This window comes from Sander lucioperca, chromosome 15 (assembly GCF_008315115.2).
Source record: "Sander lucioperca isolate FBNREF2018 chromosome 15, SLUC_FBN_1.2, whole genome shotgun sequence".
Taxonomy (NCBI): Eukaryota; Metazoa; Chordata; class Actinopteri; order Perciformes; family Percidae; genus Sander; species Sander lucioperca.
In genome coordinates, this window is record NC_050187.1 from 11,909,777 (window position 1) to 12,051,057 (window position 141,281).

The following is a 141,281-nucleotide window of genomic DNA, read 5'->3' on the forward strand; positions in this document are numbered from 1 at the left end:
ATTGAGCAGGACCATTATAGATTGTGCACACATGAAATGAAATTTTCATGTAAATTTAATGAAACAATCTTTGAAAATCTGGAAGACCATGAAAAAAGACTTTCATTTATTTTTCATCTTTTTGTCAAGTCCCTGATAAATATTTCAGACGTGTGTGGTTGGCCACTGTATTGAAACTTTGTTGAATTAGCCAGCAGTGAAAGTCGTCACACAACCCCACCCCTCGGGCATCTCCGAACACAGGGACTCCTCACAGCTGGACTGGGACAGATGCACAGAATTCCTCTGGTGCTGGTGGGATCCATAGAGTATGGACTGAAAACGGTGACATATGGTGTAAGCTTGTAGCTCAATTTGACTGTGGCTGTGCAGCAGTGGTCACATCTGGGGTTGTGTGGTCAGAAACACATTTTACACACTATGTTTATTGAAAAAAAATGTATGTAATTTTTCTCCCTATAGCTTGTTATTCAAATTTTAGATACTGGCTTTTGAAATCGAGGCAGACATGTATCAGCTGAGTATTTAAGTAACCTGAACATAGTCGAGATTTTATTGTAATGGCTTTATGTTGCCTGTTTGGGATATTGTATGTTCAGAGATCAGTTATAGACGTTGATGGAAGAAGTATTCAGAACTTTACTTAAGTAAAAGAATCTAGAACAATGTAAAAAAAAAAAAAAAAATACCGATATAGTATATAAATAGGTCTAGGATTGGGTAAATAGTCCTCTATTCAAAATGTTACCTGAGTAAAAGCATTGAAGTATTTTACAGAAAAATGTACCTATAGTTAAAATCCTTCAAACCCAACTTTTATATTATTTATGTATTTTCCAGCAACAGCCATTGAAGGCTGGCTGAATGCATCTACAGTCTATAATCACTTATCTAAATAGTAGTTTTCATTGTTGGCGGTGGGGGTCCGTCATTTCCACACTGGATTTAAATTGCCTTCACGCGCACCAGGGATTCAAAGGAAACAATGCAGCATGTAATCCAGTGTTGCCTGTATATTTTATTTCAGAAAACAACTCAAGTGGTGTCCAGCATGAAATCAGATTGCATTTGAAATGATTTCTGACACCCTTATTATCAAAACAACATGCGTTTGTTTGACTGCACGTAAACAGTAGTTTTAAACCGCAGATGCTGTTTTCTCCAGTGACCACTTTTGGCACCAAACCAATCATGACTGAAATCTTAAGGATTATAAATTGAAAGTATCAAAAGTAAACATCCTCCTTTTGCTGAAAATGTGTGTTGTACTTTTATAGGCTGGTAATGCTGATGCATCAGTGCATTCGTAGCATTCTACTGTTACAGCTGCATGGGTTACACTACTTTATATACCATTAGGTAGTTTAGTCCAGTGGTTCCAAGTGGGTCACAAGATAAGAGAGGTTAGAGATACTTTATAGTATCAAAGAAGAAAAATGTTCTGCTAAACAAATTTATATATATATATTTTGTTAAATATTGGATACTTTTACCTCTGTGGGCCTCAAACAGTTCAAATGAAACAAAGTGAGAAGTTTAGAGGGGAAATGTGTCTTTGGTGTAACTACTAACAACTCATAGATGTGAAATGTAAAAAGAGGCCCCAAGTAGATACTGCTTTTTTTGTAAGATGTCACAAGAGAGGTTGGTTTAATCTCTTTAATGTCAAATCTTTATCCAAAAAGTAACCAGTAACTATAACTGTTAAATGTAAAAAGTAAAAAGTACAATATTTATCTCTAAAATGTAGTAGAGAAGTATAGAGCATACAATAGAAATACTTCAGTAAAGTACAGGTACCTCAAAATTGTACTTAGGTACAGCCACTGACTGAGTGTATTTAGTTACTTTCCACCACTTGGCACTTTACCCTATACATGATGCACAAATTGGGCCCCACATGTTGAGAAACAATAGTTGAAACAGTGACCAACACTGACTGTTTTATTATGGCCATCCATTACTGGGACACAGTCATGTAAAGTGTAAACCTTGAGCACTAGCATCTTGTTGGATCCTGTTAACAGCACAATTGGAATTGGTTGAGACTGATTCTTAAAGGAGTATTTCAGTCAGCTGGCTGAAAGGGGAAGTGAGATTTGGGATTCTGGCAGGGCCAGAGTTGGTTGGCCAGATTATCCCTCTCATGCAAATGTCCTCCCTCCCCTGTTGGGTCCCAGTCAAGCGTGTGGGGCTCAGCGCTGGCCACAGCTGCTTCCCGTTTCTGCTAAATCACACTGCAGCCATCTGGACGAGGCTGTCGCTGCACAACGCCGCCGAGCTCCTCTTCGCCGGCCTCTGCCGAGCCTCTACAGACAGGCCTGGCCCTCAGAGCCCTGGCCCCTGCCTTCTGCTCCAGTGCCTGATCCTCTCTGTCCCAGCCCCTCAGAGCGCCACACTCTTCAGGTCCTGTACACGGCACATGTCCACATGCTGGTGTGTGTGTGTGTGTGTGTGTGTGTGTGTGTGTGTGTGTGTGTGTGTGTGTGTGTGTGTGTATGTATATGGAGGGTCTCCATGCTCATATGCAGCTTATGCTACCAGTATTCCCTTGATGTCACAATTTTAACACAAGGGTCTCTGTGCAGACAAATGCCACTGCGATGTTTCAGCCTTGCATTCTCTGTCTGTCTGGCATCCTTTGTAAATTACAAGATAATATGAAGAAGTGTTTTAGTTGCAAATTATGCAAAGTATGGTTTGTAACTACAAAAACACTGAAGGGTAAGATCAATAATTCATGGAAATTAGCTTTTTTTGCTAAATCTAGACTGTACTTTTCAACCACACATTGGTAATTGTATGTGGAGAGGTGTTTATTTATTCACCCTTCAGTGCCAGTCATTCACTCTTTCTTGGCTCTTCCTTGACAGGTAGAAGTGAGCAGCATCTTGAATGACATCTAAACTTAATTATTTCAGAAGGTTCGAAAGTGTGAAATGAAATCTCCATATTTCCTTGGAAGGTAAAACTCAGAGAAACCTTGCATTAACTCCAGGAATCATTTTCACTTTAATGTGGACATTTCCATATTCTTTGACAGGTGGTTAATACAGTCCAGTTAAGAAAACAATCCTATTAAAAACGTGTATATAAATATATAAAAATGATCCCAATAGTTACAGGGCTGTTAGCAGTCTAGTCATTAAACAACTTCCTCAAGTATAAATTCTCCTTATTACTACACCCATTCACTGAAAAACAAAACACTTCCCCAGTCTTTGTGCATATATAAAATATCCTTTATTGATATTTTGCAAGCATAAAGCTCCTTCAAACCTGAAATGGCACCTCGTCATTTTGTGAGTGATGTAATTCTTAGCCATCAGGTAAGGCCGGATAACATTTTCTTCGGATAAAATTAAAAAATAAATTCCAGCAGCGGTCATGTTTTCACCTCAAACACATTTAGTACAGTTGGACAGAAAGAGATGCAGCTTTTATTAACTACTCTACAGACAAACATTGATCACTGTAATAAATACAAAAACAGACAGGCATGTAACTATGATATAAATAATAGTAGGTTGTTACAAATACAAGAACAGGTTTAAACGTTAGAAGGAAATGTGGGGTTATCTACATTGATTGTTTTTATTGATTGCATTTAATACCGATTTTAAAATGAGTTGTCCTGCACTGAAAACAACTGCAGAACATACTACACCTTAGGTTGGAAATCTTTTCTATTGCTGCCTGGTTTTCCAAAAGAAAAGATACATTTATACATTTTATACGCGTGGCAACTGTAAATACATAATTTAAAAACCTTTGTAGGAGGGTGCCTGGTTGGCTCACCTGGTAGAGCGGACGCCCATATATAGAGGTTCACTCCTCATCGCAGCGGCCACAGGTTTGATTCCAACCTGCGGCCCTTTGCTGCATGTCTTTCCCCTTCTCTCTCCCCTTTCAAGTCTAAACTGTCCTACTGTGGCCCAGTAGCTCCACTGTGTTGTCTACACGGAACATTATTATCATACATACATTTGTTTCTTACTACTCGTCCTTTTGAGCCTTGGTATTTGAAAAAAAAAAAGTTTCTTTTTTGTATAGTTGTGCATTTATCTGTGTTCAACAAACATGCATACTTTGTATAAAAAAGACAACTTTCAGACATCAACAGTGTAATTTACATGATGTATTTCTATGCGTTTATTTCCAGTGCATGTCTGCATGAGTGACTGTGTGCGGCATATTTTCCATATCTACACCTATTTGTCTGTGTGTGTGTGTGTGTGTGTGTGTGTGTGTGTGTGTGTGTGTGTGTGTGTGTGTGTGTGTGTGTGTGTTCTCTCCAGTGTAAGGGGGCTCAGTAGCGATGCTCCCCTCGCGTTATGTGAGAGGAGAACTCGTATCGGTCTTGACTCCGGTGACCACAGAGGTTGCACTCGAAGGGGTCTCTGAAGCCGTGACAGCCCATGTGAATGGTGTACATGACGTGGTCCAGGAAGAGAACGCGGCAGTGTTCGCACCGGTACGCCCTCACCTGCTCCCCGTCTGCTGTCACCACCTTGAAGCCCTCTGAAGCCATCTCTATGCTGGCCCGGATGGCCTCGTACTGCCTCTGCTGCTCCTCCTTCACCAGCGGGAGCATGCCGTTTCTCACCCCTGACGTGATGTGATTGGTCAGGTAGATGAGGCCGGAAGCCGCCCCGCCCGGACGTTCCTCGTTGTTGCTCTCGGTGTCTGTGGAGTCCTGGCCGCTGTGGCTGGGCGAGCCGTCCTTCTCGCTGGACGCAGACTTGGAGTTGGAGAGGAGCAGCAGGTTCTCGGCTGCGCTGTCTTTGGCCGACAGGTTGTGGCCCGTCCCCGCGTGGCCCTCGCCCGTCTGCTTGTGGAGGGGGTACATGGAGCTGAGGCCCACATCGGAAGAGGAGGCCGGGGAGGTCTGCACCAGAGGCCGGAGCGACTCGGCCCCCAGGTAGCTGATGGCGCTGTTGATGGCCTGGTCGATGACGTGGGGCTGAATCAGCTCGCCTGCTCCTCCGTCGTAGGAGAGGTCTGACAGACGTTTCTCACCTGAGGGTTCGGAGAGAGACAGAAGAGCAATGTGAAGTTTATACTTCAACTTTCACCTGCATCTTGTGATTTAACCACTTTAATACCAAGCCTGCTCCTCTCTAGTTTGAAAATGACTCAGTGTAATTGTAATTGTTTTATTCTGGTCTCATGGTCTCCTATTGGTATTTCTAGACTCATACTAGTATTTCCCTCGGCCTCTTAATATTCTATTTTTCTCCCTCTTTTGTTATGAAGATTATCAACATCTTAATGTAAAATTAATATGCAGGGTTAAACACTTGTAAATATTTAAACATAGGCTTTTCTAAACAACTGAACAATTCCTGATCAGGCTAAACTGCACAAATAGACTTTTTTTTCTGTTACACTGCATGCATTCTGCAGAGCCAGGGTGGCAGAGAAAAAGTAATTAACACAAAACACATTGCAGCTTCACCTATGCAGCTTTCATAGGTGCACAGGTTATGAACACAAAGGAAGCAGATTTCAGCCCTTACCCACAAACTTCTGTGGCATAGTGCTCTTACGCTTAGCTACATTATTAGCTAGTCTGTCTAGCACCAAGGCTCTGTCAGATCCCGTCTGGCTTAAGTCTTCCCTCTGCTCATTCTGGTTGCTTTCTTCCTTTACTACTGGAAAGCAAGACAGAAAAGTAGATTTCAGAATCAAAAGTAATTTGAGTTTGTTCTGCTTAAAGTGATGAACTGGCGCCTGATAACACATGATGGTAGTTTCTGGTCTGATGGTATTTTTTCTCGCAGAGCACAGAGCGGACTATTCTGACACATGTGAAGCACTTGGTCTATAAAAACAGTATTTCTTCATTGCTCACAGATGAGGTATAAATGTGTTTCTAGGCTTCAATGCAGAAGTTTACAGCACCCTGCACATGAAATATCTCCATAGTGAGTTCATTCAGTTTATGACTGCCGAGTATATATGGACAAATACAGAACTTTACACTGACACCATGATTAAATTGACCTTATTTATCTCTGCAGTCATTTTAAATAGCTAAAGAACTTCTGCATGAGCTTATACACTCAAATGGAAATTACAGTAATTTGAGCTGATCTGTTAGAGCATTTCGTAACAGATTCATGGCACACTGCTGTTGCATGCATAGCTAGACCTGCACTCAGGGTAAAGTAGGCCATCAGATTTGGGTGAAAAGTGAAGTGTGCGTCTGGTGAGGCACCGACCTGTGTACATGCTGTTCTGCAGCCCCATGCACTGCAGGTAGTTGTGACAGCGCTCCTTGTGCTCCTCGAGAGAGCTGCGCTGCTTGTAACTCCGCCCACAGTAAGCACACTTGTGGGGTTTTCCAACTGCAAAGAAATAACATTAGATCAGTGAACAGAGCAGTGTCATATTCTATGTGATTGTTGATATGAAAGTGATAACCTTTTTTTTTTTTCATTTTTAATTCATACGTTTTGGTTTAGTTACACAATAATGATTCAACCTATAGTCTGCTGTTCTAAATGCCCTTTTTCGTAGCTCTTTCCTGGAAGTAAAACAGGAAGTGATAGTTTTTTACATTCCCAGTTTGACTGGAATAAATAGAAGAAGACAAACAACAGAGTGATTAGACATAGAAAAAAAGCCCCACCTACAAAGACTTTGTCGACAGAAAACCCAAGGAAAAGACCTGGCAGTACCGCCCCCACACTGTTTGATTGACAGGTGAAGTCCAGAGAACGGCTGTAGCTATTACTGAGCTCACTGAGGTCATGTCCTCTGTATTTTTGGGGAAATTCAGGAAGCAACTTGAGGGGAGTTTACACATCAAAACGTACTCATGGTGGGTATTTTATAATCTGATCTGTGTAGACTTGATTAAGATGAACTGCTCTTACACCAACAAAATAAGAAGGCTTTTACAGTAAACTAAATAATAATAGACCCACAGTCATGGAATATCATCTGTTGAAATGTTACAGGAACAGTTGGATAAATAAAATATTGAAAATAGGAGTAGTAAAAAAATATATTCTTATCTGTCTATCACTGTGATCAGAATATTTAGAGCGGGAGAGACTTATGACCTCAGTATTTCGAACCACTAAGCCACTACTGTAGCTAATTCCTCTCAAACACATACATGAGCCACTCTGTGTCAGTGGGTGACATTACCTTTAAAAAAAAAAATAAAAGAAATATTGCCTGTCTTCAGTATGAATAAAAGGGATTGGAACTGAGTGTCATAAATATAGTAGGGAAGTTGGAAAGTACTGAGAGACAGATTGACACACTGTTGGTTTTAAGGCTTTCATGGGATTTGATAACACAGAAAATTGTAAAAAAAAAAAATATTTCCAGCCTTTTCCTTTAAGCATAGGCCTCCCTAGTTTGTAAGCTTTCTGATTCATTTAGCCTTTGCTCCTTATTTAATTCAGTTCAGTGCCTATGCACACCAACTTGTGGAGAATAACAAAGTACTTTGTTGTTTTGTCACTAATTGTTGCAGTTCAAATTTGAAACTAAACAAAAAACATTTTGCAGGTTATCCCTTCACTGTTCTGTTGAACTATTTAGAGCAGGCTGTGTACTGTTTACACCCAAAAGATTTCATTAACACATACTTCTGCAAAGCATTTGCACACAAAAAAGTGACACCATATCTACACCCTGTCAACTTCCCCTTATAAAGCCCTGAGCTCTCACTGTATGCACTGCAGAACATGTCATGCCTTTAATAAAGGCACCCAGCGTAGAGCTGTAATCGGGCCTTAAAAGTTAGGCCCGACAAGGCCCGAGCCCGACAGAATTCGGCCCGAGCCCGACAAGTACATTTTGATTGACAGCTTTTTAAAAGGCCGAACCCATTTACAGCCCGACATTATTCAAATGTGCGCACGCACACAGCTCTTTTTCCTTTTGTCAAGAATGAGTCATTTATAAATTTTTTAACATAATTTATTCATGACTAACGTAGGCTATAGGCCACTTGGAAGTTGGAACAAAGAAATAAAATAAGTCCTCCAGAGGCCAGCCCCCGTTTCACCTCCTCAGATCCATTTTCGCGCTAATCAAAACGCATCACCTGACCGCTCATTTACCGTGCAACCCCGAGCCTGGCCCGAGCCCATGTAAAATGAGAGAAATTAAGACCGAACCCATCAGATCCCGTCGGGTCCCGTCGGGTTCAGGCAAAGATCTTCAGCTCTAACCCAGCAGCCCTACCATTACCATGAGTGTGGAAGTTTTCAGTGTGGGTGGCCTGTGGATACTCACCTGAGTGGGTGCGTAAATGTCCGGAGAGGGCGTCCCTCCTGCGACAGGCGTAGCTGCATAGGTGACACTTAAAGGGTTTCTCCCCTGAGTGGAGCTTGATGTGACGCAGCAGGTTGCCCTTCTGGGTGAAAGAGGCCCCGCACTGGCTGCACTGGAAAGGACGTTCTCCTGAGGACAAGAGCACAACAAAGGCACTTTACCATTATGAGGCAAATAAAACACAAAGAAAAAATACAGAAAAAATAATAACTTGTACGTTTTACTGGCACCCAATTTTATAGGTTTTTTTGTATGTACCCTACCAGGCAGTTCATAATTTTGGATGTTTTTCTTGATTGCACCACTCTCCCTAACCTCACTATGTTTGATTACTCCACTGACAACAATAAAAGCACAGTCTTTGTCTTTTCTATGTGGATGAAAAAGCGGGTTGCTGCTGTAGGAATGTGGGGTCACTACACAACAAGCATCCCGAGCGCCAGAACAAGCCGGATGATGGAGCGTCTCGGGGGCAGAGAGCGATCCAGCAGCCTGAGAGAGGGTTTCACAGCAGACTGACACTCTATCTCTCCGTGCTCCCCCTGCCCCACCGACTTCTGGCGCTCTGATCGAACAAGAGCCTTTCAGACTCAGCCTGCCAGTTCCGTAATGCACCATTGCCTAGGTCAATTTGATCTGAAAATCTCATTTTTTCCTCTTCTTCGTCTCTAAAATAAGAGCGGCACATCACAATGCAAATTCAGCCTCATTTGAATAAAGCGGAGGAAACACTTTGTGTTGCGAGCCAGTCTTCCTGATCAGCGCTTCTGGAATAAACCAATATCCAGCCTCTCCGAGTGTTGTGGCATTCTGTGAGAACGTTTTAATATGGCTTTTTTTCTTCTTTTTTTCAAAGGCCCCCCATAAAATAAGAGTCACCAGTGAAGCAGCAAAAATATATAAAAAAGGAAATTCATTAAAAATGCATTTCAGGAGCAAAGACTCACTACAGAATATTTTCTATTTAAATAAGAGGCACTTCATTATGTCTTTTATTGTAGTTTCTTTTGCATTTACATTAGTCTAGTGTTCCTTTCTTCCATTTTGAGTTTCATTAGTTTCTAAAGCTTGACAGTTAAGTGCCTTTTTCAAAAATGTTCCCCACCACTGGTTTGGCTTCATTACAATAGAATATCAATTTTGAAATTTGAAAAAACTTTTAATAGCCAGATAATTGTCACTTCATAGAGATTCCATTTAATCGTCCGCAGATATCCTGTTTCTCAGCTCAGGGCTTTTTTTTTTGTCGGACCAAGTTCATCTCTGCTACTTTGTCACACACAATAATTTGATCAGTAACTGTTGCTTGTCCTGTGGTAATTCAGAGTCATTTAGATGAACAATAATGAATGCTAATGGCGTGCTCAAAGTCTATTTCACGCACGATGGGAAGGTTTACATGCATACAGCCAAACGCAAGGATGCCTTTACCGCTACGACTGATTATAAGTGTGACTGCAAACATAAGAACAGGCTCTAAAGTTTATTTATCTATCACTAATGTTTGTGTGTAGGCAAAGCTACAGCATGCACATTGTGATACTGCTTGTGTTAGTGGGAGACAACAACTCTGAGCTTAATTTTTTAGCTTAAAGTCTAAAGAAATGTTCTGAACATGGGCGGGAGCCACAGCAAACACCTTTCTACCCCTCATCCATCCTGTCTTACTAACAGTGAACATGGGTGCAAAGGAAGGGCAAGAATTATTGCAGGTGGCTTACCAGTGTGGCTCCGCTTGTGCACCATCAACACATTGGGGCCAATGCAAACTATCCCACAGATATCGCACTTGAGCTTCCCGTTGGGCAGCCGGATACCGCCAGCCGAGGAGAAGGCCTTGGCTTCGGGGCTCGGCTGTGAGCCGTTCACCTTGGCCCCCGAGGCATCGATCACGCGCAAGTCTTCCGCGCACTCCTCCTCCTCCACGCCATTCATGTCACAGGCCAGCCCATTCTCCTCATCACTGCGAGCCTCAACTTTAATGTTATAGGCTGGAAAAAAGGGCAAGGAGGGGGGGCCACGGTTTAGAATACGAGCATGGTTCTTTCATGATGTTATATACTAAAGATGGGCAATTGTCAGTGTGATATTGATACTATGACAGGAGAATAGATAAGAGCTGCTTATTGTAACATTGTGATGTAGCCTTGAAGTTGCCTTTGCCTGGTCTGTAAGGCTGCATAATAGGAAAGTCAAACAATTTTTTGACTGTCCTCACTGAATGGATGTTCATGAATGTTTCTAACAGATATAAGTAAAACATAGCTTTTTCTGTTGTTGTTGTTGTTGTTGTTGTTGTTGTTATTATTATTATTATTATTTTGTGTTGTTATCAATCTCACTATTTTAATTGATTTTATTTTATACTTTTTTCATAATTGACCTGACAGATTGTCATTGTTAAATTATTGTTTGGCTTTTTATGTTGTTTCCATAAAGTTCCCTTTTTTTCTATGAATGAGACATCATATTATGTGTTACATTGTTTTTGTTACTTGTTCAAATAAAATACATATGTGCTCATTTTATAAAGACTATGCTGATGAACTCAAGCTGTGTTTCTCGCAGCCAAGAAACTGAACTTTAACATGGCCTGGCTTTATTTGGATTCATTCAGTACGTTATTGTATTCAATATAATTATGTTCATTCCCTCGTTCCTCTGTCTGGATGGACACTGTACTGTATGTAATAGCAATGCAACTGCACTATAATATAACTAGGGCAACAACAGTTGTGCAATGGCAAACCTCCTTTAGTGCTCAATGCAACAATTTTATGTTTACCAGGATGATGCATCGGCAGTTCACAAACTTCCCCTCTTACTTCAGGCATTTTGTGAATTCAGCCTGAGAAAAATCAGCAAATGTCTGATAAGATCAAGCCACCGCCTACTCCTCTAAACTGTAGACTATACTGTAGATACAGTGCTTGTTTATTTCAAAGCAGAATAGTATTTTTCACAAGGATACACAGGTGGATAGCATGCATACTGTTTGAGGATGTCAGTGATGAAGAAACACAGATCATCTCACACCATCACACTTTGGTGAAACAAATGACAGCAAGATAAACAGGAAACAGAGACACAGGAAGTGTGAAACTAGGGACGACAGCGGTGTCTATCAGAGCCACAGAGTGCGATGAACACACACAGGCACACATGAGACAAACTCGCATTTGACCTTTTCACTAATCAGAGGGGTCTGTAGAACACAGAAAGTAAATGCTGCATGATTGACCAATGCCAACTATTATTTATATTATACTATAATCTCTACGTGATGTCTGGTGTTCCCAGAGTGATCAGAAAAGAGAAGTGTCCTCTGTGCTGAACGACCAGCTCCTTCTTTTCCCACTAGCGAACTTTAGAAACATTTAAGAGAACTGACAGATCATGCAAGTCCCACAGCTATCAGCCTGTGGTTTGCATGTCACTGTGGCAGCCTGATTTCCCCATGCCTCTACCTCTGTTTGTACAATTGAAGAGGAAGAAGTGGAAATCATGAAATATAGGAATCTATGGAAAAGGGGAAGCTTCAGAAAGAGAGCCTGTCTAACTGAAATTACCAAGAATTATGGAGAAGTGACAGAAAGGGAAGCACGGGAAAGGAATTGTAAAACAGCCAGTAACTGAAATATTTTTTTTGCAGGAGTCTTGTTTTTGCCGAGAGCCACCAGGGGAACATAAATCCCCCACAGAATGTTTCCCATAGAGAGCAGGAGGTGGAGCGAAATTTGAGAACTAACAGCGATGGATCATGAGATGTTTATGATCGCTTTTCTGATCAGTCACATAATCCGATCGTCCATCTCCACGCAACATTTTTTTTTTTTTTCAATTTGCTGTCGCATGACAAACAATCTGCTCATCTGTTTCGACTGTTGACATTTTTTGGACAAACTCTCTTGTCTTTTTGCTGAGCAGATGAGATAAGAGAGATACCAGCCGTGCACGCAAAGGGAAGGAAAAGCTTTATAAAAACAAAATGGTGCTACGTTGGTGTTAAGTTCTATCAATGTGCAAAAGATGATGATGAGTTATGGTACAGAACTGTGTATGAACTAGTTTCCAAATGTGCTACATGTGCATCCAAAATATAATGTAATACAACGTGGATGACAAGGTTTTTAAGTGTTGATATGTGTTAACACACAACTCTGATGCTGTTATTGCCATGCTGCCTTTAGTTTCACTTGGGAGTTATTTGGCTTATATATGCATTTACAGATTTAACTTCAGACAGTGGTTGTCAACAGTTTTTGTCAGTTGTACTCCCAAACCCCATGCAGATGAACCCAAATATACCCATTTTTCTACACAACCATTTATTTGAGCCATTCTCCCATTACCTTTAGCAAACTAAACAGTTTTTACCTTAATTTGAGCTATCTAATTTAACTAACTATTCCTTACCTTTCGCTAAATATGTCAACCATTACTATCCATTACTTTCAACTATTTCCCCTTGTATCTATTACATTAACTATTTCAACTGTGTATCCATCCCTTTAAGCTAAATATTTAAATTGTTTATCCATTACTTTAAGCTAACTATTTTAAACATTTATGGGTTACTTTTAGCTAACTATTTGAACTGTGTATCCATTACTTTAAAGGTGCTCTAAGCGATGTTGGGTGACGTCACTTCTTGTTGACGTTCAAAGTATTGTCAAACAAAACGGAGGCTAACTTATTCTAGCTAACTTCGCTCTTCACGCTTCTCTCTCCTCCACTCCCCACACACCCCTTCATGTGCACGCGCACTAACCCCCCAACCCCCACCCCCAAATCTTTCTTGTCGGTTATTGGCTGGAACACTGTTTGTTATGTTTGGTGGTGCAGGTTGGCGCAGTTTGTTGTTGTTGCCGTTTGTGGAGCCTGGGCTGTCTACAGAGACCAAGGTTTTTGTTACAGTGTGTTCAGGGGACAGGCAGCTAGCTGATAGTGAGGAGATGTTTGCTGTATGTGACAAAAAATGTTGTAGCCTAAAAAACGCGTGACATCGCTTAGAGCCCCTTTAAGGTAACTATTTTAAAAATGTACGGGTTACTTCAAGCAAACTATTTCAACTGTGTATCCGGTAATTTAAGCATACTATTTCAACTGTTTATCCGTTGATTTAGGCTAACTATTTTAACTGTGTATCCATTACTTTAAAGCTATAGTGCGTAGATTCTGTCTCCCCCATCAGGAATTCTAAGTAATGACAACAATTCTGTCGGGGGCGTCCACATGACACAAGTTTTCCGTGATCGCTCACCCCCTCCTTTCGAACCATTTATCCATTACTTTTATCTATTACAACAGTTTATCCATTACAGCTAACACCTGTTTCAACTCCTTTGCTTTACATTACACACACTCTCAACAAGTGGTATTCAGGTGACTCAATATGCAAATGTTTATTTAAATTGTAATTTCTATGTTTTCAAATGACTAAAGCTACTCCACAATCTTTCCACATTCCTCTATGCAACAGCAGAAGTACCCCTCGGGGTATGAACACCCCTAGTTGGGAATCACTGACTTAAGACATGTTCACACCTTCTGTGACATTTTGTGAAGTGCAGTCAGGTTGTGCACATGTCCTACTCACTTTTGCAGAGGTGAAAGAGAATTACAACCTGCACTAAGCAGCCGGAGTTATCTTTTTTGGAGTATTTATGCTGCACGTGTTGCAAACCAAGCCTTTGAATTTCTCACTTGAACCACCAAGGCGTTTCAGTCAGGCATACACACTTTAATAGTGACGTAAGGAGGGATTTTTGAGGGCAAGTTATCGGGTTACCTTTGCATTTGCATATCACAGAGCTCGAAAGCAAAACTCGATGGCTACACCACTTCAACCCTCTTAATTTAATTTATGGTTTTAGCCACATAACCTCTGGTTGACACAATTTTTCTGGGTATCTGAAGTACTTTGCTGATGTCAACATTGATTTGTAAAATGATGTACCAATAAAAAGACTTAATCAGACTATTGCCTTGCTCAGTATTGACAAGAGAGGCATTTCTCTGCACATGGAAATGTTATCACTGATCCAGGAATAACTCTTTAATATAAAAAGAAATGTGTAGACGGTTTATTCTGACTAATTTCAAATTTGTTGGAACAAAAAACTGTTTATTTGTGGTTTTCAGTTCCTGAGACATCTAATATACCAGTGAAGCACTCAGGTTATCAGCCAGTTGAAGCAGACATAAGGGAACCATGAATGCTGGGCTGCCACCTACTTCTCATGGATATGGGGAAGTTGTGACTGAATTGGGAATAGGAAGAAGGCTTTCTACTGTTTATCTTGTTTGTCACAGTCACACATCCTGATTTGCTCGTTTTGGGAAGCGAGGGTCAGACAAACAAAACAGGTCACAATAAAATGGTTATAACCTGATGTGGATCTAATCCTCAGATTACAAATAAAGGGGTAACACATACTGTAGCAGAGAATTAAACAATGACCAATACTTAGAGAAGCAACCAACAAATGTAAAATAAAAAAGAAAGAAGCTATAGTACTATTCTTTTAAACACAAAGCATTTTTTGGCATAAAAAGAAGAAATGTTCAAGCTATATTGAAAGAGTTTGATAGCAGATAGGAAGCAACTTAGCAAGTGTGTTAGTTCTGCAGCGTGGAAACAGGGAGACTGCTGGAGGTTCCTGTTACTGACTTGTGCTGCTCTCACTGCCTGAAAATAACCCTGTGTGCAAAGTAGTGGAACCGCATGTGTTAAACCACGGCAGCAACACTCTCAACGCGATTTGCAGGAACACCAAAAACAGCCTTCTTTTCCCCCTCGCACTTTCAACCTCCTCCATGTTTTCGGGAACTAGACAGCTCAGTCTCCCTCTTAGTCTCATGTCTCTGAAATAGCAAAGGAGCGTCTGAATCACGGAAAGTGAAACAGAAATCATTTCACTGGGATGTTCAGAAGGTAATTTTACCGCATTGTAACTTAAACCAAATATCTCTCCATCCAAAATAAATTATCTTTTTTCTTAATTTCAATTAAATTATTTTAATTAGCATTTTGTGACAGTTTAGTTAACACACTGATATGGAGGACAAAATAGGGTTCATTTTGACCTTTAAAGCTCCCTTATGCTTTGAGTCATATATGTGTGGATTGCAGCATTGTGAATGCGCAGTAACAGTGACGATCCCAGGATGTGAAGACTTATTTGCAACAGGAAACAAACCTGGGTTTTGAGGTTTTGAGCTTTCGATACTTTGAGGTCCCATGTCCCACATATAGTCCCTCTGCTTTATGCCTTTTTTTCACTACAGAGAACTGAGCAGCACATGATCCTGGGCGATAATTATAACTCAATTGGGCTTTTATCACAGGGGCAGCCATGCATAGATGTACCAGATACTTGCACTTCCCTTCTTTCTCTCTGTCCCTATATAGACACATGTGCACACACAGTCGAATGCGAAGTGATCCTACTGTTATAGGGAATGAACAGAAACTCACATATAGTACATCAAGTCATACATACACGCCACCAGCTGTGCCCCCTTTACTCTCTTTACATGCTGCCGATGAAAGTACGATATTTAAATCAACTGCTTTTTGACTATTTCCTTTTTTCCCCAGATCGTACTAAACGTCCATCTGTCGACTGAGATGAGATGTGCACAGTCTTATAAAACATGGCTCTACAAACGCTCCCTAACTTGATTTTAAATATTTTAATTGTTGCCATCGCAGCACTTGTTCAGAAAATTCCTGCCTGTGCTGAGCTCGGCGCCTCACAACTCAAGAAAGTGTGTGTGTGTGTGTGTGTGTGTGTGTGTGTGTGTGTGTGTGTGTGTGTGTGTGTGAGTGTGTGTGTGTGTGTGTGTGTGTGTGTGTGTGTGTGTGTGTGTGTGTGTGTGTGTGTGCGCGCGCAGGTGTGTGACCTATGCGGTGTAGTGATGTGCTGATCTCTCTGAGCTTGGCCCTGTTCCTAAACTCTTTATCTTCAGGAGTGTTGAAACTGCCTGATGGCAAGTTCTTCTTAGGAAACTCTTACACACCCTATTTCAGTTTCCTCTCTCACATTTTATTTTTGTACTATGTGCTGCTAATCTTTGCCGTCATCTGGATAAGTGGAAAAACACCGATAGGACGGTCAGCTGTCATGCTTGGTTTTTCTGATCAGTTAAAATCATTTGTCATGATTAAAAGAAAATATATAACTCCACGTCTTTGTGATCCTGAGTTGCACCTCTTTTCAAAATTTTCAAAATAAATTAAATATTGACTTTTCAATGGCTCTCATGTGGATTCGCCTCATCTGTCCTGAAAGCTGTGACGGTCCCTAACATTTTGGACATTCAGTGGATGTATTAATGTGTTTGACAAGCTATTAATAAATAATAATACTAAGCAAAAAAAATACCTTGCTTATCCTATTTAAACTGTATGTTATGTCTGATTCATCCTGCTATCATGTAAAAGCGATTAGCTTTTAATGACCAATAATGATTCCACCTTGAACATTTCCTGTTTTTTCACAAACCACCCATGTTAGGAGACTTGAGATAAATATATGTGAATCCCCCTAGCATGCTTCATCCTTATTTTCACCATGATATTCCCTGGCTTGGTGTTCACAAACTCAAATCAAGGCCACATTAGCTATTCCTTAAGATTCGGCTTATTAATGACATGCCATGGATCAAAGGGATTTTTTTTATTTTTTTTTTTTACCTTTTCTGCCAATGACCTAAATGTGTCTCTTTGCAGCTTAAAATTAATTTTTCCAAGGGATTTGGAACAGCAAATATCTCCCTCTGGATATGTATGGGATTAAGTTATAAAAACATTTGTATGCTTTTTTTAAATATATATGTTATGCTTTTGATACTGACATTTCTTTCATTTAACCGTTTCACTCCAGCTTTGGGATTGACTACATTACTTTTGGGAAAGGCACTGCAGTGGGTTTGACTCATTTGGATTGCTGCTTCATGGATACACTCACACTACGATTCATGTTTTCTTACATTTACACAAGCATCAGTGTTGTTCTGCTGTGGTTGTGGGTGCGTTTGGTGAGATGTTGCCTCGTACCTTTGTCCCCTCTGTTGTTCTGCGGGTGGGTGGAGCCGGCTGACAGGTCCTCAGGGACGGCCATTGGTTCCTCTGCCTCCTCCGACGCTTCGTTGGCAGGGGGGCTGTCCCTGCCTGGGGAGACACACATACCAGCAAACACCCATCACTCACCACGCAGCCCCTCAATGTGTCTCATTCAGGATAAGCAAAATTACCTCCGGGTGGTGTAAGAGCCTGTTTGTAGGGCCTATTGTATCTACTTTCTGCACTCTACGTCTCAATCATGCAGTAGGTAGTCTTTTACCTGGCATCTGGGCCATTTCCTGGGCCTCCTCTGTCTCCATGCGGTGCAGGTACTCTAATGGGAGAGAGATGGAGATGGAGACGTATGTAAGTTTAATCAAGTGCAGGCTGAGGAAACAACATTATAAAAAGCCAGAGTGGAGTAAAGGGTGTACTTCTCGGCGTGGCTTTGTCACCTCAGTGAGATCACTCTTGTCACCGCCACAGACACCCCACAGTCCCCCCACATTACATTACAAAGAATTACAGACATTTTCATTACAAGTCTGACAGAGCGACTGAGCTTGGAGAGTGGCTTGGCTCCGGCTGATGGGACTCGCTGGTAGGCTTGCTGGGAATGGGCTTTCAGACCACATTTGTTATTTATTGTTAATTTCCTGCCACGTAATCATCCAAAAATGCAAACTGACTGCCGCAAAATTAAGCAGAAAATTAACTGGCCCCAGGTCACGAGTATGCGGGTGTTTGGCGCTCCCAGCTGATCGGCACTCGTGTTCTCACTAATTTACTGAGCATGCATCGCTGAGCCCGCGGCCTGGGCACAGACGCATGCAAGCCACACTCAGAAACAAAGAGAGGGGAGGACAGAAAAGAGAGAGAGAAGAAGCAGCGAGATAGATTTAGAGGCAGAGAACGAAGATAGCAATGGGAGGGCAAGAAGTCAGAAGAGCAATTGCAACAGGAAGGTGCAGAGAAAAGAACAGAAAAAGCAGGCCGAAGGACAGAGAAGTTGTCTTTATGATTTTTTTTTAGAAGCAATCCTCTGGCCAGGACTGAATATCTGAGGAGTCACCAGTGCTCGTGGCCCCATTAATAATGGATGGCGCTCAAGCCTGCAGCAGATGGGCCCGACAGCCTCAGCCCCAGCTCCGCCACTTCAAGAAGCCCTTGGTGGGGCCGCTGCCCAGTCCAAGCAGCCACTCAGGGAGAAGTGAAGCTCCCGAAAATAGCGAAACGAGCCCAAGGGAGAAGGGGAACCTAGGCCTTCCTGTTTTACTGACAGATGGCTCCACACATTTGGAACAAATAGTGGGAAGCGACTGGGCCGCTGTGTCGCAACGCACAATATTCTGCGGAGTCAAGTCAGGAGCTCGGCGGCCTGCAGACACCCAGGATGCAAGTGTGAGGGGAGGAGAAGGGGCAAAGGTCACTGGTGCAGAAGATTTGTTCGGCACAACACAGGGGTGTTGCGTGTTACTCTGCTGAGCTACGACTCCGTAGCACACTTCTTCAGCATCTGGAGTTAGGAGGTTGGGGGCAGAGGGGGGTATATTCTCGTGTGCCCTTTTTTTCTGGGCAGATGGTGCGAGGGGAAACACGGATGTGTTGGCGGAGGGGGGGCTTCGGCAGAAATAAAAAAGAGAGTTCCTACATTCAACCACAACCCACTCGCGTAGGCATGTGGAAAGTAAGGTGCACGTAGAGTATTCGGGAAGTAGTTATTTCGTGATACTATTTTAATGCTGTTTTTGTTTTTTTACGTCTTACAAAGTTTTCCCATATTGTTTTTAGTTGTGATTTAAAGAGTGTGCCTTAATTTTTCTTTTCCAAACTTGAACTTGGAGTCCTACTTTGATAACATACTTTTTAATAAGAAACTAAAATGTGCTCATCCACCTAACCAGTCACGACTTTTTTTCTCATTTATTTTATCAGATCAAACTGATACTGTGAAAAAAAAACAGGATTTTTACCCTTTATTGCTCATGTCCTGGTTGTTACCGGGAGGAGTGTGTATGTGTGTGTGTGTGTGTGTGTGTGTGTGTGTGTGTGTGTGTGTGTGTGTGTGTGTGTGCGTGTGCGCGTGTGCGTGTGCGTGTGCGTGTGTGTGTGTGTGTGTGTGTGTATGAACTGGGGGCAGGTGGAATCTTTCAACCAGTGAAATGGAAGTCACAGAAAAGACTTCTGATACATAGCGCAGGGGGACTGGAAAAGTTTTGGTCGGAGTACGTCAAGTGAGGAGAGGCAGGAAGAGGCTTGTGGGTTGAAAGAATTCTCGGTCCTCCTCCTGCGTATGTGTGTGTGTGTGTTTGTTGAATGGTGGGGGTGGGGGGTTGGAGGCGTCTGCTCATAGTAAGGTGCAAAAGCTACACCAGGGAGCAGGGTGGAGATGAGAAACAACGAAACCGTTAACAGATACTGAGGACCACACCATGCAGAGCTTGGAAACCCAGGAGGAAGCTTAGACACTGGTGTGTACAGTATATGTTTAAATTAGTATACATAAGACACATTCAAAATGAACAGGAAAACATGAGGCAACACTCAAGTATAGAAATGGTAGGGGGAAAAAAGTCACACACAAAACATTTCCTGAGTGTCAGCTAGAATTAAATTAAGTTTCATCTCATTCAAATTCATTAAATTGAAATGTTTTTAATAAAAATCCATTTAAAAAAATCTGTTTAATCACTCATCCTTTTATGGAGTGATTAAACAATTACAAAACAAAATAAAAGTGGGATTTAAGGCAAAGGACGCTCATGTTAAATATTTTTTATATGTTTCTGCTTATGACAATTAGATCTTTGGCTGCAATAAAACATGTTATAGCATTAAAATACATCAGTAGGCCTATGTAATATATCATCACTATGTTAATCCAGTTTCATTGCTCATTAGTGCTGCACCTCACTCTGATTATGCACAAACAATATGAATAATAATTTGAATTCTTTATTCTCGCACATGCTGCCAAACGTTTCCACTTTTCCTACAGTTACAAAACTTTCTGACAATTCAGGAAAATATCTGAGTTATTAATTTTCACTCATGTGGTTTTCATGAGAACTAATGAAGCTGTGGGCACTTTTTTATCAGTCATTAGGATTAGAGATTATCCTACACTGCCAAGCAATGTGTTTGCACGGTCACCTTTGTTCATAAGCACATGGAGATTCTCATCAGTAATTCGTGAAATGTATGGGTGTAAGTGGGTAGATAGTGTTAGCGGATGTGTTCTGGGAGCCTATCGAGGGGTGAGGGGAGAGTAAAGGTGCGCTGAAGAGAAGTTTCCTTCATTTGCATCTGACACACTTCACTACTCTGCTATTCAGACAGTACAATCATTTTAATAACTGTCTGCCTTCCTCTGCCCCACACCTACTTCTGTTTCTACTGACAAGAAAGATGATGTATCTGCAGACAGACTTGCAGCACTTTCAGCACTTCTCTTTCCAACTGAGATACGAAAAAGTCCTATTTGTGCAGGTATTGGGGTTCCCTATCCGAGTTTAAAACAGATGTTGAATATTTGCATTTAAGTGTGATTTAAGTGAATTATTAACTTCCCTTAAATGTTTCAAACTCATAGAAAAATAACATTTTACTTGAAAGCAAACTTCAAATGCATTCATATTTGCCTAAAAAAAATACGTATAGGCCTATTACAAAAAATGAAGATGCTCTCTCACAGTTTAAGATTAGACAAACTAATGGCAACTCATTGACTCGGGGCTTTGCATCACACATCGCCACTTTAAAGATAAAATTATAAAAAAAAAAAAAAAAAAAGCTACATACTGTACATTCTTATTTTGATCAAAAGCTAGAATATATATATATATATATATATATATATATATATATATATATATATATATATATATATATATATTGTTGCAGAGGCTCAACCTATATGGCTCAACTTTTGTAACGTGTTAAAAAGAGGAAATTTCCTCAACAGTTCGAGAGTTGTTTCTGTTTTTCTGCCTGGGCGTTGATGAACTACTTTCCACCTCAGCACTGTAAAAACTTGTATCAGTCCTGCCTACATGCGTCTTGTTTCTTCCCTTCACACAGACGTTAAACAACGAACTGAGACTGTGGTTCGAACAGGTGAATACAAAGCTAAACGGTATGAGAAATTATCCGATTTATCGATTATTAATTTACAAGAAACATTGGCTACAGCTTCTGTGCGTACAGATTTCCTGTTTAAACAGTGCTATAATATTGTCACATACGGTTTGGTTTTGGCCCCCGAAAAATGTGCTTCTTAATCAAAAGTTGTTGTTTTTTTTCCTGAAAATGTGTATTTTAATATTTTTTTATGAAACGTAAGATACAGAGGGACCATCTGAAGTTTACTGAGCGCGCACATCTGTTGCAACAGGTGCTATATAGGCTATACCAGGAATGTAAAAACCTATTAAACAGGTTACAATTCTAACGAATTGCGAACAAAGTAGTAAAGTAAATCTTAAAAACCGAGACAAGTATGTTTATATAAATCTAAGTGACTGTGAAATAATTTATCCATATGTTCCCAAAAGAGAAAAAAGACACAGGAAAAATGGGGAACATTCCACTACTTCCGTTAAACTGATGGCTATTTAGTAACAAATGACGCGGAAAAGTGAATATATTTTTCTGTATTTAATTTTAAAATAGTACTCTCGTTTGTTAATCCGTTACACGTCCTATACCGGCCGAGAATTACGCGCACCAAGCGGGATCTGATGCTGCGGCGCACCTGCACCGAAACTAAAGGAGAGTCTTTTCCAGTCAGGTGCAAAATGTCTCCTAAAACTCTTGAAAAGAAAAAGAGCTCAATGTAGAGGTAATGACCTAGCCTTTGAGATTAGTTGGGAGCTGAAAAGCGCGGTGGAAGTCACTTTACCTGCTATTCCTTGAGTTTGCAGTATGAAGTTCTTCCAACTCTCCCCGGCTCCATGTGCAGAAGGTCGCAGCGCCGCGGCGGCCCCATGGAGCTGCGCCCGGAGTCCCTCCCCTCTCCACTGCACTTCCTCGTTCCAGCCCAACATGACTATGTCTCTGAGCTCGGCTGGGGCATTTTGCTCGCTTTTATCCACAGGCCGAGTCTGCTGCGGGGAGTCGAGCCTCCGAGCCCTTGGCACTTGCTTTGTGCCGTGCCAATAAAAGCTGACACCCAGTAGACCATTACTGGCAGCCATGCATGAGATGGGATGAGGCGCGCGAGGAGAGTGGACCATTCATTGTTTATTTATTTCATTCTCACCGAGGAAGCTGGCGGGGGGGCTCCTTACTTGCATATTGGACAGCTCCCCTTCTGTCACCTGTTCTGGCACGCTGAAGCAGTCCATGACATTAACACAACTGTTTTCTTTCCCATATAATGAGTTTTTCTTTGTCTCTTTAATGTTTCATCCATTTCACTTTGCTCTTTCTCTCCAGTCATGGCCACCCTTATAGTGTCAAAGCTTCTGTCCTGCCTCATCACACCTGCAAGTGTCCACAATCTGGATTATGTCCGAACCTGGACACATTGGTTTCTTTTTTCAACGTGTTACTCTTTGTTACTTTCGGTTTTAAGATGCCTGCACACTGAGTGCATCCTCACTGAGTTACTGGCTCAGTCCTGCAGAAGACCATCATGCATGTGCATTATATTCACTGCAATGTGGTTTTCCCTTTGGGTTTTGTGTGCAGGAGTCTACAAACCAAAAGTATGCTACTGGCTCAGAGATATTTCAGCTTCAGATGCTTCCATCAATATGAGCTCTGCGAGACTCATCTTAACTTTAACATTAGAAGTTTTGCTGCAAAGTCAATTATCTAAATTCAAAACTGCTTGGAAGTGACCTAAAACTGAGATACACAACACTGAATGTAAATTCAATCACCGCAGCCTACTGTCTGCAGCACATATAACGGGATAGGGTGCAACACTTCATCTCCCTGCATTCTGCCATCATTCATACATATAGTATGGACAAAGAGGTTAAGATGTTTAATAACTTCATTCCAATATTCTGATAATGCCAATCTAAGTGTCAATCTCTTGCACAGTCGTGTAGTTAAAGCCACAGAGTGATGGGCGCCTATACTGTCCTACATCATTAAAAGAAATATAAATTGTGGATTAATATTGATGGAAATTCTAAATAAATAATGAGTTATACCTCTGGATTGGCTTAAATAACTCACCTCTCATTTTCAGATATGTCCTGTCATTATTATCTCATATGCATATCTGGTGGAGTGGACCTCTGCTGTAATTACTGTATTTCAAATTACTCATGTACTCAAAGCTTCTACTTTTAAAATAGAGCTTTTTCCCTCCAGAACTGTTTATGTATTCACTGCTGATTAAGTTACAAGTTCACACTCAATTTCCTAGAATAAAGTAGTGGTTATACTATGAATTTAACTTCTTCAGTTTTCTCTGCTTGTGACCCCCCACCCCCACCCCCCAGTATCCCACTGTCCTCAGGCCCCTGGAGCAACCTTATCTCAGGAGAGGCTGTGTGTTGGATTGCTGAGTCACCTTTCGTGGGAGGCTGCCCTTATCTCCTAAGAAGCACAACATTCAGGCAGTTGGTTGCAAAAGGAGGAACTTTGGGCAGGAGCACTGTGGCCTGCTGTGTCTTCACGGCCATATTATGGATTGCAGCAACGCTCGCTGACTTCCTCAATGCCTTCGGCCGGCGTCACTGCTTTCTCTATAAGGTCAGGAGCTGCAGGCTTTGGACGCAAGCAGGTGTGGGAAAAAAATTGCAGGATGAGCGACTCCTGAGGCCACACAGAGGGAATGCTGGGACTGAAATGTGACTCAGCGCTATCAGCGAACGCAGGGGTGCCCAATCATGACTGTGGTCTTCCATGCCCCAGATATACGTCCCAGTGACACAGCAGCTTCACTCACTGTAGGTCTGAGAGGCAAAACACTGTAAGAACAATGATTCAGTCAAGGTTTTAGAGAAGTTACCGCAGAGGTGGGATCAATTCTCAACGCTGGCTAAGTTGCTGATCATAGTCCTAAGGTCTGACTTCTACAAAACATGTGGAAATTGTTATTATTAATGTGGATATGCCGACAAATTGAAGCAGATATCTGCAGAGGGCTTCAAGGTTTTATAGGACTACTTAATTCTGCAGCCTTTAAGATTATACTACATGTACGGGCTGTAAATCAAACTAAACATAACCCTCTGCTCCTTCAGGTTAATCCACAACCTGAAGCAAGCCATGTTGCTGTAATTAATATCATTACCTGGCAAGTCTCAAAACATCATCAGGCAATGTAGCCGCTCGACTACCGAACAATAGGCTCTGGCTGGTTCCTATTTCATGGATCTTTAAGCAGTATTCACAGTTTCACATTTGGAAGCACGAGCAGCATGTAACCCTTAATTGGTTTCAACACCTTAATAAGTCAAAGGCGTTCAAGACTGATAATCACATTAAATAGTCCAATTTATCTAAAAAGTCAATTGCAAACTGAAAAACTCTCTTTCTTTAGGAATGCATTATGCTGTGAGGATGTCAGAGTAAATTAAATTCCCCTCTGCACACTAAAGCATCTATTTCCTTATGGTAATTATCTGCTGGAATAGACGTGTCACTAGAAGGAGTCAGGCATGCTTGACATTTAGCCTTTTTATGGAGCAGCGATGAGTAAAAATTAAGATGAGGAAAAGGAAATTAATCTGCAGCCCGGGCAGGCATTGAGAGATCCAGGAGGATAGTGGCTGAATCAATCATGATGTTTGTGAGCCTGTTTTGAAAAGGAGCCAGTGATGAGATTCAGACCACAGGCTGGAAAACCTGAGGAGGAGGAGGAGGAGGAAGAGGGCGCTTTTAGCAAGTAGAGTTATGATTGCTATGAGAAGGTTTACGCAGTTTTATTGGTTTTAAACACAGCAGTAGGGTTGCAAATGACGATTATTTTCATTAGCGATTAATCTGTCGATTTTCTCGATTATTTCGATTAGTTGTTTGGTCTATAAAATGTCAGAAAATGGTGAAAAAATGTTGATCAGTGATTCCCAAAGCCCAAGATGACAGCCTCAAAGGTCTTGTTTTTTCCAAAACTCAAAGATAGTCATAGAGGAGTAAAGAAACCAGAAGATATTCACATTCAAGAAGCTGGAATCATTGAATTTTGACCTTACTTTCTAACAAAATTGCTCAAACCGAGTATCAAAATAGTTGGTGATTAATTTAATAGTTGACAACTAATCGATTAGTTTATATTTTAAATAATTTTAAAGAAACAATTTGACATTTTGAGACATACACTTTTTTTTTTTACACTAGTTTAGTTGTTCAACAGGCAACACGTAATCCAACACAATGGATCAAGCAAACCATTCGTTTTTCTAAACCCTTCCAAGGCCACAGTGAAGGAAAAAAAACATGTGTCAGTGGCTCTTAGCTCATTATGGTGGCTTTGTTTTTTTTAAAGATTATTTTTTGGGCATTTTTAGGCCTTTATTGACAGGACAGCTGAAGACATGACGCCCAGACATACACCTTTTTTGCTGAAAGTTGGATCAAAAGATTGATGAGAAGTTATTATTTTCATATATGGGGAAAACAGCTAGCCAGGCACAGGATGTCACTAGTCACAGGTGCTGCTTGGCGCTTCTCATCTAACTCTCGGCAATAAAGAAAACAAGTGTATTTTTTAAAATGTCAAACTATATCTTTTAGTGTCTAAAACATCTCCAAACATCCTAAACAGGTGAACTAATGATCACTAATTAGATTGAAACTGCTTTAGTTAATAGTAGCTAAAGTCTGCCCCCCCCCCCCCCCCGTCATTTAATAATGTGGTTATTATGGAATGGTGGCATTCTAAGTCAAGATTATCGAGCACATTAATTGGTGGTTACGAGACGTCAATCACCAACAGAGCTATTTGCAATCAGGCCAAAAGGAAGAGTGCACTCGCTAGATTTACTGGATTCACTACACATTCACACAATGCAAAGGAAAAGATAAATCCTAACAAACCTGCTGTGTATGTTAGTAGATTTATAATTCTGGGCATTTCAAATCTTTTACATGCAAAGTTCAGATTAATTGTGACCAGTAATGTGACCCGTTTTTGAGTAAAGGGTAGTAGAAGAGTTTACAATATGAAATGTAATCATTACATTACAGTTACTAAACCCAGTCAGGCTCCGTAACTTTTGATGGAGTTTGATGGAGGGTTGATATGAGCTTGCTCTATGTACTCAGTGGAGAGACTGGTCCGGGACAAGTTAGCTGGACGCATGGCCTGGAGGTGTGGGGGGGCAGTTAGGGTCTATTAAATGCGGAGAAATGGGACTCCCGGTAGTTCCAAAGTTATTGTATTTAAATGCGTGTTCTTGGCTGGCTTGCTTACGTTACCTATTAGCCTTGGGAGTCACCTGTGTTTGTTCAGAGTTGGAGGATGTGTGAAGCTCGTTGCCTCACTCTGAGGACTGCACTACTGCTAGCTGATAATGGCCAGTAAAAGCTCGCCCCTCCCTCCTCCTCATCCCGTCCCCTCCCCCTCCCTTCCGTGCTTCCGCGCACTAACCCCCCAACCCCCACCACCAAATCCTTCTTGTCGGTTATTGGCTGGAACACTGTTTGTTATGTTTCATGGTGCAGGTTGGCGCAGTTTGTTTTTGTTGCTGTTTGTGGAGCCTGGGCTGTCTACAGAGACTGCAGGGTTTTTTTTACGGTGTGTTCAGGGGACAGGCAGCTAGTGGATAGTGAGGAGATGTTTGCTGTATGTGACAAAAAATGTTGTAGCCTAAAAAACGCGTGGCATCCCTTAGAGCACCTTTAATACCTCTAAAACGTAGGCAGACTGCTTGGTAAAATGATGTTTGGTTTTCTATTTCTACACATGGTAACTACAGAATAAGTGAAGTGTAGAGGATTTCCAGTTGTTTAAAGGCTTGACACAGCTGTGCTGAGAAAAGAAAGTGAAGTAAAAAGTAATGTAATGCAATGTAATTACTTTTTAAGGTGTAATATGTAACATTTTTAAGTAACTTCAACACTGCTCTTCACAAGGAGTACAGCCTGTGAAAACATGTGCACACTGTCTCCTGTAGCTCTGAAGGGTGCTTTCTAAAATAAAAAAAAAAGAATCCTGATGAAAAGGTGCTATTGAGCTGCATTTTGGGAAATGTAGAATCCAAGACTTTTGGAGTTTGGCCCTTACTAAAGACTAGAACTCAGGATATCTCGGCCTCTGCTGCTTCCATTCTGACCATTCTAAATGCCCCTTTAATGACAATACAGGTAAGGTAAGTAAGATGTGGATTAGAATTGTAATGCATCTGTGATGACTGATCACACAACCCTAACTCACAAAATCAACAGCGTGCTCAAGCAAAGATCCTTGTGAAATGTAAATCTAAACAAAGTATAGATGAAGAGAGACAGGAAAACCAGCTCATCCCTATTTCCTGTCAAAGCGTGAAGCTGCACAAACCACAGACCTAAAGCTATAGCCGGCAGACACTTCATAATAATGTCTTTTTGCATTACAGTCACATCTACAGAAAAACAACACCTCTAAATGATGTGTGCCGACTGTATTTACGTTAATATGTGCTTCCTGAGCAAATTAGCTTGGGTTGACACCAAAATGTGACTCATAAAGGATCTCTTATACCTGCCATTGTTTTTTATACTGTTAAATATGTAACATTAGTGCAGAAAATCCTTGCTTCCATACATATTTTCTGTTTTGTCCCCCTCTTTGCCCTTCATGACAGAAACAGTGTGGGCTGAAATACATACACACACACACACACACACACACACACACACACACACACACACACACACACAAACTGAGAGAGTGAGTGAGTTAGAGAGTGAATGTTTAAGAGGACAATGCAAGAGCTCACTACCCAGAGTTAGAAAACCACTCATCTAAATCAGGGAAATTATGATAATGGGGCATCTCATTATTCTCCAACTCCCTCCGAATCAGTCACTGACATCACATCATTATAGACGTATTCATATAAACAGATTGGATGGCATAAAAAGGAAGCTGACACCTTCAAAACTTTTTCATCTGCTTTGTCTAATGCCTCCTGGTGTGTTTGTGGGTGACAGGAGGCGCAGGTCTCAGGAAGGGGTTGCCGGGGATCACGGTGGTCACCATTCGAGACAGGGGCGCTGTACGGCCAAACGTTGGACTCCCGGATTCTTTGATTGTCCTGTGAAATGATTTTACAATTTTGAGTCAGTAAATTATCATTTATTTTGGGTCAAGTGAAAATGAAACACCAAATAACTAAGACTGCTTCAGACTGATACTTAAAAAATACCCATAGGCGCTTGTGTAATGAGTGAGCAGTGGCAAGCAAAAATCCCGAGCACGTCTGACCGTTGCAGCAGACAGTTAATCAATCCAACTGCTTGTCTTTTTTTCTGTTTTGGGGAAAAAATATGGGAGGCCAGCCTAATCAGCAGAGGAAACAGATCTCAGGGGGTGTCGGGCACCAGGAAAAGGGATCTAGGTTGTGAAAAACCACGATTACCACGAGCTGCTCTGGATTCAGCCATCTGGAGTTGCCTGCTCCAAAAGCCGGTAAAGTTCGCTCAACTGGGGCCCAACTAGGAAACAGGTTTACACCTTCCTAACAGACAGCCAATACTCCCAGAGCGGAGGGATGTTTGCTCTACACAGTGAGATTGTGTTAAACTACTTACATTTTCATTCATGTACAATGACAATATCACTGTTAAGATGACCCTTTTTTAAGACATTACATTTTCTGAAATGTAATATTTTCCATTGCTCTTGATGCCGTTTAAATAACTCCGAAATCTGCAGTGCATTCGACCCCTTTACACAAGAATGTTATGTTGCCCTCAAATTAACCTTCTTGTCATTTTCTCCCCAGTTTTCCAAGACTTCCAATTTTCTTCCTGTCTGTCTTCAGGAACGACATCCAGTGTTTTTTAATCTCTGTCTGAACATTTCCAATTACTGTAGTCTTTACCAACTGACCGTTAACTTGTATCTCACCGGCCCACTCATCCAAAAAAAAAAAAATAAGATACACATTCAGCTGATGCAAATGCCTGAAGTGATGCCACTCAAATACATACAGGCACAAAAAAAAGAAAGAAAGAGAAGCTAAAACACAATTCAGAATAAAATGCAAAAAGAGGAACATTAGAAATTGTATTTATATTTATAATATTAATTAAAGTAATTGTGCATGTCCATTTTTGCCAATACAACTGTGGGTATTAGGAGTCTTTCACATTTTATGTATTTTTATTTATTATTATTATTATTTGACATTTATTTATTGAAGAGGAATAACCCCTTGAGATGAACCATCTCGTTTTCGAGGGGGTCCTCGAGTCCAGATACAGAAATTAACATTGACTTTACAGCGGCAGTCAAACAGAGAAAGGAAAAAAAATAAAATAAAAATAAAAAACAACAGCTTACTTTACGATAATGGTAAGTGCAAAAATATATAATACATAACTCATACAAACAAGACATTCACTCATACAAGACTCTCCAAAGGTTGCTCACTCTTCCCTCAACAAAGTAAACACATGAAATATATATGTACCGAAACACACATCTAGACACCAGTAAACACATATGCACACATAAATGTCTTTTGTTTCTCTTTAAAAATAACAAACAAACAGATAAAATGTATTTTTCTTGATATGACGGAATTCCTTTTGTCTGTGAATTAGGCAGAAGTGCTACTTTGCACCCAGATCCTTCTTCTTGTGTTTAGTAACAAAATGATTTAGGCTTAAGATGTGTTTCTTGGCAAGGATTGAAGTTATTGTCAAGAAGGATTTACTCTTTGCAAAATGTCTATGTGGCTTTTTTTTACCTTTAAAAAAAAAAGCAATACGCTAAATAATCATATGGCTGTTAAATTAAATACTGGCTGAAAAATATATCAGACATTTAAAATTATTCATTTACTAAGTATAATCCACTGTAGTCTTGGTATTAATGTTGATTACTCTGAGCTGTATTTCATTTTCAATTGAATGGCAGTAAAATATGAGCACATCTGTGTGGTGAAGTCAGAATATAACCTGAGGCGTGGTGTCAGTGGAGTGCATTAGAACGCCCTCCAGTGGACATTTGTGATCAGTCCAATGTCCTCCAGCCAAATAGAAATAAAGTGTATTGAAGATACTGTATGAGTAGTGGTGGGAGAAGCAATTCAGTAGATCCAACAGGAGAGAATACTTCAAGAAAAAAAACTTGAAGATGACAGATTATCGTTTATTTTACTTCCTAGGTAGCTTCATAAAACTTATTGTAATGACTCACCCAGAGGAGTGTGCAGGACCGGAGACAGCTGGGACAGACACTGCAGCATCAGCAGCACAGTTAGCATCAACAGCCCTGCCTGTATATCCGGGGATGGTGGTTCGGCTGGCACAAAACAGACATTTACACATTATTTATCAGGATCTGTTACAGGAGACCGAATATCACCATGCAAGAGGAATTTCAAAGGTGTGTAATAAAAATAAATATTTCAAGTGCAAAATAAATTTCATGCTGAATTATATAAAAATAGAGCTCTTAAAGTGCTCATATTATGCTCATTTTCAGTTTCATAATTGTATTTAGAGGTTGTACCAGAATAGGTTTATGTCGTTTAATTTTCAGAAAACATCATATATTTGTTGTACTGCAGCTCATCTTTTCACCCTGTGTGTTGAGCTCTCTGTTTTAGCTACAGAGTGAGACATCTCACTTCTGTACCATCTTTGTTGGGAGTCGCACATGCGCAGCAAGTACTGCTAGCTAGTCAGTTGCAGAGTATGAGGGAGTGCCATGCTAGCAGCTAGGCGAGCATTATAACATGTGTTACAAAGTGACGCAGGTTCGTCACGGAAGTAAAGGCTGGACTACAATAGAGCTGTTTGGAGCAGTTTGTGAACAGTGTTTTCTGTTGGAGATGGTAAGTGCCTTTGGCGTGGACTTTGGGCTTTTTCACTTTGTAAACCTATAACGTGCACAAAAAGATATATAACACAATAAAGGAAAGGGGAAAAGCCAAAAAGCATAAAATGAGCACTTTAAAGGTGCAATATGTAATACTGACAGCTAGTGTTTAAAATAGTTACTGCAGTACAAATTGAAAATACTGGAGAGAGTTGAGAATTACGATAGGAATTATATACAGGTATATCTGGCAACCCAGCCTGGCTGTCAAACTGGGCAGTTGATACCAACACACAGGCCAAAACACAAACAGACATTCCGTCACGGAACGGAAATTTCAAAAGGAGAAAATACTGGCATTAGCATTGTTGTCAGAAAAGATAGAATTTCAACTTAGCATGTTTCCTTAATATCTGATGACAAATTGTTGTCATTTTTGGATTTATTACAGTAAATATATTACATATTGGACCTTTAAGATCCACAGTGAATGTATGTGTGCGGTATAAAAGTATGTCTTACCATGCTGTAGGGACGTACGGGGGCACGGTGCTCCTCTTCAGGGTCAGTGGGTGAAAGTCTTCATCCATGTTGTCAATGTTCTGCATATTCTCAGAGCCGATCGTACCACTGCACATACATGAGAACCCGCGCACAAAGGTCAGCTCATGGACACATGCCTGGAAACTGGATTCATCAACTCATGCAAACACATGTGTAAGACACTTGTGGTGACCTCTTAAACATGAAGTACTCACGTGTACAGAGGGATTTGTCCTGACCTCGGACATCCACTGCAGCTGGAAAGAGGAGAGACAGATATTGCTTTAAAGCTGGTGATCATCATTAATGTAACTGCTCTAAAGACAGGAGTCATTGGTTGTTGGAAACTTACAATGATATGGGTTTCCTGGCGTCATTCCTCGATCGAAGCTGCTGCCTGTTCCACTCAGCTCCAACAGACTTGGAACGGACAGTAACAACAGATATTTTAGCAGAATTTATCTGGCACCTTTATGAAGACACTCAGTTCTTATATACACTTCACTATATAAACACAAACATAGGTAGACATGTGACAATGTTCACGTTGCATGCAGTGTTTTATAATCAGTATATTATTACCACATTGATTTGAAGGCATTAAAGGATAAGTCTGGCTATGTTATAGATTTGTCTTATTTTTAACAAAACCAAAACCAACAATGTGTTAGTCCGTCTCTCAATACTCTTCCACTTCCCCAGCCTGTGGCTCTCAGCTATTGTTCCTACAGATGTCAATCTTCCATGTATTTATAGTCCCAAATATATTGTTTCATTTTTTTATTTCCAAAAACAGCTGGGCACTGTAGCTTTTAGCAAACATCAGTAAATAGGCCATTTTGTTGGGGACTATTTTCAGCCATGGATTAATACACATTTTCACATTCTTCAGTGAGTAATGCAGCAGGATGGTGTTTGCTGGATTAACATGAAAAGGAACTACAGTGCCCATGGTCATCGTAATGAAGGAACATGTCACTCAGTGCAACAGTGCGGCTCAGTGCTTTGTTTTTAATAGTTGTTGAACATCTATGAAAGTCTATGGCACAGAGGAATAAGATACACCAAGGGTAGAGTTCCTTGCTTTGAGGATGAAGAAGTTTTCCGGTGGGCGCTACACAGATTGGGCCGATGCAGTGAAAAAACAACAACACATAACACGACTCAAAAAAGATGTGTTGTGTGCAGTCAAGTGGGCTGACCGGCCCAGTGTGGTTCTGTGTGGCTGTCATTAAGAAGTTAAGGAGGAGAGGAGGACCAGAGTGGATTCAGGACAACAGGGGGAAAAGGAGGATCAATTCATGGTGGGATTTGGTCTTTTCATGGCAAGAAAAATATAGAACATTGCCAGATTTATACTTTATCTGCCCCCTTAAGTCTCAATGCTGCATTTTACATTGTGTGCCAATGGGTTAAAACTGATGGTAAATGTGCTGCATTGTTCTAGGGCACAGGGGACGCATTGCTATACAGGACAAAAAGTACAGCCTGCACAGTTTCTGAACGTGGTGGAATGAGGGAAATGAATTCATTTATACCAAATATAAAACAAATATACCTCTAAGTCTGAAATGTGGTTTTAATTTTGAGAGACAATAACAGTTTGGTTTTTATTCTCACAGTAATTACATTCAGGTAACACGAACAGATTGTCTTTTCTTCATAGTAAATGACTTCCTTAAAAATCACCACTGCTTAATTACTTCAGCAAAGCAGTTCTATTCTGTGAATTATTTAGTTTCAGCCATGTTATATTTGCACCTCTCTGAGTAATCAGCTATTACAAATTCAAATTTCGATTCAGTTGTGGGTGAGTGTAAACCTTTGGGAGCCTACAGCTGGAGAGAAAGAAATCAACTGTCTGTCACCGTTTGTTCTCCATTGCTGACCTGCCACAGCTGAGGTCGAGAACTGTAGCGCCTCGATGAGGGACGCTCACTCACTGGGTCCGCCATTTTCTCCAGGGTTGTTTCTGGTGCCTTTAAGCGCCGGGGTAACTTGTTATCCCAACCAACTTCCTCATAACTCCTGCAAATGAAAGGGAAATTCCGGCCATTAAACATAAGAACCAAGAGCATTCAGTGTAATTGATTAATTTAATTCATGAAAGTTATTCGCTTTAATTTGAATTAAACACAGCCCTGTCCATTGCACAGTATATTATAGTATATTAGGCAGCTTATTAACTGGGGAGCCAATTCTTCCCAGAAGCTTTAAGCAGGACTACAGTCCATCTACATGATTTCATTGAACAGCAATTAACACAACAAGAGGACACACAGCTCCTTCATGACATCACTGGAGCACAAAATCAAACCTACTCACTCTCAAAAACCCTCAAAGCAAAATGACAGTGTGCGTGGACTGTAGATTATAAATTATGTAGGAGGTGATCTTTGTTTGGTTTTACTATTGTTGAAAGGAGACAGTTAAAGGGCTCTGTGCTCTGACCTCTGTGTTGCAGATGTGTATCTGAAGCGTTGAACTGCCGGTGAGTTGTCTGTCAACAGCCTCAGATCAGAAGAGAAGCCATCCTTAAAAAACAATATTCATCATTTCATTATAGTGTCCGTGGTTTCATTTTGTGTCCATTTAAAAATCAAGCAGCAACTGCCATAAGAAAACAGGAGATTAGGATGCAAGATGCTAAATGGTCACTAATTAGTGTTAATTAGATTTTTTCTGTCTTCCTTCCTTTCTTCATTTCTTTCTTTATTTCTATGTCTCAAATAAACACTTCATTATTTGACATAAAGATTGTGTATTTTGAATAATCATTTGTATACTTTAATAAGCAGCACCGTATTAAAAAAAACATGTACCAATGAAACATCACTTTATTCACTTGAAATCTCATATAAGTAGACCATTAGTTTTTAACAGCATGATGCCTCTTACACCAGCATAATGATCTTGTAAAGGACCTCTGATACGTGTAGGTCTGGAATCAGTCTGCACAACTTGTCATAATTACAATACCTGCAGTAAATGTAAGTGGATAAGCAGAAGATAGATCAATATCATTACAAATATCTAATAGATGTCATTATACGTTTCATTTCCAGGACTGTTCAGGTGTTGCCGGAAATTCCGCCGGATGTTCCTCATTTAGGCCGAATGTCCATCACCTTCCGCTTTCTTTGTGTTGGACTATGGTTAACTGCTCTTCAGATTTCTGCAGGGTAAATCCAGACAGCTAGCTAGACTATCTGTCCAATCTGAGTTTTCTGTTGCACGACTAAAACAACTTTTTTACCTACACATGTTCCACCAAAACAAGTTCCTTCCCGAGGCTATTTTGCAGGAGCACTGTTGCTCCGTCCGGCGCTTAGCGCAGCCCAAGACGATTGTGATTGGTTTAAAGAAATGCCAATAAACCAGAGTTTTTCTCCCATCCCGCAATGCTGTGTGGAATCGCCACGCGAGACTAGGTGTACAGTGAATGCTAACATCAGCACGCTAACAAAGTACAGCTGAGGCTGATGGGAATGACATTTGTTTGCATAAACCAAAGTATTGGACAACGTCAACTTTCGGCCTGATGACGGTGTTAAATGAAAAGTGAAGGGATCACCAAAGTTAGTACAATTTATCTGTGGGGGTATGAATGTGTACTAAGTGTCATGTAATCTAGTTCTTGAGACAATAATCTAAAAAGACCACAACATTGAATAGTGAATCATTAAATCAAGAGATCACCAAAGTCATTAGGATTCATCCTGGACCAAAGTGGTGAACAGACTGACAGACAGACCAACATTACCATGTTTTTAGCCACAATGCCAGCAAACACAAAATGTCAGGATGTTGTCTAAATGACTAATGTAAAACAACAGTAAAGACAAAAATCCAGACATACTCTCTTAAGTGAATCTAAATAGTCAATCAGACAATTAGATGTTTTTATGCATCACTGTTCACCATTCTCCTCCCACGTCGCAAACTGCTTAAATACAGACATTAATCAAGCCTCCATCACTTTAAACTCTTCACTACAGCTGAGTACTGCAAAGCTTCTCCTAAACCATAATACTGTTTGTCAAGATAATTATGATTACTTCAATAAGCAGACTCAAAATAACAAGAAACTAAATAATAAAGCATGATTATGTTCTCAAAGTGAACGCCTGCCTACATAACAATGGGCTAGTGTGATACTTTATTATGTGTGATGAGACCCAAAGGGTGTGTTTATGGATTACTCTTTCATAATTAATATGTGTTTGTCACCAGTGATCTGATTAATGTAATAATAACTATGTTTTCTAGAGTGTTTATGTGCTCAGAGAGTTAAACAGTAAAAAAAAGTATCTGTTGTAAATACTGGAGCGTAATTTCCACTGTGGACAGGGGGGACATGTCCCCCCCACTTTCAAATTAGTTTGATATTCTTTTATTTATAAGTCTCTGTGATTGGCCCCTATTTTAAGCAATAAAGAAAGTAAGACATCTTTTTCTTATGCATAGTTTAGTACTATTATTTCTGTCTTATTTATCAATATGGTCAACTTAATTATTGTATTGTGTCCCCCCCATGTTTTCTGTCCCCGCATTTCTCAAACCAAAGTTACACCCTTGTGTAAATACAAGCTGTTTTGCAAAGTACTTCTGTAGGTGAGTGAGTCATCACTCACCTGAGGTCCAGTGAATCTGCTTTGTGACGGTGCTTTAGTTGACGTCCTCAGTGAGTGTGGTTGAACTTTAACAGGATTGGTTGAACCTTAGGATGACACAACAAAGAAAAAGTATCTGGGACACAGGCAACTTATAACTATAACTATAACTATGCACAGTAGTAACTGCTCTAAAGGACATGTTACCCCATGAGGGTGCCTTGGGGCTAAAATATGCCCCTTAGTGACTTAGTTATTTTGAAGTTGTTTTAAAATAGTTTTTTAAGAGTAAACTGAATACCTCTCACCATGCTGAGATGGTGTTGATGTAATAAAGTGCTCCACTAAACCATGACATCACTGGTGTGTGTGTATGTGTGTGTGTGTGTGTGTGTGTGTGTGTGTGTGTGTGTGTGTGTGTGTGTGTGCGTGCGTGCGTGCGTGCGTGCGTGTGTGTGCGGGTGCAACAGAGCACACCCATCAGTAAGGCCAGGTGTGATAAAAAAAAATTGTGATAGGCAATAAATATGAGTATTATGGTGTTATTTTACCACTGAGTCTTGCTCTTAATCTTGCATCAGGGATCCTCCTGGAGTTCCAGGCCTTGTCTTCGCTCAGGTCTACACAGATACCAGCGGGGTTTGGAGCTGTTTGTGGCCTCTCTCTGAAACCTGGTGGCACCCACAGAGCAGAGGCCACATGCTGGAAATCTATGAATTGTTGTCGACCTTCGACCCCCAGGTTCACCTCGGCTCCGGCACTCAGCTGACCGCAGCAAGGATCCAGCAGGGGGACATCGACTCGTAAAGGAGCCAGGTTGACATCCTTAGCAAGGGAGTGACGTCTAGAAAAAGGAGAGTTTGCACGTCCAGGTTCCAGTCCATCTCTACCACTATCCCCGTACAGACTGAAGTTCAGCCGTCTGATGACGTGCAGCTCTGCAGAGAACGGCTTGAAGGGATCCAAAACTGCTGTCATTATTGCCAGGGGAGAAACTCACTGAGTGAATGTGTCTAAATGTGTGCCTCTGTTTGACAGAGCACGTCATAGATGTGCTGTCAGGCATAATGATGCAGTGAGCGCTGGTTGCCCAGAGACCGTCTTAGTTTGCCGATCGGATCAAATTACTGTTATGCAGCGAGGCAACATGACCTGTTGACTGTGGAGGTGTGTGTAACTCCACATACCTAAGCATAACATTAATGTGTTTTACACATTATTTTGTATTTGTTACAATAATGGAGAAAAGATCTAATAAACACGCCCCTGTATCAATTTTGGATGCCACGCACACACATACACACACACACACACACACACACACACCAATAATTCACTTCAGGGGAGCATTCACAACAAATAATGTTTACTATGAGCTGCTATATTTTGGCAAAATAATTTATCACACTGACCATATAAAAATGTTGTGTCAGTCGTCAGGAGTGGCTGTTGTCCCTGGAAAATGTCTCCACACAAATGTGTTTTGGTGGCAAATAATAATTAGAAGACATGGCCCTGCCTCAGGGTGAAGAGAAATGGACCTCCCGAGAGAATGCTACATTACTTTTTGTGATGGATTAGGAATTGTTTATTTTCTTGGAGAAAAAAGAAAGAAAAATTCCTTTCCATAGAAGATAGCAGTTGTCTGCTTTTCCTTCAAAGGACCACTAGATGGAGTAATAGAGTTTGTATTGTCAAATGGGAACACCAGCAAACAGGCCTGTGCATGCCCTTATGAATTAAATGACAGTCCACAAATATCACAGCAGAAAATATAAGTCCCTGCTGCAATATTATGATGATACATTATGATATTAAAAATACCATTATAGCACATCAAGGTGACCATAAATGCCAATGCGGAATACCTCAGACACACTTTAAGTCCCTGAAGAAATATTAAAATGATTTTTCTTCTGTGCATGCAGGCTTAACAACAACCACAAGTGGTGTTAGTTGACTTCAAATGTAAGATGTGTTTTTAAAGTTGACAGTAAACTAAATGAAAATTATGTAAATCACATGGATTTATAGGAATGTTTTTACAAATGGTGTAATCTGGCGAATGCACTGGCTTGAAAGAGCTGTCTTATATTCACTGGAGCAAAAAAACACACCGATACTATGTGCCTCAGTGCCTATTAATTAGTTTGCTTGGGTTGTCTGAAATGCAATGTGCAAATGTAAATATTCCACATAAATATATACATACTGAAGCTGCATATGCATGCTTTATATAAATAGTGCAAGCGCCCTGCTAGGTGGCCTTTTTCTTGGGAGAGGATCCATGTTAATGTGTCAGTGCCGATGATGGTGATGCTTGCTGATAGATGATTTTTACTCAGGATGTCATTAGCAAATGTAAACACCCAAGAGCTGTTTAAAAGGATGTGTTAAAAATAGCCTAATTAGGGTTATTCTGATAACTGAGTGGTGAATATGCCCGACTCCCACACAATGTTTCTCCACAAAAGGGGAGCACAAATGACACTTTTGAGATCTGATGTGGGCTCCTTTTGAAATCGCATAATCACTTAATCGCAAAATTTGTTGCATCCGTCTTATGTCTTTTGAGAGCTGTACTGATTGTACTTTCATACAATTCTAATGAATGAGGTTATATAGGTCCAGAGGTCCACATGATTTATTGCATTTGGAGTCTATTAATTATTCCCATATTAGAAACACCTCCATACACCACATTGTATTCCCCCAATGCTTTGTATCCCAATTATTTCAGGGTTTTATTCTGTTGTTGCAGGAATTTAAATACCAACCTCAGCTGAGATGACTGTATTTTTCGCAGGGAATCAGATATTGCTGGAGTGAGAAGTCATTACCATTGGAGCAGCCCTTGTTACTGAATCCTGTGTTATTAGTCAGCTTGTCTACCATTCTCTAGACTCCTCCACAGTCTAAGAAATTATTTAAATCACATATTTTGCCCATGGTGCTGGGCCAATGCTACAGTGTAGCAGCCATTAATTTGCACAGCCTGCATCCATCTGAGGGAAACTGTTGCTCTGGATTAAGAGGCATTGTTGTTGCTGATGCTGCTGCTGCTGCTGCTGCTGCTGCTGCTGCTGCTGCTGCTGCTGAGTTTCATCAAAGCAAAGTCACAATTCTAGTGTTGTGGCTGAAGACAATATGGGCTGATGCTGCTCTGGGCAGGGCATTATTTTTGTTAATCAAGAGGACTGAGGGTGACCCAGGATGACACCTTGGGATCAGACAGGCAAGACCAGGAGGAGATATAGCTACCGGGCGCGGGGAATGGATCATCCAAGAGTGGAGAGGACGCTCCAAATTGTAGACAGGCAGTCTCCTTCATCACAAACTGTGCTAGGGAATCAGTGCTTCAAGAAATGAAACTGATCAATTGGAACAGATGACAGACAGATATTAATCTTTGTAATCTTTCATGCCATTTCTATAAAGCTTTGACGCATTAGGCACCTGCAGATACCTGTAGGCCTATATCTAATGAAAGTCATACCCATGTAAAGCCATCTCTTTGTATGCAGGATATAGCATACATACTACACCCATAATACAATACAATTCAGTTCATACCAAAGAACCTAATCAATGTCTGAAGTGCTTAATACATCCACTTCTGGAATTATGTCCGTATGTCTTGTACACAAAGGAAAATCTATGATCCCATTTATAGCAAAAGGGCCTTAAGTCATAGCTCATGGGTCAAATTCATCACACTGTAAAGGAAGTGAATTGATTAGTGCCCGATGACTATGCATGCTTTAGATTAGGGCAAATTGGCTGAAGTGAACTTAGTCTCATGTTGTGTGCGGCCCTCTCAACCATTTGGAAAAAGCCAAACAGAGTTCAGAGATGAAGCTCCCACAAGCAGCAGGGGTAGCCATGTCCTCAGAGAGTGGCCGAAGGCTTTATTGTATTGCTGCTTCCCTGCCCTCGGTTGCTGCGGCTCTCCGCTTGTCACACTCAGTTATCTCAATGAAGTAATGAATATGCCGCTGTACATTTTTCATGAGGGAGGTGGGAGTGAAAAATCTGCTCTTTATAATGCTTTTAATACAGAAGTTTTCAAACACACTCTTCCCCTGCAAAGCACCCTCCGGGCTATCATGATGCTGCATGAGCATGATGTTTAATGTTAACATTCCCCAAGGGAGAGTTGGCATAATGCAATGTCACTTTCAGTGATGAATATGTTGACTGCAGCAGATATACAAGCAGCTGTAAATCATGAGTAAGTTGGGATAACAGCCTGTCTTCCTTGCGAAGAAGACAGGGCCTGCACAGGAAATAACTGGTGGGGAGGAAAAAAAGTCTTACTGTACTGTGAGTCACCCTATTCAGGTCTCACATCATTAAAGTAATTAATTAGATTATAAGGACACACACCCATGAGCTTCCAGAAATAATAAGGCAGAAAACGATGCAAAGATAAAGTGCTGTTCAAAAATAATCAACAAGCAACGCAAGTGACAAAGATTTGGCATATTTGTAACTATTTCGAATGAACTATTTCCCACCATTTAGCATGCACAGAAACACATGATGACTCTACTGCCCAACTGGTGTTTCAGATCAGTGACTCCCACCAGGGGTAGCCTACTTCTGCAGTGTTTAGCCAAACTCAACTAATTAAAAAAATAGAAATTAGTTGAAATGGTTGGCTAAATGTATTGGATAAACATTTGAAATAGTTAGCTACAAATATTGGATAAACAGTTGAAATTGTCAGATATAAATAATGGATAAAAACGTTTGTTGAAAAAGTAATGGATGAAAAGTTGAAATAGCTAAAAGTAATGGATAACTAGTTGAAATAGTGTTGGGACTTTGTAAAGCATTAGAGTAACTCCGTTAGCCTACTTGCCAGTTATTTTTTAATGAGGTAACCAGTAACTGTAACTAATTCATATTTAGTATAACACTGGCTGTAAGTAATTGATAAACAGTAGCAATACTAAGCTAAAAGTAGGTAATGGTAATATGGTTTTAGGGTCCAGATTCTGCCACTCAAAACCAACCTTAAAATAGACCATTCAATTGTATAAAAAAAATTTTTTTAATATCCTGCGTTAATTCATATCCACTTTAAAATCATTTGTGGCTGAGCTGATGATAGGGATGTGGGGGTACACCAGACAAAAAGGTTGGGAACCACTGTTTTTGATCATTTCTACTTTTAGGAATATTTTTGGCTTTGTCTTGAGGTGTCTAAAAGTGGCATACAGGACCCCACACCACATTGGTGCTTTTGATCTGTGCACAACAACACACCTCAGATTTTCAATTACAAATAGGACGTTGCACCAAAGAAACACTGAGGGTAATGGACTTTCTCTGTTGCTCAGAAAGATGGACTTGTCACTCTAGACATTGGTTTCCATTATTAAACATCCACCATGTTGCCCACCTAGGCTGTTTCCATTCCCTCTGACCAAAGTGAAATACCTGCTTTTGAGCCTTAAACATGGTAAAGAAACCACAGAGTGGTCGCCCACTGAGTCTGAACCTCCATTTCCTCTCTACCCAAGTAAGGCTTTTTATGTTCTTTGGAAGGGTAAAAAAGCAAAAAAGTCATTCTGCCAGTATGTTTGCACTGAGGTCTGACATCCCTATAGTTTTCATGGACAAAATATCCCAAAGGAAACTACAGTGGCGTGTGAGCCGGTTGATAATACATTCACTGGGCACTCTTACAGTATGTATCAAGACCTGGATGATGAATTACCATACAAGGGCAATAGCAAATGAACAATACCCCAGGATGAATGTTGTGTTGCAAATACAAACATTTTGTATTCCACAGGCTGACACAAAAGCTGCTCCTTTATGATAACCTAACAATCCACAATACTATCTCCAGTCTGACAGCAACTTATGCAGATGTGCGCGGTTCAGCAGCGCTCTGCTGAATTGAACCCCCCTTAAAAAGTATTCAGCAAGCAGGTCACATTGGCGTAGGCTGTCTGTTGTGGATAAAATGCTGAAACGCTGCATGTCCTCCAAGATGCTCCAAGACGTATTACTCACCTACCTGGCCTATAACACCCTGTGATAGATAGGAGCTAATTGAACCTGCAGTCACCTATATAAACCATGTTATTTAAAGAAAATAGGTGATTTGCTTTGTCCCAGGCTTAGATTGCTTTTTAACGCTAACACAAAGCCAAGTTTGGTGATTGCCTCCCATATCCTGTCCTAAAACCTGGTAATCTGTGAGATGTGCTCCCCAGATGTATGAATGGGGAGACAATCCAACACTGCAACAGTGTCACCCTCATCTGGAGGCAAGACAAGGCAGAGAGGTGAAATTGAAAATGTGAATGTCTGGCTAATGGCAGAGGAGGAGTGCTGGAGATATAATACCAAATCTATAAAGGACAATTTCAGGCCCAAGGCTCTGGAGACTCAGGCGCACAATCATGAAGTGATTCACTCAGATTGATCAAGGAGCGTCGTAATCACATGGGAATGTTACATGTGGCTTGAAGGATGACTCGCAGAACTGTCAGGAGATTCAAAGCTGGATTTAATGGATTAGAGGTGATGTGCTTGGAAACCATTTCAGAAGGTGCAAATAGAATCCTCAAAGCATTTTACCAGCATTTAGCAGCTGTCCAGTGAAATTAATGTTCAGAACAGTGAAATTTAGAGGAATAAAGTCGGCGACAGAAAAACAGAGGGTTGGAATTCACTCTGTAGTCTCACAGCTCTCTGAAAGAAGAATCGCAAATCTACTAATGAACTGTGCTGTTGATAACAGTCCCATATTAAGCAGAAAGCCTAAATGCACTTACAGATAACAAGCTCTCTTTTATTTAAAGTGATTCTGATTTAAAAGCTCGGTGCTCCCTTAGAAATTGAAATAAACGCTGCAAATGTGACATGAAATATTCATAACCTTTAGCTGTCATCTAGCTCTTCCTGTTTAAAGATACACATGCAACAAAAAACAAAATCCTACATAATTATTCACTTTTAAGTGAGAAGCCCAGATCATTACAGCATGAATTCTTCATAGCTTTATTAGATGAGATACTATGAGCTGCTTTCTGGAGATATTATTAATCAAAGCTCCTTAACATTGCCTGCTAAATATGCAGGCAGGTGAACTGCACTTTGACCCTTTGGTTATTACCCTGTCTTGTGGGCTCATGGAACATTTTCACCTCTGTCAAATCACTGTCTTACAGAGCTTTTAATGCATTTCATATGATTGCGGACCGATAGGGCCATTGATGTAGGCTTACACCCATGTATGTGAGGTCATACAAGATTTCCTTTGCTTTCAAGACTTTAGATTGAAGTTGGCACTAAATGTTTTGATCTAAAACATCTATCAAATGGCATCTTTGTTCTGAACTTTAAAGACAAACCAAGCTGCAAAAACTTCTTGACATGTTCATGAAATCACTCCTTGTTCTATATTTTGAACTGCAATATGACATAATAATTTAATCAAACAATGACCTACTATCATTTTAAAAGACTTAATAAGACTGTATAAATTTAAAGAAGATGTCCAGCTTTTTGGAGAAATTGGAAATATTAATCTCAGTATCTCTCTCAAGCGTGTGGAGGACAATTCCGGCGCAAAATTAACCTAGGGGTTAATAACATATGTGTACCGAGTCGAGTTGGGAATCATCTTGGGAAAACAGTCATGACTAGTCAAACAACAAATGCCATGCAACCAGTAACCAGTAACATTCGTCGCTCGACTGGTCATGACCATTTTCCCAAGATGGCGCCTGCTTGTATACGTGAACACTACTGTCTCTATAATCTATCTTTTCTCAATGCTTCAGTTTACATGTAGGGACCCTCATTATGCTACCGTGGAAGTGTGGTGCGATTTTGAGCCTTGTTAGTGGTATAGAAATAGCGATTTCTTTTTACTTTACTTTACTAAGCCCCGAAGACTAGCGTTATAAGCTAATCATCGGTTTGCGCTAGCTTGTTTCAAGCTAGAGACACACCCGGCGGTAAGGGACCTGGATAATGGATAGGGGGACGCTGGTCCCAAAAAAGTTGAGAACCACTGATCTAAAAGGATGCCTGGGATTGAATTTTAGTTGAATTTGATATATTGAAATGTTACACTAATATACTACAAGAAACCTTTCCAGAAAATGACAATAGAAAAAATATTGTTGTTATAAAAAATAATAATTTAAACGTACAAAATGTTTGCTAACAAAATTATTAAATGTGCCTTGGAATATTTATGAAACTGTACTTCCTAATCAAATATATAACTCTGCTCATGTTCATTTATAAGCACTTAGAGGGTAGTACTGTAAGAGCCAAGACAGACTGTTGGTTATGGACCTCTCATTAGCTTTTAACACCACACAGCCTCACCTGCTGGTGCAGAAGCTTATTGAGTGTTTTGGGCTGGACACTGCTGTTGTGACAAGTGAATGCAGGATAGATAAATGTTTATTATGACAGATCAGATGTTATGTGATAATTAAGTCTCGACAGAAAGTCTTTGGCGCTTAGACTCTACAGGGAGATTTGTAACCGAGGGGCGTCTGCCCTGAGCAGCAGCTAGATAAATCCCCCCATGAAGTCCAGAATCTGGAGGCAGTGGGGGTGGCTGATGATTCTGATGAGGCTGATGGAGCTGCAAAGACTGGCTGTGATGGGGAGAGGGAGGGCGCTCTGCCATTTGCGACAATTTGCACAGAAATGGCCTAAGCATGCAAAACTATAGTCTTCCTGACTGAATTTATGCTAAAGCTTCATTTGGCTGGATCTCGGACTTCCTCACCAACAGATCTCAGACAGTGAGAGTGAATGGACATTTCTCTGGACCAGCACTTAACATCTACTGGCTCTCAGAACAGTGTGAAAACCAATGCTCCTATTTCTAATGCATAGCAAAGTGTGGCATGTGTGCCGCAAACGCATTGCGGCACACATGCCTTCTTCAGGGTAACTAACCAGAAGCGAGACACAAACAGGAAATATATAGGACAAAGACATCATACTCAAAAACCCATAGAAAAATACAACATGAATGACAAAACAACATGGTACAATAGATGAAATAGAATAAAGTCCAAAAATGCTAAATAATAGTGAAAAAATGACTATAACTACAACTGAGTAGGAAAATAACAGAGTAGAAAAATATCTACATGAACAATAAAAAGAAAGAAAAAAAAATGATCACAAGAAAGGAGAGTAATCTGTGTCCTCATTTAGTCCTGGATACACAATGGCTTTCAATTGGAACCCCCCACCCCCCCCCCCCCCCCCACCCCCAAGAAGCAGGGATTACTTCAGTGGCCATGGCTTTGAGGGAATGGGGGCTGCTGTCTGAAATGTTTAGCCATGGGGTATTGGAAGTACATGCCATAAACATGCTCTAACAACGTGTCCCTCAGTCTGCGTTTGGTACGCCCCACATAGAAACAACCACATTCACACTCCAATCTAGTTGATCCTGTTTTCCACTTTTCCTCTTTGTCTCAGAGCACTTGATATATTTATATATATTTGTTTTTGTTTTTGCAGTGCAGTCCTTAAAAAAAATCAAAAAGACAGATAATAAAGACCTAAAAACTTTTAATTAAAAAAAATGATATTAGTAAATGTGTTTGTTTTTTTTGTTTGTTTTTTTTTATAACCCTTGAAAGCCAGAACAGTTTAATCAGTATTAATGCACACAGATTGCAGTAGATGGAATTTGAATGTACAATATATGCTTGTGGACAAAATAACAACTTACCAGCCCATTCAAAATATTAGCAACAATGGAGCTCATTTTGACACAGTAACTAACTAGTGCTCCCAACACATATCTCCTGAGTGCAGCCAGGAGGGGAAACAAGGTGACTGGATGGGGCCAAGACCATTACTTGCAGGTTGTGTGGGGGGGGGCATCCCTATGAAAACACATACTTGCTGAAAACATGGACATATAAATAGCTCTGCACAGTACAATATTGTGAAACATTTTTTTCTACTACAAATTAGTTTCACTTACCATTTTTAGGCTCCCAGCAGTCTCAAAGGAGTTGTCTGCACATAGCTTGAAGTGTAGATACTGTTAACATGAATCCTAAAAAAAAATGAACCCATAAAAGGTTTCCCTTTAACTAAAAAGATGACTTCAAAATGTTTTTGAATAATTCTGCTTGAAGTTAAATATAGCCCGGACTTTTCAGGTGACAACATTTCACAATCCTTTACCAAAAGCTTACTTTAATTTCAAATTACAGAGCTGGCTGATTGCTATAGATAAATAATGAATTTCATCACTTATTGTAATATAAGCACACATCTCATCACAGTGCAAGGGTGTGCATTGTCCAGAACAGGGCAGAAGCCTAATTACATAGTTAAAGCATTGGGGAGACCAGGCTAATCTCTTATGGGTTTCTCCAACAGATGTGTCCAATTAATGGCCTGTCTTTGAAGGAGTTTAGATGCGTACCACTCTGGGAATTTTATTTCAAGTAAAAGACCCAGCCTCTTTTCTGATGAGTAGACTTTATGGGCAGTCTTAATGACTGCTTTCTTCTATCCAATCATGCACAAAGCTGATCTTAAATAACTGCTGGAATGCGAACTGATCTAAAGCCAATTGTTAATGTTAATGACCTGGACAGAGCAGGTAGGGGTGACAGATAACATCACTGATCTGAGTCATTACTTCACTGAGTAAATCACAACAGGTTAGCTGCTTGGGCAATTAGACATAAGGGAGTATTAGCTTGTAAAATGAAAGAATAGACACGACACAGCAGTAATTCCTCTAAATAGACAGAAATTGAGGGGAGGCATGAAAAGGAGCACTTTGTATTACTAGTGAGGACTTGTGGATAGGAGAGAAAATCCCACAATCATATACTACTTGTATGCACAAGCACAAGTCCTGTTTTCCTTGAATGAATGAGTTTGGTTTGAGAGGACCTTTACAGTTGTAGAAACAGAGGAGTGAAGGCTGGCCAGAAAACCTTAATAGATCTGTGCCACCTCTCCGCTACTGTTCTCTGAGAAGCCTGTCACGTAGCATGTACATGCATTTAGGCTTATTTACTTCGATCCTGCCGGCTGGCTGACAGGCACGTCTCACGGCTGGAGATGCAACATCGTTGTCTGGCAACCCCTTGATGAAAGAGTTTTGCAGAGTGGGCTGCACATTGCAAAGGGTGACAGGAAAAAAGACACACAACATCTGCATCCATTTATCACAGGCTGCTCTTCAGTGTTCATAACCCAAACTTAAATTGGTAATCATCAATTTGATCCGCTGGTCGATGAGCCCTCTGCCAGATACATGCTTTCATTACCCGTCATCCTCAAAGTGAAGACGAAGACAAGAAAAATATGCTGCAAGTCTTATGACCTTTTAATTTCTAAATTTTGTTAGAAAATTGGCATCGTAGTGTCCAGTCTTTCTGTGATTAATAGAGATGGAAATCCAGAGGCAACTATTGAGATTGAGATTCCAACCTCTCTTGTTTATATTGTGATGTTTATTGCTATTGCAAATGAAACCGCAGCATTACTAAATAGCTTAATAAACTCTTGACAACTCATTACAAATTTAACTGTAGCTTTTACACACACTGTTCTCATTCTAGAGCTTATAAAGCAAAAAATGCTTACATCTAAAGAGTGGATTTGTACATGTTTGTCACATTCAAACGTAACCTGTGATATGTGAAACACAAAATTGGATGAAATTAGTTTGATCCTTCCAGCTCAGTGTCATTTGTTGATTCAAGTGAAATTGCATACATTTTATTCAGTTGGAAGTCTGCGAATGTGAAACACCATCCTCCCCACAGTGTTCACTGAGTAAGTACCATTTGACCATTTACAGAGAGCAGTCTGGCATTTATTTGAAACAAGAACACACGATACCAAGAGAAATACAAAAAAGCACTTTCAAATCAAAACACGTTTGAACATCCAAAAAAAAGGTAAAAGAAATTAGGAAACAGTCAAGTCCTCTAGAATTTCCTTCTGTTTTCCCGTTGTTTTTAACCCTGCACTTGATCGTCTAACACAGCAATTTTGTACCCATGATTCTGAATTGGACTGCACATAGTCTAGCCTGCACTTTGGTGGTAGAGGGACGGGTGTCAGGATTTGTCAGGTGACATCGAATGTCAAGACATTGAGGTTTTCATCTCCACAGACAGCCGTGTGTGTTCTATACATTCTGTTTTTTTGACCTCTGGTCCAATACATTGCTTAATAAAATACAGAGGCTATAAAAAATATGTGTTCACTAGTTCAGCATTATTACTCCTTTATTTGACTATAGTCATAAATAATTCAATACATAGATAAATAGATATTCTGTGTGTGGATTATAAACTTTCATAAAAGCATTTTTTTTTCCAGTAATACAGGAGTGACTATAAATGCTGAAATGCTCCAGGGCTTCTGTCCGACCCTGATGTCTGGTAGACTGAGTGAAAGGCCGAGAGTTTACATGCAGATTGGCGCTGGTGTTGCGTGCCAATGTCTCCTCTGACCAGTGCCAGTCTTTAGCTCAGCTGGCACTCGTTCTTACTGCAGGTGGCCTGACGCTCAATCTGCCATGTGCCCTCCTCATATGTGCAGTAGCAGATTGTACACTCATCAATCTTCACCTCTCGGCCGGCTGGTATCACTGATGTGTCCACGTAGCAATTTGGCCCTGTACAAGAAAAACAGGGACATTATAAAGCAAAACCTAAAACAAGCCTTATAATATGTTTCAAAATGGTATCTCAAATTGGCCTTATATATTATTAATATGATTCTTTTGTGTTGTCAGCACCATGTCACATTATCGAGTGACTCTGAATGCTAAAATTGCAGGATTTACTTAGGTCCTCTAATTTAATATGCTGTGTGAACTGTTGCTCTGGCCAAACTAGGAAGTTTATTCTTGCTGTTGTTAGGCAAAAATTTGGTATTAATCTTTCATCATCTTGTTAGTCAAGTGGTCTGAGAGAAAACTAGACTTCTGCATCTCCTCCTTGGCTCTGTTTTCAGGCTTTAGAAAATCTAGCCCGTAACAGGAGACTTTGGCCAATCACAAGTGCTTTCAGAGAGAAAGCATTCCTATTGGCTGTTCTACAAATGCAGATGCCCATGCACATTCCTTCAGTGAAAGTTCTACTAACTGTAGCCAAGGGCTCAGGGCTGCAGCTAATTCAAGGCTAAACTATTAGATAAGAAACTTGATTGTCATCCATCTACAGTGTATAGAGTACATATAGGAACAAAATTGTCCTTTAGCTTATTGTCTAGGGAGCGGACATTTGCTGTAAAAACTGTTGGGAGAGCTGGTCTGCTGGGGTTACCCTTTAATCTAGCACGAACATCTAGCCATGTTTGCGTTTTCTCTCACACCACCTCCGGCGTCTCCTTGTTCGGTTGGCAACAGCCTGTTTTGAGGACCAGTGGCCGAAGCCACGGCACCGCCTACTGCAGTCATCCAAATGAGGAGACGCCGGAGGCGGTGAGAGGAAATGTAAATGTGGTAGACAAGCCCGTAGTTTAGCCTTCTGCTAACCATGGCCAAAGGCTCAGGGCTGCGGCTAACTCAAGTTCATGTTTTGGTAGCTAACTAGAGCCTTGAAACACAGTATATCTCAAAGAGCTTTACAAATAAAAGGGGACAGTAATCCTCATAGACTTGACACTAATAACAGCATCTGGATGAAACGAATGATTAGTAAGTGTTACAGTATGAAGCCAGTGCATGCCCGCGCTCGTCTGATTGGAGGGGCTGCACAGAGATAGAGGGAGAGCTGCAGGAAGAAGTCTCATTTTACTTCAAATTCTGGCATTTTTTGCCTTCTGCCTACCCCAGCTTTAATGTGTTATTGTTAAAGTTCTGACTTGTGTACAGATACATAGACAACAAAAGAAAAATATACCTGTGTCATTGAGGTTGCACTCGCCTGTGTTATTTTTCTGCCACTACACCCACCAAGGACATGGTTCAATGTGTAAAATGAGGACTGAAAACACAATTCAAAGTCACATTATTTTGTGCTGCTTAAAGGATCCCAATCGGTTTGAAATTCCAGACCCTTGAAGACACCTCGTCAGCTTGGACGCAGGTAAATTATGAAATGCAACAATCTATAAATTCTGCAGTTATACGAATAGAAATTCTTGCTTGGCCTTTTGTCGACTGGTAAGTGACATTAAACAAAAGGATAAATAGCCTATGAATCATTGCATTGACCCAGACTAACATATTGCTAACATTTTATTTCACATCACAAGGGCCCGGGGACACATCTCTTTTATGTGCACTTAACATAACCTGAGCCCCAACCAACAAAATGATCGAGTCTTAAAGTATATGAACAGATGTCAGTGCTTAGATTGGAGGCAGCTAGTTGAGAGTAAGTGAGACTCCATAACATTTGAAAGATGAAAGAACATACTTTCTCTTACAAATGAAAAGTTGTGGGGTTGTTTGTTTTTTTGCTGATAGCCTACTTGGTCTAGTGTGACCAGTAGCTTATGGTGGCTAATATTAGCTAATGTCAGCACTCATGAGGATCAGTGTAAGTTACAATACTGGTAAAGAGTGTTTCTGGTTAATTAAAGGTAGCTGGGTGCTAACTGAGGACACAAGCTAACGTTAAAGGAATAGTGCCCTTGCTGCTGACTTATGTACTAGAATTACTGTATCTCAGTTAGCTTGTTAGCCTAACGACTTACCAAATAGCCTTAGCTGCATCTACCAACATGAATGGCTGTTTTTTTTATGTGACCAGGGGGTTGTTCTCTGCATTCTAAGTTTGCCAAACGTGTTTGCTCAACAAATGTGGTTATTTGGCTCTGGTTATTACCATTATACAGAGCACAGAGCACAGAGCCCTCTTCATGCTAATTGTTGTTGCCTTTGTTCCACTGTGCATTTTGTAGTTTCCAAAGAGCTGAATTGTGTTGCTAGTGCTATTCTAAGCTAAATTATACTACTGCGCTTGCTAATAAAATAGCCTAATACAGCCTACCACATTTTTTCAACAAAAAATATTTCATACATTTTATATTGTATTGTATATTTTGTAATAGTTAAATGACAAGGTTTTAATAACATTTCTGTTTTAGTGAAAGACGCAAGCTGAAGTAGGTCAATGCTCTGACAAAGTGCTTAAATTTTAATAACTAGTAGATAGTCATTTATATGAGCATATGTATACCAGATATAAGAGGATTATGAGCAGAATTACCCAGCTACATATTTCAGCTTTCCACAAAGAAATCCCTCTATGAGAAAATACATTGTGGAACGTAGGCCAATGGGAAACAAACTAGTTAGAAAGTAGGACAGGACTTCAGTTTTTGTTTTAACGCTACTTTTAGATGCCATGTCTGTTGCAATGACCACATTCCCATATGGAGTTCAATGCTGTTAGTCATCTTATCTTGTTTCTTTAAGATAACTTTCATGACATCCTAGCAAACTTGAGTGCAGGCAGTCAAAGAATAGAATAAACACAAGAGACCAAATGGGCTGCCCTTCATTTCATTTCTCTCAGTGGAAAATGGGCTCTCTCGTCTGAGTTTTCATTGATTGCGTCCCAAAATAGTGTTATAAGAGATACAGAAAAAATACACAAGCATCAAGATTTCTGACATGATTTCATTCAGAGTAAAACCAATGCTTATCACATTTAACATGGGTCCTTTTAAATGTGGAATTAGCAGTTTGTGACATTTTCCCCTCCAATCTGCCATGAATCATCAATTGGCTTTGTATCCACTTGTCAAAATAGCTGCGTGACCACTCATGATTTATGTATGGGAGCATTTTCATTCTGGAAAACCAAGCACCCTTCAGGAAACAAAAGCATCCTGGAATTACGATGATTACGCTGAATTCTTAAGGACCCCATTCACATGATTATCTCTTCCACTGTCTTCTTCTGGGATTCAGACATTTAACCCAAGTTTTTTTTTTAATTCAGACTCAAATTTAATTCCATTTTAATGCGCACATGAGAGGTATTCAATGGTATTTTGTTCCACACTCCTTAAATTGGCTACACCACAAGTAAAGCAGAAATCTTGCTGAAGGCAGCCTTCCTCCATAACTTCAAGGTTGGAATGCAGAGTGGGAATTGTGCATAAAAAAAAACAAATTAAGCACTGTTACACAGTGCTTTAATATAGTTCTGAAGTGCACCCCAAGGGACTGTTCTTTTTTTATTATTTTGAAGGAAATTGGATCTCACTAATGGAAATTTTGAAGTTGAAGGTAATAGTTGTAAAGAACTAAGCCCTGTAAGCTGCACAGAGACATGCAAAGAAATCAACTACCACTGGAGCCTGGCTTATTTTGTGGCTTCCTTCTGTCACAATACTAAACATAGAGGTCCTCCTTGCATTATCTACAGCAGAGATCTTCAACAGGGGGTCCGGGGCCCCTGAGGGGGTCCTCAGATTTAGTGCAGGGGGGCTGCCAAATTATGTCAAAAAGATAATTTTTTGAAAGTTTATTTTTTTCAAAAAAATAAATGTCTGAAAATATACATTAACACGAATCCAACATATTAACAGCAAAGATAAATTGGCCTATTGGTGAAGAAACAAAACATTTAATTTACATATTGAAGATAAGCTTAGGCTACTATGGGCAAGGTGGCCAATATGGCAGCCATATAGTTAAGTTTAAGGATTCACTGTTCCACATGTATGTTTAACATAAAAACATGATGTATAAATAATATATTAATATCCATTTATTTAAATTCATCCAAACCAGTTTAATATGCAACTCAATTTTATACAGTTTATGTAGTAGTGGGTCCCTACTCCGTTTCTCTTTAAGGGGTCCTTGGCCTAAAAAACGTTGAAGACCCCTGATCTACAGCATTACCTTCTTTGGTACTATGCGTAATGGGAAGACTTTTGCCTCATAAGGGTGCCTCTGTCCTCAACCAGTGGCTGGAAAAAAGATCTCATAAATCATCCATTATCTCTCATGCCGCACTGCAAAATATAAACACTGCGGAATTGCTTCCACAACAGCAGGTATAGCATAACAATGGCTATTTCCCTTAAACTAACAAGGTCTTGAGCCACTCTGTTGTATAATTAAGATTCTGATAAATGGGGAGTCTTTCAGCTGCAGCCACTGCATTTCATTGGACAGCAGCACCCAGAAGGAGTGTGCTGGCACATCAATCAATGTGAATAGTTTGCAGAGGCCTGTCAAAATGTCAACCCAAACACATTTATAAGTCTTCAGATGAACACGCACACACCCAATCTGAATAACAACTGTGGCCCAGGCTGCTGTCGCTACTGATTCATCATCATTAGCGACATTTAGAACACAATGTCTCGAATAAAAGACGCATATGTCAAGGATATGCTAGTTGAGAAAAAATGCAAAAAATAATAATGCACTTTACAAAATAAATCAAAAGTACTTCCTCCTAGAGCTGGGATTAAACCACAGCCTGTCAGCCAGTCACTCACAGTAGCATGACACTCATTTGTGTTAATTAATGCATGGATTCGGCGCCCCTGTGCTTACTCATTGCTGTCACCCTATTAATCTGCCATTCATATAACACCCACCTTTTTGCCATTGCTTCATTAATATAATACATCCCTGTCTCTTCATCACTATCTGTCTTTCTGTGCCTCTCTGTGGCAAAAAAGAGATTTTTATAGGCACATCAGGCTTCAGAGCTTTTCAACAAGAGGCAGAGACAAATGGACTGTGCATGTGCACGAACAGTTGGACCCAAACTGTCGCTACAGCGTGTAACAAGTTGGCATGGGCAGCATGTGAAAAACATGGCCATTAGCACCTGTGGCTATTGGCTCTGTAGCAGTGCCAGATAATGGACAGGGAAACGAGGACACATCCCGATCATCAGACCCCTTTATTCTGAAATGTTAAAAAAAACCTGCAGAGCTCCATTATAAGGTAATGGAAAGAGAAGAATAGCAGAAATCACTCATGTTAATGCATTTCTTGAGTACATTTGCATTATAAATGCAGAATAAAAATGCCCTTGCTTTGTAAAGACAGGAAGTGGGAGAACTTTGCGAGGAGAGACTGATTTAACAACAATATAAATAATTTCTATCAGAGATTCTGCGTGAAACGGGTTCAGACTTTTAAATATGAGCCGCCTTGCATTAAAGACAGTGAAAGTGAGGTTTTAAGGAAGTGCCACCTCATGTGAATGTTTGTTTGCATGTCTCCAGTGACTGCACCCACTGAACATCTTTGTGGCTGAGCAACACAGCTGCACACAAGTAGCATGACTGTCACGACTGATGTCCTTCACAGGGACGGAGCCACAAACGCTCTCCAGCCATCACAGCGGTGTCCAGGTGACAGATTTACTTAACAGTATAACTACATTTAAAGCTTTGACGTCAATCTGGAATATCTCCATTTCTGTATTTGTGAAAAATGTATTTGGAAGTCACATTAATGTTGACTTTTTATTCAGAACAAACCCCAAACTGGCAGAGCAATCCTGAAAACCTCTCAGTGAACCCAGCAGTCCTGTAATTGTTAAGACATAATGTGACTAACTATTACCTTCATTATAGTGACCTTTCTTTCTCTATTGCAATCATAACTCTGAAGTCCAGTCGTGGGAAATTACCTTCAGATAATAAAATGTAGCTGTGTGATGAAATAATAAAACCAAAAGGTGAAAAATGAAAAACAAAAAATAACCTTTTGTGAATCTATTAAATGATGCAAAAAGTCCTACTTTCCCACTCCAGTTTATCTTAAAGGCTTTTAGTTATTATTCCTGATTACATCAGGACATACAACAGTCACTGTGTAAAATGTTAATGTTGTATACTGAAGTAACGCAGTTTAAAAAGAAGCAACAATTGTACTATTAATTGAACTATTCGCTTAACTCTCTTTATTTGGTTCAGGGAAGTTTACACGGCAGCAATTTGCATTAAACACGGTTAGGTTTGCCAAACTCATCAGGTATTCCTCATCCTCAAATTATTTTCCCTTGTCAAGAAAAGCTTACTGTTTGAAAATGCAAACATTGAATCATTGTCTTAGAATAACATTTGTATTATTTTTTGTGTTTATAATACCCTATAGGACACAAACAATGCTGCAATTTTACAGTCTCTGCACATCTTCTATGGATCATCAGCTGAAGAGCATGTAGACTTTTTGCCAGGAGCCTTAGCTTCTCAGCATTACATCATATGTAGCCATCATGTGCACATAAAAGACTAATTTACAGTTTTTGTTTTTGTTTTAAAAGTAATCAGCTGGAAGCAATAAAGTCAGCTGGAGACGGACAGAGTTTTTAGCGTTTAAGCTTATGCTGGCTGGATACATTTTAAAAACATCTGCAAACGACATTTGTCATTCTAGCCAACACGAAAATGAAGATTGATTGTTTCAAACTGACTGGGAATTTGATAGTAAATTTGCCACTGTTATCATTGCAAACTACATATGTGCCACGTGTAATCGGAAAGTTTGACAGCAGTAACAGTAATTTGGGGAAGCAGGGTTTAGAGAACAGTCAATTAAAAAAGGAGCATTCACTTTTGCATTTATTGACTAGCTCTGTTCACTACACTATTCCTTTTCCGTGTCAAGATGAGATGGAGGCTGCTTCAAATTGACAAACCACACCATTTCACATCCACATAAACAACTTTCCTTTCAGTCGTATTTTTTTTTGTATTTTGTATTTGTGAAATCTTTAAAGGCCCTCTATGAATCATGCCTCTTTTAATGTAAATGAGTCTCCATCTCTCTTGGCAACCAGGCTACCAATGTCTCGTGTTGCTCTATTTGAAGTGATTTTGGCTCGGGTTCAGGCTGTTTATCCCCCCCCCCCAAGATTAGTGTTGACCCTAATGTCTAAGTCTTGAAGAGCACCACTTGTTCCCTCACACGTTGCCAAGGCGATACCCTGCAAGAGCAAAGGACAAGAGGGAGGGAGCCACAGCTGAGGTGCTGAGGAGAGAGGTTTCTCCTGCATAGATTTTTTTCCCCCTAAGCATTCTTCAAAAGCAGACGCTGCGAGAGAGACAACACTTGGCTTTGAATTTACAACAAACACTTATCACGTCTATATTGTAGGAAAAAAAATAACACTATTGTAGAAACAAAAAAGAACACTATATATTGTAGAAACAAAACATAATACTTCAAGCAGGAATGAAAACACTGACGTATAGAGAGCATGTTTTCCCCTCTTTGACTTGTATTGATGTGTTGTATTGAGGTGTTCTTTGCATTAATCAATATTGTTTAATCAAACTTCATGGTGGCGAGCAAGTATGAAACCATTTAATTGCAATGTGTTCCAGTGCTTTGAGATAATGAGTAAAAAATGATGAGAACCTGCCTCCATTCACAGCTGTTCTTTGATATTCATGAACAACTGTCTGGGGTGGATGCTAGCGATACTTTCATCTTCCTCGTCTGGCTCTTCCCCAAGTGTCTCCTCACATGCAGGCTGAATGACACATCTGAGACAGGGTGCTCTGCCATAAGCATTGATTTTGCATGCCTGAAAAGGCCAAGATAATGCGTTTACATATTTAGTGAACTTATCAAACACTGAAATACTTTTTATAGTTATGAAAATGGTAAACAGGAGAAGGGCTGTTAGCTGTGTAATAAGGGTAAAAGGTAGCATGACTTGTTGAATGAGAAACTAAATCTGAGTTATTTTCTCTTTACAGATCCGATGTCTTTATGCTCGGTCTTTAACTCTATGACACTTTACTTTTCCTTTTCGGTGACATTACGCATCTGGATGACTATTTAATTCTTTCCTATTAATGAGCTGAGCTTTGATGTGACACCCCGGATGCATCAGGGTTCCTGGGAGGTCTTAACATCTGCCTACACTTCAAACATCTGCAGACAAGACAAACAACACCAACCTGAGCAGGAACTCTCTGACGACCTCCAATAACCTTATTTTACATCATCAGTATTTCATCACGGAGCTACCACTGCGGCAGTGTCTCGTATTGAGCGCTGCATGATCAACGGTGGCGAGATGGGAGCTGACAATCAATGATCCTCATCATTTAAATCAAGGTGTCTAATACCTGGCAAAGAGGCGTCATGAATAAAAGACAAAGTGAAATCTAATGTGTAAGCGTTAGGAGCTGAAGGAAGAATCAGTGCTGTCATTTTAGAGTGACGTCTCATTTAGTTTATGTCCGATTAATGTATCATCCAATTATTTAATAAGGTATCTGCCTTTGTAGTTCATTTTTTAACATGTTGTTTATTATGTTTACTACAAGGTGTCAAGTCTAGCGTGAAATGAACTGCAAATGCAAATGTAAACGTGACAATTAAGTCTTCAGAGTGACTTTTGCGTTTTTGATGAATTATTCCCGGGCAGAGACCACCATTTACTCCAGTGGAAGGTGACCAGCATTGTGCAGAGTCTGACACTTACAAATTTGTTTGGTGATTGCGGAGAGTGTTTACACTTCCTGTTTACACGGTGACAACCACATCAGCCCTTTTCATCAAATCATAGCCAGATATATTCCCTGCCCAGTACAAGGTTGTTGAACACATTCTGCCACAACGAGACTCAACTCTGCCTAATTAACAGCTCTGAAATTCACAGCTATCCTGAATATGTGAAAACACCAGCAGGAGCGAATAAATGAGAAAGTTAGTCTAAATGATTGGCACAAACCGTAAAAATATATTTATTTTTAACAGACAATTTTCACCTGCTGCTGCTGTAAAAACACTGTAGCCTGAATGCTGCGCAAATGAGGCCTAAATGCTGCCAACAGCTATTTCTGATTCTTCATAAATATCACTGTGTTCCTGTAAATTTACTCATACTCAATAGTTTTTTTGAATGGGCTGCCTGAAATAAGGTCTGTGGTTAACACAAGCTTAGAGATATTTCCATTTTGCTCTACGACATAAAATACGCCAGTAAATACCTAGTCTTGCATTGCCAGACCTGGCTGTGCAGGGAGCTGTCTGTGGTGCTGAATGAGACTGTTCAGCATCATGTTGCCAGACCTTCCTCAGTACAGTTAACCAGAGCAGTTAGCCATAGTCTTCATAAATCAAAAGAAGCAGAATTTCCGGCGGCACCTGAACAATCCTGGAAGTGGAATGTCGTCGATATAGACTAGTAAATACCCCACTAGTGAATTTTGAAGCTTGCACGTGTCTCTTCAAAGGCAAGTGGCTAAATGAAACTACAAACTTTCCTGGTTGAATCATCAGTACAAATGAGGAACAGCTGCATTAGAGAAATCTGGTTCTTTAATACAAAATCAAAGGTAAAGCCTGTTTAAATAAACAATTAGAGGGAGAAGTTAATTTCAACTCCCAAGGTGTATTTCTGCAAGAAATATACTAGCTGGAGCATAAATTAATTTACTTTCTGGGCTCATTTTGAAATTAATTCAGCAACTATGGTTTGTAAACAAATTCAATGACAAAGCCTCTGCCTGGCTTTTTCTCCACAGCAACAGTGGTCAAGGTTCATGGGTATTGTAGTCTTTAGAGCGGTCCGTCATGCCAAACTGGCAAACCAAACAATGATTTAAACTGAGGGCCACATAACATTACATATAGCATTGTTGAATCATTCCTGAGGCTCCTGTGTTTATTGAGCAACATTGAAGGTACCATTAAAAGAAACATTTTAAATGAGAACTTACAGTGGAGTTTTACTTCCAGAAACAGCTGTTACGCCTACTTCACAACTATATTAAACACTTCTCTGCCTGGATACAGCCCACATAGTCTATATCCACCACGTTCCACTTCCGGGACTGCTCGGGTGCCACAGGAAATTCCGCCGGATGCATGTCTTTTTGCCAATGTCCATTTTCTTCCGCTTTCTTTGTGTTGGAATTTTAAACTGGACTTATGAGGACTATGGTTAACTGCTCCTCCAATCTCTGCAAGGTATATTGAAACAACTAGCTAGACTATCTGTCCAATCTGAGTTTTCTCTTGCACAACTAAAACAACCTTTGAACGTACATTTAACCAAAACAAGTTCCTTCCCAAGGCTACTTTGCAGCGGCTCCGTGTGGTGCTTAGCATCGCCCATGACGACTGTGATTGGTTTAAAGAAATGGCAGTAAACCAGAGCACGTTTTTCTCCCATCCTGGAATGCTCTTTGGACTAGCCAGACCCTCTTCTGCAGCGCCTTGGAGGATGGTCTGGCAAAGTGAGACTACAGCCCACATATTTCAAACTCCACAACCCCAATTTATAGTGCAGGTTTAGAAAGCTCTTACAAAGACATTATACAGCTGTTGGTGTTTTCACAGGCTGGGTAGTACTCCTCATGATGAGTCAACTGTTCTCAATGTGTAAAATCTGTGTAGTGCCTTGGCGTCTCAAACACAGTGAGCTCTGTTTATTGAATGGAAATATGTGGTAATCTTATGGTAATAGGGACTGATGCCGTTTTAAAAGTGAAAATCCTCAATGGCTGAATGAGCCCTTGGATTTGGTTGGACTTTTGATTACACTCTCTTCAGTCTGCCACATCTATGCACATAGAGTATGGTACTGTGTCTACATCTGTCTCCTAGACACAGTGCCTGCAGATGTAACCCAGCAAATCCACTGAGCATTTCACAGGGGAAAGCATGGAGCGCTGCCCAAACTCTGCACAATGCACTTTCGGCATGATCAATATGTGCATATCTAAAAAGTTGGTGAACAGCAAAAAAAAAAGGAACAAAGGACCAACATGTACAGTATTCCCCAAGATTACAACAGGCAAATATTAATAGAGTGAGTAACGCTCCATGACTACCAATGTTTTCAACTTGTCCCTGGAGGATGTTAGCCAGACTTTTAATTTGAGTGGGACAACTTTTGATTGATAACTAATCACGAAAAGCCATTACATGTCTATAATGTTTTATGACTCTAAAATGATAGATGAATAATGCTCATGGGATATTCTGGATGTAATTAAAAATGAACTAAGTAGATGGTAGTCATATCCTGCATTTTTCCTGAATAGATATAGGCCTACAGTCTCTTTTTTTCTAGCACAATGGCACACACCATGTGTGTCTTACAATTATGGGTCCAATTATTCATCGTGGACATATCTGTATACAGTAAGTGAAAGGTGCATATAGATTTTATTATATATATTATAGTTTTGTTTTATCTTGTTTCATTTTTATTTATCCTTCAATCACTTTTTTCCTTTGCTTTTTGACTCTTGAGCTGCTGTAACAAGTGAATTTCCCTGCTGTGGGATCAATAGTTTTATCATTCTTATCTTATAAGTGTGGACATTTGGTTTATTTCATCCAGTTTATGTTTTTGTATTTTTTTTTTGTCTCTTTCGAGGATCAACCTTGTTTTTGTAAATTCACTTGCACAGTCTGTTATTTCTAATTCTCTTGTGTTCATCATTTAGAGTGTAAATGCTCAGTTCCAACAAACAGCATGAAAATCAAAATATCTTGCTTACAGTTTTACTCAAGCAGTAGTGTCATACAGTGGCTCATACAGATGAAGCCTTTTTATGTGGAGCATACTGTATAACTTGTCACTATCACAGGGATTTTGGCTTCATGCAGATTGCTTGCTCTTGTTTATAGCATACAGCCTGCGCCACGTTAAGATTCCAAGTCATCATCATTCTTTTTGCTGAAGGAAGCAATGTTGCTGACGTTGCCATGTTGCATTAGAGTCACACACCAAGAAAAACAAGGGGACATAATCTAGGACATGCTGTCTGGAATCATCCGAAACAACTTCAGATAATCGACTCTGAGCCGCTGAATTCCTTCTTCTCCGACAGGCCAAAGCATTTCAAATCAACAAGATCATAAACCTACAACCCCTAGCAGAAGAAATACAAGCAGACCTCAATTATCTGTACCAGACGGTAGCGACATAGTTGGAACATATGCAGCTTCCCTCAGATAAACTGAGTAATAATAAGAAATTAAGACTGAAAATATCACATAAGCACGTTTTATAAAAACACAGGCCATAACTGATTAACCACATTTTTTTTGGTGTGACTTCACTGAAATAGATCTAATTACTTCAAATATCTGATATGGCAAGAGACTGCGAACTCTGCAGTGCAGCATGCTGCATGCTTTGCATCAGCAAAATGATCATCGCGCTACCTTGCCCTCATAACTCCTATTGAGGTCCCCTTGAGCAAAAACATTTGACACTTTGTCTGTTCTAAGTTGAGCTGCCACAGCCACCACTAGCAGACTGGTTGTACTTGAATTAAGTATTTTAGTAGTAGTTTTTTTTTTTTTTTAAGAAATTGTCTCTGCTCACCAGTCTTGCAGATGGGACAGCACTGATCGGGCTCGTACTCCGGATCAACACAATCAGTCTGAGGGCAGGCTGCCACAGAGCACAACACCTCCCCACTTGGCTCACATCGGCACTTCTCACATGGAGACACCTGGATAGCAGAGAAGAAATAGTAATTAACACCCTTATACACCTTTCACACACAGATACACACATACAGACAACAGAGAAGAGTCTTCTCCTCTTAATTCATATCTTGTTATCTATGTGTCTGGCTCTTTGTTTGTCTCAGTGTCTGTCTCTTTTTACACTGCTCTGTCTCTCTCGCTCTCTGTCTTTTACACATACATACACACACACACACACACACACACACACACACACACACACACACACACACACACACACAATACTCCTGCCTGTCTGGCTTGTTTAATACAATGTGCATTCAACGTCACAACACAATCCATAGGGAAGTCCCATCCTTCTAACCTTCATTGCCAATGAATGCCTCGTTTGAGCGAGAGCCGAGTCGAGAATTGAACTTCCCTATCCAATCAGAGGATATGGAAAAATCAATAGCAATGGGAAACGAAAGAAGGATGCTTCCTATTTTCTTGGTGCGTGAACAGAGACATTAGAAATGATGGGTTATCCAAACATTCCTGTGTGTCTGGAAATAAAACAAATGTGGGACAAAAGCCGGGACTGATAGTTTGAATTCAATTTTACTGCAAAAGGCTTCATTTAGCAGCAGTAGTATAAAGCCATACACCTTTAATCTCAACAAGAAAGCAGAGGTTAATTCCACCAGCGCTGCTGTAGATTGCAGAGGTCTGTGCCTCCGCATGGCACTCCACTGTGTAAAATGGAGCGAGGCAGCACTTAGTACAATGCCTAAGAACTTAGCAATCAAGCATAAAAAAAACCTGCCTGTTGCTTAGTTTCAAAGCGCCCCCCACCGCACAGCGCAAAGGCTGACGTATGTCTCTTGAGAAAGTAGAGCTTCCTGACATTGAGACTTGACATTGAGCTGTCGCTAACACAGTGAGTTAGAGGAGGAACATCCCATATTAGCCTTAACCTCCTGCTGAGACACTCGCCAAGGTAACGAGAAGCATTAGGCGCAGGTACATGTACATATAACCAAGATTGCGGTGCAATCCTGAGTCAAGCCTTTTTAAAGAGGTGTCAGAAGATGAAACATGAAAGATCACGTTGATGTATCTCTGTGTCTCTTCACAAACTTCCTCTGCAGAGTTGTAACATTACTATAACTGAAACTCTGTCATGTGTATCAACAAACTGAATATGGAAACACTCTGCTGAAGCAGGCACTGCTAAAGTCAGCCTCCGGTAATATTCAGGCGTTGTGTGAGGAAAAAAAGACAAGTGCTGACCTTTGCCATTATAAATCTGCCTGCCTGCTCGCTTGCATGCTGTGATTCAAGGTAACTTTAGTTTCTGTGTAGTGCCTGTGATAAACTCCATTGAAGAGCCAGCAGTGTTCTGTCAGCACTTCTTTTAAGTTGAAGCATGTCAAAAATGAGTGAATGCAGCTAATGGGCTCACCTTAAACTCTTCTAGCGAGGCGTAGATCTTGCCCCGGAACTCGCAGTAGTTCTTTTTCTCCTTGCACATCGGGCAGCATTGGCTAGTGTCCACTTTAATGCAGCGAGGGTGAACTTTGGGACATTCTGGCTTGGTGCACAGAGGGCCCTCGTCTGTGCAGAGGCAAGGGCACGTCGAAGGGCCCGGGGTGAACTGGTCGCCGATGGCGAACACAAAGCCGCTCTCATCCATGCAGCCTTTCCCCCTGTAGTCTGGGTAGGCGTACTCGTCGATGGCGTCCAGGGAGAGGGTGACGTCACTGGTGGGGCCCTCGTCTATTTGATTCAGGCTGTCCTTTTCAGTCCACAGCTCCTGAGGCTTCCCGCCTTTAGATCCTCGTGTCTGGGAGCTGAGGTACGGCCTGGTGCGGCTCGAAGCATTCCTGTTGGAGCCCAAAGCATTGATTTCCTCCAGCCGCTGCTGAGCGCCGTATCTCAGCGGCTCCTCGGGGGCCTGCTCGTCCTGATGTCCGTCCTCCCTGGCTTGGGTCAACACTCTTTCCAGACGTTCTCGGCTCGCTGGTAAGGTTGCTATAGGATTACACTGAGCACCGCTCATCAGAAACCCAAGAACAAAGAGAACTTCTGCTGTCATGGCAACGGAGTGCAGCATCTCTCCCCACCACCAGCGAGGTGGGAAAACACCTTGGATCACATAACACACTTCACATCGCAGGTGTGAGCCAGTCCATCTGGAAAGAGAAAATTAAACTGGGGTTATGCGCTCAGTATTTTGTCACTTTTTATCCCAGGCGGGGGGGATTGTTACATTTAGCCTCTAGAGCAGTGCTGGGAATTCAGCCGACTTTGGAGCACTGCTCCATCATGTCAAGCAAGCATCCCGCTGAGTGTGACGCAAGCCTGTGAATTGGATCATCAGGAAAGGGAGTATTCATAGGGCTGTGTTAGGAAATCAATACTGCTTCATACTGTAACACTTCCCTGCATCAATCACTCCCAGCAGTGACAGAGTAAACGGAAAATGGCCGAAAAAGGACCTGAATCTAACACTCTTAAGCTCCTGCTCTTCCATTGGAACAAAGAATCAGGATCAATGTCTGCTTTGAAAAAGAAAAAAAGAATCACAGTTAACTGTACAAAAGCAGAAATTGATTTGAAAATAGAACATAATTCCAGTCTGGAAAGATGAATTTACTACAGCTGACAGAAGAAGCCATATCAATTTCAAAATAAAGCCAGATCTTTTGCAAAGTGTTGATGTGCATCAAAACTTTCGGTTACACTTTACTTGAAGGTATCTACATAAGAGTGACATGACACTGTCATGATCGTGTCATAAACATTATAAACAAGTCATAAATGTTTATGACATAACGCTTCTTTTAGTAAGTGTCACTCGGTTTTTGTCATGACAAGTTATGGTTAGGGTTAGAGGGTTAGAGTTAGGGTTAGGGTTCATGTGTCATGACAGTGTCATGTGTTCATGACAGTGTCATATCACTCTTATGTAGATACCGTCACGTAAAATGTTACCAAACTTTCTCTAAAAGAAGCATACTAAATATCTCATTGGTTTGTTTTAATCAAAAGTAAAAGCACATATCTTTCTTTACAGTTTTCAGCACTGTGAGGAGTCAATGTACAACAGCTGAAGTCAAGTGTAATCCCAGGATCAACTGCAGGCATTGCAGAGACTGCACATTTTTTGAGAAGCTGCAGTCAATGTGTTTTGTTTTTGTCTCTTGCTTAACTTGATTTACTGCGGCGTCTTGAAATTCAAATGCCTGCTATGATGCTTTGCTGCGTTCGATGGCCTACTTCCATTCATTTCCTCCTCACCAAATGTTCGGTGTCATCGCTGAGCTCCGTTTAACGGGCTGCCGTCGTGTTGACATTTATAGTTCCTTTTGAAAGGTGAGATCACTCCATATTGACTGACTCAACAATTAAATGTAAAGTCCTGCCTGTGCTTGTTTATGAATAGTTTACCATATTGATTAACTTGTCAAACTCAGTGCACACAGCTAATTTCCAACAGAGCAATTGGGATCCCTAAACAGGAGGTGAAGAGCAACTAGTAAGCATTAAGTAAGCGTAAGCAAATACGTCTGGTAATACACAGATAATGCTGGGACAACCAGCTGCATTAATTCTATCCAGCTCCAACTACGGAGCCAAAGTCTCTCTACATGTTTTAAGTCATGCATTTTGATATTCATGAATTCTGATGCAGTCTGAGGGAAAAGGGCTGAAATTGACTGCTGGCACGCCAGTGGTATTTGTGCGGTGTTTTAGTTGAATTGCTATGTTTGAGGCCGAATCCTTGGAGCTGCTGTGGAACGGAGAGGAAGCAGAAACGAGGTGCATACCGATAACGCTGGTGCAGCTGAGAGAGACACGGAGAGAGAGAAAGAGAGAGAGAGAGAGAGAGAGAGAGCGCGAGAGAGAGAGAGAGAGAGAGGGAAACAGAGAGAGAGAGAGTGAGAGAGAGAGATAGAGAGAGAAAGAGAGCGAGAGAGAGAGATGAGTCCAGGCCTCATTAGTAAAAGGACCTTATTTGGCTTTTCTCAGCCTCACCTCTCCACCTTAACAGCTGTTACTGGCTGTCACACTGCTGCTGCAACTGCTGCTGCCTCTGTGCTGTGTTGTGCTGTGCTGTGCTGTGCTGTGCTGTGCTGTGCTGTGCTGTGCTGTGCTGTGCTCTCTTTCAGGACTGAGTACTGGGTGGTCCTCAGGCTGGTTGTCAACTAGGCACAAACTAGCCACAGCACCACAGTAGGCTATCTTAAAGACCTAGGCTGCCGATAGACTTTTTTTCTCACTATTAACAGACAAAAACTAGCAACACATTGATCCTACTAACAAGTAGTATGTGGTTATATCAAAAGCCTAATTTAGCTCACTCCTCTATGCCATGGAGCTCCACTGTAGTTCAAAAACACATCAATGAGCCACACTGATGTTCTCCACATGTACAAAGTGTTATTCCTCTTGCCATAGGCTATATTCAGTAGCTCACAGACTCCTACTCTCAGTATGTAAAAGCCACTGCTGGTTGTGTTTGCCAGTTTATGACTTGGTAGGTTGTTTTACCTCAGCGCTTAGCACAAATGTAGCAAATTCACATCAAAATACCCCTTGTGTGAACATGTTAGCATTGCAACGTATTTAAATACTACTATGAAGGATTAATGCATTTTACAGAGCTAATTTGGACCATGGCTGAAAATAGTCCCCAACAAATCCACTGTTTAATTATTTTTAAATAACTTTTGCTTGAAACTGCTGTGCCCTGCTGTTTAAAAAATACAAAGCCTTCTTGAAAATAGAAACTACTATATTTGTGACCATTTTTAAAGAATCATGCCCTCAGCAGAAATGAATGGGCTCTGAGCTGCAACACACAGTGTGAGAAATTCTACAAACAAGTACTGAGAGGCAGACTGCACATTGTTAGTTTGGGTCTAAATATAGAAAAACTGTAGCCATATTCATATTATGCATATTATGATTTGTATTTTATTCCATAAAAACAAAACCTATAAGCATATAAGCCATTTGGTGAAAGGTCATGGATTTATCTTTGCCCTACAGCCCTGCAGATTTCTTTTTTTTTTTTTTTTTTTCTTCATTGCTCTATCTTGAATATTTGCAGTCAGTTTCGCTGGAAAGAAAAAAAAATACAACACAGTCTCTACACATCTCTGCAGCATAGGGTAGAAGCTTGTGCTATGGACTATTACACAGACAAATTGTGAAGTATTAATTCAATGTAATGAGCACATCATTTTTGATAAACTGCAACCATGGTTCTTGTTTAAGATATCTGAAACCTGATGTAGAAACTCTCTGTTTTAACCAACAACAGATTCTGAAACTCTGCACAGGTGTGACCTGAAACGGCCGATGCTCTGTAAAGCCTTATATTGATTCCAGCCATCAATCAGCAGCACAGCAGAGTTTATATAAGCCGGCATCACTGAGTTCATTCACACGTCTGACACATTTGAACACCCACTTCAGAGCGAAAACAAAATCATCTCTGAAAGTGGAAAAACAACTCTCCAATTAACACTTGTCAGCTCCAAACAATTATCTCTGGAAAATAAACACTTATTTAAAATGAGCTGTATATTTTAGTCTTAAAGAACAGTCACCTTTATTAACCTCCCAGAGCCGAGTGGGCATGTGGTTTCACTGTTTCCACAACTTTTCACCAACTGAAAGGACTCTGCATGGTTCCCAGTGGTCCAAGCTATTACCAAGTGGCATGAAGTGATAAAATGGCATATAAGTTAAGCCAAAAATGGTCCATTAAAAAAGAAATATACAAATATAGGAACAATTTAATTGTGTGTGTGTGTGTGTGTGTGTGTGTGTGTGTGTGTGTGTGTGTGTGTGTGTGTGTGTGTGTGTGTGTGTGTGTGTGTGTGTGTGTGTGTGTGTGTGTGTTTGAGAGAACTGGCAAACAAACTACACACCACTGGAGTAAAATATAGATCTTAAATATATGTCTCACTAAATATCTGCACTCATATGATCAAAGTTGAATGATCAAGTGGTACAATGAGTTTCTAAAGCAGACCAAAGATGTGAACGTTATCGGTTCAAACCTCAGGCCTGACAGGTCCAATAGCACGAAGGCCTCTGCTGGATACTCAGCAGCGGAGAAAGCTGCTATTATTTCCATGAAATGCAACAGTCCACCATTAGAACTCAGTATCAATAGGGGAGGCAGTCCTTCAGTGACTTATAAATATACTAGTGTTACATTCACAGATTTTGCTTGCTTCAGTATGTTCCAGAAAATGACACATTATTTCTGTCTGGGGTCTCAGAGGCTCCTGCTGTGAAAGAAATAGATTTTCATCTACTCTATACTGACTGTAGTTGACTATATGCAGCAGCACCTTCCCAAATCAAAAATAGGTTTGTTGTATTGGAGTTGTATAACTCTTTATAGGTTTGTTCATAAGAGGTCTAACTGACCCCAAACATAAGTAATGTCACTATGTAGGATAACATACTGTACATTTATTTGTCCATGAAGGACTTATTTGGCAAACAAAGAAAATATATAGCCCGTTCAACATAAAAAAAACATGAAATACTTCTTTTTTAGTGTAGTAACAATGCTTTATGCACATTTCCTTACATTGTCACTTTTATCAAGTATGCAAGCCAAGTTTGTGGCAAGCTACCACTTCAATATTTTTTCTCTATTGTATTTGAAGATGTAGAAGATGTGAAAATGTTTCATAGGAAAAATAAGCAATTATTAATATTTTTAGACCCCAAATAACAAGAAAGTTAAGCCAATGCCAACAATATTGCAAATATCAGATCTCTGTGATATAATATAGGACGCTATCACTGTTATTTAGCTACATAAGCAGTATGTAAAACATGTCATGCTTATTTTTTGTTTCACCAATGTGTATTTTTACTCTTCATAGTTTTCAAAATTTGCAAACCCACAAACAATTCTATCAGTCTGGATTTTAATGAAGATTCATTTTTTGGGGGAAGACACTAAATTATATATATACCGACACATATATGTATAAATTAGATCAAATGTAAGGATAATGAATGCTGGCAGTTCCAATAATCACAGTCAAAGTGACCAGACCGTCATCAGAATAGTACCTGACTGCCAAACTTTTTATTAAAAGGTTTCTCTTTTGCTCAAATATTTTGGTTCTGGGCACCTGGGTAGCTTACCTGGTAGAGCGCGCGCCCATATTCAGAGGTTTACTCCTCTACACAGCAGCCATGGGTTCGACTCCGCCCTGTGGGCTTTTGCTGCTTGTCATCCCCCCTCTCTCCCCTTTCATGTCTTCAGCTGTCCTATAAAAAAATAATCTTATATATATATATATATATATATATATATATATTGGTTTTTTTTTTTTTTTTTTTTTTCAGTTCTGGCTTCAGAATGCTCCACATGTGGATTTTCTGGACTCAGCAATTATCACATATTCTGAAGCTGTTACATTGGAATTGCAACCATGCAGCAGCAGAAACTTACAATCTTCTGCCATAAATGGCTAATTTCACAACAATAAAGTTGTATTTTGTTATGCTGCCCCTCTATTAATATCGCAAATTTAAATGCTGCGGGCCCTGTGCTATTACTTTTTTTACTGACACTTTCAACTGACATTTAAATGTTGCACTGGCTTCCTGCACTTGTGAGAATGAACCCAGCATTAGCCTCAGTGTTTGCCAGCAGGAGCAGGTTCAGTCATTATCGTCACTGGGAATATAAATCCCTCTGTCAAAGGCCAAAGTTCTGTTTACATCTCAGGCTATTGAACACAGCTGCTTTGACCACTGAGGTGTAGCAACAATGATTAATCAAGCAGAGACTCAACCTGGCTGTTAGTTCATGGTTCAATGATGCTCACCATCGCATTGATTTGTGACTCATAAATTATTGTCGTTTTCATTACCCAGCAGAGCGAATGAGGCCCATAAGTCTTGACACAACAACCTGAGCTTGGAGTTAAATTTTAACTCTACCTTGACTAATAAGCTACTGTTATTCATATACAGTAGATGGAATTGGCAAGGCTTCAATAACACAAAGCGTGGTGGTTTAAAGGTTGACCTGCCTCCTCGCTTTCTACTTTGATATCACGAAAGGTTTCTTTCAGGGAGATTGATAGCGGTTTCACACACACAATGATGCTATAAATAGGGCCAAATGTACCGAGGCAGTGCTCTCATCTCCAGGAATTTTCCACACATAAGCTTTTTTTTAATCTATTTGTTTATTTCTAATTACCGTTTAGTCTCTCTAAAAGAATATTTGCAAATGTGCAAATTTGTCCTGCCTGAAAAGCTGCAAAAAGTGATACAGCAGTGCTGAGGCTCCCAGCATCCTTCTTGTTTGGATTTCTGTTCAAGTGTACACAGTTTAAGTCTAACAATGAGCCCCTAAAACAAGTAAACATCCACATCCACATTGTCTTGGAGAATAAAACTCCTGTGATGCCCCTCTGTAAAAAAAAAAAAAAAAAAAAAAAAAATCAAACTGGATGTCATTGAGAGGAAAACCATCTCCTCAGGGCTGGAATTAACTCAGACAGACAATATGCCCTCTCCGCTGCTGCCTGCACTTCATTTATTGCACATTACAGATTCTCCTACTTAAACTGTTCCAACATCCCAACATGCCATCAATGGCAACATGGGGAATGCAACAATTTACTTTGAGGTCTACTTCAGTTTATGACAGAGCAGATCATGGGGGACGAGATGTGAAATGTTTAGACAGTGGTGGCTAGTGGGCTTGGATCTGACAGGGCTGAGAAAGTATTGAATTAATGATGCCACGTTTTAAAACTCGTTTTTATACAAATAAACAGTGTGAAATTATGAAATCCAATTAGAGCAATAAGGGACACTAAGGCAGGATCCAAGAGTATTAAGCCATCTGCCAGTGAGGGAAGATTGCTGCAGGGCTGTCTAATTGAATTTTATCCTCTGACTGAAAATCTTACGAGTGACCTAAATCAAAAGAAAGTTTGCCTAAACGTGCAAAGCAAAACCAACAGCCCTTGCAAAACTGTCATATAATCTTAAGATTATGTGCGGTGGAACAAGGTGAGAATTTGCTCATACACAAAGCCCTGCCAGGAGAAGTCTGGAGCAGGAAATGTATTAAGGAGAAAAGTGCAAATTGGCTTTTTATATTACTCAGACAGAAGAGAAGACAAGATGATGATGAGGATGATGATGATGATGATGATGATGATGATGATGATGATGATGATGATGATGATGGTGGTGGTGGCAAGCAGCCTTTGTGACTTTCTTCCTTGTCAGAGACGTGACATTTAAATAAAAAATGTGAATAAATCTCAATTCAAGCTATCATAACTGCAAAAAGCAACAGCCACCCTAAAAACAAGCAGCTATGTTCTCAGAAAAGGATATCATCATTCAACCACCTTTACTTTTCTGGACATGAATGTGAATTTATGAAATGATGAAAACATTGTATTATGTGTCTGAGCTCTGTTAGAGGCATGTGTATAGACTGGATGTTGCATCCTGGAGTGTGTAAGCAGCAGGCAGAGTCTTTGTGCAGCCACTTGAAATTTCTCTGATGCTTCTTACAGCAGCCTCAGTCCTATTTGCAAGAAAACAGCAACACAGTTCACTTACACTAATACCTATGTAGCCTCTACAGGTGCAACAGCCTTTCCCTGCAGGTTTGAACAATCCGCATCAGTTTCCTAAATCAAGCTTATTTGCATATAAAAGCTTTTGATGCAATTTAATTTCCACGCAGCCATGGGTGGCTTTACTGTGTGTTGGTGAGTGAAATCTTTATGAAATACACACCCATTTCAAGAGAAAACACAGCAAAGTAAGTTGATGTGAAACCTCAGCATTCATAAAATTAGCCTAACATGCACAAATAATAAGCCGCATCCCCACACAGCAACAGTGACAGGCTATAATTCACCTGTGATCCTCGGAGTGTGTGCTTCTCCGTCAGTGCGTCTGCGTCTTCGGACTGTTGGACAGCGGAGCCACGACAGCAACAAATGATCTGTGGTGAAGAGATGTGAACTGACGCTCGTTAAGCCAGTCAAAAGCACAGTTTTCCCAGAGGATGCTCGCAGGTCATCAGCGTGTCGCGCTCAACTTTAAAACGCCACAGTGAGTGAAAGCGCTCCCTCCCTCCGTGTCCGGCGATCCGCCGCTGCAAGTGCCGCGCAGCTACTGGTGCTCTGCTATACACTAGCACTTTATTTCTCACGGTGACAAAAATAAATAATTTAATAAATGGGGGAGGGAAAAGGTGTGGAGGGGGGTTCACGATCAGCCGACTAGCCGCTAGATGGGGCAGTGAGAAACAACTGGTTGTCAATTAGATACGTTTCACAGGTCGGTCCACACTGCTGTGATTAACGACTTTACTTCATTATCTGGAATTAGGAAGTCGTTTCCGTGACACCGTTCGGTCACTGGCTAATTTGTAGAATGAGAAAAGACACATTACACATTACACAAGGAGGAAAGTACAAAAAAAAAATAGTGTAACTGTCACTGTAATACATCAAGAATTATGCAGGGCCATAGCAAGGATTTTAGAAGCACTGAGTTCCCCCGCACACATGATCCACCACCACCCTCATCATCATGATCATTCTTTTTCCATTTTCTTTCTTCAGTTAACTGTTCGCCTTTCTCTTTCATTTACCAAAATGAAGGTCTAAATGTTTTACAGCCTTCTCTACTCTGCCAGAAATAAACTCTGGCAGATAAATGCTGAAGACTTTTGTCTATTTGCTGGAATAGCCTATGGTAGTTACAGTTAAATATAGGCTAGGCTATTGAATCTAAAAATACTGGAATCCACTTATAAAGTACTCATGTCAGTGCCTGTAATGGGCCAGTACTCATCTGGCACCTCTGACTTTTGTCCACATGAGTATCCTTACTTCTAATTGTTATAAACAGTATTATTAATAGGCTGATATCATAGACTGATATGTGTTCCAAAATAGGCTATATATCATGATTTATTGGAAGAAACCAAGCAATTCTATGTAAAATCAGACATTCAGCACCCCCATATAGCCTGCAAATCTTCAACTGTGAGATTTGCAGTCGAATCAGGCTCCTTAGAATAGTCGACTATTCGGGGTCACCCCTACATGATATACGTATAAATATAAATATATCTGAAGACACACGCAAAGATCATGTCATGCAACTGCTGAATCAGGGTACTGGCACCTTTTTTGGTCCAATTCAGACACTGACTCATGTACTATATGTGCTTGTAGCCTACTCTTGTACTAGCCTATATGCATTTTACTTTATTAGGCCTATTTGAATGATGTACTTCATCTAATTTGTTTAAGAGGGAAATATTGTGCTTCTTACGAATTATCTGACAGCAGCTAGTAACTTTTCAGATACAGATAAAGAAAGAGGGTACAGCTGAGCCATACTGTATGCTCATAGTGACAATCTTTAGCAGGTCATATTTACCATGTTTACCACCTTAGCATGCTAGCATTTGCTAATCAGCACTTTTACTTTTATACTTTAGGTACACTTTGCTTACTTAAGCACCATTTTGAATGCAAGAATTTTACTTGTAATGGAGTGGGCTACATTTGCTATTGTGGTACTGCTACTTTGACTTCTTCCACAACTGGTAGAACGTTAACTAAAATCCAAAAGATCCCACCAAGAAAGTACTAAGGACGTGACCGCAGCCTGCAGCCCTGCATGCAAATATCAAGATACACAGACAACCTACAGCACAACGCTTAAACACGTTACTGTCATCAAAGAAACACAAGCCAATAGATACTATAAAAATATTATAGGAATGCAATAAATGAACAAACAACAAAAGGTCTCCAAAACTATTCAGTATGTCATAAAAACATGATAAGTTAATTTAAGTCTATAGTAATAATGTAGGAGATTTTCAAAACCATAAACCAGAAGTTTACCATAACAATCACTAAAACGTTCTATATTTACTGTATATAGTACAGAAAGTTTTATAAAGTATTATGCTTTATGATAATAACACTGGCCTATTTAAAAATTACCATGTAGTAAAAAATACATTTAGGCACCACAGACAAAGTCTGTCCCAAGAGGAATATTTTTTATTATTGCAGTGATTTGAGTTGAGGGACAGCCTTGCCTATCAATTTGCTACGAACTTCCTGGTGGTTATGCAGCTAAAAGAAAATGTATATTTATTTACTTATTTACCTCTAAATTGCTTTTTTAAAACTGCATGATTGCAGCAAGCCTAAAAAATGGGCCCGTCACCCCTGCCTGTGTCAGGTTGGAAAAGGAAATCATTAATATAGCATTAGAAGCTGGCTGTGAACTCATAACTGCCCTGGGCACCCATCAGCATATATGCAGGACTGTTCTCTGGTGCTACACCTTCCCCGAGGTTCAAATGTCATCCTTCACTGTCATTACATTGCTGCCCCCATTAACTATTGATTATCTCTACTTCAGCATTTCGAGTCCTCCTGTGGACGTGGCTCACATGGCTCCCTATCCGTACTCCACGGATCAGGCAGAACAGAAGTGCCCACCTCCTGGTTTCTGCAGTAAAAGAGGGGGGAGTCGGATTCACAGAGGGAAAGGGTTAAAGAGTTGGCACAGAGCAGGAAGGACTGACTTCTCTATACCCTACCTGCCCATTAGCAGTATGCTTGAGCGGACAACTGGAGGATAAGTTGTTCTTTTCCAGGACCCATGAGAATTTTGCCACAACATGTGTTAAATATTTACTGTGAGGTTAGTTCAAGTTTGCTTCTGTTTTTCAGGAGAGTACCGGTTGAAAAGTTTGTTTGGCCAGGAGCTTTGTGCCCTCTGCCATCAACAAACTGCATCCATAATACCATGGATTAGATGGTGCAGTCTAGTCTTTGTATATCTGCCAAAACCTTTAAATGTCTGTGTGTTGCAACCTGCTAATGGCTGTTGTTCCTGCTCTCTTGTTTTCTATATTTCAGTATCACTGCTGTTTAATGTTTCGCTTGTACAGGCTGATACACATTTCCTCTTTGGAGAAAAATATCAAAAGACAGCAAAAATAAAGTGTTTGCTCTTATTATTCTAGGAGTCAGACAGAAACACAAGATAAATATAACCTTATTCATGTCAGTGTGTTTAGAAGTCCACTTACAGTATATGCGAAAATGAAATAAATATCACACCCAATACCAATAGTTGCTCATATACCTTATCCACTGTATGAAAACAAAGTCAAACAAACTCTTTACATAAACTATTTAAATAATGGTTTATACAAAAAAAAACATACAAAATGTTCTCTGAGTTATTAAATGTAATTCCAGCTGAGTGGAAAAGTGTTTGTGATTTATATACAATTAAAGCTCAAAGACACTTAGTAAACAATGCATAAATCATCAGAGTAGATGTTTGTATTTAGGAGTCCGAGTAATCAACAAAATTATAACAAAACAACTAATCTGTATTCATAAAAAGTCCCATTTATTTAAAAGTCATTACATCAACAAATATTTCAAATCTGCATTGTTTGTGGGAAGACCCACACCAGAAACACATGAATAAAACGTGTATTACAATAACGGCTCAGCGTCCATTTCAGATGCTGAAAGTTGGAGCATTCCAGTCATTTATGTTGGGAAATAAACAAGGAATAAGCTAGCGTACAGAAACAATAAATGAGTTAGTTAGGCCAGTCCCGCTCTCTACAGGATTACGGTAGAGTGAAATCCACTAGAATCCAATGTGGCTTTAGGATAATCCCATCAGAACTGCAACAGCGCAACGCTACTACAGAACACCCAAGCCTGTTAGAACTGATGAGAGCCTACAGTGAAGGAAAGGTTAGGTTGACAATCCTTGGTAAAAAAGAAATATTTAACACACTGATTTCTACTTTACAAGACAAACATTTTAACAGCCTGCTGCCAACAAAGCACAATGTCTTATAATACTAATTAGAATAATCTACCAAAAATTTATTGTAAACTAGTTACACAGATAGAAAACTAAGTCAATATTTGCATCATGGAAAATACCTCTCCTGGATTAAGTCTTCATCATATAAAGCTCTGTAACATGAATCCATTTGAAAAATAGCTTTTTCTAGGATACTAGTACAAGCCTGAGTTACCAACATTCATTGTTATGCATGTCCGCAAGGTAATACTGAGTTAATATGCACCTCAGCTGCCTGTTGTAATTAATGTGGACATGTTTTGATACTATCATCCTTTCCGTCTGTTTCTAATATTCTCCTGATTTATGGAAAAGAAGTGCTACACTCGCAAAACGTACACACACTGGTGTGTAACACCTATACATGTATGCTCAATCTTAAATAATTTCTCATCATTTAATAATGTCTTACCAGTCCATTACACTGACTTGACTTAAAAAGCAGACATCAATAAGGACCAAACTTCTGCCGCTCAGATTTTTTGATGCTGGTTGTCATTTTTGTGGTGTAAGGGCAAAAACCCTGAGCTAGGCTGGAAGCGGCTGCTGGGTGGACAGCCAGGAGGGGAAGAGTTTTCATGCCAAGCAGGCTGGAAATGGGGACGGCGTAATGTTGGTTTTGGATGGTTTGTAAGGTTGAGGGAGAGTGGACGTTAATGGCGGGGGAAGAAGTGGTGGCCGCCAGGACAGCCATAGAGGTAGCAGCAGTGGAGGCAGTAGGAGCGGACTGAGAGAAGCTCATGTTGAGGTCAATTGGGTTCGCAGAGGAAGCAGCCTGCATGGTGTATTTAGCCATCTCTAAGCTGCAGGTAGTGATGTTTGGAAGAGGGAGTTGAGATGGTGAAGGGTTAAGAGGAGACAGAGGAAAAAAGGAAAAGGGGAGGAATGGGTGAGACAAAGGAGAAGGGAGGTGAGAGAAAGAGGAGAAAACATAAGTATCAAAGAAGGAATGTGTTAAAAAGCAGAGACAATCAGGATTTGAATGCAGTCAAGAGAACGGAGCAGTGAGATGGAACAAATCCAGCCTCACTCTGAGCACAATATCTCTGCCCTCATTCAATAGCTTGGCTGTCTTATCATGAGGCCGCGATGTGATGCCCTGCTGGACGTGTGCGCCCTGCGTAATATCTTACCTGGCGTTGATGAGGTACTGGGCGACGCTGATGCTGGCGGGCGAGCCTGTGATTGTGACTTGGCGCATAGCTGAGCCATCAGTGGCACTGGCAATTTTGATGTGAGCTCCAGAGACCTGGCGAATCTCATTGATCTTGCTGCCTTGTCTTCCAATTATGCAGCCAATAAACTAGAAAGGGGGAGAGTGGAAACATGTAAATGGCAAAACCGGTTATGTTTACATGCTTTCCAGGAATTAGATATCAAAACAGCATGAGGAAGCAGCTGACATGGTAACAGCAGCACAGACTCCTGGTAGTTTTCTACACAAGAAAACCACATTCCCAGCTGTGTTATTGTTACAGCAGAAAACCATGATGCATTGTACCCATATTAATAACACACCATACTGTAGCCTAATTGTAAGATCACACGAAATGTTAGCTGCCGGTACTGTGAATGATGTCACTGGAACACTGACTAGTTTGACATGTTAAAAGATATACTACACATTTGCTTTGTTGCCAAGAATTAGATGAGAAGACAGTGATACCATTCTCATTTCTGCGATAAATATGAAGCTACCACCAGCAGCCGGTTAGCTTAGCTTAGCACAAAGACAGTAAACAGGGGGAAACAGCTAGCCTGGCTTTGTCTGGCTGCCAACTAGCACCTCTAAAGCTCACTTATTAACAAGTTACATTTTTCTTGTTTAATCCATACAAAAACCAATGTGTAAAAATTTGAGTCTCACACTGGTTGCCTGGCAATCTCAAGGTGTCATCAAGACTCCAGGAAGTCGCTGCTACTGCCCAATAAATACACATAACCCTCCTGGACCCACAACTTGTCATTTTTACACTAATGTTTATGTACAGATTGAACAAACATATCAGATATAAGATGTTATTAGTAACAGAGCCATGCTAGCTGTTTCCCCGTTTCTATTATGCTAAGCTAACTGGCTGCTGGTGGTAGCTTCATATATACCATAAAGATATGAGAGTGCTCATCTAACTCTCTGCAAGAAAGTGAATAAACATATTTCAAAGGTTAGGTTGTGTAATTCCAAGACACCGCTATGGCCGCTAATTTATGAAACACTCCTGTGGGTCATATTATGGTATGGTTTGGTTTAGAGGACTTGTTGGTTATTCCATAGAAATATAAAACCTATATAACCTATGGTTACATGAGATGATTTATGATTCTGATTATGGATGAAAATAATCTTATCTCAGGCTAAAGTAGCCAAGCCAGTAGACTGCTGTCTTCTATTGTTGGTTCACTGATATCTTTACTTTTTTTTCGGAAATATTCAAGCCACAACAAGCTAATACTTATGATGATTGTGGAGTATTTATGCAATAATTAATGTTTAAAAAACACAAAAGCATAAATCCCTTTCTGCGGCTAAGAAGGAGAAGGTTTTTGTGTTCAAAGATTCTTCATTCCTCATCACATTTAGTGCTGGAAGAACAAAAACAATGTGGCACTTACATCGTTAGGTATTGCCAGCTCCTGTGAACTTGTGGGGGCAGACGCATCCAATCCTGCAAAGTAGGACTAGGAATGTGAACAACAGTATGGCACTAATGGCTTCCACTTTCATTGCATGACAAGTTAACCTACTTTGTCTACTTTATCACTGGTACACTGCTAAATTAGGAACATGAAAATGGCATATGGCAAGAAAATCTTGAATCTAGACAGACACATACTGTATTCAGCACACATACTATGCACATATTTTACATTGCTACAATAAGATGAGCTACATTTTCATTCATATGAACATGTTTCATAAGCTCTATCACACCAGTATATATAATCAAAATGTTGTAATGTTTTGTCCTCAGTTAGTTGTGGCAGAGTATATGAGTACGTGGGGTGGCTGAGGTCAGGGATGGTCGGCCCAAGACAATGTTAGATTTGGAGGAAAAATGTTGCAAAGGTGAAGGATGGGGTCGAGAGATGTTTTGGAGAAGGAAATTGAACAGATGGAGCTGAAATTTTGGGAGGGTATGAGAAATAATGAGAAATGTTATATATTTACTAAACTGTAAATATTTCTGACATTTTTCACATTTCCCTCTCAGAGAACTCTGCTGTTTTACTTTTGTTTTTCATTCTGTCTGCTTCCATCTGTCTCATACTCTTGGGTTATAAATATTTCAGTGACTAACTTTCAAGATGGTTGATAATAAACTAGTTTGGTGGCTTAACCTTACAACTTCACTATTCTTTTGTTTTCATCTTATGTTCTGGTACAAATAGATGCGGTAATTTTTGTTATATGCACATCTCTGTAAAGCCACCTTCTTAAAAAAAAACCTGTGAGAGTGTCTGTAAACTCTGAGAGAATGGAGACATCCTTGATCCTCTCTGAAGTGACAGGGGTGTTGATGATGTGATTCGAAGAGGAGTGAAGACAGAGGGATAGATGGACTTCCCCAGGGAGCCGTGGGTACGTACCAGGGAAGGTAGGGTTGCTCTGCCCAAGGGAAGGGAGGGGGATATGCTGCATAGCCAGCTGGTGAAGCTTGGTCAACTGCAGGGTAGGAAGGAAGTTAGAGCTAACCAATCAAACTGGATTATTTCAGAGGAGTTGACAACTACAATACAGAACCAATCTGAAGTTCACAAAACATCACAGATAGTGTCAGTGTGAAGAGATTCATTTCCTTCAGAAAGCATGCTGGCTTCTCGTGGCAGTCATCTGAAAATACAGTCACATCTCTGGCTACAAAGCTTTCACTGATCATGAATTCTAAAGATCTTTCTTTCATTTCAATCAATGCATGCTACTGCAATGTGTTAGTGTTAATAATGTCAACAGATCAGGGTTATTGAAGTTTCATCTTTGCAGAGTAGGGTACACAGAGGGCGTATAGTGGTGGCTTTGGAGGGAGTGGGCAGGAGTAGGTCATTAGGGCGCGTGTCAGTCACTCAAATGAGCATACTTACATCTTGATGCGCAAAAGCATACTGCCCTGGAATTGCAAAGGCCTGAAAAGAATAATAGAAGAGATGTGGTTGTATGAGTGAGAGGTGCAGACATGTTTGAACATGTCACTTGAAATGTGAATTTGTCACAGAGCACAAAGAGTAAACTCAGTGCAGTGAGTGTGTTTCTAAAAATCCATTCTCTTCCTCTTTTCAATAGCTCTAATGTGTATGGATTTGATGGAATTTCATCTAAATGTCATCTGCTGTTTTGCCCCCTCTTTGACCATGGCCAGAAATCAAATAACATAAACAGATGTCTGATAGGTCAGAGCAGACTGTGCCAGATTCAGGACAGCAACTGGCCAGCACATGCAAACATGAGCTTTAGTCACGACATCTATCACACTGCGGGGGAATTATTAATGTGAATGACTGTTATTCATATCTCAATCAACACATTACAGCGTGACCGAAAACTTTCTAATGTGATCATTAGCTCATCTTACTGCTTACAGCATTACAATATGAAGAGCTTATTGTTGTATAATTACATAGATGTGTCCCTCTAGTGGTGAAATGTGCTTAATGATCAGCGTGACTCCGAGCTCCCACACAATTAGGAAGCAATTCAATTGCCATGCTTTTAACAAATCTGCTAAAATCACAGCTAAATAACTCCCATATTGCTACTTACATGTGCAGAGTGTTGTGGTGCTAATACTGCATGGGCTCCAGCAGTCATGGTCTTGGGACGGTAGGGAATAGTCGCTCCTTTTGGTGGAGACTAGAGACACAGTCATGCACACCAAAAAGTAGAATTTATACACTGCTACAACTGAGAAAAGAGCTCTTACTGGCACTGATGCATTTTATATCCCTTTTTATATTGCCTGCTGAATCTTTTTACACCCCTTTCATCTGTTGAGAAAGTTACATGAGACCTTGGACCAAAGAAACCTATGATACCTGTGAATAGACCTGAAAATGGAGGATTGATAAGATTTTTTGACAATAAAAAGAGGTCAAGTGGATGCTGAACATAAATCTAAACTCACTCCTTTACTTACAGGAATCCAGTTTAACTAGTTTCAATCTTATATAAATAATTAAAAAATAAATAAAAGATAGTATAGTATACATCAGTAATTCCAAATTACAGGGTACTCTGACAGATATTGGGGGGGTATGTCAGACAAAAAAAATCATTAAAGTAATAACATTTTGAACATCCAAGCGAATAGTGCCATTATTGTTGCACATCTCATGAGGATGACCAACCACTACAACCTGAACACAAAGATTTAGCCTTGCAGGAGGGTCTGGAAATATCCTCAATGTGCTACTGAATACCTTTTACCACCTCCTAAACAAATGTGACATACTTGATGCCTAAATAGAGTTGTTGAACATGAAGATCATCTGCTGTCTGACAGTGCTTACCTCCAGCATGACAGAGCAGATGTGTCTTACACACTGAGTGATGGCCTGTGGAGTGCCGGAGATTGTGACAGCCCTCTCTGTAGAGTCCGGCAGCATGTCTCCTGCCACCTGAACCTGAGCGCCTGTGGTCTTAACATCACCAGACAACAGAAGAAAACAAAGGTTATTTATTGCTGAAAAGAGCACAGCAGCACCCAAATTGAAATGCTGTTTCAAGCACCCACAAATTACCCCGAACACATATTGACATGCAGGGAGCAGCTGCAAGCCAAAAAGCAATGTGTGTTCCAATATTTTTAAGAGGCGTACACAAGTATTGTCCATTCAGAATGAGTATTCACCCTCTTAAAATCTTTACAGGCATAATCAGTGGAATTTTGAAGAGCAGCAACCAAAAAAATAAATACATTTTAAGGCAAAGAAAAACAGGAAAAGTTTGACTGGAGTGTTTGATATTTGAGGTGTCAAAGCAGCAGGGGAATTGGTTTTCTGTCTCTGTTTGGGTGCAAAAACACAACTTCCTGATAGAAAATAAAAAGGAAAGGATTCCTACCTCTCTGATCTCTTTGATTTTTGAGCCTCCTTTGCCAATCAGGGAGCCACACTGGCTTCCTGGGAAAACCAGGCGTAGTGTCACAGGTGGCTTGCTTGTCACGTTGCTGTTTGTCATTGCTGCAGTAATATCCTGAGGGAGGATTCAAAAATATGTTCAGCACCGACCGAAAGAACGTCAGCTTTATTTGACAAGTCTCATTTTTTTGCAAGACTAAGGGAAAGGTGCATTCAGTGTCCTTCAGACTTCAGACAAAATCTTTAAAGGATCTTTAGTAAATTCTCGTATTAAACACTAGAATTTTATTGACCAGATGTTGCACATTTGTTTTGCTGTACCTCCTCAAACTTCTCTGCGATCATGGAGAAAGCTCTGAAGATGCCCTCTGTGGGTCCTGTGATAGTAATTATTCTCTCTGGAGATGATCCCTCTGATATGTTGATACGAGCACCACTCTGGAAACACAAATCCACAATTATACCAGGCTCAATTTGTTGTAATTTATCTGCCAGAACTCATTCAATTATACTAGTTTTCACATCACAGGATGTCAAAGTGAATGCTCACCTCCTCCCTCATCTTCTTTACTGTTTCTCCTTTCTGGAATCAAGTAGGAAAATATTAAACAGTAAACTTTATTAGTTTCATATAGGGAGGAAAAAAAGACAATCGGTAAGAAAGCAGGATGAACGATTGTAAAAAGAATATATATATATATATATATCTACCTTCCCGATTATGCTACCAACTTCCTGTGAATGAAAAGATAACAACCCTTAACAAGCAAGTGGCAACACACAAGATGTTCTCTAACAGCTTTTCACATTTACAGCAGGATGTAATCATTTTATCAATTACTTCAAAATACATAATTATTTGAAGTATTTACGCATCTGTCTATTACCTTCCCATGCATCAGCAGCCTTAACGTCAGTGTAATATTCAGACTCCCATCTGAAGCCATTTCTTCCTTGTCAGACATTCTCTGTGTTTTCCAAGCTTTAATGTAAAGCGTCTGCAAAGAAAGAGAGAAATACTTTAAGACTGTTCCCATTCATAACAAGAGCTCTAGTATTTCAGGTGCTTTAGCAGATTATCTGTTAAAATAAAGAGGTGATCTACAAGATCCTAATGTTATTACAAAGTCACACTGTGTGGGGAGTATTGTACTGATGAACTTAACGCTTCAATACATTTCCAGCCATCTTAAGTAATTGTGTTAATCGCCACTGCTATTGCTCACTACCCTGTTCTTCTTCTATTTATTACAGTCAAACTGCTGCAGCTGCAGGACATGTGAAATTAATCATTTCCTGTGCTCAACATGATTTTCCTGGGAAACAGGGAACAAGACACAGCAAATATAAAAGCTTTCATAAGCTGCATCATCATGGGTACATCAGTCTGCAGCAGAAAAAATAGTTCTCTATTTGAAAATGCTATGGATTGTTACTTTAACTATGGGTAATGTAAAGTGACCATAAGATGCTCCAAGTTGGAACAGTCCTTTCTTATGCTGCGTTTGAAATTATCATGGGACTGATGCTCTCTGAAGAGTTATGAATCGTTGTTGTTTGTCTTCTGACCGTGTAGTTGTGAGCGGGGGAAGATAAGCCTATCACTAGGTGCATTCTTCACATGGGGCCGTGTCTTTAGTTCCGGCTGGATACAAGTTGTGTGAGTCCCTCGGATAAGATAAGATACAAAGAAAGACACTTGTGCTGTGAAGGCCTGAGGATCAAGTGGTGTGTGTGTGTGTGTGTGTGTGTGTGTGTGTGTGTGTGTGTGTGTATGTGAATGTTGTGCTCGGTTGTGGCCGCGTATCCAATTCGTTGTATTTGCAGAACAAATAAAGAATGTCTCGATGCATTGAAGGAAGGGCAGTTTATTGCACCATAACAGACAGATAGAAGACTTCAAATCTAAGGAGGACCAAGGCCACATTGTTTATTTGGCCGTCATGGTTCTGAGAAATGCTTTTACCATTTATTTCTAACACTGGGCTTGGTAAAGCTCTTTGTTTGAGAGGCATTGTACACAGAACATTGACTCAGAGGAGGAATTTGTAACTTATAAATAAAATAACCTAAATGAGAAAAAGGTGATTCAACAAGGAACTGCTTGCATGGACTGATTATGCAGTCACATGTGAAACTTCAACTGAAACCTGTTGGCTTAATGCAAATGGTAGATCTACTTTCTGAGATCTTGGTAATAAAGGGGAGGGAAGATGACGGCACGTTATTGGTGAGTGAGCATGAGGTGTCACCAGTTAATCCAGAGTTTAATTCAATCCTACTCCAGGGTTTTAACAATAAGGACAGTGACATTTTCAAAGCAACAGTTTGACACGTTGGGAAAAATGCTTATTTGCTTTCTGGTGGAGAGTTAGATGACAAGATTGATACCATTCTCATGTCTGTATGGTTAATATAGAGCTGAAACCAGCAGCTGGTTAGCATAGACAGAAACAGGGGGGAACGGCTAGCCTGTCTCTGTCTAAAGGTAACAAAATCCAGCAGCCCCCCTAAGCTCACTGATTATAATGTATTGGTTTAATCCATATAAACAAAGAAACGGTGTTTACGGTGGGTTATGTGCCAGACTATTTCATGGCTCTGACCAGCTGCCAAGCAAACAGTGGAGACTCCAGGAAGTTACAGCTTCCAGCCAAAATATAGTCTGGCGCATCCCCCATAAAATAGTGAGTTTACTTTACTTAATCCCTGTACAGATTCAAAAAAACAAGATGTGATTAGTGTTATTAGTGAGCGTTAGAGGGGTTGGATTTTAGTTGTATCCCCCTAGTTTCCATTATTTATGCTAAACTAAGCTAACAGGCTGTAACTTCATATTTAACGGACAGATGTGAATGGTATCAATATTCTCATCTCACTTATTTGCAGGGACTACTGCATACTATTTATCCTCCCACAGACGCCTGCTTAGATACTCACACAAACCAATAATGCCGCCATTCCACACCTAAAAAAAGACCAAAATGAGTATGGGTTGGACTCAAGCTTGCTAACTCTGAGGATAACACAATTGGCAGATGTTATCCGATGAAATGTGGCAATATCAGCAAATAACAAGTAAGTAAAACAGTTTTCCAGAAGCAAAGACAAGTTTACAATAAGATATTGTTCTAGCCCATTCCAGTGTTGATAATTCCAGACTTAGCTAATGGACTTACTCCTAACGACATCATGAATAAAGGGTGGGTGTCTTACTGCTAACAAGACTGACAGCTATTCTCCTCTCTGTGTCTCATTATAAAGTTATAGTGAATACATCAAATAAACAGCAACATCTCTGTCTAATCCTATAGGCCGGGATTTGTTTAGTTAATGCTAAGACCCTTTTGACCCATTTCTGTCACCTCTAGCACGTCAGCGCCCACTCAAGACTTCCGAACAAAACACTGGCGCACAACAGCACACGCAGACTATACATGATAAAATAGATAATCTACAGCAAACCAACTCCCAGAGCACTGACAGGCAGAAGTGTGCTTCAGACAATAAAAAAAAAAAACAGGGCATTAATCCTTAAGGGAAATAGAGAACGATGTCTAAGTGGATTACTTGGGGATTTCATTTGAAAATATATTCCAAATTTCAGACTAAAACAAAGCAATCTTTAACATTCTGAAATTTGTAATGCAAAGATTATTGTATTCACAAGATTATTACATACAATAGCCCCTGAATAGACAATAATTGAAATAATGTTCTATAGATGTTGAAATAATGTGATAAATTATTTATCTTTATCATAATGACATGAATTTCTGCTAACCCATGACTAATCACTGACTTAAATATCTAAAGTAACATTCTATTTATAACCATCACATATCAGACTATAAGCATGGGGCCATGCAGCGTGGCATTCCTCCCTCAACACAAAGGTTACACTATAAGAGATTTACGTCTGGTTTAATGTGATAGTTCAGTGTAGACCAAACTATCTCTGAAGTTAATAGTGCAACAAAATATATTTACAACACAGTAGAGTACAGAAAAACAACCAGCACAATTTAACTGGGATTCATGAGTGGTGCATTAAAATGAAGGCATGCATTCTTTAGCTCCCTACAGTACCAAAAAGGTTGCATTAATAGTTAAATTTCAACTTTGTGTCTGGCTAAACCCTGACATTAGTGTGCAACATTGTTACCAGTAGAATCTAAGCTTGAAGGAGTCTGATCTTTGCCGTTGTGGCTCAGTGAGAGGCCTGTAATGCAACAAGAATGATTAGTTTAAAGTACTGACCTTATATACAAAATACTTGCTCCTCTTCTGTATTTGTGGTATCTCCTAAATGAATGGCCTTTTAGTTTGTAGTCCGTGTTCAATGTTTGCCCCCTTTGTTGTCAGTTATCCACAGAGTGGACAGATGGTTCCCTGTGCCCTCAGACCGGCTGGAGCGGAGGCTGGCTTTGCTATTAGTCCCTCAGCTTAGCCCAAGATAAGCCCCTACGTAGGGCAAGTGAACCCGCATCTCTTGCCTAATTCTCCCTGTCACAGCCACCAAAGAGGCGTTCCTCCGCACGGAGATCCACAAGCTGAAGAGGCCTGAGGGCAGGGCAAAGAGGCTCTTTGGCTGGACACTGTCCTGCACAGTTTGAGCAGGCTACAGTTACAGCCACCACAATAAAAAATTCTGAGAGGTCTAGTCTTTTTGCAAAAACTCACATATAGACACTGAAGAGAAGCTTTGTTCTGTTTGCTCTGGGACTAGCAACTCTGCATGACTGCTGTGTTCTTCATTAGATTTTCAGAGAGCTTCCTGCCTGCACAGGGCCGGATTTTCTCTAAAAATAAATCTCCCGGTATCAAATCAGTGCTTTGTACAAGGACCCCAACTAATTGAGGGCTGGGAAGGACAATGTGGCGTTTGAGCTATTTAGTAATGTTAAGCACAATGTCTTCATGGGGTGCTTGTCCCCCCTCACTGCCTCTGCCCTCCCCCACAGCAAGCCCTTCTGCCCTTGTAATGAGGCCATACTGGATACAATACAGCCCTTCTGCACAGAAAAAATGTATTCAGCTGAGCTTCGAAATTGTGAAGGAAATGAATCAGTGAAGCATAAGTGGCATATTTAATTACTACTCACTGCGTTGCACAGGGACAATGATGGCTGATGTGAGCCTCATGGCCGTCTATCAGACATCTAAGCAAGCCACATTACATTCACTTCTCAATAGGATTTCACTATGACTTCCAAGTTTTATTTCTGTGATAAGAGGATTGAAGGTCCTCATGAAAACACAAAGATGAAAATAATCATTTAAAGCAAATGTAGTTTGCCATTATTCACTTTTTAGAAACGTTTTCAGGCTAGATCGTTAGGCTAGGTTAGGATCAGGGGTCAGGGAGAGGTGAACAATTTCAGAAAAGTAAAATAAAACTTCTACAACAGCTTGTCTTTTTGTTTCCAAACTGCAAACAGAATCAGACAACAACGCTATCAAAACTGCCAAGGGCATGGCATCTGACAAAGTATTTGACAGTTATTTCTGTCCTTTCAGACACCATGAGATGATCGGGCATTTCATGCCAATCACTTGGGACTAATTTCCTCTCCTTCATGTACCTTGTGTGTCAATGAGATTAAGGAGTCAGGGATTATGTGTAATGGGATTACTGTGACGCTATTACTGAAACGCTATTACTGAAACTTGTTGGTGTAATCAGTTACAGTTACTGAAAGCAGGGTCGATCAAGAATAGCCTGAAATTAAAAGGAAAGGGGGTCATAGCTGCACTAACTTTACCTAAACTGAAAGAATGGCTAAGGCTGCATACACAGGGGATGCAGCAGGGTGGTGTGGCAGTGTGGGAGTGTCACTTAAATGGCTCATTTGTGTGACGTCATGTTGTGTTATTTAACCCCCCAATGTAGCACATTCAAATTTATATTTCACAATTACTGTTTTCCATCAGATCATTTATAGATCTCAACGTTTCCGACCGTACCTAAAGGCAGCTTCAATTCACGGGAGAGAAAGAAAATATACAAGTGACTGTGCTTTGTTGTTGGCAAATATTCAGCTGTTACACAAACTCCTGTTCAGTTCAGGCTTGTGTTTTTTTTTTGTTTTTTTTTACCCTCATAGTGTTTTAAAACTTTCTTGTGGCACCAATAGAGGCAGTGATGTTTCCTGTTTACTGTACGGGACTCTCACACCGCCTCAAAACCGACTGACAAGTCTGATCGCAGGTTACATGATTGGCCACCGCAGCGTGACGTTGGGTTGCATTTCACAAAAAGTTGACTCGGTCTCAACTTTTTGCAGTCTGCTACGTTTTTTTCTTGCTCCCCCCTGTGGCACGTACCCACGCCGCAGCCTGAACACACTACCTCTATTCAAACTGAACAGAAAGACATGCGTTTCTGCCGCACCATCTGATGGCCGACGCCGCGTGAATGCAGCTTAAAGGATAAATAAAATATAGCCTACACATGGTTCTTGTATATCATTATCTTTAATAACACTCTGCAGGTCTAGTGGTCTGACATTAGGTAATCATTACAATGGAGTAATGTGAACTAATCCATATTTTAGAGATTTTGAATGCCACCCGCTTTTGACCAATTTACTCCTTCATGTGCAGTGTGTCAAATAACAGTAACAAGTCGGAAAACCATTATATTTAACGGCGGGGGGGGCTCTAGCTGGGTTAGCCATTGTTAGCAATGCCCGTTGTAGCAACATGTCCACAAATAGAAGATGGACAGTACTAATAATAATATAATAACTAATGTAACGCTAGTTATTGTTAGCGTTAACTATTAACTCGTCGTTATTAAATATAAGTACTTTCGGGCCGTGGGTAGAGTAAGAGCACGGAGACCGCTTCGACTGTGTAACTTGGTCCACTTTAATGACACTCTTCAAGCGTAGGACAACTCAAGACTCAACAAAACGTGCTTCATCATCTCAACATCATATCCCTCCGCCAATATAACGGTTACTGAATTACAGGCAGATAGCTCCCTTGTTAACTCAAGGAACAGAATACACTATGAAGTTACAATTAATGGAAATATGTGACTTATTTCAGTAACCCTAAAAAGGTCTGTTAACTAAATAGTCACAAAATAAATCTCATATTACAATAATAAAAGTGCTAATAAACAAAATACAGCTTTCACTACTGTTGATGCTCAGAGCAGCCATGTTGGATTGTCACGTCAGGGTTCACGATGTTCTCCCGACTTTCCGAGTGGGAATATTAATTAGACTTCAGGGGCCATTCAACTTGATATTTCCGACTGGGAACTCGGAAATTCTGATTTCCCAATTCAATTAACATGATCGGGCATTGCCAAGATGGCAACAGCACGCCACCAGGAGCTGTCCATTTATATAGACAGTATGACAAAATAATGTTTGTTTTTTTTAACATTAGCTAAAGCATGTTTGTTTATTTATTTACAAAAAAAAGGCCAAGGACACAAAAGTGCCTGTAGTTGGAGAATCACCCATAGACAGTATGACAAAATAATGTTTTTTTTTAACATTAGCTAAAGCAAAACATAAGTAGAAACCCAAAAATACAAGTACTAGCCAGAAAATGAGCATATGTCTCCTTTAATGTACACTAAAATAATGTGAAATAATCACTAATCTTACAACCATTAAATAACTTTCTTGCCCTTCCTCATAGTTACCTGCACTCCATTTAACATAAGCTATTGTTCCTGCTGAGAGAAAAATTATAAAGTTAAAACTAGCTAAAAGTTTAGGGGGAGGAGAAAAACTGGCTTGTCACATGATTGTAAAGCAGTTAGCAATGTCTGACACCGGTGCATAGGTGCATACCAGAGCCATAGAGATATAAAGACATGTATTTCTCTATCACTCTGGTGCATACATACCATGGATGTATTATACCAAAGAATTTCTAAGCCGTAGACGGGCTTTGATTATACATAATGGCACGAAAGCTTGTCAGGCGTAGCAACAGTAACTAAGGAGGGCGGGGCTTAGCGAAGGGTCATATGCTCGTTGTGGATTCATACCAGCTCAGTGTCCACTTCGACAAAAACTAAACTTTTTGGAGTTAATGACCTAAATTCTTCGAAAAATGTCAATGTCTATTGGCTACCTAACCCTATGTAACCGTTCAACCAGTAAATTGTCTCGAGCCGGTGTAAATAATGCCAGTATGCCCGAGGACTACAAATGGAGTAGGACATCAGATCAACCGGACTTTAGACCCTGAAACATGTCAATGAGTTAAAAAGTAGTGTAGTATGTGTGGTGTAGTGTAGCCCTGCGGTCCGCTCTAGCTTTCTCCAGCGGAAAGCGGTCGATGGATTTCCAAAAGCTTTGCCATTTTGACAGTTTTAAGCAGGCGTGGAGTCACTACGGTTATCATGGGGAAAACTTCAAAGAAGTGATTAAGCGGGAGTTCACACGGATTAAAGGTACAGTAATGGTTGTGTTCTAGCCTGGTTGACACCAGACCCTTCTCTGTTTTAACTTGTAGAGCAAATCTCAAGTTTGCCGGAAGTTCGTCAGGGTTTTCCCAGACTAGCTAGTTGTGTTCATTTATGAGCAGTATTGACAGCCTAGGCGTCGCTGGTTTACCGCTTACATGGCTGCTCTTTTCTTTTCTTTTTTATTGTAAACAGGAACAACATATCTGGATCATGCAGCAACTACTCTGTACCCAGAGTCTCTGGTCAGGGACTACTTCCAGGACCTTTCAAGAAATGTGTACGGTGAGAGAAGTCACATAAAAACATTAAGTGTTAATTTATTCTTTATTTAGTCATAAAACTCAAAACATTTAAGTATTGTTATATGCCCCCAATAGGAAACCCACACAGCCATAACCCCAGCAGCAGATTGACACATGACACAGTGGAGAGGGTCAGATACAGGTAAAGTCTATTCATACCCAAAGAAGCATTTATAATAGGCCCCTATGAGTCCATTGAATGGTACTTCGCTGGTTCAAATGAGTAAAAAACAGAACATTTTCTTACAGGGTATTGCAGCATTTTAACACCACCCCTGAGGAGTACTCTGTGATTTTCACTGCTGGTTGTACATCCGCACTCAAATTAGTGGCTGAGAGCTTTCCCTGGAGGCCACAGACTGAGAGCAAAGCGGGGAGTCATTTCTGCTACCTCACTGACAGCCATACTTCTGTAGTTGGCATGAGAGGACTGACTTCTGGCCTGGGGGTAGTTGCCTTGCCTGTCTCCCCATGGGAAGTGGAAAACAAAGCAAAGGATGGGGCTCAAGGTGAAGATGTTATTTGCCAGACGCCGCACCTGTTCTGCTACCCAGCACAGAGCAACTTCTCTGGGAGGAAGTATCCCCTTAGCCATGTGAATGGCATCCAGGCGAGACACCTTTACCCAGCATGTGACCACCAAGGCCGCTGGTTTGTGCTGCTTGATGCAGCCTCTCATGTCAGCTGTTCCCCTCTAAACCTACAGGAGTGCCCTGCTGATTTCATTCCCATCTCATTCTATAAGATGTTTGGCTTCCCCACAGGTCTGGGGGCCCTTCTTGTCCGTAACGACGCAGCAGGCATGCTAAAAAAGACTTATTTTGGAGGAGGCACAGCAGCATCTTACCTTTCTGGAGAAGATTATTATGTGCAGGCAGCAAACATTTCTGACAGGTAAAGTACTATGCAAGCCTGCCACATCCTTGACATTCACTGAAAGCTCACAGTTGTTCCATGTCTGCTGCATCCTTATTCTAAAATCAATGTTTTCTTTCTCCTTGATAAAGATTTGAAGATGGGACTGTGTCTTTCTTGGACATCATTGCTGTAAATCATGGTTTTGACGCTCTTTACAGGATCACAGGTGCTGTTACAGTGCATGTTGTTTCATGAAAAAACGGCACTAATTTAATACCAGAATCATAATATATATATAGAGTTATTCATGATCTGCTTCAGGTTAACATCAATTGAATCCCTATCTTCATGCCTTTTTGACTTCAGGGGGCATGCACAACATTCAACAGCACACGTTTGGCTTGGCACGCTACACTTACATGCTGCTGTCAAGTCTTTGCCATGGCAACGGGCTACCAGCTGCTCAGATATACTCCGAAGGCCAGTTTGAGAGTCCAATCACACAGGGCGCAATCCTAAACTTCAACCTCAAGGATTGTTATGGACAGATAATTGGGTATTCTCAGGTGCATTCAATAAACAGGATTTATTTCTTTTTCAGTTTACAGTTTTATTACTGCATGTGTATGCGTAGGCAGTGCTAGTGAATAAGAAAACAATTCCTCCTTTGCCCTCAGGTGGACAGAATGGCCAGTTTGTACAATATCCATGTGCGCACAGGTTGCTTCTGCAACACTGGGGCCTGTCAGTCCTTCCTCGGGATCACCAATCAGCAGATGAGGAGAAACCTGCAGGTGAGAGATAAAATAGAATAAAATAGATAAAGAACAGAAAAAAAGTCAAATTCTGTTAAGGGCATGTGTAGGTGGAATAAAACATTGTCTTTTTCTCTCCAAGGCTGGCCACGTCTGCGGAGACGGCATCGACCTGGTGGACGGCCAGCCGACCGGATCTGTACGCGTGTCCTTTGGCTACATGTCGACATTTGAAGACTGTCAAAAGTTCCTGAACTTTGTTGCTGAGTGCTTTGTAGAGAAACCAGTCACAGTGGACCAAGTGAGAATAGAGAAGCTAAAAACAGCCACAGCAGCATACCAGGACGTAAATGAATATCTTCCAATCAAAATCCCAAATGGAGAAATATGTAAAGTAGATGAGAAGGAGAGCCCTACAGAAGCATCACTGAGGGGATTTGGACACGGAGACTCAAACAGCCACGAGGAAGCTTATACTCTGACCAACATCTACATATATCCCATCAAATCATGTGGAGCCTATGAGGTTTGAGGATAACCCAAACATTTATTTTCTTTCATATTTCTTTTCTGTCCCTATATGTCCTATTTCTTTCTCTGTCTCTGCTTTGAATTGACTCTGTGCTGTTCTTTATGCAGGTCAACGACTGGCCGGTGGGACCGCTGGGTTTACTGTATGACAGAAGCTGGATGGTGGTGAATGGAAACGGCGTGTGTCTGAGTCAGAAGAGAGAGCCGCGTTTATGCCTCATTCACCCACAAGTCCACCTGCCCTCAAACAAATTGCTCCTGCAGGCATCAGGTCAGACAGTCCGTCAGCGGCTCACTGAAAATAATCACAGTGCCTAACTTAACCAAAAGAAATTTCAATCAGTCGGATGTTCTGCTATAAATTGTCTTTGTCAGAGGATTTATATATTTTGTTCCCACTCCCCTGCAGGGATAGATACCATTTCGGTTCCCCTGGAAAACAACACTCAAATGCACACAAGCTATCGGGTGTGTCAGAGTAAAGTTTGTGGTGACAGGTGAGCTGGCAATGTAAAAACTCTGAAAGCAGCAGCTGCAGGAAATACTGTGACACATATCATTTGTTCCATATTTTTCACTCATGTCAGTCAGTGCATTCTCTGGCTGACATGAGTGATTCTTTTCCTGCTCAAAATTTCAGTTATTTACCACTTTTAATGGAAAAAAACAAACAATGAGCACGAGATGATATTAATCTCCTCAGATACCCGCATGACAAGTCACAAGTAAAGAAAAAGCTATTCATCCACTGATTCTTGGATTAGATGTTGCACAAAAGCAGCATCAAACTCTGTAGATTTCCCTCGGGGCCCTCCAAAACATAATCCTCCTCCTTCCCCCAGGGTGGAGACTGTCGACTGTGGGGATGAGGCTGCATCATGGCTTTCAAACTTCCTTGGACAGCCATGCCGCCTGATAAGACAAAGTCCTGATTTCACCCGAGACATGAAGAAGAGGCCTAGTGGAGGAAGCAAAACAAGTATTTTACCTGTTCTGCCTGGCTCTAATTTATCTGTAATACTGTGCATGAGCAATCCGTGTTCCCATATCCTGCTAATACTACCTGGTTGTGGCTGTGACCTTGCTAGTCACTTGGAATTTAGAAATTTCATATTTTTCTGTTACTGTACTTACTGTTTAAAAGTATCAATTTACTACGTAAAAGAATGTCTACACCAACCATCAAGGCAAATTCCTTGTAAGTGTAATTACTTTGGCAATAAACCTGATTCTAAAAATATTACATTCAGACAGAGTTTGGGCAATATAATAATATATATTCTATTTATTATTCAGATGAACACATTTGGAACATATGATGGGTGATGTCTATGAAGGGGTACTTGAAGGCACTGATTAGAACCATCTGACAATTTGTAAAACAAGATTTTTGATATACCTAGGTTGGTAGCTTTTGGTACTTCATCAGTTTTATACATCTTGTGCAGTTTTTGTGTTATGGTTAGTAGTTCTCAGCCTGTGAAAGAGCTCTGTCAAGTCTGGGAATATTACTGATGTCGGGTGTCTTAAGCTTGGGCTTTGAGACAAATTTTCAACAGAAAGCCTGTGTTGCAATTTGGCGATGAGGAATTTGAAAGACATGGGTATTTACCAGCCAGGGAGGATCTAACAAAGAGATACTATTGCGTTGCATTATGGAAAGTTAGTGCTTCACTTTAGGATATTTCAGCCTGTGCTGCACAGATTTCGACCACATCTTTTTTTTAAATATCCTGACTTTTAGTTTCTGGATAGAGTCAAGCTCCAAAATACTGGCTCCTACCTTTCTCATAATGCAACTGATTTTTTTATTTGACCCTACATGACTGGTAAATCCCCATGTCTTTCATCATTTGCACTGAAGGCTTTCTGTTAAATATTTGTAGACTCCAAACCCAAACTGATAGCCTGGCCCTGACGAACTTCCGGCAAATTTGAGATTTGCTCTGCAAGTCAGTCTGGCGAAGAGCCCATTCAAACCCATTTCCAATGTCCCCGAAATCGAGGCACCAATCACAACCGCTGAGGCGGGCTTTACACCAATCACAACCGTTGAGGCGGGCTTTACGCGACAACGATAGCGCAGCGACGGCGAGCAGCGAGCAGCTTTTTGTTTACATTCAACATGACTGCTACCGAAGAGCAGCGTCACCCGGATCGTTGGTCTGATTGGTTGGACTATCCAATGCACCCTCAAGGCATTTGAGCGGCGTCCGTTGGTGACGCCCCTTTAGAAATGAACTGTCAATGAACCTTTCCCAGACCTACTCTCAGTTACAACTGAGAAGGGTCTGGTGTCAACCAGGCTGCCAAACTGAGGTAACCCTGATGACATCATCAAGATGTTTAGAAAGCTCCCTCCAGAGCCACAGAAGACATTATGCAACTATTTTCCCAGTGTGAGTAGTACTCCTCATGACAGAAAACTGACCCTCATGTGTAAAATCAGTAGAGTGCCCCTTTAATATTTATAACTATATTTTCCAGCTTTTGCATCAGTGAGCTGCGCAGCCTTATAGCATTATTGGATTCACAGGTTGTTTGCATAAATATGATGAATTCTCTTCGTTGTTCAGGTCTTTCATTCACTGGATCAGTCAATTTCCATCTCGCTATTTTATCTATTAACAGATTCTTAATTACATTTCTAGAAGAATTACTATATCATAATGTATGTTGCTATTTTACAAAACAATCTTATCACAAGGTCCATTAAGTAGCTGTTCTGGAGCTTTTGATCGTATCACACAATCTTTCTCCGCAGATGGAGTCTGCCTGGTTGTTATTGAATTGGAGATGTTCTAATTTACATTTTTGGAGCATTTCAAGGACTCCTTGGCTTAAAAATTGAGATTGATATTGCTGTATGAAATTACCTACTCAGTGATAGATTTTATCGCCCACCCTTAATTCATGTTTGTTGAATTGTCAGTGCACAATTTGATTAATGTTGACAAATTTACTCAAGTCACACATTTGTCACCCTCTGTATTACAGCAGAACCTCCGTTGTTCAGTCTCTGTGAGGATGCCGGCTGCACAAACCAGAGATCTGAATGTTTTTCTCAAATTGAACAAATCACTGGGGGTAATATAAAGTCTTTCCCTTCTAGCCGCCACCTCAACGTCCCTCTCCCTGGTAAATGAAGCGCAGTATCTCATGATCAACCGTGCCAGTGTGGAGCTCATTCAGAAACTAATAAGCAGCAGGTTAGAACGCATGTTGTGTTATTCAAAATACGCAGTGCTCTACTGAAAAACATCAGGATGTGTCGAAGCCTGTACATTTACATTACAGTGGATCATTTACGTAGTGCTGCAAAAATAACCTGCAATTTCCACATTCCCGTTCTCAGGCAGGACGACTCCGAGGGCGAGCAGCTCCTTGACACACAAAATATCATTAGCCGCTTCCGAGCCAATTTAGTCATCGCTGGAGTAGAACCGTTTGAGGAGGATAATTGGCCACACTTGATTATTGGCAACATTCCATTCGTGGTGAGCTGACACTTAGATACATGATGAAAATCTTCAAATGCATTAAAAACGGATTTCTCAGAAATGAACGTCCTCCTTTTGTGATTTACCCAAAGTTTGCAGGTCAGTGTGGAAGGTGCCAGATGATTGGAGTAGACCAGAAGACTGGGACCAAAACAAAAGAGCTGCTAATGTCTCTGGCGGCCTACCGCAATGGGAAGGTCAGTCAAAAACAATTACTGCCTGTTCATGTAGATCAGATACTCAACTTGCTTTGCCCAGGGGCCACTTTAGCAAAATTGACACAGGCCATTAACACAAGGATTGACACTATGCCTATACCAGATAAATAACATATTTTACTGCATTTAATAGCTGAAACTACTTCACTTTAGTTCTAAATGCTTTGGTTACATTTGAAAGTGTATTAAACAACCTCTTCCATCATGCAATCACTCCCCTGGCACTTTTCTTTTGATGGACAAGCTCTATTTTTATGTTTGTTTTATGCACTCTTGCACCTTATTTACATTGATAGTACAAAAAAAATCCCAGCAGAATCCATGCATCCAGTGCATGTGCATGAAAAGAAAAATCACTTTGCCTGTAATTTTGTACATTTTCAGGTCACTTTTGGTGTGTACCTGACCCATCAGCTACCAGAAGGCTCCACCAACGCCAGTGTCCTCTCTACTGGTTCCCTGATACAGCCAGAGCCACACAGTTCTTTCTTGAAGTAGTCATCTGCATCATCCTCTTTATTTATTTTGCTGACGTCCTTTGGTCCAAAGACGTCATTTCTGCGCTGCACATCCTAAAGATCACCTGTCAAACACTGTGGCGAGTTTCTATAGATGCTGCTCTTTAATTTGTCTGTGTGGCTTTTGTCCTCATTTCATACCCAGGCATTCAGATTTTATTCCATCCAAGTCTGTTTTGGTGGGAAATGAATGAGATTTCTGGATTTCTTTTACCCCAATGGTTACATTCTTAAAATGTGTGCAATAAAGTGTATTTAATTGCATGACAAAATTATAATTATTATATTAGTTATTTTAGCCAAAACATTTGAGGCTTGATCCATTAATCGCTGCTCATGTTAACCTCCCCACAGTTCTTCCTCTGTTTATTCCCATGGAGGCTTATATTGCTATGTATTCCAAACACACCAGTGCTGTTACTGCTGTCACAAAGCTATAACATATTGCTCCCTGTAATGGAAAAACCTAGCAGACACTCGGTGCTCAGTGTATGCTCTCAATGTGGTGCAGACTTGGACATCAGATGGAATGCCAGAAAGTTTTTTATATCTTAGCCACCAGAAATAATGTGGTTAGAGTGACATGCTTGTACCAGGGTTTCTGCTGGGTCTTAAAAAGTCTAAAATTTCAAAATCAAATTTTTTAGGCCTGAAAAAGTCTTAAATTAACTGAAGTATTGTGTTCTAGGTCTTACATTTTTTTTTTAAACAGGTCTTAATTTTCCTATGTCCATGTAACGCTACCTCTAATGCTCTTTTTTTATTTTTTATTCTGTGGTCTTGTAGTTCTTTCTCTCGCTAGTCCAAATATAATTTTGCTGTATTACAACTACACACTTTCATTGCATCCAATTAGCTTTCGTGTTATTGGTGCGACCGTGCGAGTGTCTTTGGGATTGTACTACAGACATAAAATTGATTTTATTCTTGAGCTATGGGGAAGTGCAAGTTTAGCGATACTTGCTTGAAAAAAACATTTGGAAACATTATTTTAAGGTACAAAATAATCTTTGGTGTTGCTTTAAGAAATATAAGTAAACTAAGATCTGTAGTTTTACCAACTGAACTTGAGATGCTTATTATTATTATTTACATGCCTTCACCTCGTCTCACATTGACTACTGTAACGCACTTTTCTCCTCACTTCGTATGTCTGCTCTTGATCGTCTTTAGTTCAATCAATAATGCTGCTGCAAGACCACTCACTAGGTCAAATACAGTGCCTGACAAAAGTCTTGTCGCTTATCTAAGTTGTAGGAACAACAAATAATAACTTGACTTGTAGTTGATCAATTGGAATCAGAAATGGTTTATATGAAAGGCAAAGGCTTCTGGATTATGCTTATTATACCAAAATAAAGTTTTGTATCATTCATTGAGTTTTATCATTGAATTAGGACAGAAAGGTCAGATTTGGCTTGGACAAAAGTCTTGTCGTGTCTTTATATGATTCAACCAATCACAGATTAGAGTTTCACCTGTGACAAATACTGTAATTAACACATTCCTGGGTGTGTATAAAAAGAACTCCAGCACACCAGACCTTCATGCCAAAGATTCAACCACAGACCAAAGTGCTGATCATCAAGAGCCTGAAGACCAAGTCTGCTGCTGAGGTGGCAGACATCTTCAATGTATCCAAACGTCAAGTGGAAAGGATAAGAAAAAGATTTGAAGAAACTGGTGAAGTTCATGACAAGTCCAGGTCAGGCAGACCCCGAAAGACAACTGTTCGAGAGGACCGTTTGTTGCTTCGACAATCCAGGGCCAGCCCTTTTTCTGGGCTGGCCACCAGATCCCCTGTATCTATAACAACAGTTTGTCGAATTCTCTCACGCAGTGGTCTCCATGGCCGAATTAGTGCTCACAAACCAGCATTAAACAGAAGACAACTAAAAAGGTGTGTTGCATTTGCAAAGGCCCACAGCTTGGTGAAAGGATGGACAGTGGAAAAGTGGCAGAAGGTTGATTTTTCTGATGAATCATCCATTGAACTGCATCCCAATTGCTGCAAATACTGCAGAAGACCTGTTGGAACCCGCATGGACCCAAGATTCACCCAGAAAACAGTCAAGTTTGGTGGAGGAAAAATCATGGTTTGGGGTTACATGCAGTATGGGGGTGTGCGAGAGATCTGCAAAGTGGATGGCAACATCAACAGCCTGAAGTATCAACAAATTATTGCTGCCCATTACATTTCAAACCACAAGAGAGGGCAAATTCTTCAGCAGGATGGCGCTCCTTGTCATACTTCAGCCTCCACATCAAAGTTCCTGAAAGCGAAGAAGGTCAAGGTGCTCCAGGATTGGCCAGCCCAGTCACCAGACATGAACATTATTGAGCATGTCTGGGGTAAGATAAAGGAGGAGGCTTGGAAGATGAAACCAACGAATCTTGATGAACTCTGGGAGTCCTGCAAGACTGCTTTCTTTGCTATTCCAGATGACTTCATCAATACGTTATTTGAGTCATTGCCGAGACGTATGGATGTAGTCCTCCAAACTCATTTTCTTTTTCCCAAGGCACCATGACTTTACGTATGCTCTGATGTTATTGTAGCATGTTTGTGTATTCACAATAAAGTATAATTTCTACCGTACATTACTGTATTTTTGTATGCGACAAGACTTGTCCAAGCCAAATCTGACCTTTCTGTCCTAATTCAATGAATGATACAAAACATTATTTTTTATGCCCCTGTAAAGCCCTTTGTGATTGTATCTGTGAAAAGCGCTTTATTATTAAAATTAACCTACTTACTTACTTACTTACTTCTCCACTGGAACTTATAGGCCGTAGGATATGAATCACAGCATTTTCATACTCATCAAAGCCTTAATTTACTCTTGTTCTGGCACAGCAGTCTGCACAGTGTTTTGACTTTGTAATTGTTTTTGTGGTGTTTTACTTTTTCTCTGTGTGTGTGTGTGTGTGTGTGTGTGTGTGAGAGAGATTTATTTTTCTACTGACTTTTATGTCTGACATTAATTGAACTAAAAACAATTGAGATTGCATTAACCTTGCAAAATGTTTGCAGTTTTATAATGTGATTTGTGTAATTAAACAGCTGTTTTAGTTGCATTGCAGGAGTCTTTTTAAATGACAGGAAATAAAGGCTGGTGAACTGTTTGTGCTGTGTTTAAGGTGGCGTCATATATTACATATGTTGTGCTTTACACATGTCAAGCAGTGCTACCTTAACAATCCTAGGTACCTCCCCTTCCGCGCGATTAAACTGCACTTTGATCAAACTTTGTGTTAGCTGTTACAAACCAAGTGATAGATAAACTGCGTAACTGGGCCAGAGGTTGGAATAAATATTAAAGTACTTTAACTAATACTGACGTGACATTACATGGCGAGGAAGAGGGTCGTCAAACAGGATGGTATATCCTCCGCAGGCAACAAAGTTCAGAGCTCTGCTAGAGTCCAGAAGGAGAGGACACCGTGAGTTAGCTTAATTTACTTAACGCTCCTGTTGACTTCGGGTCAGATTTTACCCATTTTCAAACAATTTGGGTTTCTTTCAACCAAAGTGTCAAAAAATAACCTCAATGGTTCCCTACGACGCTCTTTACAAGTAAAATGAATGATCAGTCCACTACTTTAATTGAATTTGGGTGTTTTATTCAATTGTATAGCATTTGAAGAAAAAAAATGATAAAAGAACGTTGAAAAAAATGGCAAATGTCATAAAAAAAGCTACAAAAACGTCCAAAAGGCGCAGAAGAAATCGACTAAAACATCGGAAAAAGTGACAAAAAATATATTTTTAAAAATTTTTTTGACCCAGAACAAAAACCTTGCTTGGTCGACGGGAAGTCAACACAATCGTTAACTTGACTTATTAGTTTCCTTTGGCAGTTACTTTTACGTTAAAGGGTTGTGCTCAGGTCGCGATAGAAAGGAAGTCCTTCTCTGCCTGTGTTATCGCCAGTACCACTACTTCCTGATCAACTAAGTTATATATTTTGGAGATAGTTTATGATTGCATTTCTGTTATAGGGACCACGAGCTGAAATGTTTTAATTAACCTAGCATGTATTAAATAAGAAGTGATATGTACCAGATGAAAACATGAATGGCACCCTCCTGTGACAAGACGTGTAAATGCTTTGATTTATGGATTGATATATTTTTTTTCTTCGGTTGTAGTAGGGCACGGTCATGAACAATGTAGCAGTAAAATGATACAAAAGTGATAGAACACCCTAATATATTAAACAACTCACATCCTCCATCCAGGACTTTGTTGTAACCATCTGGAATTGTGTGGGGGGCAAAGGGTGTATTATATATATATATTTTTTTTAAATGCAGGAAATGTGTATTAAACAAGTGAACAACAAAAGTGGAAGGGACACTTAACCCTTTCGCACATAGTGGTCACTACAGTGGACAGCAATTCAAACGCAATTTCTATGCATATGCATGGGTTTTGGTTTATTTGCATAAAGGTATAAAATAAATTAAAATTAAATAAATTAATAAATTGCAAAATACTTAATCTGCTGTAACTGTTTTGGCAGAAAATCAATTAATTTGTGTTGTTGGAATGTAATTTGTAGTTTCTTTAACAAAAACAAAAAATATACAGTTCAATGGGGGGGGTCTGTGGAGTTATGAGTCAGGTTCAAGTTCAACGTTGTATTTTATTGAACGGTATTAGAATATGTTATACTTGAAAACATTAGTTTAACACCATTAAAAACATTATTTTATAGTTTTCAGATCATTATATTTATTGGTTTGTTAAATACATATTTCTAAATTTCAATAAATCAAACACATGCAGTCCACCTGAGTGGAAAAAACTCCTTGAAAAATGCGTATTTATAAAAAAAAAAAAAAAAAAAAAAAAGTTCAACTATTTTTTTTTCATGCCTAAAGAAGAATAAAAACACTTGCGGAAAAAAAATCATGACTTAGGTTTTCATAATTCATGCATGAAAGTTGTAACTGAGAGTGGGTCTGGGAAAGTTCATTCACAGCCCATTTCCAAAGGGGCGTCACCACCTTCAATCAGACCAACGATCCGGGTGACGTAGCAGTATCAACGGGTTGCTGCACTTCGGTGGCCGGCATGTTGAATGTAAACAATGGGCATGAATGGGCTCTTGGCCAGACTGACTTGCAGAGCAAATCTCAAATTTGCCGGAAGTTCGTCAGGGTTTTCCTAGGCTAGCAAGGAAGTGTTATGGAATTTTAATGTGTGTGTGGTCAAGGACTGGATTGTAAATATCTCTAAACGTCAGTAAAAGTCATGAATTCTTTTTTTCATATTCAGAGTTTTGGTAGTAAACTTAAAAGATAAGTTACATGAATTATTTTCAAAAATACTACAGTAGAAAAATGGTTGTCCAGTTATACAAACGTTGCACTACATCACACTGCAGTTGTGCATTCATTAAAAAATCTGGTATGAACTTTTGGACATCTTCTAGAAAAGATTTAGAAGTGAATAGTAAAGTAAAAGTGTTAACTTTGGAAAGATAAGGCGACAGTTTGATGGCTGTGGAAATAAATGACCTATATGTTTCCCTCGAGCAGTGTGGTGAAATCAGTCTTCGACTAAAAGGGCTCTTCTGGCTGATTAGAGTGTTAATGAAGGGGGTGGGATGTATTGTCCAATAATTGACAATAGTCTGAATAGCATCTTTTTCTGCTGTTGCCTCTAGAGAGTCAAGACTGACTCCAATGACAGCCTGCCTTCTTGATTAGATTATTCAGTTCTTCTCGCCCATATTAATGCTGCAACACAGACTGATAGGACATGTGCGGAGCAGCTCTGTACATGCCAATGGGCTTGAGTGTACATTCCCGTGTTCATCTGTCGTTTGAATGGTGCTGCGTTTCCTTACTGGCATACACACTGAAGCACATCTGAACAGTGAATGGACCAGAACTTCAGTCAGTCAGTATTCTATACGACGTTCCACTTCTGGGATTGCTCCGGTGCCGCCGGAAATTCTGCTGGATGTCTCTCTTTTTGGGTGGAGGTCCGGTACCTTCCGCTTTCTTTGTGTTGGAATTTAAACTCCGGTCGATTTATGAGTGACTATGGTTAACTGCTCCTCAGATCTCTGCAGGGTAAATCCAGACAGCTACCTAGACTATCTGTCCAATCTGAGTTTTCTGCTGTTTTCCGACTAAAACAACTTTTGAACGTACACGTTCCACCAAAACAAATTCCTTCCCGAGGCTATTTTGCAGCAGCACCAGGGCTCCGTCCGGCGCTTAGTGACGAAAAGTGATTGCTTTAAAGAAATGCCAATAAACAAGAGCACGTTTTTCTCCCATCTCGGAATATTGTGTGGACTAGCCAGACCCTCCTGTGCAGAGCTGTGGAGGAAGGTCTGGCAATGCGAGACTAGTCAGTCATTAGTCATGTTTCATCTAATTGTCAAGCAAATTTTAAGCAAACTTTTAAAATGTTGCAAAAAATAAAATGCGAATTAGAAGCGTTTCCATTAACTGGTTTAGAGACTAGAAACTAGACTACACAAAGCCTAGTTTAATCACAAGTTGATGTTATGCATGGTTGTAGATTGCAAACCGGCTTGCTAAATCAAAGAGTTTAGAAGCTACGTTCTTTGGCTAAATGGAGAGAGGTAGCATTGTACAAGTTGGCCACCTGTACAGAATACAGGGTTGTGGCAGAGACATTTGGTGTCAGTCAGACAACCGCTCACCGCTGTGTGCAGGGCCACACGATTGAAGCTGTTGAACCAATTCGTCAATTTACCCGACGTGGCTGAGGCACAGGCTATAGCGCACCGCAACTCCACTATGCACCTTGTGCCACAAGTGTACGGCGCACTGGATGGGACCCATATCCCGATCCTTCCTCCATCCGATGGATACTGGGACTATTGTCATGTGAGTTACACGTTCGCTACGTCACAACTTATTCGGCAAAGCTGTTTCCATCTCCCATTTTGCGCATTAACTCTTTTTTGAAAAAGGCAAAAACCACCTCAAGCGAGCGTAAAAACTTATTTGCGAATTTGAGGAAGTTTTTTATTTTTTTTTATTTTGCCATTTCCATCAAAATTTTCTAATGTGATACTTCAAAATGCGCATAAAAATACGTTCATGGAAACATGACGATTGACTCCGACTCTGAACTGAATTGTGATTTGAATCAGCAAAATGATTCTTATTTCCACCTCTTGCATCTCACAATCGCTGAGTCATCCAAAAACTTGTGCAGCTGAAATGAAGGAGAGTTGCAGCTGAAGTCATGTTAAGTGGATGGGAAGTGAAACCTCTCCAGTGTTGCTGTGGTGTTGATTTGGTGTTGTGACACTAGTTCAGACTGGACATGTGTTGCTCAGAGAGTGTCAGCTGGTCTGGCTCCACAGAGGGGATTTAAAAATCACCAGTAATCAATAATAACTATTGTTAAATTACAGTAACAGATGGTGATGCACAGTGCTCTTAGGTACCGTTCGGTATTTATGGAATGGACCACCGGAGGAAAATAGGGGAGGGTCATGTCTTTTTATTCTTTGTTGAGGGGAGGGTCATCCAATTTTTTTTAGTCTACGGGGAAGGGTCACCCAACTTTTGTATTCATGAGTAGAGCAAAATTTCAAAGTGGCTTGTTTGGTGAATATTTATCCATGTAGCTCCATGTAGCTCTCTCAGTCTCGGCCCCTATCGCTAGCAGATGGATCCCTCCCTGTTTAGTCAGCCAGACCTATAGCTTTAGAGACCATGGGATTACCCAAACTGAATAAATCCCGGTTGCACATATAAACACAAAACTGCTTTGCTAGCTCAATCGTGTTGTAACTAAGACATCTGCTGAAAAAATAATTTTATTCATTAGCATGATTGCCGTACTGCTTAGTTCAAAAACATCCAAAACACCGTATGAAAACATAGCTGACCAGACGCAAGCTTCTATTTTGAAAAGCCGAAACTCGGGCCGCAGACAGCACCAGCCGGCAGCCGGAAAGGCATGAGACGGGAGGTATATCCTTTTGGTCCCAGTGGTTATTTGTGATTATTTGTGAAAATGTGCAAACGACAGCCTTTTCAAGGCATTTGAGAAGGAAGGAGTGGTAACATGCAAGCTCCCAAATTGACGCTCATCTTAGAAATGGAGTTTTGGATAATGTTAAGCTTTGGCAAGCTTAACTATGCTAAAATATACAATGACTGAGGAAGCCTAGTGACGAGTCCATAGCAACCAGTGTTGAATTACCCAGTGTGCTTTTCTGAATGGTCTCAATGTTTTGTTGTTTTATTTCATGTGAATACTAGTTTACTAGATGAGTAACTTAGTATTTGAAGTAATGCAGTAATGCAGGAAGTGTGCATTTAGTTTCCATGCTTATTGTGTTTCCACAACAATGTTAGTGAGTAAATCTACTGAAATGGCCACCACCATAACCGAGGAGTGGGATGCATCAGATGAGAATGCATCAGATGAGAATGAAGAGGTTTAGTCACATACATCATGGCTGTAAAAAAACAATGGGAATCTGTACATCTTTGCCAAGCGCAAACCAGTACAATAAATTATTGGGGAGGGCCATCCCTTTTCTCCCAATCATTTTGGAGGGTCATCCAAAATGTAATGCTGGTGAAGGGAGGGACAGGTCTATTTTTACTGAAGGTCCCAAAACTCCTCTGGTGGCCCCTTAATTAAATAACGAACAGTCCCTTAGTCCCCTCAATTATAGTCTGTTCTTGTTTGGCTTAGTTACAGAAATCACAATACAAGTATTTGAGTTAGTCGGTGTCTTTTCAAGCTATGTCTCTCCAGCTTCTCCCGTAGCTCTGGGTGTATGTCCTGCACTTACTTTAGTGTGAGGTAAACTGTGCTACATCGTGTCTCCCCCATCTGCAGCACTGTTGTCGGCCACTGCGTCAGCATGCAGACCGTGGCGAAGGACCGTATTAATTAGGTGATCGAGACAAGAAAGTCTCCTATATTGTTCCAGGGCTTTGATTATGTTGCTGCCTTGATCTGTTACCCACACTATTTGGCTGAGGGAGCTTCATTCATAGTTTCTTCATTCGGATCCATTTGTAATCCATTCCATTCTACGGGGAAATTGCCAAGCAGCTTGGTGAAAAAAGGTCCACTGTTGGAGCATGACTGTCAGTCTCCCTCGGACTGGGGCTCCATGCAAGATCTCACCTCGTGGGATCTCAATGATCCTAAGAAAGGTGAGAAATCAGCCCAGAACTACACGGGAGGAGCTGGTCAATGACCTGAAAAGAGCTGGGACCACCGTTTCCAAGGTTACTGTTGGTAATACACTAAGACATCATGGTTTGAAATCATGCATGGCACAGAAGGTTCCCCTGCTTAAACCAGCACATGTCAAGGCCCGTCTTAAGTTGGTCAATGACCATTTGGATGATCCAGAGGAGTCATGGGAGAAAGTCATGTGGTCAGATGAGACCAAAATAGAACTTTTTGGTCATAATTCCACTAACCGTGTTTGGAGGAAGAAGAATTATGAGTACCATCCCAAGAACACCATCCCTACTGTGAAGCATGGGGGTGGTAGCATCATGCTTTGGGGGTGTTTTTCTGCACATGGGACAGGGCGACTGCACTGTATTAAGGAGAGGATGACCGGGGCCATGTATTGCGAGATTTTGGGGAACAACCTCCTTCCCTCAGTTAGAGCATTGAAGATGGGTCGAGGCCGGGTCTTCCAACATGACAATGACCCGAAGCACACAGCCAGGATAACCAAGGAGTGGCTCTGTAAGAAGCATATCAAGGTTCTGGCGTGGCCTAGCCAGTCTCCAGACCTAAAGCCAATAGAGAATCTTTGGAGGGAGCTCAAACTCCGTGTTTCTCAGCGACAGCCCAGAAACCTGACTGATCTAGAGAAGATCTGTGTGGAGGAGTGGGCCAAAATCCCTCCTGCAGTGTGTGCAAACCTGGTGAAAAACTACAGGAAATGTTTGACCTCTGTAATTGCAAACAAAGGCTACTGTACCAAATATTAACATTGATTTTCTCAGGTGTTCAAATACTTATTTGCAGCTGTATCATACAAATAAATAGTTAAAAAATCATATATTGTGATTTCTGGATTTTTTTTTTTTTTTTTTAGATTATGTCTCTCACAGTGGACATGCACCTACGATGACAATTTCAGACCCCTCCATGATTTCTAAGTGGGAGAACTTGCAAAATAGCAGGTTCAAATACTTATTTTCCTCACTGTAATTCTAAACAGATTTCTATAGTTCAAACAACTTGGAATTGTAGTTGAGAACATCAGTTATAACGGCCCACGTATTAAAAAATTGTTGGGTTTAAATCGGGCTCGGGCTCATAATTACAGTTAATGTGTCGGGCCGGGCTCGGACACAACGTGCACAGGCTTGGGTAAGGTCGGGCTTGATTTTTTTTTTGGGCTTGATCTAAGCTCTAGTCAGTAGTCACATACAAAATTTCTCTCTCTGTTCTCAGGTCCCGATGGTGGCTGAAAGGAGGCTTATTGGCTCTCTTTGTTATCTTCATTTTGCAGAGAATACTGCCAGAATTAATCCAGCACCTTGTTTACACTCACAGACGTAAGTAAATTCTCTCCCTGCCCCTGGGAAGTACTATAAATCCTCAAGTTGCTCACCAAAAGGGGCCTGACTTCTTCTTTTCTTTCCCCGTTTGTAGTCAGGGTGCCGTTCTTTGTTGACCTCAGCCGACCCGCTGACCTCTCCCTTAATCACACCATCAACATGTACTTAACATCAGAAGAAGGAATCTCTCTTGGCGTATGGTGAGTATAAGCTAGGGCTGCACAATTAATCGACTTTTAATCATGATCACGATTTTGGCTTCCCACGATCAAATTCTCGTGATCGAGCGATATTTAAAATGCTTCATTCCGTTCATAGAGCGCTGCGTATCAACGTATTTTTTTTTCCAAAGCTCCGTAAACCACTGTCTGATCACGTGCCTTCATGAGCCAATCAGAGTTGTTTCCTGCACCGCGCAGCTTAGTTTAGATGTAGACAGTCACAGAGGACAGAGTAACGTGAGCAAAATTCCCCAACAGATGATAGCAGTCGGTCCCGAGGTTTACCTGTTGACGCAACATTTAGTCCCGTCTGTGTTGTTTTTCAGACAACAGCAGTGACCAGTGCTAGTTTGTGTCTTTTAGCTCATAGCTTTAGCGGCAGACTGTTGTACGTCCCGCTGTTGGAATCCTCTACAGTGAAATACAGTCACACTACACCGTTTAGCTGTCAGCATTTTAGCCGTGTTTAATCCAGTTACTACTGTAGCTAATGGTAGGCTAACGTTAGCTGCTGTGTAACGTGTTATTAGTGTTTACTAGCGTGACATGCAGCGATGTTTCTGGTGCCTCTAACGTCTGTTTTGGAGCATCAGAGCGCAACGCAGACATTTAAGTGGCACCGAAATCCACGTTGCTGTTTCGTCCGGTAGATACTGGGCACCACATGCGCTGTCAACGTGAACAGAAAATTGCGTTGCCTGTATCTTTTCACGGCAAACGCGCATGTGTGAAAAGCGGTAGCACAACAGCTGAAATGGCATACTCCTTCATAGTATCCTTCAACAAAGGAGGAATGTAGCACAATATGGATGTGAAAGCAGTTATAATTAGCCTATGTGACAATAAAATTTGTTTTGGTTAAAATCAACAAATAATCGTGATAATTAATCTTGATCTCAATATTGATCAAAATAATCGTGATTATCATTTTGGCAATAATCGTGCAGCCCTAGTATAAGCCAAGTTCAACATTTCTTTTTCCTTTTTCTAGCATAGATATAAAAAAGGCTAATATTTGTCTTTAATGATCCAGTGATTGTTTGTGTCTCTAAGTGAGTGTACACTGTTCTGAACTGTTCAAGGCACACTCTCCCGAAAAGTCAGTGGAAAGAGGCACAGGGGAAGGACTTGGCATGGTACCAGAACACTTTAAGGGATGGAAGTCCAGTTTTTATATATCTTCATGGGAACACAGGCACAAGGTATGATAAATAATGCAGTTGTACTATAGTTTGTTCCCTGAATAAGCCAAGTAGAAATTCCACACAGCTAGACACATTTGGCTTTGCTTTTCTTTATTTTAAACACCAATGTATTGGCACTTGTGTTGTCTGTTAATCATTCCAACAGGGCAGCCGCTCATCGGATAGGAGTTGCAAAAGTGAGTGATCACCAACACAAACATTAATCTTTTGAAAGTCTAATAAGAACAAGAAAGTCTCAATAGCCATTCTGATGACAAATAAGCATTATGTGTCAACAGGTATTGAGTGCACTTGGTTACCACGTGCTGGTGCCTGACTACAGAGGTTGGTGAAAATAAAGATTTATGACTCTTCATTTCAACATATTTTCCGTCTCTACGCCTTCTTATTGATTGTAATACACAACCTTCTCACATTGATTTAATATAATTTGCAGGCATGAGATTACTGTAGAGTAATGCACTCACGTGCTTGATGAGTTGTTTGTTTTGAGGCAGTCAAAAGACAGCAGTTCAATTTAAGGTCAGTGTCTGGTGCAGGTTGTCCTCTGAGTGGCTGCCACCTGGTGGCTGTGAACCGCATCTCTGTGATCTGTCAGTGAGCAGTAGTTGATGTGAGAAACTCTGGCAGGGTTTGGAGATTCCACCGGGGAGCCGACTGAAGCCGGTCTGACCACGGATGCCCTCTATGTGTACAACTGGGTCAAAGCACGCAGTGGAAACAGCCTGGTTGTCATCTGGGGACACTCTCTTGGCACTGGGTCAGTAAGGAAAAACTCCCAATCTACAGCATTTTCTTTAAGTAGACACACAAATACACAATAAAAAAAGCTCATGTCACTGTTGTAACTGTTTTGGAAGTGCATTGCATGCTTCTCCTTTTTCATAAAAAGCTTGCAACATGTACACCTTAATGACACTTTTGCTATTCGTGTTTAATCAATATAACTAGTGCAGTGCCCATTCAAAACGTGCTTGTTTGGAATAGGCCGATTGCTTCACCACCTCTATTGCTGCTTGCAGCTTTCTCCAGAACCATTGTTCTCCAAAATAACTTACAGAAGGCCCCCAAAGCACTTAATATGCAACTGTAGGCCTATATTACTGACTTACAGTGTACTTGTACTTCAGAGGAAAACATACAGTACATTTACCTGACAGAGAACAAAATACCACAATTAAAATATATGCTGTAGCCTACTGTGCATGTGTGGGGACACAGAGATATCCCGATTTATAGATAGATACAGCCACAACCTATAGCAGTTAGCATGATGGCTGAACAGATGAAGAAAAGAGCTTCACACACAGAAACACAAGATGTTTCAGCAGGAAATCAGTGCAGTGCAAAACACCCGGCATTCAACACAGAATTACAACAAAAAATACTCTAAACATTAGTTTGTTAGAGATTAGTTAGGTAATTGACTTACTAAATGTACATACTATCACTGTCGAAGAGGGCCCTTGGTGTTGAACTGAGGCAGGTCACGTCCAGTTTGGAAAGATGACCGTAGCAGATATTCTCAGAAAATCGAAAATACAGTGTCTTAAAGACAGCTCTTGATACAAACTGCAGACAGATCTCACCATATTCAATACAATCATGTCTGGCAATAAGATATAAACTCAAAGCAAAGTAGGTTTTTAGACAATGCTGGTAGGAGAAATGGTAGGAATTTTAAATGAATAAATAAATCGCCCACTGTACAGGTATTTAAATTGTTGTGATGCTACTTTTAATTTTTTTTGCTTGCATAGTAAATTATTTAATTGACATTGTACATTCATGACAGAAATGATTGAAATTAGCCCACAGCTGCAGTAAAACTCTATTGTCAGGAATAAGTTGAAGAGGAAACTGTTAACTGAAACTATACAGAAAATGCTCTTCTGTGCAGAGTGGCCACTAACGCTGCAGTAAAACTGATTGAACAAGGTAGGTTTCGCTCCCAGGGAATTTTGGCAAATAGAGTACAATAATTCCAACATCTGAGCATGACAACTATTTCCTTGTTTTCAGGTCAGGTTTTTGATGGTGTGATGCTGGAGGGTGCATTCAACAGTGCTCGACAGGAGATACGACTTCATCCATTTACTTGGGTAAACTCATCTAACATATTGCTTTTGATATTTGGTTTGTTCATTTCATGTCACTGCTACTACATTATCCATAACCTTTCAATGTTTTATTTTCTGTCTGTTTAAAGTATTACTGGACGTTTCCGGGCTTTGGCTACTTTTTCCCGGAGCCATGGGCAAACAACAAGGTTGTCTTTCCTACTGAAGAAAAGTAAGCTTTCATGAAATGCTAACATGCTTGCTATACACAACAGTTAAATATTAAACTAGAAGGGTGCTTGGAGAGCACAGACCTCCGCCAAGGCAAGCTCTATCTCACAATGTTAATGCAATGAGAATTTTCCCAGTCGGGAACTCATTTTTTCCAATTATTCACCAATTATAACACCACGTGAATTCAGCAGAAATGTCCTATCTTGCAATGGTAAAAAAGGGAAAAATAATTTGTGTATCCTCCCCGTGAATCGGATCCGCTCCCAAATGTAATGGGTTCTTCCCTGGCCCATGCTCCACCCTTCCAAACAGGTTTCATTAAACGTACAATATGTAACTTTCTGCCGCTAGGGGTCTCTCAACCAAAACAATGGATTGTAAACACAGACGTTTGATGTTCGGAAGTTGCGTGGAATTATGGGAGTTTTTATTGCTAAACACTATCGTTGATTAGAATGCATCTGTTCATGGACGAGTTTACCCATTCAAGTTTATTCACGTTACGTTTATTCATGTCATGCTAATAAAATAGCTGCAGCTTCCCCAACATAAGTACGTTTTTCTTGATTCAATCTGTATTGGTAGCTGACTGACCAGTTAGCTAGTGAGCCAGCAAGCTAACATTAGCTGCTAACGTTAGCAGGTTTTACCACACTATTAACCCACCTGTTGTCGGGTTAATTTAGCTAGCTAACTGTAAAGACAGCTAAACGCGAAGGGGGGTGAAATTTCGGCAGGGAGAAGATTTTCGGTACAAACACTGTTAGCGTTTACGGAGACGTAGCTAGCTAGCTAACATTATGGATGGCCGATGTTGTGACTAGGATGCCTGGGTCTGATATTCTCTGTTTCCCGACGCTTCATTAAACTGCTGTTAGCGTCGAAGGCATCTGGCACCGGCTGGGGGTAACGGTAACTAGCTATTGCTACATGTCCCGGCTGTGTTGTCAGCTATCATCCCGAATGATGTCTTTTTGTGCCGGGGGAGTGAGGCAGGCAGACCGGAGTGTGCTAGCTGGCTAAATTAGCATTAGATTAATCGTCTATCGATACAGCTAACGTTAATGTTACTAGTGAACTTTTTCGTGGGTTAGCGCAGTGCTGCTTTTATCCATGGTCAAAACAATCATACTACTAATAACTTGATGAGCGTGTTGAACGATGTTGTAGCATTAGCTAGCATTAATGTTAGCTACTTGTCAACCAGCACATACATTGTAGTAACATTAAGCTGGATTAGTATTGATATGTATCAATAAATAAGTTTCTGCTGTATTACTGTGTTGCAAAGTGGCATGTTATTAATCACAAAATGATGCATTTTGGCAGAAAAAGCAGTGTTACCAGTATTTTTTTCTGTGACGTATGATTTACAGTTACTCTCGAACGTAGCATCTGGGTGCCCGTGTTTTGACGGAAGTTAAGAGTAACTAGATGGTGAAAGGTTATATGACGCCACTGACGGGCGACTAAATGAAACGTGACGTGTCTGAAAATAAAATAACAGATTTCTCTGGTTTTCCCATTTGATGGAAACATTTGGGATAGTGTAACTACACAACTCAAAAAAATATATAACATAGGTATGATCGTTTTTAGACATTTTAATGCAGAAAAGTTACATATTGTACCTTTAAATCTGGCCAGTAGTTTTTCCGTAATCCTGCCAACAGACAAACCAATAAACAAATGGACGAACCAAACCGAAAGCATAACCTCCTTGGCGGAGGTAATGATGCATAATATCAAACATTGACCAGCTATTATTATTGTTATTACCACTAAAAATGCAAGTATGTGTTTTTGTTATTCTGCAGTTTGAAAAAAATGAGAAGCCCAATCCTTTTCCTTCATGCACTGGACGATCACTTAGTTCCCTTTCCGATTGCTCAGCAGGTATTACTGGCTACTTTCTATCCGATACAATGTAAACTGAGATGGTATTTTCCTTATAACTGTAGCTGATTAAGTCTTTACTCTTGGATAACTTTTTGTTTGTGGTAGACTGAACTTTCTTTGCTTTTCCCTCCCAGATGTATGAGGTAGCTGTGAGTGCCCAGAATGCAGAGCGAGTCAAGCTGATGTCATTTGACGGCTCTCAGGGGTATCTGCACAACGGCTTATATAGAGATCCCGGTCTGCCAGACGTCATAAAGTGAGAAGCATTACCCTAATAAGGCTTAAAGTGATTATATTCTGGCTCAGCAAATATGTATCTGTTTTATTTCTACGACATCTATATCATCATGTCTCCTCTGCAGGAAGTTTGTGCTGTCGTTGTAATGTTGAAAAGATGGCTGGAAGCAGAAAAACCTTGCCAGACTTTGGACGCAGAGCGCTGGTTTCATTTTTTACATACTACATTCAATTTTTTTGCTTTGTCTTCACAGCTGCATATACAGTGAGGAAAATAAGTATTTGAACACCCTGCTATTTTGCAAGTTCTCCCACTTAGAAATCATGGAGGGGTCTGAAATTGTCATCGTAGGTGCATGTCCACTGTGAGAGACATAATCTAAAAAAGAAAAATCCAGAAATCACAATATATAATTTTGTAACTATTTGTATGATACAGCTGCAAATAAGTATTTGAACACCTGTCTATCAGCTAGAATTCTGACCCTCAAAGACCTGTTAGTCTGCCTTTAAAATGTCCACCTCAGTTCAAATACTTATTTTCCTCACTGTATGTTGCATAAGTATGTGATTTACTTTAAATCCGATTTTTATGATTTTCTTTGTTTTTCTACGTTCATTAATTTAAGAATGAATGCAAAAATTGTTCAGGCAAAATTATAGATAAGTTAAAATTTTGCATTGTTTGCAATTTGCATGTTAAGTGCTGATTCCCCCTCTATATGTGGGTGATTTATTTTGAATTATCAGAACCATAAATAGCAATTTTCATTGGAAATGCGATTTAAATGTACCCTCTACTGGACATTGTTTTGTGGTGATAATGCTCATCTATAAAACTGGATAATGAGTTTGGTAATCCAAGGCTTAAAGATGTCGAGGTACCAGTGACATTTCAGAACAATACAAGGACAGCAGCTGGGAAATGTCTGTGGTTTTAGAGTTCTGAAGTTCTTTCAGTTTAACCACAGGATATATAGTGCATTCAGATGAGTCATTTTATATAATTTAATATATTAGTAGTATAAAGAATATCCGATTAAATGCCATTGCAGTTTGCTTAAAATAAATGTGATGACTGTCCTTGTCAACCAGCAGTGCATTGGTCTGTCTGCCTTTCACTTTTGTTCCAAGAAAACACATTAAATTGGTCTCATACAGGAAAATCTCTGCAGGAGATAGCCACCTTGCAGAGTTAATGTACTTCAACGTGTTTTCATGTGTTTAAAATGTACTTAATTTTGTAAAATATCCCCAATTCTGTGTTTTTTTTTAAACAAAAAAATCTGCTGATTTGGGCTATCTCTCAGTGTCAGGAACACTATGTTGAATATACTGAATGTTTTACTGGATTTTTTACTGAACCAGGCCTTCCAACTTCATTTTGTACTGAAACACATCTACATTAATATACTGTAGTTGTGTATATTGATGTCAAATATAGTTCAAGTATAGTTTTCTTTGATACATTCAAATCTCATTACAATTTTGAATTCAGTTATATATCACAAATGACACTTTAAAGCTCAAGAGCATGTATAAGTAGTCAAGGAAGATGGATCTGTCTCCTTTTGAACACAAGGTTTGACTACTATTGTCCTATGCTATTGTCCCACATTTACAGAACGGTATCTTGAAAGAGAAATACAATTGGAGCACCTTACTACTGCTGTAAATGGAGCATTGTTATAAATATAGCCCTTTTTTTATTGTACTTGGTTGTTGTAGTTCTAATAAGAGAAGTACAACCAACTTCATTAATGATTTAGAAAGTGAAGCCCTCATAGGTTCAATATTATGTTCTCAATAATCCATCTATGAATTGGAAGGTAACCTGCGGTATTAAGTTATCCGCACTATCCTCAGGGGAGGAACATCCAATAGATCAAATGAATGGTTTAGGTTGTGGTGAATGCTTTAAACTGCATTCCAATGCATGAAAGATGAGACATTGGTCTCAGACAACTTCAGGCCCATTAGTAAATAGACCTGTTTGTTGTGCGCGTGGATCGTGTTTCATGCACCAGCCCTGTCAAAGGTGAGGTGAAGCTCCAGTCTTTGGCAGTCGGATGACGTGGCTGAAGGTTGCGGACGATGCGCTGACAGAGTTTCTTTATTCACCGTTTGATCCAGCGCTTTCCACTAGGACTGGAGGCTTTAAGTCATGTGATTCAATTCAGCCAATCCAATGTGCGTGCGATGTGCGTTAGTAAAGCGCTTACGCCATATGCGTACGACAGCATCCCGAAAATTGCCTCTGTCATACAACCAGGAAGAAGGTGGGATAGCCCTACAAAGCTAACATCCCCAATCTTTCTGCATACTTTCTCCGAAAATAATGGGATCTTCCAGGTGGAAGGTAGCAGCGGCGGCGGCCTTCCTCGCTATAGTGGGCTCTTTATTACCTGTAGACGCAGATGAACATGACCACACGGTAAGACGGCGTTTTGAGAGGCCGATTGAAAAGAGGGAGCCTTGAAAATAATGGACGATTGTGCTCTGTGTAACCTGCTAACTGTAACGTTAGCTGCATACAAGAAAACAGAATTACAGACACGACAGAGTGCATGGCTTGGCCTGTTATAACCTGTTGGGTTATGTATTGATAACGTTACTTGGCGAGCTATCAAACAGATAGGCATTCAATTACGTTAGCTAGCTAACTTGTCACCACTTATCGGCCTAAGTGCTTATGGCTAGCGTTTGCCTGCTAGCTTGTTAGCACGTCTTCCACACTGGTCTTCACAAGCTTTCTGCGCTCAAGTTAGGCTAGCTAGCGTTAGTTAGCTAGTTGTTCAACAAACCCAAAACTGGCATAATGAATATGTAAAGCGTTTAGCCTCAAGGCCGTCCTGACAAACAGGATTTTCCCGAAATGATAATCCTGTTTGCGATACCAACGTTACATTATGTTGAAACACCAGTAAAAGACCAGGGCCTCTCGCTATTTCTTCCTCTTATTCGTTTTTTAGTTATTTAGTTAGACCCAGGCGCCCTAATTACAGCTGATTTACGAGTTAATAGTGTGTATTACATTGTCTTTCTCACATAATGCGACAGGAAACGGATATACATTGAAATTAACTTCACTGACTATAATGTCATGTATGGTTAGCGTAACGTTACACCACTTTTTATAGTGTCACACTCATGCAGCGATAAGCGTGTTACAGTTTATTGTTTGCATGAATTTGAATGCAATAGCTAATTAGTTTCAGTGGAAATGTTAAGATAACGTTACCATTGACAAGCCATCTTTTAACCATAGTGTCTAAATCAAATGTATCTGTAGCTAGCTGCTTTGTTTTGTTAGTACTATGAGTGTGTGGACATGTAGTGAAAGTTACTTATAAGTGTGTCACTTACTGGACTTAACAATAAAAGAGTCCCTTGTTTTTCCTTTTGTAGTACACAGATAAGGAGGAGGTAGTTTTATGGATGAACACAGTGGGGCCTTACCACAACCGACAGGAGACATACAAGTACTTCTCTTTGCCCTTCTGCGCGGGCAACAAGAAGACAATCAGTCATTACCATGAAACACTCGGAGAGGCACTGCAGGGAGTGGAGCTTGAATTCAGCGGCCTCGACATCAAGTTCAAAGGTATTATACTGTTATGACTTTCACCTGTTGAGTACATACAAACCCATGGCAACATTGAAATAATTGTCTCTGCATCTGTGGGTCTATTATTTTTCACACTTTATTTCCTAACAAAAATAATGTATTTATGATCCCTTGTAGATGAAGTCCTTCAGACAACATACTGTGAAATTGACCTGGACAAAGCAAAACGGGATGCCTTTGTCTATGCCATAAAGAATCACTACTGGTACCAAATGTACATAGACGACCTGCCCATCTGGGGTAAGTGATACATTTCTTTTCTTTTCCAGACCTCTAAGAAATTGGCAGATACTGAAATATGTCTGTGTTGTGAGTTTTCCTGTGATTTGGAGTATTAGTATTACAGTAGTATTTTCTGACTCTTGTCTATCTGTGTCTTCCATTCTCTCTGTGTTACTTATTAGCTCATTAGCCTCTCACAAAGGGTTGCAGTGACACTGGCAGCTTGTGTATCAGTGTGTTCAGATTGATATTGGAGAAGTTAAATCAGTTCTTATTCATGGGTGGGACTGTCCATTCATCCTCGGGCCAACCTACTAGGGGTGTGACAGTACACTTTTATATCATGTATGAAATGGCTTACTGAAAGGCACTCAACTCAGTACTTGTGGTGCAGTTCAGCATGTTTGAACAATGCAGTGCTCTGCTTGATTAACAGCTGTCTTTAGTTACTGTCATCTTGTCTGGCTGTTATATTGTAGAGAGTTGTATATATTGTGATAGAGGAACCCCTCTAAACAGATCAGATAAAACTGTTTAATTATGAAATCATACATATCATGTTTTTCTAAACTGAAATGCTAGAATTACTATAAAATGTAGTTGTGATGCACATTGCAGTAGGGCTCTACTGAAAATGTGTTGGTATATGAAACCGGCTTGACATACCAAATCAGACCTTGAATTTTGCGACTAATTATACCCCTACAGCTTACAGTATTTGTGCACTGCATTCACAGGTGGAAAAGAGCTTTTGACACTAACCTTGACTGGGAAGTAGAGCTGGGCGATATGGAGAAAATCAAATATCACAATGTTTTTCACCAAATGCATCAATGTCGATATTGTAGGGTTGACAATTTGTGCTTTCACAAAATATTAACACAATGAGAGTTTTGATAAATAATCACCAATAGCGTGGGTATAATGACTAAGTGGGTAAAGGCAAATATTAGAACAGCTAGAACAGTCTGGTACGTTCAGAAAATGACATCACTTTACTGTAACACAGCCTTTAAAACCAGGAAAAGACAACACTTATGCCATATTACGATATCCAAAATCTAGTGTCCTACATCGATGTCGATATAATATCGATATATTGCCCAGCCCTACTGGGAAGTGTTCATTTTTCTGTGCTAAGAACCATTTTCATGAGCTACTTTCATTTCAGACACTTCTTAATGCTGCAATTCTAACAAGCTATCAATGTGAACACTTACATACGTGGTAGTAGTTTGTACAGTGGTGCCACTCCTACAGGTGATCAAACATAACTGTGTTAGCTGATGTTGTTGGTAGTGGGTGGGGCACTGGCATTTACTTAGACAATTCTCTGTGTTGTATGTTGCATACTCCTGCCTTAATCACAATAAATAAATATAGACTTTAACCTCATGTCCGGTTTGCCGTGTTAACTGGACCAGTGCACGTATCTTGTCTGAGACGTGTTTGGTTTGGGTTATTCACAGAAAGCCCGGAGCAGCAGATCTTTAAGTTAGTCACTTTCTGGCCACAACACATTTGAATCACCACTTAGTACAATGCCTTAAGTTAGATTCAGCTCACCTGCCCAATGTTGGTAAATTAGACTAAAAACATCACCTGCCAAGATTAATTTGTTATCCAGAATGATGAAAATAAAATTCTCGCACTCACATTTCACCTCTGCATTTGATTTGTTGGTCGACGTTTTGGTCCCAGGGATTTTTCTCAAGACACGTAATAGTTGCTGGGCTATTCATCTTATCCAAAATAATGTGCATTTTTCATATATATCATACTATAATCAGAGGCGGTGTGATACTCCCTGAGGAGGCAAAAGTATATTGAGAGCTTTATGAAAAACTCTCATTAGTGAGCCTTTTTTTTTTTTTTTATAGTGGCCTCACATTTGCTACGGTATGTGTTGCCACAATGGAATAGCATTGAATTTCTATATTAACATTCAATTGGTCATGTACCCATGCAGTGGAAAAACAGAAGGATACATATGCAGTGCATTGTAAGACCTAGAATAACGGGCAGCCAGTTGGGAGTGGATTCAGTGTGATTGTTTTGCACCAAACTGATTTGCTTTGAGTCAGAGATTGTTTACGGTTTGATAACAGCTGAAGCCTAAGGACTGTATGTAACAGATGAATACAGACGATGATGTTCTAAAGTCAATGAGCAGCAGTGTAGCAAGTGGCCTTTATTTGGCATTTATTTACACACCCTGATTATTAATTTTATATAACCGAAGGCCCAGTGTTTACACCTGTCCATTTGACCACGTCTGTAAACACCCAATCTCTAATTCAATGTCAATTTCTTTAAAGGTATTGTTGGTGAGGCGGATGAAAATGGGGAAGATCATTATCTGTGGACGTACAAGAAACTGGAGATCGGCTTCAATGGCAACAGGATTGTTGATGTAAATCTGACCAGTGAAGGCAAAGTCAGACTCGTGCCAAACACCAGAATCGCGATGTCTTACTCTGTGAGTACCGAATGACCCACTGGTCCTTTCTTTATGCTTATACTCCATTTATGTCTGTAGTGTGTCTTGTAATCTCATGGGGCTCCGTTTTTTTTTGTTTTTTTTCTCCATTTTATTTTTTATTAGTTTATATGTATGGGACAAGTACAGAGAAACATTGACAGTTGCAGAGGCAGTATCCAATGTACTGAACACGTGCATGCTGTATAGCTGAAGCTAATTTCTGACACCAGTCCCCTTAGGCATGTAAACATGTTAGTTTACAGTAGGGCTGCTCAATTATGGAAAAAAATATAATCACGATTATTTCGGTCAATATTGAAATCACGATAATTTAACACGATTACTCATTGACTTCTGGAAAAATGTTGCAATTATTGAACTTAAAAAAACAGTGGAAAAAGTTAAATAAATCAACAGTAAAAAAAACACAACAGTGAAATTTGCCTTAATACTTTTCCTATTGAAACTTTATTTTTTCATTCAGAACACAAGAGAAAATAAGAGTTTACTCGCAAAATGTAATGAGCTAAATCATTTTTTTTCTCGATTATTCTGTTTTTGGAATCATTGGGAGCCAAAATCATAATCACAATTAAATTTCGATTAATTGCACAGCCTTAGTTTACACTCAACATATGAATGTGCACCTTTCCTATCACAGGTGAAGTGGAAGAAGTCAGATGTGAAGTTTGAAGACCGATTCGACAAGTACCTTGATCCGTCCTTCTTCCAGCACAGGGTGAGTTAAATATTATATGTATGGTTTCAGATTTGTGCTTCATCATGCAAGCCAAGAACGCCAGTGGCTTGTTGTAACAGCACACTTGCATATGAGCTTTCAGACGGTACACCACCCCCCCCCCCCCAGCAGGGCTCTCTATAAAAGGACGTTTAGCTGAATGAAGTATTCCACTAGCTACTACAGCCAGTAGTACTTGTACCCAGAAGCTGAGCCAGCTGAGAGCGGGGATTTTATAAACTTGTATTTGTGTGATTTAAATACCTTGAATATCCTGAGTAATGCATTCAGCAAATTTTTACTGAAAATGTTTTCACACCACTAAATAGTTTTGTTTCATTGGAGCTTTAAATATGTGATGTATTCGGTTTTGATTTAATAAGCTTTGTACCATAGTTACTTCTTAAAATAATTTTGTTTTTGTATTCATTCTCTTGTTTAGATTCACTGGTTCTCCATCTTCAACTCCTTCATGATGGTCATTTTCCTGGTGGGTCTGGTGTCCATGATCCTGATGAGAACACTAAGAAAGGATTACGCCAGATATAGCAAAGAGGAGGAAATGGATGACATGGTAAATTTTTTATTGACTTAGCAGTTTGCTCTTGAGCACATTGTTATTTGTTGAATGTAAAATTGTGAGTATTCAAATTTAAGGTTTTGTCATCTTTGAGTTTTAGTGATTGGACAGTTTGTCTTTCAATTCTTTTAGTCATTTTTTGTTCCTACTCATTTCTTTAATACAAGTAATGGACGGGGTGGCTTTATGGTGTGCAAGAACCTTTTTGAAATTCCTTCCCATTTTTCTTATTTTGCATTTTGTCACTGTGCACCATCAGGACAGAGACCTGGGAGATGAATACGGGTGGAAGCAGGTACATGGCGACGTGTTTCGGCCGTCAAGCCATCCACTGATCTTCTCTTCACTCATCGGCTCCGGCTGCCAGATCTTCTCCGTCTCCTTCATCGTCATCATCGTCGCTATGGTCGAGGATCTGTACACCGAGTGAGTCGTTGGCAGCTAACTGCCTGGTTGTAACTTTTTGTTGTAATTGTGGGGTTGGGCTCAGATACCATGTTCCATTTTGGATCCAGTTTGTAAAAAAGGTAGTCTAATGAATCTCATATCAAATATTTCATTTCCTGTCAATTAATATATTGCCTAATGGGGGTAGGGAAAAAAAAAATCAATACAGCATAGTATCACAGTGTTTCCTCTGTTGATTTTGTAGCGACGGCCCGCTATGGCAAAATTTCTGCCGCCACGGTATCAGAAATGGGGCACGCATATAGTCGCGGTTGCCTTTTTAAAGTATCCTGCCGACATACGTAATGCACGCACATACGTTGGCTGCCACTCACGTTGCAATTTAACAAGTAGAACTATTCAGAGGTTATTGGGCCCGTCCAGTTTAACTCCACATTCCGGGGGGGGGGGGGGTTGTTGTTCGGACAGACCTGCCCCCACTGCTAAAAAAAATCCTAAAGGAAACACTGGTATCGCAATATTTTCCGTGGCAATACTGTATCAATACACAGGCGCCAAGTATTGATCTTTTATTATATATGTGTTGGTCAGTTTGTCTGCTCGACAATCCCATTTTGCAGCAATAAAATTGAAGTGAGATGAACAAATGGAGAAATGGATCTTTTTAGATAAAACAGATGTTGACAAAGTTTCCTTATGGGGACATAATTTGAAATTGGGGTTGGGAAAAAAGGAAGTTGGGGGGAAAAAAGGTAATAAATTGCAATATATTGCTTAATATTGCAATATGTTTAAAATCGCAATAATATCGTATCGTGAGGCCTCTGGTGATTCCCACCCCTATTGCCTAAGACCACTTTTTAAATCATTTTGCCAAAAACAAATACGTAATCCATCAGGAAAAATGTAATTTTTAGCTCCTGATTTTTTTCGGGGCTGCACACTCACATCAATTTTCTCTGCAGGAGAGGATCCATGCTGAGCACAGCCATTTTCGTGTACGCTGCCACCTCCCCTGTCAATGGCTACTTTGGGGGAAGCTTGTATGCAAAACAAGGAGGTAATAATAAAAAATAAATAAAGTCTCTTGCATCACATTCTCTCTTTTCTGTATAGTGATTAATGGCTTCATTTCCTTTTTCAAAGTTATTGTAAATTTCTCACATGATGCTGTTTTATTCGTCTGAATAACACAGGCAGAAGATGGATTAAGCAAATGTTCATTGGGGCCTTCCTGATCCCAGCCATGGTGTGCGGGACTGCCTTCTTCATCAACTTCATCGCTATGTACTACCACGCCTCCAGAGCCATCCCATTTGGCACCATGGTGGGTTTGACACAGCAACACCTCCCTAAAAACCAGAGAGTTCCTCTGAGTCAACAGCTTCACTTAATCACTGTGGCTGTGCTGCTACACTGTGGGGGAAGGGATATGACATAGTTTATCAGTCACAGAGCTGATAGACATATGAAGTAATGAGAATAGTGTAGCAAGGATTCAGGCCCAAGTGATTAAACTGCATCTCGTCGTTGAAAATACATTTCTATGGTACAGGCTAGAAAATTGTCTCTTATTCTCATTGGAAGATCATTAAAAACAGACCACGTCCTATAAAACACTTTCCACATGACACTGTTTCCCTAAACTCAACGCAGTCTCTTAGGTTACTTAACTGCAAACAGTTTGTTGGCTAGACACAACACTCAAGAGTGATGTGTCTTATCAGCATAACATCGGATCCATCACAAGTGTCAAGTAACCCTCTTGAAATCAAACCATGAAAAAGCCATGTTCCAACTGCATCCGCCGAACTTGTTATTTCAACAGACGTTGCAAACATCACAACACGGAATATTGTATGTTTTCCTGCAGGTCGCTGTCTGCTGTATCTGCTTCTTTGTCATTCTGCCGCTTAACCTCGTGGGAACAATTCTGGGGAGGAATCTGTCTGGCCAGCCAAACTTCCCCTGCCGAGTGAACGCCGTGCCGCGACCCATCCCTGAGAAGAAATGGTAGGTGTGACCCAACACAGGCAAGGTCCGTTTAGTGTCCGAGTAAGGTACGTGTTTTGGAATTTTCCCTGGAGCGGGGATCGGAGAAAGTTGAAATCATTGTGGTACGTGCACGCAGTCCAAACATGTCAAGTCAAACTTACCATTGACGCACAGACACAAATTCTGCACATACCGTAGTAGTACTGGGACGTTACTACACTTACAATGTTCTCAATGCTTCAGTTAACATTTAGGGACCCTCATTATGCTACCGTTGAAGTTTGGTGATATTCTGAGCCTTTTTAGTGGTATAAATAGCGATTTGTTTTTACGTTTCCTGTACCCCGAATACTAGCGTTCTAAGCTAATCGGCGGTCCGCGCTAGCGTCTTTCAAGCTAAAAACTCATTCGATTAGCATGAAAACATGTCCCAGAGAGCAACAGAGTGGGTACACATCTGTTAATAACCCCTAGGTTCGTTTTGTGCCGGAATTGTCCTTTTAAGATCAAATTCCAAAAGATTTTTTTTATTCCTCTTTATATAAACTTAAACTTATTCAACTTTAGCAATAGTTCACTTATGAGTGCCACTGTATAGTGTTTTTCTATCTCTGTTAAAACAGCCATTAATGAAGGAAAAAAGAAAAACGTCAATGTCTGTATTGATGAAGTAATCACCTGAGCACTACTGTGGAGCATCCGGCATGCATTCAAATGGCATAAGGCTTGTAATGGGGAGTGTAATGACTCACACGGCAGTGAGGAAGTTGTGCTTAAAGCATGACATTAATCCTAAGTGTTCAAGTGTTAGACATCAGTATAGAAAAGGGCTTTGCTGTCTAAACAAACTCTTAGGGTAATGAAAAATAGAAAAGCAATAAACTTGAGTGTATTAACATTTATAACCTTCTGCCAAGCACTGTTGCCAGCTGCCAACAGGAAATGGTCCAAGTGACTTTAGGCCACTGTCAGACTTTGCTTGAATTTCAAATTTGTGTCTCCCTTTTCCTTCTTTCTTACCATAGCACAATAAGTCATGTACCTTTGCTCTGAAGTGGGGGGGAGGGGGAGATCTGATGTTCCCACTTGTATACAGTGTTCAGTGTATACAGTCATATTCATATGTCGAATGTTGTGCGTCAGGTTCATGGAGCCAGCCGTCATCGTCTGCCTCGGAGGAATCCTTCCATTCGGATCAATTTTCATTGAAATGTAAGTTTGTGCTGTGATAATGAGAGAGCTCACAGTGTGTGTTGGGAGATCATCTTTGCAGCAGGTGACATGTTTTTTCTGTCCTCGTTCTTCAGGTACTTTATCTTCACGTCCTTTTGGGCCTACAAAATCTACTATGTGTACGGCTTCATGATGCTGGTCCTGGTCATCCTGTGCATCGTGACCGTGTGCGTCACCATCGTGTGCACGTACTTCCTGCTCAACGCTGAGGACTACAGATGGTGAGTGTGGTCATGTTTTGACACTGGATTTTCCCAAATAGTCATAGGGCCCTATTTTAACGATCTAAGCGCACGGGGTGAAGTGCATGGCGCAGGTACGTTTAGGGCGTGTCCAAATCCATTTTTGCTAGTTTGACGGTGGAAAAAAATGTCCGTGCACCGGGCGCATGGTTCAAAAGGGTTGTACTTAGTGTCTTCATTAATTCATAGGTGTGTTTTGGGCGTAACATGCAATAAACCAATCAGACTGTCATCTCCCATTCCATCATCCCCATCTACCCATGTACCTTGGCACATTGCTATTATGATGGCGGATTTGCACCGTAATATTTTTATTAATCTTTTTCGTGTGTGTGTGTGTGTAACAAGCATAGTGTGCGCGTGCTGTGCACGAGCCTAGGCACATTTCACTAATTTGCTGTTAAAATAACAATGAAATGCTGCGTTATTGACTTTAGACCAGGTTTTTGTTGGTCAATGGCGTGATCACTTCCCGCTGCCTCAAGATAGCAATACGTCAAGAATGCACCTGAACACACCTCTCTGTAAGACCAGTACTCCCATGGGCGCAGGTGCATTTGCTATTTAAACAACGTGGGCGCTGGATGGGAAATTGACAACTGTCGCTGCGCTACGCCGGGTGCAAGATAGGGCCCATGGAGTTAAGTGGTGGAAAATGTTTGCTGTATACCTCATGTTCACCTGCCTCAGTCCCTAGAGCTGAGCGAATTACTAAAGATTCAAAAAGTGACCTATGCTACTGGTTAAGTGTCTGTTTACTCACGTTTGTCTTCTTTGTTCTAGGCAATGGACAAGCTTCCTCTCCGCTGCATCCACTGCTGTTTATGTTTACATGTACTCCTTTTACTACTACTTCTTTAAAACTAAGTAAGTTTTAGTATTAACCACATACCCACACAAGTCGTATTATTGGCAAAAAACATTTAACAATTCATAGAACAAAAAAATCATCAAATGCATTGCTTACATGTTTTATCCTGGTATTTCAGGATGTATGGGCTGTTTCAGACATCCTTCTACTTTGGCTACATGGCTGTGTTCAGCACCGCCCTTGGAATCATGTGTGGTGAGTCCCTCATCCAGTTGTTTAAATACTTTAGGGACTGTCCTGATCTTAAGAAATGCATGACTCTTTGACAGATAATGTTCACAGAATTCAGCTTTTATAAACTCCTGATTAAGTCAGAAACTTGTAATTGCAAAGTCTGTTGCAGGTCCTTATCTTAAAGGGCCAGTTCACCCCAAAATCAAATATACATATTATTTCTCTTACCCGTAGTGCTATTTTTCAATCTAGATTGTTTTGTTGGAGATATCGGCTGTAGAGATGTCTGCCTTCTCTCCAATATAATGAAACTAGATGGCACTTAAATAAAAATAGTCAGCGCTGTCGTTTTCTTTTCTTCCCTCCCTCTGATTGTGATCATCAGAAGAGTGGTTGACCTCAAGTTGGATGCTAAGAAACATCTTGCTAAACCAAAGCAGCCTGTGATTTAGATGGGAGGTGGTCAAAGGGACAGTCCTGGAGATGGATGTGAAAATATCACACAGCAGGTGGCGTTCCACTGTCTGGTGCTACGCAGGATGTTTCCTGGGACAGCGACTTGCACCCAAAAGCAGCTGTGTACTGGTTTTACACCTCTCAGTAAATTAGCAAAACAAGATAATGATGAAAACATGGGAGAACAGAATATTCATTTTAGTTCATTTCATACATATTTAAACTCCCAGAAATCCAGATTAAGGTGTTTTCATTTTTAAATCAAACAAGTGTTTCTCCCCCTGGTGGAGGGAGGCAAAATTCTAAATCTGAAAAAACGCTACAAGTTCACTTAAACGTGCCACGTATGAACAAATTGGTACATACAAGCAGTTCTTGCCTGCACATTTTTTTCCACATTGGCTCTTGGAGTGCAGTTAAGTAGACATTTCCTCAGCAGCTGCAAGCCAAAGTCATTCTTCAGCTTGAAGAGTAATGAGCCACGGCTGGCTCCTTGCACCTTAAAGCACCTTCTGTGGAGCTTTCTCTATCTGCGCTCGCTTCTACAGGGTGCCTTCTGGGTTTGTTGGATGTCTGACTGCTCATTTTGTAGATGTAGGATGTGCTTTTTCTTGCTCAAACCTTTATTGGATACCTTTACCAATAATCAGTTTATCCTGTGATGGATTTATCTGCAAAGTGAGAGAAGAGTGATGACTTGCCAGGCCACCTAAAAGAAACTCACGGAACACATTTGTTTTCCAGGTGCCGTTGGATACATGGGAACAAGTGCCTTCGTGAGGAAGATCTACACAAATGTGAAAATTGACTAAGAAGCGAAGCAGCAACACAGGGATATTAAATGGATTGTCCTATGTGTATCCTGAAAGGCGGCGGGCACAAGTCATTCTTTATTACTTTTCTTTCTTGCAAAGAGATTGTGAGAATCTCACTTTGTACAATGTAGGTTGTTTTTTTTCTTCCATTTTCTGAATGAATTTCAACGCCGCAACTCGGAACAAGTGCAGATCTGCGGAAGAGATAAAGGGTTCTGTTTTTATCAGTTGCTTTCAAACAAACGGTGGGGCAAATATTCAAGGCTGACATGGCTTCTCTTTTCCAACCCAGTCCCACCTGAGACCAGAGAACATGCATGTTTATTGATGGAATGCTCTCTTCAGTGAAGAGGCCTAAGTGTGTTGAAAGCCTTTTGTTCTGGTGGGTCAGAATATTGGAGAGTTGGGTTTGTGCCCGTGTTCTGACTTGATTTCTATTTTGTATTCTTGGAGTCACTCGAAATGTCGTAAATACATAAAAGTAGTTTGCTTCCGATTTACTTCCACTGCAAAAAGATGACATAAGAAGCTGTCGTCACTCAAGAAATAATTTCCCCATTTTGACGATTCTTAATTCCATTACAGTAGCAATCCATCCAGTTGTTGAGGGAGATTTTAGTCCTGCTGTATTTACTGTGCAGACGAGAACAGAGGGACTGATCAAAGGTTGAGGTACAGTAAGAACCGATTTTTAAATGGATGTTTTGATGTGATCCCATTTCCCCGTTTAGCCGGGGTTTTCTTAATGTTTGGGTTTGAATGAAGTCTACTTGTAAAGATAATATATGGATGGGTGGGAATGTATATAACCTTAATAATGTACCTTTAGATGTAGATCCCAAATGTATTTTCGTTGTACAGATTTACTACAGGGTGTTTTTTTTAAATGAATCATTCAGTTAAAAACAAATTCTTTTCTTTGGTGCTTGGGATGGGGCTGGTGGCGCTGTTACATCTTGCCTGAAATTGCATGAAATTTTCACCAAACCATCTGCCCATAAAATGTCACTTCAGTCAGCGCTGTCGTTTTCTTTTCTTCCCTCCCTCTGATTGTGATCATCTTCTCAATCTCAAAATGTAAACGGTGCATTTTGATGACAGTAGGCCTGCTTATGGACAATTTTTTTTTTTTTATTTTGATTTCATATTATTTAAAGCTTCAAAAGGCTCTACATCTTCTGGTAAGCCATTTCCCTCTTGTTCTGTTGCCTAACCTGAAACATCATTTGTGAATGTCAGAAGGAATGAGGCAATTGCTTTGTTTCCGCACACATAGTGTATAAAGTGAAGTTTATGTACACTTAAAACTAGATGTTTTCATAACCACACACGCGGAGTGTTTCCAATGCTTTTTCCCGTTTTGTGTAAATACAGTATGTACCCTACTTGTATGAGAAGTGGCAATGCCTTTTTTTTCTAATTTCCAGTTCTCCCCCACTGAAGTTGATTTTGGCACCTCCTGTTGTGTACCAATGTCTGATTAGACATTTTGAACCTGCATATTAACTTGCTGTAAAAAGAGAAAATAAACATGGTTTATGTACAGGGGTTATTAAGCGTTGTTTTGACTTTGAGGGTAAATATTTTTGTAAATTAATTATTAGATAATTTACTGTATTACAATCACATTGACCTTGCAGTAGTACAGTGTTTTCTGCAGTGTCAAGGGGAAGGGGAATTAAATTCAGTTAACAGGTCAGTTATCCTGAACTCCTGCTTAAATGTGCTCTAAGCAATGTCACATGTTTTTTAGGATACATTATTTGTCACATACAGCAAACATCTCACTATCTGCTAGCTGCCTGTCCCCTGAACACTGTTAAAAAAAAAAAAAAAAAAAAAAAAAAAGCCGTCTCTGTAGACAGCCCAGGCTCCACAAACGGCAACAAAAACAAACTGCGCCAACCTGCACCACCAAACATAAGTGTTCCAGCCAATAACCGACAAGAAGGATTTGGTTGAGCCATCACCGCAGCAGCGTTAGCACATAGCTACTTCCACAATGCGCGTTCATGACTGTTTCAAGAAGCACGGAAGGGAGGGGGACGGGAGGGGGGACGTCACCCCACATGGCTTAGAGCACCTTTTAAAATGGAGACGACTACACCACAATTAGGCACATTAATCAAAACAAAGCTGCCATTTATGAAGAATATATTTATTATTAGTGTATTTAGCTGTGCATGAGTAAATACAACTTACAAACTGTAAACTAAGTGTACATTTATTTTTAGGTGTACCAGTTGTGAACTTTGCCTTCTTCAGTTGACTTTTTCAAAGTACTCCTTGGATCCTTCTGGTGTTGGTTTGATCTGAAAAGTAAACCGTTCCACAGAATGAACTTTACAAACTAGTTTCCGCTGCGGCTGTCTCGCAGAAGACTGACGTAACTAATACCCATTTTAAAGCCCAGCAGCTTCTTCAAATGACAGATCCTGAACACACTACTAGTAAAATCGAGTGACTAAAAAGACAGTTGGCAACATGTTAAGTCTGCAACAGAAATAGACAAGAACACTTCAGTTTCAGTACTGACTGGGTTGAAAAGCATTTAGTGTTTGAGAAACTCTTTTTGAGGAGCCGTTGCAGATGGTATCAGAGGTTGAAAGAACTCACCGTTGGGGACTCGGGGGTCCAGCTGGCCGGACACACCTCACCGTGGGTCTCCACAAACTGGAAGGCCTTCACCAAGCGAAGCGTCTCTTCAACACAACGGCCCACCGGAAGGTCGTTCACACTCATGTGTCTCACCACACCGTTGGGATCAATGACAAACAAGCCTCTGAAGCACAACAACAAAAAAATATATTCATTATCAAAGATCTTTTTAAACAACACTTATGAAGTTCTCTTTCTAACACTAAATCAGCCAGTTGAATTGTGATCTCCATGTAATTTGAATGGGTCAAGTCCTTCCAAAATCAGCTATCTCTTATTATTCAGTAGACATACAGTGTAGAGTATTTTATCAACTCCTACATTAGGCCAATACGGTGGGATCCGGGGAGAACTTGTTGGACGCGTGTTCTGCGTGCCAATAATCAATGTCCACAATTTGTTTGCATTTCGGTGCTGTGACCCATTTATTTTCCTTAACGGCCTGCTCACCGTCGCACAAGCATTACAGTTCATTTCATTTCTGGATTAGTTCCATTCATTTTCCTTATCAAACAAATGAAAGACACGCCAACCTGACACAACTGACACGGTGAAAAGCTGTCTGCTTTCCCCGTTTTCCACAAACCTGTGTACCTGCGGCTGATTACCTTTATGCCTTCCCAAAGGCAATGCTCCACCCAGTGCTCAAACATAAAACTGCAGATTAATTAGCATAACCAACATGGTAGCCTATATAAACAAAACAAAGTGGTGTAATGGCTCCAACATACAGTATGTACCGCTTTATTTATATGGGGATGTATAAGTATGTAGCATAAACTAATGCCACACACCACAGCATTTATAGCCAAAGCCAATGCAATGCTGTCCCTAGATGGGCCTTTAAAGTGACTATATGTAACTTTTTAATGTTTCTGAAACTGTAATTTTTCATCTGATGATCATAAATTACTTGTAACAGGAAACGAGACTAACAGTGAAGAGAACACTTTTTGTATGGTTTTAAGGGTCCCATGACATGGTGCTCTTTGGATGCTTTTATATAGGCCTTAGTGGTCCCCTAATACTGTATCTGAAGTCTTTTTTTATATAGACCTTAGTGGTCCCATAATACTGTATCTGAAGTCTCTTTCCCGAAATTCAGCCTTGGTGCAGAATTACAGCCACTAGAGCCAGTCCCACAATGAGCTTTCCTTAGTATGTACCATCACCAGAAAAGTATGTGTTAGTGAGTATCCAGCCAGGTAAAAGGTTGCAGGAGACGTCTTTATATAGGCCTAATTGTATTCTAATTTTATTTTATAAGTTATCTTCTGTAGTTATGGCTGATACTGGGGCACGGCCATCACAGAAAAGAAGGAAATTAAACGAAGAACAACTAAAAGCTAAAAGGGAAAGTGAAAGACAACGGGCTAAACAGATTCAATCTCAGCTTTCAACAGATGGAGACGCAATTACGGGATTGTAATTGATTCAAAAACATCCCAGAATTGGCATAAAATAGGTATGTAATATGTCTATTTCATTCATAAAATAACTTTACAATGCACCTACTTACGTCCACCTTCCATTTAGTGCGGACATTTTATTTCTTTTAGTCCGTGTTTGTGTTGGCCTACTATTTTCTTTTCCCTTGTCCCCCTGTAGTTGTGTAAAGCGTCCGTGGGTTTCATGAAATGCGCTATATTAATGTAAGTTATTACTACATTGGTTGCTACAACAATCTCTTAATGCTTTGGCTCGTGACCCAGTGACAGTGATACCTGGTTTAGCTTACGAGACATCCAGGCTAAGTATGCAACACTTGAAATGCAACGATGCATCTGTAACGTATTCTCTTATTGTAAATGAATGACTTTCTGTCTGAGCAAAATATTCATCGCGACTATATGACCTCTCGGTAACGCTAACGCAGTATTCTACAGTGGGCAATACAGCACCGTAAAGAAAAGAGCTTTACGACAGTAGGTGTGGTAAAAACACTACTGCTTTTGTCCAAAGGGGCCGCTAGAATCAACACAAACTGAAAGTTACATATTGCCAATTTAAAATACATCAAACTCAACAACAAATACATATGAGACAGTGCAAAACAAACAATTCAATATTGACGCTGTGGGTGTGAGTATATGATTATTACACTCTGCATTGATAGTGTTAAAAAAAAAGTTTTGCAAAAACATGATACCATATAAAAAAATACCAAGAATATCTAAAATGTCTCTATTACAAGTAGGGGCAATTGAAAGTGATGTTAGCCATATGAGCAATAATAGCATCAGTAATGGTGGTTGTAACAACAACACTAGTTAAGAGACTTTAGTGTTCTTAGCACACCTGTCCACATCTCTACTGGTTTGTCTTTTCTGTGGTTCTTCACTGCATTATTTTTTAATAACGCTAGTCAAGACAATGATATCCCTGGAAATGTTGTTGGAAATGAAATTTGAATATTTAAAAAAAAGAGAGTAAAATAGTGACATTTCCATGTCCTGTAATGGCAGCTGTGACTAGATCACATAGAGCGCATGATGACCCTACCTCAGTGCAATGCCGGGACCCTCCAGCAGCACGCCATAGTCTCTAGAGATCTGCTTGGTGAGGTCAGACAGCAGGGGGATGTGGATGTTGCCCAAACCTCCAGTCTGACAAAACACCATGAAACAATACCTGTTAGATTTACACTGATTGACACAATTACTGCTGCTAATACTGTTAACAATACTGTCTTTCAGACATACAGTCTTCACAGGTCAGTCATTTACTAAAAGCTCCTTTATGGCACACATCAAAAGGAGGAATAGAGAAAAAAAAAGGCACAGAGTTGAACTTTGCGCCAGTTACTGAGTAGATAGTGAATGAGGAGGATGGGAGGGGGAGAGGGTGTGTGTGTGTGTGTGTGTGGGGGGGGGGGGGGGGACCTTGCGGGGCGTGTTGATCCATGCCAGGTGGGTGAAGTGAGAGTCCACAGACACACCCACCACCTCACAGTTTATGTCATGGAACTCACTGGCCTTGTCGCTGAATGAGATGATCTCTGTTGGACACACAAAGGTGCTGCAATATGACAAGCACAGAGAGAAATAAAAGAAATGTTTACTAAAATAATATATAGAATATAATAACCATTCAACCGTCACAAAGCACAAAGTGATGGGAGGGCTGGGGCCTGTGTGCCTTGATCAGAGTTCTGATGGTCATCAGTAGAGGTACTTAAACATCTTACATTACTCAATGTGCATTGTTATCAAAAGGTAGGGAAAGCCATCATGTTCTCTTTATGCAGGTCACAAATACTCACAAATCCAGTGGGTAGAAGAAGAGGACCAGGTATTTGCCTTTGAAATCAGCGAGGCTCATCTCCTTGAACTCCCCATTGTGGACAGCTGTGGCCTTAAAAGCTGGAGCAGGCTGAGTGACAGCAGGGCTCCATCTGGAGGTGCCTGATGTAGAAAAGACAAACAAGTTATTCATTCATACTCTTTGCTCAGTAAAGCCAAGGTAACTTACAGACTACGGTACATAGACATCATACTGGAATCATCTCTAAACAATCTCACTTTACATCTAAAGTGAAGCTATTTGCAGTGATACTGTAAAGGCCGGGACATGCAATCAATGTGAAAATACTTTTTTAACAACTTGGATATTTTATGATGCATGTAGTTGCCTTATTGTAATATATTTCAGTAAAAAAAAAAAATACACTGTAGTATTGTGATATTGAGCTTTTACAACCACATCACCAAACAATACACGTTCTGCTGATAGAACTGACAAAATACACAAACTGTTTCGAGAAAACCACCCAGTTTTCTCAATTAACTGATGAAATGACTTGGTCATTAAAATTGTTGCAGAATTTTTTAGTCAACCAATTAATCGTTTATGCTCTAGCCATCTTATCAAAATTCAACTGTATTTTCTCTGACTTTGGTTTTGTACATACTGGTAGAGAAGCAGGCTCTCTGAAGTGGAGGAGCCGTGAGGATTCTTGCAGCCCCAGATGATCCATGTTGACAGGCTGCTCTCACTTCCAACCCTCCTGCTGCAACCCTTGCCTTAAAAAAAAAAAAAGAAGACAGAAATTCAACATGAATAATCTTCAAATACACTGAAAAAAATCCTATGCCATTTTGGTTAGCAAATTGACAACACTTATGTTTAAAGGTTAAACCAGCCATGTTGTGTGTCCTCAACATGAGGTCTAAATATATAGTAAAACTGTTGAATTTGTCCTTCCTCTATTTGTTTTGCTAGTTGGCCATCGAATGTTGTCTTTGCGGTGTGTTCAAGTGCAACTTTGTGCTCAAGACACAGGCGACGGGAGGCCTCATCACCACTAATTCTTTGCCGTCTGCTTGGTGTGCCAGCACCTTATGGCTTTAAAAGTCAGCCATGGAGCACTTGTTACCACACCCCAAACAGTGACATCACAGCAGGTGGTTTTCCATCAGCTGCCAAGAGCAGAATACCTGCTGTGACAACACTACTCGCTGTTAATAACAGGAGTGAAGACAAGCACACTAAAAATAGGTCTACAGGTCTGATGCGGATTTTATGTTGTGGAATAAAAAATAAAAAATAAAGTATATATACCAGTAGTTGTGTACACAAAAAAGGATATGTTTCTGTTGAGTACTGACAGGTTAGTTACTAGTGTGCTAACGTCCTTGATCATTTAGCTAACTTTGTGTTTTAAATTTTTCACAGCAGGTATTTTTTTTTCTTGTCATAGTCAGAAAAGCACAGGTGTTGCTTATAATGTTATGGCTCCGTTCTATTCAAGTGTCCCTGTAAGCATGCACAATACAAGGACCCTGCAAAAATGCATATCACAATGCATGTAAAAAAAAAAAAGTTTAACTCAACTACTCCAGAGCAGCTCTGTCTGCAAGAAATGTTTGTCTTGTCAATATTGCTCATGGCAATTGTATGTTTTGTATGTATGCTAAATATGAGCTATATGAAATACTACATGTTGTACTTTTACACTGCTATTGTGTTAACTTCCACATGAACACCTGTAGTGTCCCTCATGACAAAAAGACATGCCTACTAAAGGACGCTGCACACATGCCATAAATACTTTTTTCACAGTACACATTTGGACATGTTAAAGCAAAAAAGGCACAGTTATAGTTGATAATAACGATGGCTGCATTCCATTTAGGTGTGTTACTTTCAGGATATTGTTCAAGTTTAAAGACATATTGGTCTAAAACAGCGGCCGCGGACCAGAGGTTTGTCACCGGACTGGTGGTTTAAATGTGCGACACACATACCATAACAGCGCCTCGGTGCAGAGGTAGATTATTCATCATTACCTGCTACCGGCAGTAGTTAATTACTGATTCTTTCATACCAAAGCAAGGAGAAAGAGTGTCGATATCAAATGTGATGTTATGTTGCACTTACAGAGGTCCTGAGTAGTCTTCCGATGGTGGCTGCCATTTTGGATTATGACAGAGGAGGGCGGTTAGAGGTTTGAGCAGGTTATTGCGTCATTTACGCACGTGCTTCCAGTATCGCCACCTGTATAAAATATAAAATTATTTGTATGATATTCTGCACCAAAAACGGTGTGTTACTGGTAGGCCTACACAAAATGCCCTAAAAAAAAAAAAAAAAAAAAAAAAAAAAAAAGCTATCATATGCTGTGCTCGTGAACTCCTCAGGTGTTGGGAACATGTTTTAGTCGAGCTTCAATAAACTCGACCTAGGAAATAGCAGTTCAAAAAAACAAAAACATTATTTTTTTCTGAGCAATGGAAAAATAATTTACACATAAATGTAACTCAAAAATCCCTTTAGTCATTTTTAGATGTCTGGTTAGTGGTTAATTGGTTGTTTGTTTTTTTAGCAACAGTTATTGGGAAACTGTGTGTTATTTGTTTAGCGTGAACACGGCCCGTGTGCTCTCTCTCAATAACCAAAGACTAACACAACTGCAACTTGGACATGACAGAGGTATAACCTCCAATATCTTCGATGTACCTGAATGTAGCACAAACCCGCCCACAGCTGAACACGTGGTTGAAGGAGGAAGTCAATTTCTAAATAGAACTTGACCTCAAAAGCACGAAATAGCTGCTGCTGGGGAAATGTGTACTGTCGTAGTGTTGTTGTAAGTTATTTAATTTATGACAAGTAAATGTACTCGTTGCTCTAATGGATCCTAATCTGCTGTATTGGAAAAGCCAGGGACAGGTGACTGTGCACACAGCACTGTTTTAACATGCAGAGCATCATCTGTGATTTATTCAGTCAGTTCCAATGAAATCGTGTTTACATGTAAGTTCCTCTTAGATTTTTGGTACATGTCGAACTGTTCCTTTCCTCTGTTTCAGTCTCTCTTCAGTCGAATACAGATCTGGGTTAATCTTCTTGATCCAACTCACCTGCTTTCCTCTGATGTAAGTATAGCAGTCACTACAGTGATCTTATTCTGTGAGGGTGAGATGATTAGAAAATAAATGATGTTTAACTATTGATACTGCTCTCTTCAGGCTGAAATACAGGAAGCCCACAGCCTTCTTGGAGATGGAGAGAACTTAAATATAAAGGTCAGATTATGTTTAAGAATCTTAACTGCACAGTGGTCAGGCAGCTTTATGAATCTGTGGCAGAGTTATTTAAATCTGTTTGTTCTATTTCTTCCAGGATGGACAAGCACTGGCCCTCTCACTTGTAAGTCTTGCAAGAAACACAAAACTGCTAATAACATAGAATTAGGGATGTAACGATTACCGGTGTAACGGTAAACCACGATAAAAATGTTGACGATAACAATTGCCGCTTTCATTTAAAATATCCTTATTATCACGGTGGATTACCACAGTGTGGTAATCCTTCCCAGGTTCATCCGAGTCTCCTGAAGTTGCCGCGCAGGCGCACTGCGTAGCCTACAACGTGCATTTCTTGAAGTTGGAATCATGGCGGAAGGAGGGGATGACTGCGCTCATGACATTTATCAGCCCTCTAAAGCTGCTTACACACCAACCAGACTGCCAACCGTTGGCAGAAAAGGCAGTTGGACTGATCAGTCTACCCGAGTTGGTCAAAAAAATGCCTCAGAACACACCGAAGAGACGAGACGTAATACGTCTCCATAACAGCAGACGGCGCTAATCTGTATGGTCGTCCAAAAATGAAAACCGGCAGCTGATTGGACGAACGCGTCACGTGGGTCTTGTTTCTCTGGAAATGAAAAGACAGACTGTCATGGCGGCTTGTTCAGAATACGATCTCAAACGTGTTTCTGAAAACATTTTAAGCGAGAAATAGGCCATGCAGTTCCTGAATCTGTCTTCATTTCAGATCTACAAAGGTCAGTTTAAAAGATTTTCGTCAGATTTTGAGAGACTCTAGTCACGCTCATTCCGCTCCCCGTTTCCGGGTTAGCACTCTACCAATCAAATGGGTCATTTGAGTCCGAATGCCGGGCAGTGCCCGCCCCGCCGATTATACATGTCAAATCGGCCAAAATGAAGGACGACGGCCCCTCGGATGGACGACGGCACGGAACACACCGAACAGACTCGAGTCACTGACCTCGCCAGACTGTCCAACGGCCGATTATCGGCTTGGTGTGTCCGGGCCTTTAGAGGACTAAGTCTGAAGCATGGGCTTTGATGTTAAAAGTTGCACTTTTGATAAGGTTTTGCCTATATTTTTGTAATATAATAAACACTGTTACACTTTTTGAAACTATTTCAGCTTGTGTAGGCCTATCAGTGCTTTCTGAACATATTGAACACACTTTTAAAAATACCGCGATAATACTGAAAACCATGATCATTTTGGTCACTATAACCGTGAGGTTAAATTTTCATACCATTACATCCCTACATAGAATTAGTCTCTGATTAAATCTAAATTGACTTTTATATATTTCTGCAGAAACATCCACCGCTGTAATGTCTGCCCCATATAGACTGGATATAAAACTAGGTCTGCTCCTCTGCCTGTTTGTTCAACTAACAGGGTTTGATTTTGTTGTGTGGATGCATGTCATCATTTTGGCTTTTCGGAAAAACACATTGAGCTTTAAACATTTGTACAAAAAGATTTTTTTCTTAATCAAGAATGAATTTCTAGCAATGTGTTTTATATCTTTGAATGTGTCCAGATGTGTTATCCTCTGGAGGCTGTGGTGTCCAGATGTTGTGATTTGAAGGAGTTTAATGTGCTTCTTTTTTTGTGAGAAGTCTTGATGACTGCTCTGTCTTCACAGTCGTCTGTCCACGCTGATTCTGGTGCTGTTCTTCCACTAGTTTTCCGCCCTGCAGGTACATTAAAAACTAGACTTTTTCAAAATTGTAATAGATCCATTATTAAAAAGAACTTGGTGCGTTCGCATCACGCAAACATCAACAGATATTAAAACTGTTCTTTAGTCTTTTAAGTCTTTAAAAATCTCAAATATATATTTTTTAAAGTTGCACATATACAGTGCATCATGTTGTATCACTAAAGCAATTAATTTGAAAAAGAGATGCTGATGCCCTCACTTCTATCATTTTCTTCCTAGCATTATTGCCAATATCAGCACCTCTGGTACGTTGTCATCCAATAAATAAAATCTGACACTTTGTTTTTGATAATGGTTGTGCAACAAACAAACAAACATCTTCTTTTTCAGGTGGTTGCCAGCTTTTTGCCACACAGCACTGTCAAACCCGCTCTGTTTTGGCAGGTATGAAGAATATTCATCATATTTCTAAAAATACAGTATATTACAACACAGTGTACATTGATAATAATAATAATAATAATAATAAAAATGCACTATTTCAGTTTTTGTTGCAGAGTTACAGTGCTGGGTTCAACTATGCAAATAGAAATTCTTCATCAGAGCAGGTAATACGTGTGTGTATGTGTGTATGTATGTATGTATGTATATATATATATGTGTGTGTGTGTGTGTGTATATATATATATATATATATATATATATATATATATATATATATATGAATCCTTAATTAATCTTCAGTCTGTCCTCCCTCTGTTTCTGCTTCACTTTATCGTTTTTATCTCTTACCACCAGAGTAAGACGCCGTCTTTGAAGCAGCTTCTGTTGATCGCTGGAGCAGTTTCCTATGCAACATGTGCAGGGGTGTGTGTAACCTGATTGTACCAGTGGCGAGTGTGCCATGTTGATTGTAATGTTTAAGAAAAAGTTGCTTCTTAAAGCATTTTTTTGGGGTTTGTTTTAGGCCCTTCCTCAAATTGTCGTTAACCGTCTTGGTGTAAGAAGCGCACCAATCCAGACCTTCTTTAGATCGATATTACCAATCCCACTGTCAGGTAAGTATTAATAGTATTAATAGTATTAATAGTATTAATAATTATGTTTTCATTAGTGTATAATCACCTGAAACTAAGGATCGTGTTTTATTGTGTTATCTTAGAATGAGCCCTTCATATCAATGTAGGGAGCGGGTCGGCCATGTTGCACCGCCATGTTTTCTACAGCAGCCCAGAACAGACAAACCAAACGCTGGCTCTAGAGAGGGCTTTTCGCATGTTTACGTTACCTGAAGGACACCCTAGGTTCTACTGCACGTTTGGAAAAGGAGGGGTGAGGGAAGGGGTAATCAGTTGGTTGCAATATGCAACATTATAAATTCACCCCAATGTAGACACAAAATGCTACATAACATAATTTGCTTATTTTCCTTTTCTTTTGATTTAATATGAAATCAGCTGGTGAGGATCCAGTAACGGGTAGAACTTTTTAAACTAACCTGTTGTGTGACTCTCTCCAGCTGCTCTGGCCGCCTTCAATGTGTTAATTGTCAGAAGTGAGGAGTCAGAAACGGGGATCCAAGTGTTTGACTCCAATGGAAATCCTGTCGGCCTCTCTAAAGCAGCGGGAGAAAAGGTAAAAACAACACAAAAAGAGAGGAGCAAATGAAAGTCTTGTCATGGAACACTTGCAGTGACTTCTTTTTGTTCAGGCCGTGAGGGAAACTGCACTGTCAAGAGCGGCACTGTTTGGTACAACCGCTGCTGTTCCTAATCTCCTGGTTTTGCTCTTAAAGAGGTCAGTCGACCTTGCATTTAGTTCTATTTACCTGGACAAATCTTCAGACTTTTACCAAATAGATTTTTCCCTGCAGAACAAGACTTTTCCAGAAGAACTCTCTGCTGGCCGCTCCTCTCCGTCACATAAGCGTTGCGTTTGTTCTGGGCTTGATGATCCCTGTCTCATTCAGTCTCTTTCCACAGCTGGGAACGGTAAGCTTCTCCATCCTCCTGTGCTGTAACATTTTCCTTGTGATGAACTCCGGCTGACATTGACTTTGTTTGACAGATAAGGAAGGAAAACGTGGAGGAGCAGCTGCAGGTTGCAGTGGACGGCAGACAGTTATACTACCATAGAGGACTCTGAGGAGCTGTTTTACGCAGCAGATACAAAATCAACCACAACATATGTTGCCATTACCGGATAGCATGACAATAAACGTCTTCTTTAACGTCATGCTGCTGGAAATGTACAACGCATGTAACAGACTCCAAGATGAAATGCAGCTTTTTCTCCACAGTTTGACATTAAAACAGGCAAGAAGCTACTTTTTGATAGTAAATTTATTTAGTTGGAATATTATTATTATGTTTTCATAGATAGGAAATATTACATCAATTCATGAAAATACGTTTAGTTTTCAAAGTTACATGAGCATTTATATGTATTGCACTCTTGTGTCTTATCTGAAATACTGAGGCACAAAAAAACATCCTTTTGGCAATGTATTTGAAAATGCACTCACCTGTAAAACAACAGCGCTAATTATACATCAATAATAACAGTAAGACATAATGCAATAAAAATCAATGTGGACGTGGAAGCAACAACTGTTCTTTGATCAGCTCTTTTTCCATCACTTTTATAAAACACTGTTTGAAAATAGTCTCATACAACACAATTTGCTTGTATTTAAGTCATTAGTAAAATACAAAATGTGACATTGCTAAAATCAACCCACACGTTGTGCAATGTCTATTGCAGTTGTGATCTGATAACCACGTACAATGCAGTTTCTATCAACACTCATTAATAACTGCTTGTTACATCTGAGCCATTTCAACTGCTGTTGCTGCGTATCTCTCTCTCTCTCTCTCTCTCTCTCTCTCTCTATCTCTCTCTCTCTATCTATCTATCTATCTATCTATCTATTGGACTCTTCACAACGGGTACCCAATATTTCCAACCAGGAATAAGATTTTAAGATTTGTGATGTATGTATGTGGAGTGGGAGCTAACATGTGGAAAGCACTATGAGATGTACCAGCTGAGAAAAGTACCAGCTTATTTGTCTCCAAAAACTGTAGCTCCCCATTGTCCATAACTACTGATGTTAAAGGACGAGGCTAGAATAGTCTTATGTTTTTGTTATTGTCA

General features: G+C 40.3%; 10 protein-coding genes and 1 long non-coding RNA gene across 23 annotated transcripts in view; 4 read left to right on the plus strand and 7 right to left on the minus strand.

Moving 5' to 3' along the window:
- Positions 1 to 2,988: 2,988 nt before the first annotated feature.
- On the minus strand, positions 2,989 to 22,587 carry ikzf1 (IKAROS family zinc finger 1 (Ikaros)). Of its 8 annotated transcripts, none has more exons than XM_031284271.2 (8): positions 22,269 to 22,586; positions 17,649 to 17,702; positions 17,363 to 17,476; positions 10,020 to 10,289; positions 8,260 to 8,427; positions 6,225 to 6,350; positions 5,520 to 5,651; positions 2,989 to 5,019 (listed from the first exon to the last, which is right to left on the minus strand). In XM_031284271.2, the coding sequence occupies exons 1-8, from the start codon at positions 22,561 to 22,563 to the stop codon at positions 4,310 to 4,312; spliced, it is 1,869 nt and encodes a 622-aa protein (XP_031140131.2). In that variant the 5' UTR covers positions 22,564 to 22,586; the 3' UTR covers positions 2,989 to 4,309. The 8 variants fall into 8 exon arrangements, with proteins under 8 accessions (XP_031140131.2, XP_031140130.2, XP_031140136.1 ...); XM_031284270.2 differs by having other exon boundaries at positions 5,520 to 5,654; XM_031284276.2 differs by having other exon boundaries at positions 5,520 to 5,654; positions 17,560 to 17,702; positions 22,269 to 22,356.
- A 5,743-nt stretch (positions 22,588 to 28,330) lies between these two features.
- Positions 28,331 to 37,438, minus strand: LOC116039347 (spermatogenesis-associated protein 48). The gene is made up of 9 exons (XM_035992481.1): positions 37,012 to 37,438; positions 36,482 to 36,567; positions 34,299 to 34,381; positions 33,737 to 33,875; positions 32,200 to 32,267; positions 32,063 to 32,104; positions 31,827 to 31,934; positions 30,681 to 30,785; positions 28,331 to 28,569 (listed from the first exon to the last, which is right to left on the minus strand). The coding sequence occupies exons 1-9, from the start codon at positions 37,436 to 37,438 to the stop codon at positions 28,434 to 28,436; spliced, it is 1,194 nt and encodes a 397-aa protein (XP_035848374.1). The 3' UTR covers positions 28,331 to 28,433.
- A 10,757-nt stretch (positions 37,439 to 48,195) lies between these two features.
- On the minus strand, positions 48,196 to 72,067 carry vwc2 (von Willebrand factor C domain containing 2). Its single transcript, XM_031284329.2, has 4 exons — positions 71,782 to 72,067; positions 63,301 to 64,030; positions 61,750 to 61,879; positions 48,196 to 49,124 (listed from the first exon to the last, which is right to left on the minus strand). Exons 2-4 carry the CDS (start codon positions 63,949 to 63,951, stop codon positions 48,973 to 48,975), a joined length of 933 nt encoding a protein of 310 aa, XP_031140189.1. The 5' UTR covers positions 63,952 to 64,030; positions 71,782 to 72,067; the 3' UTR covers positions 48,196 to 48,972.
- A 3,238-nt stretch (positions 72,068 to 75,305) lies between these two features.
- On the minus strand, positions 75,306 to 86,688 carry zgc:110045 (uncharacterized protein LOC664755 homolog). Of its 4 annotated transcripts, none has more exons than XM_031284291.2 (13): positions 86,133 to 86,688; positions 82,760 to 82,870; positions 82,584 to 82,607; positions 82,423 to 82,455; positions 82,194 to 82,310; positions 81,856 to 81,987; positions 81,303 to 81,431; positions 80,557 to 80,646; positions 79,881 to 79,922; positions 79,248 to 79,464; positions 78,414 to 78,466; positions 76,934 to 77,103; positions 75,306 to 75,669 (listed from the first exon to the last, which is right to left on the minus strand). In XM_031284291.2, exons 2-13 carry the CDS (start codon positions 82,835 to 82,837, stop codon positions 75,633 to 75,635), a joined length of 1,122 nt encoding a protein of 373 aa, XP_031140151.1. In that variant the 5' UTR covers positions 82,838 to 82,870; positions 86,133 to 86,688; the 3' UTR covers positions 75,306 to 75,632. The 4 variants fall into 4 exon arrangements, with proteins under 4 accessions (XP_031140151.1, XP_031140152.1, XP_031140149.1 ...); XM_031284292.2 differs by having other exon boundaries at positions 79,389 to 79,464; positions 86,133 to 86,685; XM_031284289.2 differs by having other exon boundaries at positions 75,306 to 76,603; positions 86,133 to 86,683.
- Positions 86,689 to 89,853: 3,165 nt separating this feature from the next.
- On the plus strand, positions 89,854 to 97,533 carry mocos (molybdenum cofactor sulfurase). 2 transcript variants are annotated; one of them, XM_031284182.2, is made up of 15 exons: positions 89,854 to 90,297; positions 90,505 to 90,594; positions 90,690 to 90,756; positions 90,864 to 91,508; positions 91,622 to 91,698; positions 91,839 to 92,038; positions 92,150 to 92,266; positions 92,370 to 92,753; positions 92,867 to 93,029; positions 93,168 to 93,255; positions 93,601 to 93,737; positions 95,871 to 95,967; positions 96,114 to 96,255; positions 96,351 to 96,455; positions 96,861 to 97,533. In XM_031284182.2, the coding sequence occupies exons 1-15, from the start codon at positions 90,183 to 90,185 to the stop codon at positions 96,972 to 96,974; spliced, it is 2,541 nt and encodes an 846-aa protein (XP_031140042.1). In that variant the 5' UTR covers positions 89,854 to 90,182; the 3' UTR covers positions 96,975 to 97,533. The 2 variants fall into 2 exon arrangements, 1 of the variants encoding a protein (XP_031140042.1); XR_004102389.1 differs by lacking the exons at positions 96,114 to 96,255; positions 96,351 to 96,455; positions 96,861 to 97,533 and adding an exon at positions 94,055 to 94,161 and having other exon boundaries at positions 95,871 to 95,968.
- A 2,662-nt stretch (positions 97,534 to 100,195) lies between these two features.
- On the plus strand, positions 100,196 to 114,565 carry si:ch211-117n7.7 (uncharacterized protein LOC751622 homolog). Its single transcript, XM_031284239.2, has 14 exons — positions 100,196 to 100,441; positions 107,445 to 107,548; positions 107,646 to 107,751; positions 108,855 to 108,974; positions 109,123 to 109,153; positions 109,256 to 109,301; positions 109,608 to 109,737; positions 110,878 to 110,915; positions 111,000 to 111,079; positions 111,187 to 111,269; positions 113,089 to 113,167; positions 113,305 to 113,426; positions 113,533 to 113,668; positions 113,959 to 114,565. The coding sequence occupies exons 1-13, from the start codon at positions 100,350 to 100,352 to the stop codon at positions 113,552 to 113,554; spliced, it is 1,053 nt and encodes a 350-aa protein (XP_031140099.1). The 5' UTR covers positions 100,196 to 100,349; the 3' UTR covers positions 113,555 to 113,668; positions 113,959 to 114,565.
- A 1,048-nt stretch (positions 114,566 to 115,613) lies between these two features.
- On the plus strand, positions 115,614 to 128,802 carry tm9sf3 (transmembrane 9 superfamily member 3). The gene is made up of 15 exons (XM_031284218.2): positions 115,614 to 115,841; positions 116,816 to 117,011; positions 117,153 to 117,275; positions 119,576 to 119,736; positions 120,401 to 120,478; positions 120,921 to 121,052; positions 121,318 to 121,484; positions 122,432 to 122,526; positions 122,663 to 122,793; positions 123,340 to 123,479; positions 124,605 to 124,673; positions 124,769 to 124,915; positions 125,720 to 125,803; positions 125,926 to 126,002; positions 127,182 to 128,802. Exons 1-15 carry the CDS (start codon positions 115,746 to 115,748, stop codon positions 127,247 to 127,249), a joined length of 1,764 nt encoding a protein of 587 aa, XP_031140078.1. The 5' UTR covers positions 115,614 to 115,745; the 3' UTR covers positions 127,250 to 128,802.
- Positions 128,803 to 129,389: 587 nt separating this feature from the next.
- prdx3 (peroxiredoxin 3) lies at positions 129,390 to 135,423 on the minus strand. Its single transcript, XM_031284248.2, has 7 exons — positions 135,290 to 135,423; positions 133,821 to 133,932; positions 133,173 to 133,314; positions 132,793 to 132,928; positions 132,413 to 132,516; positions 129,869 to 130,034; positions 129,390 to 129,564 (listed from the first exon to the last, which is right to left on the minus strand). The coding sequence occupies exons 1-7, from the start codon at positions 135,323 to 135,325 to the stop codon at positions 129,514 to 129,516; spliced, it is 747 nt and encodes a 248-aa protein (XP_031140108.1). The 5' UTR covers positions 135,326 to 135,423; the 3' UTR covers positions 129,390 to 129,513.
- Positions 130,311 to 130,770, minus strand: LOC116039419. The gene is made up of 2 exons (XR_004102390.2): positions 130,458 to 130,770; positions 130,311 to 130,414 (listed from the first exon to the last, which is right to left on the minus strand). It is a non-coding gene; the product is annotated as an uncharacterized LOC116039419 (long non-coding RNA).
- Positions 135,424 to 135,875: 452 nt separating the features above from the next.
- On the plus strand, positions 135,876 to 140,856 carry sfxn4 (sideroflexin 4). Of its 2 annotated transcripts, none has more exons than XM_035992516.1 (14): positions 135,876 to 136,081; positions 136,222 to 136,287; positions 136,381 to 136,437; positions 136,535 to 136,561; positions 138,108 to 138,162; positions 138,405 to 138,430; positions 138,516 to 138,569; positions 138,671 to 138,733; positions 138,918 to 138,992; positions 139,093 to 139,183; positions 139,645 to 139,760; positions 139,837 to 139,922; positions 139,999 to 140,116; positions 140,193 to 140,856. In XM_035992516.1, exons 1-14 carry the CDS (start codon positions 136,043 to 136,045, stop codon positions 140,268 to 140,270), a joined length of 951 nt encoding a protein of 316 aa, XP_035848409.1. In that variant the 5' UTR covers positions 135,876 to 136,042; the 3' UTR covers positions 140,271 to 140,856. The 2 variants fall into 2 exon arrangements, with proteins under 2 accessions (XP_035848409.1, XP_031140102.1); XM_031284242.2 differs by having other exon boundaries at positions 138,924 to 138,992.
- Positions 140,857 to 141,272: 416 nt separating this feature from the next.
- The window catches only part of dennd10 (DENN domain containing 10), a 3,740-nt gene continuing 3,731 nt past the window's right edge, over positions 141,273 to 141,281 (minus strand). Inside the window, exon 10 of the mRNA XM_031284238.2 lies at positions 141,273 to 141,281. This exon is cut by the window's right edge and continues 1,228 nt beyond it. The gene's annotated coding sequence lies outside the window, so the exon portion shown is untranslated.

What these genes read in the sequence shown, in the direction of transcription:
- ikzf1 (XM_031284270.2), bottom strand. Translation starts at nt 22,563, where the DNA reads ATGGCTGCCAGTAATGGTCTACTGGGTGTCAGCTTTTATTGGCACGGC. An exon ending in GGAAATGGCCCAGATGCCAG is followed by an intron (nt 17,477 to 17,648) that starts GTAAAAGACTAC and finishes GTGTCTCCCCAG; the next exon opens with GCAGGGACAGCCCCCCTGCC. An exon ending in GCACAAGCGGAGCCACACTG is followed by an intron (nt 8,428 to 10,019) that starts GTAAGCCACCTG and finishes TCTTGTCCTCAG; the next exon opens with GAGAACGTCCTTTCCAGTGC.
- LOC116039347 (XM_035992481.1), bottom strand. Translation starts at nt 37,438, where the DNA reads ATGACAGCAGTTTTGGATCCCTTCAAGCCGTTCTCTGCAGAGCTGCAC. An exon ending in CTCGACCTCAGCTGTGGCAG is followed by an intron (nt 32,268 to 33,736) that starts GTCAGCAATGGA and finishes GTCCGTTCCAAG; the next exon opens with TCTGTTGGAGCTGAGTGGAA. An exon ending in GGTCCTGCACACTCCTCTGG is followed by an intron (nt 28,570 to 30,680) that starts GTGAGTCATTAC and finishes ATCATTTCACAG; the next exon opens with GACAATCAAAGAATCCGGGA.
- vwc2 (XM_031284329.2), bottom strand. Translation starts at nt 63,951, where the DNA reads ATGCTGCACTCCGTTGCCATGACAGCAGAAGTTCTCTTTGTTCTTGGG. An exon ending in CCTCGCTAGAAGAGTTTAAG is followed by an intron (nt 61,880 to 63,300) that starts GTGAGCCCATTA and finishes TCTGCTATCCAG; the next exon opens with GTGTCTCCATGTGAGAAGTG. An exon ending in CTGTCCCATCTGCAAGACTG is followed by an intron (nt 49,125 to 61,749) that starts GTGAGCAGAGAC and finishes TTTCTTGTACAG; the next exon opens with GGCCAAATTGCTACGTGGAC.
- zgc:110045 (XM_031284289.2), bottom strand. Translation starts at nt 82,837, where the DNA reads ATGTCTGACAAGGAAGAAATGGCTTCAGATGGGAGTCTGAATATTACA. An exon ending in AAATCAAAGAGATCAGAGAG is followed by an intron (nt 81,432 to 81,855) that starts GTAGGAATCCTT and finishes GGTGATGTTAAG; the next exon opens with ACCACAGGCGCTCAGGTTCA. An exon ending in TCTGCTCTGTCATGCTGGAG is followed by an intron (nt 80,647 to 81,302) that starts GTAAGCACTGTC and finishes CTGTGTCTCTAG; the next exon opens with TCTCCACCAAAAGGAGCGAC.
- mocos (XM_031284182.2), top strand. Translation starts at nt 90,183, where the DNA reads ATGGATTTCCAAAAGCTTTGCCATTTTGACAGTTTTAAGCAGGCGTGG. An exon ending in GTGGAGAGGGTCAGATACAG is followed by an intron (nt 90,757 to 90,863) that starts GTAAAGTCTATT and finishes ATTTTCTTACAG; the next exon opens with GGTATTGCAGCATTTTAACA. An exon ending in TAGTGGAGGAAGCAAAACAA is followed by an intron (nt 93,738 to 95,870) that starts GTATTTTACCTG and finishes TTTCCCTTCTAG; the next exon opens with CCGCCACCTCAACGTCCCTC.
- si:ch211-117n7.7 (XM_031284239.2), top strand. Translation starts at nt 100,350, where the DNA reads ATGGCGAGGAAGAGGGTCGTCAAACAGGATGGTATATCCTCCGCAGGC. An exon ending in GTCTTTCCTACTGAAGAAAA is followed by an intron (nt 111,270 to 113,088) that starts GTAAGCTTTCAT and finishes GTTATTCTGCAG; the next exon opens with TTTGAAAAAAATGAGAAGCC. An exon ending in GGTCTGCCAGACGTCATAAA is followed by an intron (nt 113,427 to 113,532) that starts GTGAGAAGCATT and finishes TCTCCTCTGCAG; the next exon opens with GAAGTTTGTGCTGTCGTTGT.
- tm9sf3 (XM_031284218.2), top strand. Translation starts at nt 115,746, where the DNA reads ATGGGATCTTCCAGGTGGAAGGTAGCAGCGGCGGCGGCCTTCCTCGCT. An exon ending in GTCGAGGATCTGTACACCGA is followed by an intron (nt 121,485 to 122,431) that starts GTGAGTCGTTGG and finishes TTTTCTCTGCAG; the next exon opens with GAGAGGATCCATGCTGAGCA. An exon ending in AACGCTGAGGACTACAGATG is followed by an intron (nt 124,916 to 125,719) that starts GTGAGTGTGGTC and finishes TCTTTGTTCTAG; the next exon opens with GCAATGGACAAGCTTCCTCT.
- prdx3 (XM_031284248.2), bottom strand. Translation starts at nt 135,325, where the DNA reads ATGGCAGCCACCATCGGAAGACTACTCAGGACCTCT. An exon ending in GAAGACTACTCAGGACCTCT is followed by an intron (nt 133,933 to 135,289) that starts GTAAGTGCAACA and finishes TTTTTTTTTAAG; the next exon opens with GCAAGGGTTGCAGCAGGAGG. An exon ending in GGATCAACACGCCCCGCAAG is followed by an intron (nt 132,517 to 132,792) that starts GTCCCCCCCCCC and finishes GTGTTTTGTCAG; the next exon opens with ACTGGAGGTTTGGGCAACAT.
- sfxn4 (XM_035992516.1), top strand. Translation starts at nt 136,043, where the DNA reads ATGGATCCTAATCTGCTGTATTGGAAAAGCCAGGGACAG. An exon ending in CTCACCTGCTTTCCTCTGAT is followed by an intron (nt 136,288 to 136,380) that starts GTAAGTATAGCA and finishes TGCTCTCTTCAG; the next exon opens with GCTGAAATACAGGAAGCCCA. An exon ending in GAGAGAACTTAAATATAAAG is followed by an intron (nt 136,438 to 136,534) that starts GTCAGATTATGT and finishes TATTTCTTCCAG; the next exon opens with GATGGACAAGCACTGGCCCT.